The sequence below is a fragment of the Salmo salar genome, chromosome ssa19, assembly GCF_905237065.1.
Source record: "Salmo salar chromosome ssa19, Ssal_v3.1, whole genome shotgun sequence".
NCBI classification, from domain to species: Eukaryota; Metazoa; Chordata; class Actinopteri; order Salmoniformes; family Salmonidae; genus Salmo; species Salmo salar.
This window is the reverse complement of record NC_059460.1, coordinates 79,405,517-79,537,700: the sequence shown is the minus strand read 5'-3', so window position 1 is coordinate 79,537,700 and position 132,184 is coordinate 79,405,517. Positions and strand designations below refer to the sequence as shown.

At 42.3% G+C, this 132,184-nt stretch overlaps 1 protein-coding gene across 1 annotated transcript; it reads left to right on the top strand.

Moving 5' to 3' along the window:
- Window positions 1-12,480: 12,480 nt before the first annotated feature.
- On the top strand, window positions 12,481-72,839 carry LOC106579691 (vesicular, overexpressed in cancer, prosurvival protein 1). The gene is made up of 5 exons (XM_014159824.2): window positions 12,481-12,886; window positions 21,771-21,829; window positions 64,711-64,788; window positions 69,046-69,179; window positions 71,199-72,839. Exons 1-5 carry the CDS (start codon window positions 12,836-12,838, stop codon window positions 71,375-71,377), a joined length of 501 nt encoding a protein of 166 aa, XP_014015299.1. The 5' UTR covers window positions 12,481-12,835; the 3' UTR covers window positions 71,378-72,839.
- The last annotated feature ends 59,345 nt before the right edge of the window (window positions 72,840-132,184 follow it).

The window sequence follows — 132,184 nt, the reverse complement described above, 5'->3', positions numbered from 1 at the left end:
TCCCTGGCAACACAGCCTCCCCCCCAACCACGTATAAAGACTAACTCTTTCATTATGGAATGAGACTTGAGGCCAAAACACTCTCTCCTTTGAACCATCTCTCCATGGCAATGGTTGATAGGCAAATACACTTTTCTCCATCACTGTGATTTCCTCCTGCTGAAGGGAGGAGGCTCAGATCACAGAGATGCAGCAGGAGTGCTGGATTTGAGCACGGTTTACTCTCCCCACCTGCAGGGAGAGAAAGGACTGTCTCCTCCTGTAGATCAGATCAGATGCAGGGAGAGAGAAAGGACTGTTTCCTCCTGTAGATCAGATCAGATGCAGGGAGAGAGAAAGGACTGTTTCCTCCTGTAGATCAGATCAGATGCAGGGAGAGAGAAAGGACTGTCTCCTCCTGTAGATCAGATCAGATGCAGGGAGAGAGAAAGGACTGTCTCCTCCTGTAGATCAGCAAGAGACCGTCACTGATGTATGGCTGCGTCTCAATCTCTACCAGTCAATATTACAGCCTCAAAACAAGTGCTATTTTAACTGCAACTTCAATGGTGCATCTTATTATAGAACCCACTGATTGTTAAATATAATCGCAACGATTTTACTGAGTCACAGTTCATATATACGGAAATCAGCCAATTACAATAAATTCATTAGGCCCTAACCTATGGGTTTCACATGACTGGTCAGGGGAGCAGCCATGGGTGGGCCTGGGAGGGCATAGGCCCACCCACTTGCCAGCCAGGTCCACCCACTGGGAAGCCAGGGCCAGCCAATCAGTATTAGTTTTTCCCCACAATAGGGCTTCATCACAGACAGAAATACTCCTCAGTTTCATCAGCTGTCTGGGAGGCTGATCTCAGATGATCCCGCAGGTGAAGAAGCCGGTTGTGGAGGTTCTGGGCTGGCGTGGTTACACGTGGTCTGCAGTTGCGAGGCCGGTTGAACGTACTGCCAAATTCTCTAAAATGACGTTGGAGGCGGCTTATGGTAGAGAAATTAACATTCAATTATATGGCAAAAGCTCTGGTGGACATTCCTGCAGTCAGCATGCGAGTTGCACACTTGCTTAACTTGAGACATCTGTGGCATTGTGTTGTCACAAAACTGCACATTTTAGTGGCCTTTTGTTGTCCCCAGCACAAGGTGCACCTGTGTAATGATCAAGCTGTTTAATCAGCTTCTTGATATGCCACACCGGTCAGGTGGATGGACTATCTTGGCAAAGGAGAAATGCTCACTAACAGGGATGTAATATATTTGTGCACAACATTGGAGAGAAATAAGCTTTGTGCATATGGAAAATGCCTATCTTTTATTTCAGCTCATGAAACATGGGACTAACACTTTACATGTTGTGTTTATATATTTGTTCAGTATAGTTAGATTCAAGTCATTTCATAATTCAAAGGTTATAGAATTTTCAAGCACTGGATTTAAGTAAATTTTATTCTGACTTTAGTCTGGCTTTGAACTGGTATAGTGAGAATTGGATGGGGTGATACCGACAGTAGATGCAGCATGTATAATTCAGTGAGAATTGGATGCACTGATGGCCACAGGAGAAAGCTTGGAAAACATTGCACGAAAGCAGCATCTGTAAGAACTGACAGTAGGTGTACCATCTATAATTCAGTAAGACCAGACCAACACCAGTGTTCTCAAAATAGCTCAACTGAAAAAAAAGCTCATTATGAGGCTAAATTGCTCTCTTGTATTGGAGGTCACCACCGCTTTCCACTTAAGATCACAACTAAGTTGATGCCGATGGGTTGTTCGGCTAGTTTAGGTAATACGCGTTACCTTGTTTTTTAGGTTAAATTAATGGACGATTCTTTCTGAATTGCTTCTTAAATAGATCCCAGGAGCATGGGAGTCACTCACTACTTAACATAGATGGGTCATTCAATTTGTAGAACAACTTAACCCATTTTTTAAGAAGACCTTAAATGTATTCATTCTAAAATGTGGATATTATTGTCTACATATTATGTGAAAACAAATCTGCTATCCTGTATTTTGCCAAATCTCTCCATAGTCCTGGCAGCAAATATGATACAAGAGCTCATTCATGATATCCACTCAGACTGTTTGGGAAGACATGAACACAATTTCTAATATTGTCTATATGGGGTGGAGAAACACTCCATAATGTGTCTATGCTGAGGAAAGCTCCTTAATCCCCCTCAGGAATATAGCAGCATATACGCTGCAAATGGCTGCAGAGAGATGCCACTTACTCAAATCATTTTATTTATGACATGCTTTGTTAAACAAGTGTAAAATAATAATGGATATGTAATGGATATGTCCTATGGCATGTTACTGTGTTTTCCCTTACAAATGCCCTACAACAAATGTTCCCATTCTGGTCAGTTGGAGTATTTTCCCATGCATATATTATCAGACACTGAAACTCCTGTTGTAGCTGTCCGCTAAATAGAGATTGTTCTCTTTTTAAAAAAAACGAATCTAATAACACTAATCTATTGCTACACTATAGCATAACATTCCAAAATATCTTGAGGGGAAGGTTTTTAGGGAAACGTTTACATACAGTAGTATGATTTGATATGTTTTCTTATTTTTCTTACAATTTTTATCCTGTTTTAGCATATAAAAGATGCTTGGAAAGATCAGAGGTTGGACCTAAGCAAGTGTTTAAATACTTCCCTACACATACCGAATCGCTATGCAGGGTTACAAGGTAATTGAGGTAGATAGGTACATATAACTAGGACTAAAGTGACAGCAAATGAACAGTAGCTTCAGCATATGTGATGAGTCAGTTAGTGCAGAAATGGGAAATGCAGATAGTCCGGATAGCTATTTGGTTAACTACACTATTTTACTAACTACGCTCAACAAATAGAAATGCAACATGTAAAGTGTTGGTTTCATGAGCTCATTCTGTGAACAAATTTGTTTACATCCCTATTAGTGAGCATTTCTCCTTTGCCAAGATAATCTATCCACCTGACAAGTGTGGCATATCAAGAAGCTGATTAAACAGCAAGATCATTACACATGTGCCCCATGTCCTGGGAAATAAAAAGGACACCAAAAAATGAGGGAGTGTGCAATTGGCATGCTGACTGCAGGAATGCAGAGCCACCAGTGCTCTTGACAGAGAATTTAAAGTTAAGTTCTCTACCATAAGCCACCTCCGTCGTTTTAGAGCATTTGGCAGTACGTCTAACTGTCCTCAACCGCAGACCGTGTATGGCATTGTGTAAGCAGGCGGTTTGCTGATGCCCCATGGTGGGGTTAAGGTATGGGCAGGCATAAGCTACGGACAACGAACACAATTGCATTTTATTGATTGCAATTTGAATCCACAGATATACCATGAAGAAATTCTGTGGCTCATTGTTGTGCCATTCATCCGCCGCCATCCCCTTATCTTTCAGCACGTGAATGCCACAAGGATATGTACACAATTCCTGGAAGCTGAAAATGTCCCAGTTCTTCCATGGCCTGCATACTCGGACATGTCACCTATTGAGCACGTTTGGGATGCTCTGGACCGACTTGTATGGCAGCGCGTTCCAGTTCCCGCCTATATCCAGCAACTTCGTACAGCCATTAAATAGGAGTGGGACAACAATCCACAGGCCACAATCAACAGCCTGATCAACTCTATGAGAAGGCGATGTTGTCCTGCATGAGGCAAAAGGTGGTCACACCAGATTTCTGATTCATGTCCCTGTGACCAGCAGATGCTTATCTGTATTCCCAGTCATGTGAAATCAATAGATTAGGGCCTAATGAATTCATTTCAATTGACTGATTTCATTATATGAACTGTAACACAGTAAAATCTTTGAAATTGCATTGTTTTAATAAGATTTTTGTTCAGTGTACAGTACATTGAAGTAGTGGCAGTAAATTAGTCCTAAGTGTCATTGCTGCAGCCTGATGGCAAAATAGTCCAATAAGTAACAATTACCACATGACTGTATAACGAGAGAAGGAAATGGATGTGGGAAGACTGTTGGAGATGTATGCTGTCTAACTACTTTGACAGAGAATCTGTGAAGTCTCTATTTAGATTGATTTTGCAGGTCATCATTCCCCTGTTTTTCCCATTACATTTTCTAAATGAACTGGTTGTCCTGATGGTTGGTTTGTAATGTGTCTGTATTACAAGGCTTTTATGGTTGACTGCATTTCATCAACTCATTCTGATTGGCTGGCAAGTGGGTGGGCCTATGACCTCCCAGGCCCACACAGGGCTGCGCTCCTGCTCAGTCATTTGAAACCCATAGATTAGGGCCTAATGAAATTATTTCAATTGACTGATTTCCTTCTATGAACTGTAACTCAGTAAAATCAAGCTGATCCTCAACACTGGGGCCCCTCAGGGGTGCGTGCTTAGTCCCCTCCTGTACTTTCTCTTCACCCACTACTGCATCGCCAAGCACAACTCCAACACCATCATTAAGATTGCTGACAACACATCAGTGGTAGGCCTGATCGCCGAACAACATCCTCTCCCTCAATGTGAGCTAGACAAAGGAGCTGATCGTGGACTATAAGAAAAGGAGGGCCGAACAGGCCCCCATTAACATCAACAGGGCTGAATTGGAGCGGGTTGAGAGTTTCAAGTTTCCCAGTGTCCACATCACCAGCAAACTATCATTGTCCAAACACACCAAGAAAGTCATGAGGGCACGACAATGCTTTTTCCCCCTCCAAAGACTGATAAGATTTGGCATGGGTCCCCAGATCCTCAAAGTTCTCCTGCTGCACCATCCTGACCAGTTGCATCACGGCCTGGTATGGCAACAGCTCGGCGCTACAGAGGGTAGTTCGTATAGCTATTTTACATCACTGGGGCCAAGCTTCCTGCCATCCAGGACCTATATACTAGGTGGTGTCATTGGAAGGCCAAAAAAAGTGTTGAAGTCTCCAGTCACCCAATTCATAGACTGTTCTTTGCTACCGCACAGCAAGCGGTACTGGAGCGCCAAGTATTGGTCCAAAAGGCTCCTTAACAGCTTCTACCCCCATGCCATGAGACTGCTGATCAATTAATCAAATGGCTACCCGGACTATTTACATCCCCCCCTTTAATTTTACACTGCTGCTACTCACTGTTTATCTGTCACTATACCCCTAGCTACGTGTACAAATTACCTCAACTAATCTGTATCCCCGGAACATTGACTCTGTACCAGTACCCCCGTATATAGCCTCGTTATTGTAAATTTTTTTGTTTATTTCTTACTTTAGTTTATTTAGTAAATATTTTCTTAACTCTATTTCTTGAAATGCACTTTTGGTTAAGCACTTGTCAGTAAGCATTTCATTGTTGGTTAGGGGCCTGTAAGTAAGCATTTCACGGTAAGGTCTACACCTGTTGTATTCGGTGCATGTGACAATTTTTTTTATATGTTTTTCACACTGCTGATGAGCAATAGCCTTGTCCTAAAAAAGTTATCACACCACACTAATTCAAGGTTTCTTCCTTGCTACCTCAAGTCATCCCAATTACAAGGCATTGTCAAGATGACTAAGTGGTTGAAGGTAAGTTGGAATCCATTTATCACAGCCAATCATCCTCCGTCATTACAAAGACAGGCCAATTAAACACAAGAGGTGTGTGTTGAGAAAAGGCATTGTCACCACACCTCTTCTCTTTGTTAAGATAAAAACACTGCTACCATGACAACAGACACTGGTGAATACACCTGTGTGACAGAAACCTCTGCTTTCACCGGTTTGTTTTTGTACTTTTAGGTTGCTAGATTTTTGCCTACCTATGTTAGGGACAATAAAATACTTGTTATGTTCTGTGGTTCTATTGTTGTAGAATATAAGGGTCCCTTGTATAAAGTGGCACTAAAACCAAAAGCAGGTAGTCTACTTACAATGTTTACACTAGGCTAAGTTACAACTGTTCAATTATTTGAAAAATAAACAACGGAAATAACAATGCAAATAGAGCAAGGGGAGTTTTAAACAACTTGTTTTTGTAACTTTACACTTAATGTGTAGAAATGGCAATCAGTCTGTACACAAACAGAGATATAATAGCTGTAAGTACCATGTAAAAATGTTGTTAGTTCCTTTAGGGATGTATTTCAGGGGCAGGGACTGGGACACTTGTCAGGATTCAGGGAAAGATGAACGGAGCAAAGTACAGAGAGATCCTTGATGAAAACTTGCTCCAGGGCGCTTAGGACGTCAGACTGGGTCGATGGTTCACCTTCCAACAGGACAACGACCCTAAGCACACAGCCAAGACAACGCAGGAGAGGATACAGAACAAGTGTCTGAACATCCTTGAGTAGCCCAGCCAGAGCCCGGACTTAAACCCGATCGAACATCTCTGAAGAGACCTGAAAATAGCTGTGCAGCGACGCTCCCCATCCAACCTGAAAGAGCTTCAGAGGATCTGCAGAGAAGAATCTTCCCAAACACAGGTGTGCCAAGCTTGTCGTGTCATACCCAAGAAGACTCGAGGCTGTAATCCCTGCCAAAAGTGCCTGAATACTTATGTAAATGTGATATTTCAATTACAGTTGAAGTCGGAAGTCAAATCAAATCAAATCAAATTTATTTTTATATAGCCCTTCGTACATCAGCTGATATTCTCAAAGTGCTGTACAGAAACCCAGCCTAAAACCCCAAACAGCAAGCAAAGCATGTGAAAGAAGCACGGTGGCTAGGAAAAACTCCCTAGGAAAAACTCCCTAGAAAGGCCAAAAACCTAGGAAGAAACCTAGAGAGGAACCAGGCTATGAGGGGTGGCCAGTCCTCTTCTGGCTGTGCAGGGTGGATATTATAACAGAACATGGTCAAAATGTTAAAATGTTAAAATGTTCATAAATGACCAGCATGGTCAAATAATAATAATCATAGTAGTTGTCGAGGGTGCAACAAGCACGTCCGGTGAACAGGTCAGGGTTCCATAGCCGCAGGCAGAACAGTTGAAACTGGAGCAGCAGCACGGCCAGGTGGACTGGGGACAGCAAGGAGTCATCATACCAGGTAGTCCTGAGGCATGGTCCTAGGGCTCAGGTCCTCCGAGAGAAAGACAGAAAGAGAGAAAGAGAGAATTAGAGAGAGCATATTTAAATACACACAGGACACCGGATAAGACAAGAGAAATACTCCAGATGTAACAGACTGACCCTAGCCCCCCGACACATAAACTACTGCAGCATAAATACTGGAGGCTGAGACAGGAGGGATCAGAAGACACTGTGGCCCCATCCGATGATACCCCCGGACAGGGCCAAACAGGCAGGATATAACCCCACCCACTTTGCCAAAGCACAGCCCCCACACCACTAGAGGGATGTCTCCAACCACCAATTTACCGTCCTAAGACAAGGCCGAGTATAGCCCACAACGATCTCCGCCATGGCACAACCCAAGGGGGGGGCGCCAACCCAGACAGGAAGACCACGTCAGTGACTCAACCCACTCAAGTGACGCACCCCTCCCATGGACGGCATGGAAGAACACCAGTAGGCCAGTGACTCAGCCCCTGTAAAAGGGTTAGAGGCAGAGAATCCCAGTGGAAAGAGGGGAACCGGCAAGGCAGAGACAGCAAGGGCGGTTCGTTGCTGGAAGTCTACATACACTTAGATCGGAGTAATTAAAACTCGTTTTTCAACCACATATCTACTTTGTGCATGACAAAAGTAATTTTTCCAATAATTGTTTACAGAAAGATTATTTTGCTTATAATTCACTGTATCACAAATCCAGTGGGTCAGAAGTTTACATACACTAAGTTGACTGTGCCTTTAAACAGCCTTGAAAATTCCAGAAAATTATGTCATGGCTTTAGAAGCTTCTGATAGACTAATTGACATCATTTGAGTCAATTGGAGGTGTACCTGTGGATGTATTTCAAGGCCTACCTTCAAACTCAGTGCCTCTTTCCCTGACATCATGGGAAAATCAAAAGAAATCAGCCAAGACCTCAGAGAAAAAAAATTGGAGACCTCCACAAGTCTGGTTCATCCTTGGGAGCAATTTCCAAATGCCTGAATGTACCACGGTCATCTGTACAAACAATAGTACGCAAGTATAAACACCATGGGACCACGCAGCTGTCATACCGCTCAGGAAGGAGACGCGTTATGTCTCCTAGAGATGAACGTACTTGGCCATAATGACCATCGTTATGTTTGGAGGAAAAACACTTGCAAGCCGAAAAACACCATCCCAACTGTGAAGCACGGGGGTGGCAGCATCATGTTGTGGGGGTGCTTTGCTGCAGGAGGGACGGGTGCACTTCACAAAATAGATGGCATCATGAGGGTGGAAAATTATTTGGATATATTGAAGCAACATCTCAAGACATCAGTCAGGAAGTTAAAGCTTGATCGCAAATGGGTCTTCCAAATGGACAATGACCCCAAGCATACTTCCAAAGTAGTGGCAAAATGGCTTAAGGACAACAAAGTCAAGGTATTGAAGTAACCATCACAAAGCCCGGACCACAATCCTGTAGAACATTTGTGGGCAGAACTGAAACAGTGTGTGTGAGCAAGGGGGCCTACAAACCTGACTCTGTTACACCAGCTCTGTCAGGAGGAATGGGCCAAAATTCACCCAACTTATTGTGGGAAGCTTGTGGAAGGCTACCCAAAACATTTGACCCAAGTTAAACAATTTAAAGGCAATGCTACCAAATACTAATTGAGTGTATGTATGTAAACTTCTGACCCACTGGGAATGTGATGAAAGAAATAAAAGCTGAAATAAATCACTCTCTCTACTATTATTCTGACATTTCACATTCTTAAAATAAAGTGGTGATCCTAACTGAGGTGTATGTAAACTTCCAACTTCAACTGTAAAAAAAAAAAAATCTAAATGTGCATGCATTTTGAAAAACCTGTTTTCGCTTTGTCATTATGGGGTATTGTGTGTAGATTGATGAGGGAAAAAAACTATTTGATAAATTTTTGACTAAGGCTGTAACGTAACAAAATGTGGAATAAGTCAAGGGTCTAAATACTTTCTGAATGTGATTTAGGTATATAATAAGACCAATGTATATTGTCCTGCTAATAACAGGGTTAATAATAAACTCGGCAAAAAAAGAAATCTCCTCTCACCGTCAACTGCGTTTATTTTTAGCAAACTTAACATGTGTAAATATTTGTATGAACATAAGATTCAACAACTGAGACATAAACTGAACAAGTTCCACAGACATGTGACTAACAGAAATTGAATAATGTGTCCCTGAACAAAGGGGGGTCAAAATCAAAAGTAACAGTCAGTATCTGGTGTGGCCACCAGCTGCATTAAGTACAGCAGTGCATCTCCTCCTCGTCGACAGCACCAGATTTGCCAGTTCTTGCTGTGAGATGTAACCCCACTCTTCCACCAAGGCACCTGCAAGTTCCCGGACATTTCTGGGGGGAATGGCCTTAGCCCTCACCCTCCGATCCAACAGGTCCCAGACGTGCTCAATGGGATTGAGATCCAGGCTCTTCGCAGGCCATGGCACAACACTGACATTCCTGTCTTGCAGGAAATCACGCACAGAACGAGTAGTATGGCTGTATGCTGGATGGTCATGTCAGGATGAGCCTGCAGGAAGGGTACCACACAATCTCTCTTTCGTATTGTCTGAGATCCCCAAGAATTTGAAAGCTGTTGCGGTCATCCCCGTCTTCAAAGGGGGAGACACTCTAGACCCAAACTGTTATAGACCTATATCCATCCTGCCCTGCCTTTCTAAAATCTTCGAAATCGAAGTGAACAAACAGATGACCGACCATTTTGAATCCCACCATACCTTCTCCACTGGTTTCCGAGCTGGTCATGGGTGCACCTCAGCCACGTTCAAGGTCCTAAACGATATCATAACCGCCATCGATAAAAGACAGCACTGGGCAGCCGTCTTCATTGACCTGACCTGTCAATCACCGCATTCTTATCTGCAGACTCAATAGCATTGGCTTCTCAATTGACTGCCTCGCCTGGTTCACCAAATACTTCTCAGAGTTGAGTGTGTCAAATCGTAGGGCCTGTTGTCCGGACCTCTAGCAGTCTCTATGGGGTGCCACGGGGTTCAATTCTCGGGCCGACTCTTTTCTATGCATATATCAATGATGTCGCTCTTGCTGCTGGTGATTCTCTGATCCACCTCTACGCAGACGACACCATTCTGTATACATCTGTCCCTTCTTTGGACACTGTGCTAACAAACCTCCAAACGAGCTTCAACGCCATACAATACTCCTTCCGTGGCCTCCAACTGCTTTTAAATGCATGTAAAACTAAGTGCATGCTCTTTAACCGATTGCTGCCCGCACCCTCCCGCCCGACTACCATCACTACTCTGGACGGTTCTGACCTAGAACATGTGGACAACTACAAATACCTAGGTGTCTGGTTAGACTGTAAACTCTCCTTCCAGACTCACATTAAGCATCTCCAATCCAAAATTAAATCTAGAATCAGCTTCCTATTTCGCAACAAAGCCTCCTTCACTCATGCTGCCAAACATTTACTCGTAAAACTGACTATCCTAACGATCCTTGACTTCGGAAATGTCATTTACAAAATAGCCCCCAACACTCTACTCAGCAAACTGGAAACTATCACAGTGCCATCCGTTTTTTCACCAAATCTCCATATAGTACCCACCACTGCGACCTGTATGCTCTCATTGGCTGGCCCTCACTACATATTCGTCACCAAACCCACTGGCTCCAGGTCATCTATAAGTCTTTGCTAGGTAAAGCCCCACCTTATCTCAGCTCACTGGTCACCATAGCAACACCCACCTGTAGCACGCGCCCCAGCCGGTATATTGCACTGGTCATCCCCAAAGCTAACACTTCCTTTGGCTGCCTTTCCTTCCAGTTCTCTGCTGCCAATGACCGGAACGAATTGCAAAAATCTCTGAAGCTGGAGTCTTATATCGCCCTCTCTAACTTTAAGCATCAGCTGTCAGAGCAGCTTACCGATCACTGTACCTGTACACAGCCAATCTGTAAATAGCACACCCAACTTCCTCATCCCCATATTATTACTTACCATCTTGCTCTTTTGCACCCCAGTATCTCTACATGCACATCATCTGCACATCTATCACTCCAGTATTAATGCTAAATTGTAATTATTTTGCCCCTATGGCCTATTTATTGCCTACCTCCCTACTCTTCCACATTTGCACACTGTACATAGATTTTTCTATTTTTCTTTCTATTGTGTTATTGACTGTACGTTTGTTTGTAACTCTGTTGTTGTTTTTGTCGCACTGCTTTGCTTTATCTTGGCCAGGTTGCAGTTGTAAATGAGAACTTGTTCTCAACTGGCCTACCTGGTTAAACAAAGGTGAAATTTAAAAAAATAAAACATGAGGGAGGATGATGTCTTCCCTGTAACGCACAGCGTTGAGATTGCTTGCAATGACAACAAGCTCAGTCCAATGATGCTGTGACACACCGCCCCAGATCATGACGGACCCTCCACCTTCAAATCGAGTATTCCTTCAATGATAAACGCAAATCCGACCATCACACCTGGTGAGACAAAACCGCGACTCGTCAGTGATGAGCACTTTTTGCCAGTCCTGTCTGGTCCAGCGACGGTGGGTTTGTGCCCATAGGCGACGTTGTTGCAGGTGATGTCTGGTGAGAACCTGCCTTACAACAGGGCTACAAGCCCTCAGTCCAGCCTCAGCCTATTGCTGACAGTCTGAGCACTGATGGAGGGATTGTGCATTCCTGGTGTAACTCGGGCAGTTGTTGTTGCCATCCTGTACCTGTCCCGCAGGTGTGATGTTCGGATGTACCGATCCTGTGCAGGTGTTGTTACACGTGGTCTGCCACTGCGAGGACGATCAGCTGTCCGTCCTGTCTCTCTGTAGCGGTGTCATAGGCGTCTCACAGTACGGACATTGCAATTTATTTATTGCCCTGGCCACATCTGCAGTCCTCATGCCTCCTTGCAGCATGCTTAAGTCAAGTTCACACAGATGAGCAGGAACCCTGGTCATCTTTCTTTTGGTGTTTTTCAGAGGCAGTAGAAAGCCCTCTTTAGTGGCCTAAGTTTTCATAACTGTGACCTTAATTGCCAACCGTCTGTAAGCTGTTAGTGTCTTAACGACCTTTCCACAGGTGCATGTTCATTAATTGTTTATGGTTTATTGAACAAGCATGGGAAACAGTGTTTAATAAACCCTTTACAATGAAGATCTGTGAAGTTATTTGGATTTTTACGAATTATCTTTGAAAGACAGGGTCCTGAAAAAAGGACATTTCTTTTTTTGCTGAGTTTAGAAAAGGCTACTGCACCTAGATGAAATGTCAGAGAATCTCATTGCATATAAGATCATGTGGTGTCTTCACTCCCTCTGTGATTATACACATTCGAGTTATCATATTTCACATTTTCAGAACCAAGAATTCCTCAACTGCATTATGGGGAGGGACAGGAGTAGACAACCTTTTGATTCACCTTATTTGATTGACCTAAACAGGAGTGTCTTCCGGGCTGTTTGTCAGCGAAAGGGGGCGTGGATTACCGTAAATCCTAATGTAATGCAGCTGTTAGGATAGCCTGCATAATGCCATTGACCACCTTATTTTTTATCTTTCCTTTGAGCAGTTTTGCTTCAAAATGATATGATCTAATCGCGGAAACAATGCCAGTAGACCAACAGGAACTCGAGCTAACATTGGCGCTGTCACTGCTCCTATCCCGCATTGACAGCTGGGCTACGGGAAGGCTCGTCGGTGGTATGTGATGCGGGAAGATGCTCAACGTTTTGTAGTGGAATGAAATCGACATTGTGATAAGGACTTTGTTCATCTTTTCATTCAAAACGGAGTTTGAAATTCGGCAAGGAGAGATGAAGAATCTACTCCCTGGGATAGTCCTGACGTTTTTGGTATTTTTAGAGGTGAGCAGCCCTTAGACAACATCGGCTATTGCCAACTATATAACGGGCGTTTTATGGGATTACGATGTACCTTTTTGATAAAATTAGAATTTTAATTATGGTGGTAAAGAGAACATTATGACGTGAATGATGCTTTACTGTTAATTTGTCATGGTGGATATATTTAACAATATTTTCAAAGAACGAAGCATCTGCCCCCATCAGATGATATACAGTGTAGGCTACAGTATGATGCAATTTGGCTAACCCTTTGTCTTTCTGTCCATTCCTCCGTAACAAAACGGAACTCTTCATCTACTTAATACTGACCTGATCGAGTGCGAAAATGGTTGCAAGGAAACGATTTTATTTCTGTATCACTGTAAGTGATTCTGCCTGAGTTCCTAACTTTATCATGACCCTTTCAATATCTCTCTTCTTTAACATTTGGAGACGGTATAGGCTTACAAACTCATTCATGAGCCACACATTTGTATGAGAAACATACATGTGGAATTGCCCTCTTGAACCACTGAAAATCATAATGTAAGATTGTTGGAAGACTTTTTTTAGACAATTCCACAATTTTTTTCCCCCCTTATTTTTCAGAAATGAACAATTTTGAATGGTTTTGTAATCTGCCATGGCCTAGTAAAACATATTGTGTGATATATCCATAACACTGCAACAAGCCTGTTTTGGTTTCTGTCGAGTTCATTTTCATTACACTAGATCTTTTATCTTTTCAATTATGCCAAGTCAGTTTAACCTTACTCTGTGCAGGATATCATGCTGTCTAATGTACTTGGCTCATATTTTTTATTTATTTAACTAGGCAAGTCAGTTAAGAATAAATTCTTATTTACAATGACGGCCTTCCTCGGCCAAAGCCTCCCCTAACCCGGACGATGCTGGGCCAATTGTGCGCCGATCACGACTGGTTGTGATACAGCCCAGGATTGAACCAGGGTCTGTAGTGACGCCTCTAGCACTGAGGTGCAGTGCCTTAGACCGCTGCGCCACTCGGGAGCAGCACCCTAAGGATGCTCATGCCCTATAATATTTAATTTCAGTTATGTTATTAAAGTAACTAATGTACAAGGTTTTGTGCTGGTTTAGTCCATGCTTAGTCAAAAACAGACCGTTTAGCACGCATGCAAACTGACACTAACGTTCACTCTGTAAACATACGCTGAAGTTCACGCAATATCCAAATTCTACCATGTCTGCCAATCTACTTTCACCAACCTACTTCACAAGAAGTGTAAAATCTCAGCATAAGAAAATGTATGATTACCACTGAAATTGAAATGCTGTCTTTATTTAATCAAGTAAATAAGTCAAGTAGGGAAAAAGTCTAGGTGCAGGCTGCAATAACTAAGCTTTGCTTGGTCATGAATCCAGAATTGGTGTGCTCAACTCAATTGTCAAATGTCTTTGGGTGCTTAGTTGGAAAGGCATATCAGATGATGTGCTTGGTCATGGACTCCTTTTCGAGGGGGGCGGGAGAGAGAGACTGGCTATACATTTTTAAAGTGGCAGGTTAGTTTTGAGATGAACCTCGCCTGGCCGGCTCACTATGACAGTATAACATGGCAGTGGAAAGCTCCCCGGCAGGAATGTGACCAGAAGCTTCTGGGGTGCTGAAGGTGTCAGGTTCTGCGGTGCTGGAGGTGTCAGGTTCTGTGGTGCTGGAGGTGTCAGGTTCTGCGGTGCTGGAGGTGTCAGGTTCTGCGGTGCTGGAGGTGTCAGGTTCTGCGGTGCTGGAGGGTTTGCGGTTCAGCGACTATATGAGACGAGTCAGCCTCTCCATGCTGGAAGGTCACTGTCCCCCCCCCAGGGTGTGGCTGCATTAACTTCCCTAACACTCTCTGGCACTAAGATAGCAGTTCTGTGACTGGGAGAGAGCTGGATAAGAGCTTAAGCATGGACTGCCTTCCTCACGGGCTCATCTTTGTAGAAGGCGCTATTATGGTTTTGTAAGCTTTTGACTCAGCAGAAATCGAGTGTACATGTTTTGATGTTTCCAGTATGACGTTTGTATCTTATAGCCAAAAAAGCATACCCTACAGTATTGGGCTCTTTGTTACTTTGGATTCCAATAGATAGGGGCTACTGTATATCTTCACAATTCGACTACCAGAATAGCATTAGAGGGAGGAGACCCCACTAGATCTTATTCAACAATGGGTGTTCCTTGAGGGGATTGTACCTCATCTTGTATTATAGTTCTAAACTGATCAGAGGTATTAGGATAAATTCTGGGTTATCACCACCGCTTCAGCTAGCTTCCACTGTCACATTGGGGCGGTAGGGTAGCCTAGTGGTTAGAGTGTAGAGGTGGCAGGGTAGCCTAGTGGGGTAGCCTAGTGGATTCCCTGTGGCTAAGTTGGTAGAGCATGGTGTTTGCAACGCCAGGGTTGTGGGTTCGATTCCCACGGGGGCCAGTACGAAAAAAAGAAGAAAAAAATGTCTTGGCTTGGTCAATGTCTTGAAACGTGGAGGGCCAGTTTTGTTATATATTTGGTTGCGGAATTGTATTGTTGGCAGTATGACAACAAAGAGGGGTTCGGTCTGGGCTTGGTTGGTATACCGAGGTATTTTGGAATACTGTTGGGTATGACTTTCAGTATGGGGGGAGTAGGAGTAGGGACATGCAAGGTCATGGCTACATTTTAAAAATGTATATGATCACAACTGAGGTTGGTTGTCGTGAGTCAAACAGTATCTCATTGACTTGACAATTTTATAATCTAGTAAATGTAATAGTAGTCTTACCATTATGACTCTACCTCCATTGTCTATGATTTATGACCCAGCTACAGTACAGTGATATGATATGACTAATGAATGACTGGTTGGATTAATGCAGTAGTTTTAAAATAATTTAATAATCCTTTTGGATGGCAAATTAGCTTTGTGATCCTCTTTTGATGGATTTCCCCACTTTACTTTACATAAAACCAGCCATAAAACTGTCCGATCGCGTCAACTGTGAGTGAATAAAATCTCTGGAGTATTTTTATCACTTTAAAAGGCTTCAAATGGCTGAGGCTGAATATAAAGAGGCAGTTATACTCCTAAACAAATAACACTTGTCCTCCCAAAATCCAGGCCCATCTGGGACAAAACCAAGCAGGATGCCGCAGTTTTTCTGTTGTATAACGGTCACTCACTCGGTTGGGCCTTCAGCTACAGAGAAAATAGCCGACCAAGCAACTGACGCTCTGCAGGTCTTCAGATACTACATTAGAGGGACAATTTAACATATTTGCAAACTCCCCTGCTTTAACTAAGCGTGTGCAGTGGGAGTGTTGTGGTCTTTGTGGTTGCCTGGGTATCTGAAGGGGTCTCAGCTCCACAGCTCTGTAGTAGCTGTGGACCCTGCTGTTTGGCAGTGCCACAGTGGGGAGTTTGGTCCCACAAACAGGCAGTTTGTTCCAACCATGGCGGCCCTCTCCCTGCCAGGGCTTCCCTGCCAGGGCTTCCCTGCCAGGGTGTCCCCGTATTGTCCATTCTTCCCAACAGCCGACCCCCTGCCAAATGCTCAATTGTATGGCCCTAGTCCCAACCTTCAATGACTGTCCCCCTTCTCTGGTGGTGAGAGCTAGGAAACATCCTAGGGTCGTTAAGCGGTAGAACCAGTGATCTACTCTGAACGCAACACGTAAAGTGTTTGTCCCATGTTTTATGAGCTGAAATAAAAGATCCCCAAAATGTTCCTTACACACAAAAGGCAGGATTGATTCTACATTTGCATTTTAGGTATCGATATGACATGTGGCGGCGCCTAATCAGTCAGTTCTGTACTCGCCTGGCTAGGGCTGGGCGATATGGCCCAAATATTATATCACAGTATTTACATTTTTTTTTTTTAAATGGACGTTATGACAGTATTATTGAATAGTTAAAGTTGTACATTTGCTTTATGAGTTGTGAGTGATCCTAGGGTGGAAACACATACATTCTTTCTCCATTCTGATTGGTTAATACTGTTCAATTCAACCAAAACAAATTTCAGCACTTTTATCATTTCTGCATTTCCTGCACTCAATTGCGGTGGTGGAAAAAATACCCAGTTGTCATACTTGAATAAAAGTAAAGATGCGTTAAGTGAGTCACCCAGTAAAATACTACTTGAGCAAAAGTCTAAAAGTATTTGGTTTTTAAATATACTTAAGTATCAAAAGTAAATGTAATTGTTAAAATGTACTTAAGTATCAAAAGTAAAAGTATAAATCATTTCAAATTCCTTATTAATCAAATCAGATGGCACTATTTTCTTGTTTATTTATGGATAGCCAGGGGCACACTCCAACAGTCAGACAATTTACAAACAAAGCATTTGTGTTTAGTGAGTATTCCAGATCAGAGGTAGTAGATGACCAGGGATGTTTTCTTGACAAGTGTGTGAATTGGAACATTTTCCTGTCCTGCTAAGCATTCAAAATGTAACGAGTACTTTTAGGTGTCAGGGAAAATGTATGGAGTAAAAAGTACAGTATTTTATTCAGGAATGTAGTGAAGTAAATGTTGTCAAAAATAAAAATAGTAAAGTACAGATAGCAAAAGAATATGACTTAAGTAGTACTTGAAATGATTTTTACTTAAGTACTTTACACCACTACTCAATTGAGGTAATTTCCACACTGCCACGTAGGGCTGCACGATATGGGCAAATAATATAGGACTTATTTTTAACCAAATGTTGCAATTGTGATTTGACTTGCGAATTAGAGCAAAACTGTTGGAATCATGGAAATATTATGACTATTCTAATTCTATAGTTAGAATATAATAGTGGGCACTTTGAATACAGTGTTGTTTGAGATGACAATGAATTAAAATGCATGGGGAGGAGTTATTGTGACAGGGTAGGAACTAAAGTGTTGATAAGTGTTTCCTAGGGGACCCTATAAGCTTTGGCTACATTGCATGTTTTCTCTTATCTACTTCATGTAGCTAACATATTCTTGCTTTGCATAGTCCTCTTTGATTTAGAAGATACTGTTGTACAAACAACATGCTGATTTTAGGTCTAAACCATCACTGGTATTATCAGGCTGTATTAGCTAGCTACGTTTGCTCTTACTCAGTGCATTTATTAGCTAGCTAGCTATTAGCATTAGCGGCTAACAATTAGCATCTCACAAGATTTAGGGCAACATGCTAAGAAAAGACAAACTAGCTGTTTGCTGATATAAGAAACAGAAACTAATAGTGTCATTATAGAACGCTAGTGGATTTATATTAGGATCAAAGTGAAAACAGTGTTGTTGTCATCAACATTGTTGCATGTGCTGCTTTGACCATGCAGACTGAAGGCAAGTGTCTCGTGGTTGAGGAGCATCAAATGCTCTCCTTGAGTGACAGGGGGCATGGCTAGGTCTGTGTGGAAAGTGCCACGGAGAGAAGGAGCGGAGAGAGATCACTCAAGTAGTGAAGTAAACTATAAAAATTGACATTACACATGGTGTATCACATTTAACAAACCAAACATTCAAATACAGGTATAAAACGTAAAGTAAAACCCAAACCGGTCTCTGCATCATAAAATACGGTATACCGCCCAGCCCTACGCCTGGCTGAGTGGGAGTGGGGGTGGAATGAGCGAGCTCGCCTGGCAAGCAGAGCGCAAAACCCGTGGGAAAATGAAACTTGGTAGTCTGCCTGGAAATTAATTTTCTAATATTTTTCATAAACATATTTGAGAGTGCCAACTTCAAGTACTTTAAGCACCTTAAGCTTGGGTAGGGATGTGTTGTGTGGGGTAGTGTAGTATTCGCTCAAGTTTTGAGCACAAATTTGTTTATATCCCTGTTAGTGAGCATTTTTCCTTTGCCAAGATAATCCACCCACCTGACAGGTGTGGCAGATCAAGAAGATGATTAAACAGCATGATCATTACACAGTGGCACCTTGTGCTGGGGAAAATAAAAGGCCACTAAAATGTCTAGTTCTATCACTCAACACAATGCTATAGATGTTTTGAGGGAGCGTGCAATTGGCATGCTGACTGCAGGAATGTCCACTGGAGCTGTTTCCAGATAATTGAATGTTGATTTCTCTACCATAAGCCGTCGTTTTAGAGAATTTGGCAGTATGTCCAACCGGCCTCGCAACCGAAGACCACGTATAACCATGCCAGCCCAGGACCTCCGCGTCAACCACCTTCACCTGCGGGATCATCTGATGAGACCAGCTGCCCATACAACTGATGAAACTGTGGGATTGCACAACCAAATAATTTCTGAACAAATTGTCAAACTGTCTTAAGGAAGCTTTATGTTCATCGTCATCACCAGGGTCTTGACCTAACTGCAATTCAGTGGGCAAATGCTCACCTTCGATGGCCACTGGCACGCTGGAGAAGTGTGCTCTTCACAGATAAATCCTGATTTCAACTGTACCGGGCAGTTGGCAGACAGTGTGTATGGCGTAGTGTGGGCAAGCGGTTTGCTGATGGCAACGTTTTGAACAGAGTGACCCGTGGTGGGGTGATGGTATGGGCAGGCATAAGCTATGGACAACGAACACAATTGCATTTTATTGACGGCAATTTGAATGCACAGAGATACCGTGACGAGATCCTGAGGCCCATTGTCATGCCATTCATCCGCCGCCATCACCTCATGTTTCAGCATGATAATGCACGGCCGCATGTCGCAAGGATCTGTACACAATTCCTGGAAGCTGAAAATGTCCCAGTTCTTCTATGGCCTGCATACTCACCAGACATGTCACCCATTGAGCATGTTTAGGATGCTCTGGATCAATGTGTTCCAGTTACCGCCAATATCCGGGAGCTTCGCACAGCCATTGAAGAGGAGTGGGACAACATTCCACATGTCACAATCAACAGCCTGAACAACTCTATGTGAAGGAGATGCTGCATGAGGCAAATGGGGGTCACACCAGATCCTGACTGGTTTTCTGATCCACATCCCTACCTTTTTTAAGGTATCTGTGACCAACAGATGCATATCTGTATTCCCAGTCATGTGAAATCCATAGTTTAGGGCCTATTTAAATTGACTGATTTTCTTAGGAGCTGTAACTCAGTAAAATTGTTGAAATTGCGTTTGTATTTTCTTTTGTGTGTGTGTGTGTGTGTGTGTGTGTATAAACCCTGTATTGCTGACACTATGTATTGGCCAATGAGAGGCTTTGAAGCCACCGGTTGTCTCTAATGGCATTCCTCTGAAGAAGCAGTCCTCCATAGGAATGAATGGAGTCCAACAGTATTTAAATTAAATGTTTCAAGGACAAAATTGGCTCATAATAAAAAATATATGCATTAAGGTGTCTAATAGAATAAACATGGCAAAAACAAATGTTTGGTGGGGTGTACCAAAAGGGAGGCACGGTGGCTTCAAAACAGCGCCCCTTGTCACTCACCGTGTGTGTGGGTATAACTCATTGGGTAGAACCCACATCCGTTGTGGCCACACATTGTGGGGGAAAACACATGACACAAACCACAAAGGGGATTCCTGGATGCTCCTGGGATAAAATGTCACCTCAGCCTGCCATCCATCCGTCCGTGATTTTGCTCCAGCCAGTCCGTTGGCGGCCATTTTCACTTCTCTATAAAAGCCTCTCCACCCACACCTCCAAAGACGAGCCAGGCTTCATTGTCTTCTTTAGTTAATCTCTCACCTCGTTGAGAGATGTATTTGGGTGCACCTCAATAGTCTGACTTTTTTCCACAACTGGGCAGGTGAGCGCAGTAGGGCATGGTCACCTATTCTGAGCCAGCCACAGACTATTGAGATGCAGCCCATGTCTGACTTTATAGCCTTTATGTTGGAGGCCAGTGGATTTCGGTTACATTGAAGAGCAAAGGGGCATTTTTTTTGTTTTTAGTTAGGCAACACTGTATGATCCACTATGCTGTTTACACTCTACATCTGTCATATCACTGAGTCGACAGTGAGACTTTGGCGGAGGACTGTATTGTGTGTTGCATAAAGCCAGGGCTGCCAGAGAGAAGCTGTATGTATGATTCAAAACAGCAAGAATATTTGCATGGGTTAACAGACCCATAAAGGTTGTTCATTTGCTCATAGACAAACAGATCATCGAGACACTGCAAACCATACCAGTTTCAGTACTGTATTATAACCAATGTGATTTTCATATGTGAACAGAGCGGTTTCATTTATCTTTCAAAGCTTCAATGTGGTGCCTCATTTTTAATGAAAAGCATTACTTGCGCATAACGCCCTGGAGGTTATGCCTGGCCTTGTGGCATTGCACTCCTAGGACAGATCCTCCTTTTCCTCATCTTGCCTCTTTTTTTTTTTATCGCTCCTTGCTTTGTGTAGAACGGATGGAGAGCGCTCTACTAAGCTACAAAGCACATCTTATGAGGGCCATAAAACTGAAATATGCCTTACGCTTTACAGAGACTGCCTCAGTCAGCATTTTGATAGAGGGCGGTTGGAGGCAGCTGCGTAGTGTTGCCGCGAGGCGTATTGATTAAGAAACAACTGCTGCCTGGGATGAACGAAGCCTGGCGTAATGGGATGCAGGCAGATGGCACGCCGCTCTGAAATGGTTTGTTGGTACGCTCTTTATCGCAAGACGGTATCAAATTCTTATCCAATTCTCTGTAGGCGGAGAAAATCATCTCTTCAACAGTGAAGCCCAGAGCATATGCCGATTCGTCTAGCACTAGATTGACAGAGAATGGTTATTAAACAACCTGGTTGAAGCCTGAAATAACGAGACTTAGTAAATGTGGGCCTGAAGCCGATGCCAGGTCATACCGTCTGCATTGTGGGAGAAATGGTCTGTCCAATGGCAGGTCATAGTCTGCACTGTGGGTGGGACGAGGGAGTATTTATTAATTTTTTCATTGTGTAAAGAGCATGGACTTACTTTCTTTCTCTCCCTCTTGCAGTGCATAGAGGCCAAAAAGTACTGCTGGTATTTTGAAGGCGGATACCCCATCTACTTTATGTAAGTACCATCTGCCACAGTATGTATTGTACTGTACATAGCCAATTTTATGATATTGTGATAGGTAACAAGCCACATACCGCCAAATGGTGGCGTCTTATGAATAACCATCATTTTGTTTGATTTAACATTTCTATTCAGAGGAACCATAGTGTCTGAGGCAGTCATCTCATCTGAGTCAACACAAATGTCTTTTGTCAAGGCTTACCATACATATGTGTGAGAATGTGGCCATTTCACCTGTTAATGTCACAGTCCAGCAGGCTAAGCAATCTTGCATTTCCCTTCCCTCTGACCGGGGCCTTTAATTCAGACCCCATCTCCTCTGGTTAAAGCTGTACTATGCAGAAATCGCTCTGCCATTTCCTGGTTGCTAAAACTCTTGATAATTCGCCTAGTTTCAGTTTGTGACAAAACAAGCACAAGTGTTGATTTTGATTTATTAGGATCCCTATTAGCCGACAGCAATGGAGACAGCTAGTCTTACTGGGGTCTGACACACATACTGTAACGACAAAGATGTTACAGACAAAACACTTTACAATTTAGTGTGTGTGTGTGAGTCATTGTACCATCTAAATCTCTGAAATATATATATTCCATAAACAAAAATATTGTATTTTCAGCTGTTAGAAGCTGGTGTACAAAACAAAATAAAAGACCCAAAAACTAAACTTAAAAATGGGAAATATAGAAACACTGCACATAGAACAGATCTAATGTTCTTAGACTTGCTTTCAATTAGAATGACAGATCAAAATGTAATTATGTATCTTTCGTCTCCGTTTCATAATTTTCCTTCATGTCGCAAGAGGCTGAATGTAGCTCACAGGAGAAAGCATCCGAGCGAGCGGAATAACGCCCCTCTTTCTACATGTAGCCCAACGGTCTGCTTTGAACGAGTGACATTTTCCTGCCTGTAGCATTGAAGGCAAGTGTAGCCAGCGAGCATCTGGACTCCCTTGATTTAATTGTTTTTATTTTTTTATAAATGTGCCAATCAGCGTTGAGCTAAACTGAGTGAGCTCAACTCTGAATGGTCCTGGAGCACCAAAAAAAAAAAAAAAAAAAAAAAAAAGTGTCAAGGGAAGCCGGCTTGGATTTGGTGTCACTTGAATTGTTCCATCTCGTTGTGTTGTCCTCTGGTGGGTAGCTAAAATTGGCCTTTTTCTTAAATTAGCCATGATGGAGATAGGGATTTGGACTTGTGGTTTTACTTAATTCTCCGTACTGGCTAATGATTATAACGGCGATTCTGATCCAACCATTAATTCTTACATTGTTGTGCCTCTGGCCTGAGAGGATGTTAGTTCAATATGTAGCTAGATGTAGAAGGCTAATGTTAACTAGCTAACGTTGCCTATGAATACGCACGCACACAGAAATCAGAACCATGGACAGACACATATTTAGCTTATGTTGATTTGAACTACATTTGTTTTTGGTATCTTTTAGTTGTCACTGTATTAGACTAAGCAGAGGTGATTTGATGTTGAAATGATCCTGGAATAGTGGAAGCGGCTCTTGTTTTCTTTACGACTTGCTGTAACTCTCAGTGGTTCTAAGTCAATAGCGGTTTAGTTGTCCGAAAATGTCGGAAACATTAACTTGCTTGACCAAGCTATAGGTCATGTAACTGTCTGTTAATGTACATGCTATATGCTTTGTGGACTTGACTGGACAGAGGTTGCTATCCGGTTTTGTGATAAACAGGTGTGGTTAAATTTATTCTGCCACAGTCGTTTTGTCACGGTCGCAAGGCATATGAATTAACAACGCGGGGGGCTTGGCTTCCCCAATGATTTTACCCACACACCTCTACTGCTATAACTATATATATTTTCTATGTGAATTTGATCGCCCAAAAAGTTACATGTTGCAGCTTTAAGCTTCCCATCCATTCTCCCTCGCTGGTAACTACCGGTGTCGGCCATTGTTCAATAAAATGAGAGTGTGTGCCTCTGAAGATATATATCATGTAGGTAATGGAATGAGGGTGTGCACCTCTGAAGTGATATATCATGTGGGTAATGGAATGAGGGTGTGCACCTCTGAAGAGAGATATCATGTAGGTAATGGAATGAGGGTGTGTGCCTCTGAAGAGATATATCATGTAGGTAATGGAATGAGGGTGTGCGCCTCTGGAGAGATATAACGTAGGTAATGGAATGAGGGTGTGTGCCTCTGAAGAGATATAACATGTAGGTAATGGAATGAGGGTGTGCACCTCTGAAGAGATATCATGTAGGTAATGGAATGAGGATGTGCACCTCTGCCTTTAAGCGCCTGACTGTGGACCACATATGCCCCCTGGTGCCATGCCACTCTCTGTCTATTCCCCTACTGTCTCCCTCTCTGTATCCAGCTTACTGTCAAAAATGATAACAATCCTTTAAAAACACAAAATGAGTATGTAGCTGCTGTGCTATCAGAGTGAAACTACACAACCCATCATACACAGACCAGAGTGAAACTACACAACCCATCATACACAGACCAGAGTGAAACTACACAACCCATCATACACAGACCAGAGTGAAACTACACAGACCAGAGTGAAACTACACAGACCAGAGTGAAACTACACAGACCAGAGTGAAACTACACAACCCATCATACACAGACCATCATACACGGACCAGAGTAAAACTACACAGACCAGAGTACTGTGTGTACTGGCAGCACTGGTGTTCAGTCTTTACATGAGGAAACAGTGGGTGAATCAGATCATGCCTCCCAGCTGTTTACTGTCCAATGGTGTCTATGGGTAAAGGGGGGGGGGGCAAGTCTTAAAGTCCCAGCCCTGGTTAGAGGGCAGATCATCTGGGGCTCCTGATTAATGCACAGGTCTCTGACTGCATGCTCCAGAAGGGATTCCCCTCGCCCACAGCCAAACGCCAGAGCTTTGTGCTTGGGGCTTTAAAAGATGCAGGTTCCCCCTAAGGGGCCAGGCAAGAGTTCACTGAGCAGGAACCAATTATAGATAGCGCATTTCTGAGGCCTGGAATAAGTGTTGGATTTTCATTTGCATCCACCCCGCTGTAGCGCTAATCATTCTACCCATCTGGATTTAATGCCTCCAGCCACGGCGAGTGTGACGTCCGGGGACATATCGTGCCGTAGCAGCGAATGACGACGTGGCGGATGGAATGCGGCTGGGTTATGTACAGTGGTAATGCAATGAAGGGCTTTTGAGGCATTAGGAAAACGTGGCCATCAGTTGGAGAGAAGCAAAGGCAGAAGTGTTGGTTTGACACTGATCCCGTTCCCACACCTTCATATACACACACGTGCCTGGTCATTGCTCAGCCCCACTGCAGCCTAAACTTTGTTGTGAACGTTCAGAGGATGATGTGGCGATCCCTGTTGCTTCCTGATATCAACCCTAATGTCTCTATCACTGTCATTTCTCTCCCACTGTCAGGGAAATTGCTCGTTGGCAATTGAGTGTGTGTGTGTGACTTTTGCAGATACCCAAATCACTGCTTCTTCTCTCAAGCCATCAGTGTTTTTCTAGTAGGTGAGTTGCCATGTCTCTCACATGTTTACTGTAGACATTATTAAAACATACAGTCCCCGCCGGTGGCCACCGTCCACTGATGGCACACACTTGAGTTAACTGTCACATCAGTGTTATTCTGTTCTCTGATTTCAGCATTAGTTCTGCTTTCCCTCTCTCTCCCTTCCTCTTGCTCTTCTGTCTCTTTTCTCCCCCTCTGTCGCTCTCTCTCTTTCTTCTTCCTTCCTTCCCTCCTCTCCTGTCTCCTTCCTGCCTTCCCTCATTCAGATTAAACATTTGTGTTAGGGTAAAATCCAGGGTTTCATGATTTAGAGGACCTTGGCTCGGCCGCACCAGTTCGTAAATCACTTCATCTCCTTCTCTCGTTTCTCTTATCAATGTACTGAAGAGTGGGCCTATTCTGAATAATATCTGTCCAAAGGCAGCAGCGGGAGGCAACAAAGTGAACCTAGTTTTTGTGTACACAGCAGGTGTGCCTCATAGGGGCATGAAGAATACAGGTGAGGCTGAGTTTTTTTTCAGAATGGGAGCCTGCTGGAGCGGCTATATGGGTCCAGAATGGGAGTCTGCTGGAGCGGCTATATGGATCCAGAATGGGAGTCTGCTGGAGCGGCTATATGGGTCCAGAATGGGAGTCTGCTGGAGCGGCTATATGGGTCCAGAATGGGAGTCTGCTGGAGCGGCTATATGGGTCCAGAATGGGAGTCTGCTGGAGCGGCTATATGGGTCCACAATGGGAGTCTGCTGGAGCGGCTATATGGGTCCAGAATGGGAGTCTGCTGGAGCGGCTATATGGGTCCAAAATGGGAGTCTGCTGACGCGGCTATATGGGTCCAAAATGGGAGTCTGCTGGAGCGGCTATATGGGTCCACAATGGGAGTCTGCTGGAGCGGCTATATGGGTCCACAATGGGAGTCTGCTGGAGCGGCTATATGGGTCCAGAATGGGAGTCTGCTGGAGTGGCTATATGGGTCCAGAATGGGAGTCTGCTGGAGCGGCTATATGGGTCCAAAATGGGAGCCTGCTGGAGCGGCTATATGGGTCCAGAATGGGAGCCTGCTGGAGCGGCTATATGGGTCCAGAATGGGAGCCTGCTGGAGCGGCTATATGGGTCCAGAATGGGAGCCTGCTGGAGCGGCTATATGGGTCCAGAATGGGAGCCTGCTGGAGCGGCTATATGGGTCCAGAATGGGAGCCTGCTGGAGCGGCTATATGGGTCCAGAATGGGAGCCTGCTGGAGCGGCTATATGGGTCCAGAATGGGAGTCTGCTGGAGCGGCTATATGGGTCCACAATGGGAGTCTGCTGGAGCGGCTATATGGGTCCAGAATGGGAGTCTGCTGGAGCGGCTATATGGGTCCAAAATGGGAGTCTGCTGACGCGGCTATATGGGTCCAAAATGGGAGTCTGCTGGAGCGGCTATATGGGTCCACAATGGGAGTCTGCTGGAGCGGCTATATGGGTCCACAATGGGAGTCTGCTGGAGCGGCTATATGGGTCCAGAATGGGAGCCTGCTGGAGCGGCTATATGGGTCCAGAATGGGAGTCTGCTGGAGCGGCTATATGGGTCCAGAATGGGAGCCTGCTGGAGCGGCTATATGGGTCCGGAATGGGAGTCTGCTGGAGCGGCTATATGGGTCCAGAATGGGAGTCTGTTAGACAGCTAATTCTTTATCCTCAATATAGCAGGGGGTGTAAAGTCATAACCCAGCTTACACATAGAGCTGGTTGGGGTATTCATTATTTTCCTTTATATAACTATACTTAGGTATTCACATCCACTCCATGTGCATCTATGTTTCTTCAACAGTTCTATCCTCCCAGAGACAGTGGTCCCAGACCACATAGACAATTCAGAAATGCCTATAGACTGCTACTTCCTATACATATCAAACACCCCGTGTTCAATAACACTCATATTATTAGTAGTACTCCGAGACTAAGATGGGTGGTGGTGGACCGAACCCCTGGATAACGTTATAGATGGGTGGTGGACGGAACCCCTGGATAACGTTATAGATGGGTGGTGGACTGAACCCCTGGATAACGTTATAGATGGGGGGGGGGAGTCTGCTTACACAGAACTGGACAACTCAACTCACATTCACTCCACATTCACACTAGAGCTAGTACCCTGATGACTGTAGTATGCTAAACTCTCGACAAACCATTTTTGTGTGGACCTCGCTTTGTGTGCAGGGGCATTGTCATGCTGAAACAGGAAAGGGCTGTCCCCAAACTGTTGCCACAAAGTTGGAAGCACAGAATCGTCTAGAATATCATTGTATGCTGTAGGGTTAAGATTTACCTTCACTGGAACTAAGGGTACTAGTCCAAACCATGGAAAACAGCCCCAGACCATTCTTCCTCCTCCACCAAACTTTACAGTTGGCACTATGCAGGTAGCGTTCTCCTGGCATCCACCAAAACCAGATTAATCCGTCGGAGTGCCAGATGTTGAAGTGTGATTCATCACTCAAGAGAGCGCTTTTCCACTGCTCCAAAGTCCAATGGTGGTGAGCTTTTAACCACTCCAAACAATGCTTGGCATTGCGCATGGTGATCTTAGGCTTGTGTGCGGCTGCTCGGCCATGGAAACCCATTTCATGAACCTCCCAATGAACAATTGTTGTGCTGACATTGCTTCCAGAGGCAGTTTGGAACCCGGTAGTGAGTGTTGCAACCGAGGACCAATTTAAAATGTTTTTTGTTTTTTATATATACGCACGTTGGCAGTCCTGTTCTGTTTGCTTGTGTGGCCTACCACTTCGCGGCTGAGCCGTTGTTGCTTCTAGACGTTTCAACTTCACAATAACAGCACTTACAGATAACAGGTGTCTAGCAGGGAAAAACATTTACGAACTCACTCGTTGGAATGGTGGTGTCCTATGACTCTGCCACATTGAAAGTCACTGAGCTCTTCAGTAAGGCCATTTTACTGCCAAATGTTTGACTGTGGAAATCACATGGATGTGTGGATGCATGGATGTCAATTTTTATACACCTGTCAACAATGGGTGTGGCTGAAATGGCCGACTCCACTAATTTGAAGGGGGTGTCCATTTTTCATGACTTGAAATCAAAGATCCCAGAGATTTGTTCTAAAAGCTTATTTATACATTTTTTTTTAGCAAATTTCTTTATCCCTGTTAGTGAGCATTTCTCCTTTGCCAAGATGATCCATCCACCTGACATGTGGCATATCAAGAAGCTGATTTAAACAGCATGATCATTACACAGGTGTGTCTTGTGCTGGGAACAATAAAAGGCCACTTTCAAATATGCAGTTTTGTCACAACACAATGACACAGTTTTGCAATTGGCATGCTGACTGCAGGAAAGTCCAACAGAGCTGTTGCCATATAATTGAATGTTCATTTCTCTACCATAAGCCACCTCCAATGTTGTTTTCGAGAATTTGGCAGTACATCCAACCGGCCTCACAACCGCATACCATGTGTAACCATGCCAGCCCCGGACCTCCACATCCGGCTTCACCTGTGGGATTGTCTGAGACCAGCCACCCAGACAGCCGATGAAACTGTGGGTTTGCACATCTGAAGAATTTCTGCACAAACTGTCTCAGGGATACTCATCTGCCTGTACTTCGACCTCACCAGGGTTTTGACCTGACTGCAGGTCAGCGTCGTAACAGACTTCAGTGGTCAAATGTTTACCTTCGATGGCCACTGGCACGCTGGAGAAGTGTGCTCTTTACGGATTAATGCCGGTTTCAACAGTACCGGACAGATGGCAGGCAGCGTGTATGGCGTTGTGTGGGCGAGCGGTTTGCTGACATCAACATTGTGAACAGCGTGCCCCATGGTGGCGGTGGGTTTATGGTATAGGCAGGCATACGCTACGGACAACGAACACAATTGCATTTTATCTATGGCAATTTGAATATACAGAGATACCGTGACAAGATCCTGAGGCCCATTGTCATGCCATTCATCCGCCGACATCACATGTTTCAGCATGATAATGCATGGCCCCATGTCGCAAGGCTCTGTACACAATTCCTGGAAGATGAAAATTTCCCAGTTCTTCCATGTCCTGCATACTCACCACACATGTCACACATTGAGCATTTTTGGGATGCTCTGAATCTACGTGTAGGACAGCGTAAGAGCGTCTGCTAAATGACAAATTTAAACAAAAGTAAAATAATGTATATAAGCGATGTGCAATTTTGAGATAATGGTGCAGAGTTAAAGTCCATAGATGAGAGGACCATGTGGACGGTTGGTGAAAGCCACAGCACAGGGAAAGAAACTGTTCAGGTGGTGGGAGGTTTTGGTCACGCTTGACCTGAACAGTTTGCGAGAGGAGAATCTTTGGAAGAGGACGTGGAAGGGGTCGGCGACTATCTTTCCAGCACGCTCCCTTGCCCTGGAGTCGTGCAGGAGCCTCTTAGCAGCCCGGACAATCCGTTGCACTGATGGAGGAGGTGAGGATGGACTCTGATGGTTGTTTTAGAACTTAATCTGTACACACAGAATTCAAAAGGAGGACTGAGGACAAAAACACCATGCAATCACCAAACATTGCACATACATTTCACTGAGGGAAAACCATATATTTTTTTATAGTGATTGTCTGATTGGGAGCTACCATAGTCTACATCGTCTTGTTTATATTTTTACATTGGAAGTTTTATTAAATAGAGTCAGTAATACAGGAGTCAAATCGCATACAGTCTCATCAGATCAGATGGTATCAGCAAGCCAGAGTCATCTGTGGAAAGAGCACAAGAGTAAAGATATAAGTGCAAACAGAATAAATGTTTCATTCAACATCCGATTCCACCTAAAACAATGACATAAGCCCCGTCCCAATTCATCTCTGCTCAACTCCTCACTTCCTCTTGCATCCTTCTTAAAACCCATTTGGAGGTCTTCGGTCTCCTCCCAATGGGGTTTTAGGAGGCCCGATGGTCAGTCCTTGCATCTATAGCTCTGTCTATGAATTTGACTGGTTACATTTCTCCAGCCCCGTCCCTCAGATTTTTACGAAACGGGCTAGGAGAACTCTTTTGTTTCAACTGCTGATTGGCGCTTTAAGAAACACATAAATGAGCATACATGTATGTATTAAGCATACGTGACTGTTGTGAGGGTGGTGCCATACCTTTAGATCCCAGTTGTGACAGATGTCTTGACCATCCTCTGGCTGTTCTCCAGGCAGGTGTATTGACCATCCTCTGGCTGTTCTCCAGGCAGGTGTCTTGACCATCCTCTGGCTGTTCTCCAGGCAGGTGTCTTGACCATCCTCTGGCTGTTCTCCAGGCAGGTGTCTTGACCATCCTCTGGCTGTTCTCCAGGCAGGTGTCTTGACCACACTCTGGCTGTTCTCTAATCAGTTGTAGCACTGGAAGGTGTCCCAGGCACTGTTTGTGACCATGTCACCTTCCTCAGAACCAGTGAAGAGCTCCAGGTTTTTACAGTTGGGTATCAGTATAATCTATAGACAGGGCAGAACAATACAGGAGACATTTGTATAATCCATAGACATTGGTACAAAAGGTAAACAAAAGTATGGCACTGGAGTTTGAGGAAGGTGGAGCGATGCATACAGTGCTTTAAGAAAGTATACAGACCCCTTGACTTTTTCCACATTCCAAATTGATTAAATTGTATTTTTCCCCTCAATCTACACACAATACCCCCATAATAACAAAGCAAAAACATGTTTTTGCAAATGTATTAAAAAACAATTTACGTAAGTATTCGGACCATTTTACTCAGTCCTTTGACACTACAAGCTTGGGACACCTGTAATTGGGGAGTTTCTCCCATTCTTCTCTGCAGATCTTCTCAAGCTCTGTCAGGCTGGATGGGGAGCGTTGCTGCACAGCTATTTTCAGGTCTCTCCAGAGATGTCTGATCAGGTTTAAGTCCAGGCTCTGGCTGGGCCACTCAAGGACACTCAGAGACTTGTTCCGAAGCCACTCCTGCGTTGTCTTCGCTGTGTGCTTAGGGTTCTTATCCTGTTCGAAGGTGAACCTTCGCCCCCAGCCTGAGGTCCTGAGTAGATTTTCATCAAGGATCTCTCTGTATTTTGCTCCGTGCTACACCGCCACACTGGGTAGCACAGAGCAACACTTTAAGAGCATTGAACTAATAATGGCGCTGACTAGGGAAACGTTCCCGCTGTTCTAACAGATAGCTGGACAATAGTCTATTGTCCAGCTATCTGTTAGAACAGTGGGAACGTTTCCCTAGTCAGCGCCATTATTAGTGCAAGTGCAAGCACAGTGCAAGTGTCTCTCTGTGCTACCCAGTGTGGCGGGGTGGGGGTCCACCACCCCTCCCCCTCCTCCCTTCCCCATGGGCTAGGTCTGTCTTCTGTGCACAGCTCTGTGGCCCATCCCATGCCCCCTGCCCTCATGCATTCAACCTTGCACACTTTCAGTGGATACAGCTGGAGAAATGCAAGGCAATCTCATTGTGCGCCACTTGGAGCCATGACCAATATATATTGTCCTGTTAATAACAGGGTTAATAATGAACTCAACAAAAACAGAACGTCCTTTCACTGTCAACTGGGTGTATTTTCAGCAAACTTAACATGTGTAAATATTTGTATGAACATAACAAGATTCAATAACTGAGACGTAAACTGAACAAGTTCCACAGACACGTGACTAACAGAAATTGAATATTGTGTCCCTGAACAAAGGGGGGGGGTCAAAATCCAAAGTAACAGTCAGTATCTGGTGTGGCCGCCAGCTGCATTAAGTACTGCAGTGCATCTCTCCTCATGGACTGCACCAGATTTTCCAGTTCTTGCTGTGAGATGTTACCCCACTCTTCCACCAAGGCACCTGCAAGTTCGTGGACATTTCTGGGGGGAATGGCCCTAACCCTCACCCTCCGATCCAACAGGTCACAGATGTGCTCAATGGGATTGAGATCCAGGTTCTTCGCTGGCCATGGCAGAACACTGCCAATCCTGTCTTGCAGGAAATCACTCACAGAATGAGCAGTATGGCTGGTGCATTGTCATGCTGGAGGGTCATGTCAGGATGAGCCTGCAGGAAGGGTACCACATGAGGGAGGAGGATGTCTTCCCTGTAATGCACAGCGTTGAGATTGCCTGCAATGACAACAAGCTCAGTCCAATGATGCTGTGACACACTGCCCAGACCATGACGGACCCTCCACCTCGCTCCCACTCCAGAGTACAGGCCTTGGTGTAACGCTCATTCCTTAAACGATAAACGTGAATCCGACCATCACCCCTGGTGAGACAAAACCGCAACACGGCAGTGAAGAGCACTTTTTGTCAGTCCTGTCTGGTCCAGTGACGGTAGGTTTGTGCCCATTGGTGACGTTGTTGCAGGTGATGTCTGGTGAGGACCTGCCTTACAACAGGCCTACAAGCCCTCAGTCCAGCCTCTCTCAGCCTATTGTGGACAGTCTGAGCACTGATGGAGGGATTGTGCGTTCCTGGTGTAACTCGGGCAGTTGTTGCCATCCTGTACCTGTCCCGCAGGTGTGATGTTCGGATGTACCGATCCTGTGCAGGTGTTGTTACACGTGGTCTGCCACTGCGAGGACGATCAGCTGTCTGTCCTGTCTCGCTGATCTGTGAAGTTATTTGGATTTTTACGAATTATCTGTTAAAAACAGGTCCTGAAAAAGGAACTTCAATTTTTTTTTGCTGAGTTTCTATCTGTGAGAATATCCAAGGGGCTTTTATATAATTCTAAATGAATATTAATAATAATCGCTTTGTTTAAAAAATAACAATATTTAAGATTATTTCGTTTTCAAATAATGTAAAATGAGCCATTCTTGAACATGGGGTGAGACATTGTTACTAATTTGTAAATAAAGCCAGTTTGTTATTTATTTCTGTTTTTAGAGGGAGAGAAACCAAAAACCTACAGTCATCTCATGGGTCTCCCAGTCGAGGCCGGCACAGGTATTAAACCAGCATCTGTAGCAACACAGCTATGCAGTGTTTTAGACCGTTGCGCCACACAGGCGCTGTACAACATGACTGGTTGGGAGTGGGCTACAGTACTACAGTAAGGGCAAAATAATCCTAATAAAAGAATAAAAACCTTAGTGTAACAACAGTTTTAGTAAGTAATACTGAAGTCGTGCACAATTATCAATTTTTATTTAGGTTTATGTCGCCCGTTCATTGTCAGTTAGAGACACAGTAGGACCCAAAAGCATAATCAGTGCTCTAACTCCCACTTGCGCTGGTCTGGAGCAATGAAGTGGTGACGCAGGGTACCGTACTAAACCACAAATTACCTCTAAGTTCCGCAGCATAATCACACAACTTTTAGTGGCGTAACCACTGTCGGTCCACTTCATCTCTATTGTTTATCAATGACTATCACATTCGGTATAGAACCATCTTTCTAACCAATAGTAGAAGCAGCTTTGGATAAACTACATAGCTAAACGTTAGTTAGCTAGCGTTTAGCTTCCTAGCTCACCTAGCTTGCCTCATCAAAAGCCTGCTTCAATAACGGAAGACCAAATAACTACCTACTTCATGAAATCATAGTTGGTTAGCAAGTTTCTCTACCGAAACTATCGTATTTACCTCTTTTTTTTTTTTTTCAGCCAACGTTCACCGTCCCTTTTCATTTCCATGGTCAAAATTCCGGTTAGAGAGCATTCAAGTCGTGATTCGTTCAAAAACCTGACCAATTGCATTTCAGTAGACTATAGGCTACTGAAGTAGGCTATGTTCATTGGCTAGAATTTCCCCGTTATGCAATTATAGTAAGTAGTTAACCGATATTTCAAATTTGTGCGGCCTTTTAAGCGTTCTAGTACAGTTAACTATTTAACACACACACGCATGGACGCAGCGGTATAAGGCACTGCATCTCGGTACAAGAGGCATCACTACAGTCCCTGGTTCGAATCCAGGCTGTCTCACATCCAGCCGTGATTGGGAGTCCCTTAGGGCAGCGCACAATTGGCCCAGCGTCATCCGGGCCGTCATTGTAACTAAGAATTTGTTCTTAACTTGCCTAGTTAAATAAAGGTTACACACACGCACTGACCCAAAAGTTATTTTGTTGGCATTTACGTATGTCCCCATTACCAGTAAAACATAATCAAAACCTATTTCTTTCACTTACTTGATGTGCTGTTTCGTTCAGTCGTTAAATTCTCAAACACTATTTCATGTGTCAAATAAGCTTGTTGACCAATCAGGACCTGAATGCACATCACATAATAATTGAACGCATTCATACATTTTTTACGTAGTTATTACATATAGTGTAATCAATCACTCATTTCATATGTCACAACGATTCATTGATACGTATGCTATGATGCTGGTAAAGTTGTCTCGCGCATCTACAGTGCTGGTCATTTAAAAAATAAAAAAGCTAGGTAGCTCATGGATGCAAAATATGTCCTTCCCCCAAAACATAGCAAAACAACATCTGTTTCAGTAGCTGTAGTTAGCTAGATAACTATATAGCTAGGTGTCATCATCTAAAATAACCCACATTTATAAGACAGTTCTTATTTGATTAATGGTGGACTTTGCAGTTAGCCTTCAAAATAAAAGTATGGCATAATTCTACTATTTGTATTCATTTGCATCGCTGTCAATGACATACTTTTATTTTGAAGGCAAACCGCAAATTACACTATTGTGCCTAATCCTTATTGTGGCTAGCTTCACAACACATAACCCGGTCCGGTCGATCCTCACCAGCCAGATGAAGCTAGCTGGCTGCTTATAACTTTAGCTTTGGGCAACAGGGTTAAGTAGCTGGCTAGCTATTTATTTTCATGAACTAAAGTTAAATTTCAATAGACGAAGAACAATAAGTGGCAACCTAGCTAATACTTACTCACAAGGATTCCTAAATCATTGCTAAGAATTATGAAAATGACTGCAGTTTCTTCTGGTCATTGTTTTCAGGCTAGTTGTATTGGTGCTAGCTAGGTACCAAGCTAAAGCTAGCTATCTCAGAAGTTGCGGTCGAACAAAGGATGCTTTATTACCAACACGGTATTGTAAACACACCGTTCGTAAATCTTTGGCAAGACTTAGACATTTCTGTCTCACAATGATCAACAACCAACTTGACAGAGCTTGAAGAGTTTCAAAAACGTGCATAATATTGTACAATCCTGGTGTACAAAGCTCTTAGACTTGCCCAGAAAAACTCACAGCTCTAATCGCTGCCAAATGTGAATACTTACAGTTGAAGTCGGAAGTTTACGTACACCTTAGCCAAATACATTAAACTCAGTTTTTCAAAATTCCTAAGATTTAATCCTAGTAAAAATTCCCTGTTTTAGGTCAGTTAGGATCATCACTTTATTTTAAGAATGTGAAATGTCAGAATAATAGTAGAGAGAATGATTTCTTTCAGCTTTTATTTCTTTCATCACATTCCCAGTGGGTCAGAAGTTTACGTACACTCAATTAATATTTGGTAGCATTCTCTTTAAATTGTTTAACTTGGGTCAAACGCATCAAGTAGGCTTCCACAAGCTTCCCACAATAAGTTTGGTGAATCTTGGCCCATTCCTTCTGACAGAGCTGGTGTAACTGAGTCAGGTTTGTAAGCCTCCTTGCTCGCACACGCCTTTTCAATTCTGCCCACAAATGTTCTATTGGATTGAGGTCAGAGCTTTGTGATGGCAACTCCAATGCCTTGACTTTGTTGTCCTTAAGCCATTTTGCCACAACTTTGGAAGTATGCTTGGGGTCCTTGTCTATTTGGAAGACCCATTTGCGACCAAGCTTTAACTTCCTGACTGATGTCTGGAGATGTTGCTTCAATATATCCACATATTATTCCATCCTCATGATGCCATCTATTATGTGAAGTGCACCAGTCCTTCCTGCAGCAAAGCACCCCCACAACATGATGCTGTCACCCCGTGCTTCACGGTTGGGATGGTGTTCTTCGGCTTGCTAGCCTCCCCCTTTTTCTTCCAAACATAACGATGGTCATTATGGCCAAACCGTTCTATTTTTGTTTCATCAGACCAGAGGACATTTCTCCAAAAAGTACAAACTTTGTCCCCATGTTGTAAACCGTAGTCTGGCCTTTTTATGGCGGTTTTGGAGCAGTGGCTTCTTCCTTGCTGAGTGACCTTTCAGGTAATGTCGATATAGGACTCATTTTACTGTGGATATAGATACTTTTGTAGCTGTTTCCTCCAGCATCTTCATAAGGTCCTTTGCTGTTGTTCTGGGATTGATTTGCACTTTTCACACCAAAGTACGTTTATCTCTAGGAGACAGAACGCGTCTCCTTCCTGAGCGGTATGACGGCTGTGTGGTCCCATGGTGTTTATACTTGCGTACTATTGTTTGTACAGATGAACGTGGTACCTTCGTGCATTTGGAAATTGCTCCCAAGGATGAACCAGACTTGTGGAGGTGCCCCTGAACAAGGCATTGTTCCTAGGCCTTCATTGAAAATAAGAATTTGTTCTTAACTGACTTGCCTAGATAAATATAGGTAAAATAAAAAAAAACATTCAGGCATTTGGAAATTGCTCCCAAGGATGAACCAGACTACAATTTTTTTTCTGGGGTCTTGGCTGATTTCTTTTGATTTTTCCCATGATGTCAAGCAAAGAGGCACTGAGTTTGAAGGTAGGCCCTGAAATACATCCACAGGTACACCTCCAATTGACTCAAAAATGTCAATTAGCCTATCAGAAGCTTCTAAAGCCATGACATTTTTTTTTAATTTTCAAGGCTGTTTAAAGGCACAGTCAACTTAGTGTATGTAAACTTCTGACCCACTGGAATTGTGATACAGTGAATTAAAACAGAAATAATCTCTGTAAACAATTGTTGGAAAAATGACCTGTGTCATGCACAAAGTAGATGTCCTAACCGACTTGCCAAAACTATAGTTTGTTAACAAGAAATTTGTGGAGTGGTTGAAAAACTAGTTTTAATGACTCCAACCTAAGTGTATGTAAACTTCCGACTTCAACTGTATGTAAATGAGATTTCAGGCTGTAACACAACAAAATGTGGAATAAGTCCAGGGGTAATGAATACTTTCTGAAGGCACTGTCGGCCTATCTGTGAATATGTCAAGTGAGCATGGGCAGCTAATGGCCATCAATGCAAAGACAATTTAGTGGAAGATGCTGTCCTAGAGCCTACAGTATATTCGGATGAAGTACCAGTATTTTAACAAGCTCTAAAATGTTACCCACAGGAGTTTTACAAAATCAATGTAGGACAAGAAGGATATCATACATTAGGCATGTGTTACCTCCATCTCCGGAAATGAGTTCATTTTTGTTCCTGTGTAACTGAGGCTTAACAAGCGAGGTGACATCTCCGTAAACATGTCATGGGCCTGCGTTGCATCAATTACAAGGCCACTGGTCTATCATGAGCTGTGTCTCACTCAAACCCAAGGACACAATTTAACATGTTAAGTCTATACTGAACTACAGTGGGGGAAAGAAGTATTTGATCCCCTGCTGATTTTGTACGTTTGCCCTCATTAAAATGCAAATGAATTTATAACATTTTTGACTTGTGTTTTTCTGGATATTTTTGTTGTTATTCTGTCTCTCACTGTTCAAATAAACCTACCATTAAAATTATAGACTGATCCTTTATCAGTGGGCAAACGTACAAAATCAGCAGGGGATCAAATACTTTCCCCCCCACTGTATATCATAATATAACCTATTCTAATAGATTTGATTCTTAAACAAATACACTGTAAGCAAACATTTACATTTTTAAATTGTCTGTACTTTGATACTGTATTGACATTGATTTTCTTATAAGTGCACAGTTCACTATCTAGAGCCTATGCTGTAAATGGAACATAGTAGGCAGCATCTTTGGAAAAAGGGTTGATGGGCACAAGGCCAGTCGAGGAATTCTTCCAGAGGTTGCCCAACAAAAGCCTTTGCAATCTCGACGCTTTGCTCAAAGTACCAAGCTGTGTTACAGATCAAGACTTTCCATGCCCTGGCCTTTAAAAAGCCTTCTGGTCAAAGCAGAGATCACTCTTGCTGAGTAAGAACATTGGCCTGTTCTATTCAGACTTTTCAGGCTTTGTTTGAAACCCTCAAAGGGTGTTCATTGCCTTAGGTTGGTCAGAAATGTGTGTATGGTGCTTGTTGAGTATAAAAATATGGTTGACAGTATAGTATGTACCACAGCTCTTTTCAGGGATTGCTCAAAACGTTGTTTGACTGTTCAAATCAAACAGGTCCTCAAACTTATTTAAATTTCAACCACCCAATACACTTTGACATATACTACTAAAATAACCATGGCAGAACTTCATTTTGCCGGAGGAGCTCCTTCGAATATCAATTTTGACAGTTAGGGAGGGTACATTGACGAAGGCGTGACGGGTTCAGTGCTGCTCTGCTAGATGTTATTGACGCTATCTCTGAGTGGACGGCAGAGGAGGATAACTGCTCATGGACTCATCCAGCCTGAGCTTGCCACACTGCAGGTTGATTGAGTCCTATTCAGTGGCTGGTCCTGCCTGTTTAAAGCTGAGATCCATGATGAGACACAACCGCTGCCCCAGGCACATTTTTGTAATTCTTTTTGTTTTGAGGAATTTAGCATACAGCCAACAGCGGAGTATTTACTATCATATGTGCAGTGATGTCCAAGTGAAAAACTGTGTTCGTTGTTTGAAGTAAAATCTTTGTTGTAATATAGCAAACGGAAGTGTCAGTTTCACTATATGAATTGCAGCTTGTAAAGGGACATTACACTCCAAAAATAAGCTGCGTCTCAGGCCATCGGTTGTGTAGATCCAGCTGAATGGCTCAACCCCAAATTAAATAAAAAGATGAGCACTGCAAATTTGGAAATAACATGGTGCTCAGTACTGCAGTATAGGAGCTAACTGGAGCTGTATACAGATGCCATTTTGACATTTAAACTACTCTTGCTGTGGTCTTGTTGAAAGCTTCCATCTCTGTGCAAAATCATTCCATTTGGCTCTGGTAATGTCTTTGTCATTGGCTCTCATTGACTATGTTAATGTCTTCGGACATTTATCCCACTGGTCCTTAATGTCCTTTTTTATGTGTTGAAATTAACTGGAAAGTATTGTTCTTAGACTGGTTAAGGACTGGTTAAGCATGTCAAAGCTCATTTGGCAATGTTAGATAATGTACTGTAGTATACTTGCCATAAAATATCAAAGTATTTTCTTTCAAACCTGTTTTACCGGTAAGATGTTTAGGTTCCCTAGCAACAGGGCTTTATTGTGCTCTCTCTACTCCTGCCTTTACTTTGACCGTCTGAGGCTCAAATGGCAGCCTATTCCCTCTAGTGCTCGGGCTGTGGAGGTCACGATATTTTCAACCGGTGACTGTCAAGCAAATAACTTGTCAGTCTCATGGTAATTGACAGTTCATTAACAAAACACATTTAGCATCTCCTGTCTTTCACACAGCCTACAAGCCACTGATGCAGACCTTTTGGAACATCTACATTTAAAAAAATAAATCCATGTAATATAGCCTACACCTTCACAATAAATCCATGATTTATTTTAGACCGGTCTATAGAAACATGATATGAAGAAAATGTAGTCTGAAGAAAATAATAGTGTACTGAGTTGTCATGATGTGGCTATGCCAATTGGCTGTGGGCTACACTAGTTCAGTTAACAGACACGTTTTGCTTCTAAATTCCATGGCATTTAAAAAAAAAAGTTTTTTTTTAGTATGAAGAATACAATTGAAAAAATATGAATAAAATATAAATATTTTCTCCAAACGATTTGAGGGAGTGCGCACATGGGGCTTCTGTGTTGAGCTGTTATCAAATAAATAGGTCCTCTATATGCTTAGTTATGAATGTAACTTTAGTTGTTCAACAAGCGTTGGGCTATATGTTTTGATTTGTAATACATTCTAAGGCTGAGACTGATGATGATGAAAAAAAGTCGCTTGAAACGCATGAGCTCTGCTTTGTTTTTTTGCGCAGGCTGTACACACCAATAGTATCTCATTCACAATTTTGGCAAACACTTGTAATGCCTAGAATTTCACAGCGCAATCCCATTTGTGACCGTAATGCACCCTAAACAAAATCCATGCCTTTTGCGGCCCGGTGTGCTGCACTCACATGGCTCTCCGTCACGTGATCGGGTCTTTCTCACAGGCTACAAGTGAAGGCAGACACATCGGGGACGCAACTGCGCGCATCCTTATCCAATTCCGAGGTGCATATTGAAGATATTGGAAGAACTGTCCACATTTTACTTTTCGTCAGCCAACAAAATGAGTACACCTAACGAACAGCAAAAGCACTAGCCTATGTCCATAGTACATAAGTTGACCTGTTCTGTGCGGTAAATAAATATTACAAACATTGTCTGGGACAGTTGTGGGGTGCTGTAAATCCCAATTTAATACAACCACTACCATGCCAAAACATTTTTAACGCAAGTTGGCTGACGCAACAGATCAGAAAGTTTAGCTTAAAATGTTGATCGACTATTTGGCTATTTCTTCACATTATAAGCGCAGCAATGTGCACATGGTAGTCGGCTATAAACACAAATGTTCCATTAGCTGGAAAACACCATTATCAAAAGTGACCGCAAATGTGATTATGCATGTAAATGCTTTTATTATGAAGGTTCATTTTATGGTGAAAATGATCTTTCCTTGAAACTGCTTATGTATGTAGTTAGGCTCTGCACCTCTTGTAAAGCAGATTAATGTGCTTCATTTTTAAGATTTTAAGAAGTTATTTGGCCATATAAACCTTATCAAAACATATAGTCCTATGGGCTAGGCTACATGAGGTATGATACTAACCTTATTAAAACATATAGGCCTATGGGCTAGGCTACATGAGGTGTGATACTGTCACGTCCTGACCAGCAGAGGGAGCAATTGTATCAGTTTTGGTCAGGACGTGGCAGAGTTTTTGTGTTACGTGTGAGTTGGTCATTGGACTCCCAATTGAAGGCAGGTGTGTTGAGTTGCCTTTGATTGGGAGTCCTATATAGTAGTGTGTGTTTTTCCTTGTGGTTGTGGGTAATTGTTTCTGTTCAGTGTGTTATGCTGTCAGTACTGTTTGGCTGTCGGTTGTTTCTTGTTTTGTAAATTGTATAGTGTTCGCTCTTTATTAAATGATGATGAACACTAACTTCGCTGCACCTTGGTCCATTCCTGAAGACAGCCCTTACAGAATTACCCACCACAAAAGGACCAAGCAGCGGAGAAGAGGGCAGAGGGAAGTCAAGGAGGACTATTGGAAGCAGCGAGCTCGGGAGGAGATGGCATCCTGGTCGCTGGAAGTATTGGAGGAAAGGATTGACTGGACATGGGAGCAATTGCGGGTCCACTGTGACAACCTGCCTGGGAGGCAGGTAGAGCCCGAGAGGCAGCCCCAATAAAAAAAATTTGGGGGGCACAAGGGCTGTTTGGCGGGGCAATGAGTGGAGCCCCAGGCCAGCTCCCTGTACCCTTGTAGGGCAGAGACAGACTGGACATGTCCCGTGCTTTGGGGTTGGGGCTGTGGTGAGGCCTGGGATTTTCAGGCCGGTAGACACAGTACCAGCGCCCCGCATGTGCCAGGGCGAAGTGAGCATCGAGCCTGAAGGGGTGATGCCAACCCTGCGCTCAAGACCTCCAGTGCACCTCTACGGTCCGGTGTTTCACACTATACGCACTAGCATGGAGGTGCGTGTTTCCAGGCTGGCACGTCCAGTACCAGCTCCACGCATCAGGCGTATAGTACGTCAGCCCAGCCTCGCCAGTCAGGAGTCGCCAGATCCGCCCGCCAGTCAGGAGTCGCCAGATCCGCCCGCCAGTCAGGAGTCGCCAGATCCGCCCGCCAGTCAGGAGTCGCCAGATCCGCCCGCCAGTCAGGAGTCGCCAGAGCCGCCCAACTGCCCGGAGCCGCCAGAGCGGCCCGCCAGTCAGGAGTCGCCAGAGCCTCCTGCCCTCCGGCCCGGGCCCGAGCGGCCCGCCTGCCCTCCGGGCCCGAGCGGCCCGCCTGCCCTCCGGCCCAGGCCAGAGCGGTCCGTCTGTCAGGGTCAGCCCGAGTGGCCCGTCTGTCCGGCGCAGCTATCGGCGCCACCGAAGTGGGCGACGCTGAAGGTGGAGCAAGGTTCACGTCCCGCACCTGAGCCACCTCCGGGATAGGTGGGTTGGGGAGGGAGGGTGTAGCACAGTGCCGTCGTTGACGGCAGCCACCCTCCCTTCCCCCCCTTATTGTTTAAGGGGTATTGTTTATTGGTTTTGTTGGGGTATTGGGGATTTTTGTGTTTTTTTAAGGTGCATTCCGGGGTCTGCACCTTTAGGGGGGGGGGTACTGTCACGTCCTGACCAGCAGAGGGAGCAATTGTATCAGTTTTGGTCAGGATGTGGCAGAGTTTTTGTGTTACGTGTGAGTTGGTCGTTGGACTCCCAATTGAAGGCAGGTGTGTTGAGTTGCCTTTGATTGGGAGTCCTATATAGTAGTGTGTGTTTCCTTGTGGTTGTGGGTAATTGTTTCTGTTCAGTGTGTTATGCTGTCAGTACTGTTTGGCTGTCGGTTGTTTCTTGTTTTGTAAATTGTATAGTGTTCGCTCTTTATTAAATGATGATGAACACTAACTTCGCTGCACCTTGGTCCATTCCTGAAGACAGCCCTTACAGATACTAACCTTATTAAAACATATAGGCCTATGGGCTAGGCTACATGAGGTGTGATGCTAACCTTATTAAAACATATAGGCCTATGGGCTAGGCTACATGAGGTGTGATACTAACCTTATTAAAACATATAGGCCTATGGGCTAGGCTACATGAGGTGTGAGACTATGATTCGAACAAGTCACAAAAAAAGGCAGTTTCTTATGCTGGGCATCATTCACAAATTATAATATATAAGTCACAAGTGATAGGCTAATATTGTCACCCATCAGACTATTCTTGATTTTAATCTTGTCTATACTAAATAATGAAATTGGTTTTGATTTAGAATGGACCTTAATCATGCACCTGTCTTGAAACGGGCAGCGGAGAAGAAAAAAAACGAATCTATGTACTTAAATAGTGAGTGGAGGATGCTTTTCCTGTGGTTCATTTGCATGCCAGCCAGGTAGACTATACACCTGTTGTAAAGATAAACAATGTGCTTAATATTATTTGAGAAATAAATATAGTAGGTCTAGCCTATAGAAAGCTGATGGATTTTTATTAGCGGTTGTCTCCCGCAATTGCATAGCCTATAGAAATGTTGCGCAATATGGGCTCTTATGAAGTGTTTGATTAACATTTTCAATCACATTTGCATTCATGTCAGAGAGATTAGAGGGACAATTGAGTGCCTGGCAGGAAACACGTTTGGTAGGCTACTAATGACCATCAGCAGCATCAGAGCTTGGAGATGCCTAATTACCGTGACTAAACAGTCACGTGGAATTTGACTGCCTTCATGATTCGTGACCAGCGGTGTGGCGGTAATATGGTCACTCCAACAGCCCTATATAGTGCACTACTTTTGGTCAAGGCTGTATTCAAAACTAGTGCACTATATAGGGAATAGGGTGCCATTTCAGACGCAGACAATATCACCAGCATTATATACCTACTGGTGGAGTAAACCTTTTTAAAACCAATTGGCCTTTGATGGATGCGGCTTGTCATTTTGTAAAGTTCATGAACCCACCTGGAGGGAAGCAACTGTTGATCCCTGCTTCATCACAGGGTACTGAGCTCCATTGGCGATTAAATCATCATTCCAAACCAATACAGATTGAGTTGGGATTGTGTGTTGTTGCCATGGGAACCTACAGCTGTGGAGCAACAAGAACACACACATTCTGCCTGGTTTAGACATTACATTGCTTGCTTAGCCGGTACCACTTCCACCTGATACCTGGCTGGAACTCAGGACCTTTGTTAACACACGTGACCGCCCTCCTTGACAACTTTCCAACGGGTTGAGCCACCCAAAAGGCAGTGGTGGAAAATGTATTCAATTGTCAAACTTGACTAAAAGTAAAGATACCTTAATAGAAAATGACTCAAGTAGAAGTCAAACTATTTGGTTTTAAATATACTTAAATATCATACACTTGTTTTTGTTTTTTTACGGATAGCCAGGGGCAGACTCCAACACTCAGACATAATTTACAAACGAAGCATTTGTGTTCAGTGAGTCTGCAAGGTCATATGCAGTAGGGATGACCATGAATATTTTATTTGTTTAACCAGGTAGGCTAGTTGAGAACAAGTTCTCAATTACAACTGCGACTTGGCCAAGTTAAAGCAGTGCGACACAAACAACAACACAGAGTTACACATGGAATAAACAAACATGCAGTCAATAATACAATAAAAAGTGTATATATACAGTGTGTGCAAATGAGGTAGGATAAGGGAGGTGAGGCAATAAATAGGCCATAGTGGCGAAATATTTACAATATAGCAATTAAACACTGGAGTGATAGATGTGCAGAAGATGAGGGTGCAGGTAGAAATACTGGGGAGCAAAATAAATAACAGTATGGGGGATGAGGTAGTTGGATGGACTATTTAAAGATAGGCTATGTGCAGTGATCTGTGAGCTGCTCTGACAGCTGTGCTTAAAGTTAGTGAGGGGGATATGAGTCTCCAGCTTCAGTGATTTTTTTTTTACAATTATTTTTGCAGTTCGTTCCAGTCATTGGCAGCAGAGTACTGGAAGGAAAGACAGCCAAAGCAGGAATTGGCTTTGGGGGTGACCAGTAAGATATACCTGCTGGAGCGTGTGCTACGGGTGGGTGCTGCTATGGTGACCAGTGAGCTGAGATAAGGCGGGGCTTTACCTAGCAAAGACTTATAGATGACCTGGAGCCAGTGGGTTTGGCGATGAATATGAAGCGAGGTCCAGCCAACGAGAGCATACAGGTCGCAGTGGTGGGTAGTATATGGGGCTTTGGTGACAAAACGGATGGCACTGTGCTAGACTGCATCCAATTTGCTGAGTAGAGTGTTGGAGGCTATTTTGTAAATGGCATCGCCGAAGTCAAGGATCGGTAGGATAGTCAGTATTACGAGGGTATGTTTGACAGCATGAGTGAAGGATGCTTTGTTGTGAAATAGGAAGCTGATTCTAGATTTAATTTTGGATTGGAGATGCTTAACACGGGCTCGTCCCGTATGCGGGATGGACATCCAGCGAAAAAATCCTATCGTCATTAGCATAACGAAATTTTATATATATATTTTTTCAAATATAGGACTGTTATATCGTTTTATAGATACACCTCTCCTGAATCGAACCACGTTGTCCGATTTCAAAAAGGCTTTACAGCAAAAGCAAAACATTAGATTATGTTAGAGGAGTATATCGTAAAAGTAGCCACATAGCCATTTTCCGACCAACCACATGCATCACAAATAACCAAAAAACAGCTAAATGCAGCACTAACCTTTGACAAACTTCATCAGATGACACTCCTAGGACATCATGTTACACAATACATGCATTCTTTTGTTCGATAAAGTTCATATTTATATATAAAAACAGCATTTTACATCGGCGCGTAACGTTGACTAACTATTTTCCCTCAAATGCATCCGGTGAAACAGCGCTACAATTGACTAAATTACTATTCGAAAACATTTTTAAAATGTAATATTGTCATTCTAAGATTTATAGATGAATATCTCTTGAAAGCACCTGTAATGCCAGATTTAAAAATAACTTTACTGGGTAATCACACTTTGCGATGAAAGGGGATGCGATACTCTGAAAAATAGGCTACCGTTACAGGTCAGCGCTATCTTGGAACAATCGCATATCAAATCTAGTCTTGTATACTATTGTCAATAATCCCTTACCTTTGATTATCTTCATCAGAAAGCACTTCTAGGAATCCCAGGTCCACAACAAATGTATTTTCGTTCGAAAAAGTTTATCCTTTATGTTCCAATAGCTTGTTCTTGTTAACGCGTTCTGAAGGCTGCACCAAAAGTTCTGTCGTGCGCGGGACACCTCTTTCGAAAAAATTCATTTTTTTATTTATTTAGGTTCGTTCAAACATGTCAAACGTTGTATAACATAAATCTTTAGGGCCTTTTTCAACCAGAGCTCCAATAAGATTCAAGGGGGATGATTGCATTGTGTTTCAAAACGTTTCGAAAGGGGAGGGTAGCCAGGGGCGCCGGCGTCATAATGGTGATGGCCCTCTCCGTGTGACCACGTTCCACTGCGTCTCATTAATTCAGTTTTCACAGTAGAAGGCTCAAATCACTTTGTAAAGACTGGGGACATCTAGTGGAAGCAATAGGAAGTGCTCAATGAACCATTGCTCACTGTGTGATTTACAGGCAAACTGATGAAGTTGAGTCCGCAATTCAGAATTCCACTTCCTGTTACGATCGGTCTCGGGGTTTTGACTGCCATATGAGTTCTGTTATACTCAGACACCATTCAAACAGTTTTAGAAACTTTAGGGTGTTTTCTATCCACAAGTATTAATTATATGCATATCCTAGCTTCTGAGTTTGAGTAGGAGGCCGTTTAAAATGGGCACTAATTTTTTTCAAAAATCGCTGTAGCGCCCCCTATCCTAGGCGACCGTCAAGAGGTTAATGTGAGAGTTTACAGTCTAACCAGACACCTAGGTATTTGTAGTTGTCCACATATTCTAGGTCAGAACCGTCCAGAGTAGTGATGCTGGATGGGCGGGCAGGTGTGGGCAGCGATCGGTTGAAGAGCATGCATTTAGTTTTACTAGCATTTAAGAGCAGTTGGAGGCCACGGAAGGAGAGTTGTATGGCATTGAAACTCGTCTGGAGGTTAGTTAACACAGTGTCCAAAGAAGGGCCAGAAGTATACAGAATGGTGTCGTCTGCGTATAGGTGGATCAGAGAATCACCCGCAGCAAGAGCGAAATCGTTGATGTATACAGAGAAAAGAGTCAGCCCAAGAATTGAACCCTGTGGCACCCCCATAGAGACTGCCAGAGGTCCGGAAAACGGGCCCTCCGATTTGACACACTGAACTCTGTCTGATAAGTAGTTGGTGAACCAGGCGAGGCAGTAATTTGAGAAACCAAGGCTATTGAGTCTGCCGATAAAAATGTGGTGATTGACAGAGTCGAAACCCTTGGCCAGGTCGAAGAATACAGCAGCACAGTAATGTCTCTTATCGATGGCAGTTATGATATCATTTAGGACCTTGAGCGCGACTGAGGTGCACCTATGACCAGCTCGGAAACCAGATATTCCCTTGATTAATGCTGGAATTTGGACCAACTTTTGAGTGTCAGGGAATATGTATGAAATAATAAGTACATTTATTTTCTTTAGTGAAGTAAAACTTGTCAAAAACATAAATAATAAAGTACAGATACCCTCCAAAAGTACTTTTTAAAAGTATTTTTACACCGCTGCCAAAAGGTACCAATTGGATGGCTCCGTCCACGACATTTCAAGTTAGCTGTAGCGTGAGCTTACGTTATGTTCTTAACTCTGTTACATACCAGTGTGTGTGTGCTACAGTGAGCAGTGACAGTATTGGGACAATGACCATTTTTGGGGGCTCTGTACTCCAACACTTTGGAGTTGCAATGATACAATGACTGAGGTTAAAGTTCAGACATTCTGTTCTTATTTACAACCAAAATGACTCCAATGACAATATATTATTTACCATTCATTTGTGTTGGGCACAAAATAATCTGAAAACACAACCAAAACAAACTGCAAATGAACCCAAGTTTGTACAGTTAAAAGCTTGAAGTAATCATTGCGTGCTAGGAATATGGAGCCAAATACAAAACATTTGACTACATTAATACAAGTAAATTTGTCCCAATACTTTCGGTCCCCTAAAATGGGGGGGGGAGACTATGTACAAAAGTACTGTAATTTCTAAACGGTTCACCCGATATGATTGAAAATACCCTCAAATTAAAGCTGACAGGCTGAACTTTAACCTCCTAGTCATTATATAATTTCAAATCCAAAGTGCTGGAGTACAGAGCTGAAACCACAACAAATGGGTCACTGTCCCAATACATTGGAGCTCAATGAATTGTCACATGATTATCTTAATCACTGTCTTATCTGGTTAAGGGCTGGAGATAAGTCTAGAGCCGTGGTTAGTGTTCTGGTGATGAGGATGGCAGGGAAAGGGAGCAGGAACTTCCAATCAGATCCAGGCTGTATCTCCTGACCTTTGCCCTGGGGAGTGTCAGGATATCCTGGCCACTGAAAAGTAAAGGGGATACCTCGTCGGTTGCACAACTGAATGGATTCAACCATCTGAAGACCGATTTTTAGGGCTGTGTGTAATGGGTGTCGTAATGATTGGACCAAGGTGCAGCGGGAACGTGTATACTCATCTTCTTTAATTGGTAAAAAGGAAAAATCAAACAAAACACGTATACAAACACAACGAACGGCACTAACAGTCCTGTCATGTGCTCAGACACTAAACAAGGAGACAACTACCCACAATTCCCATTACAAACACACCCCTATACATAGGACTTTCAGTCAGAGGCAACGAGGAACAGCTGCCTCCAATTGAAGGCCAATCCCAATTAACTAAACATAGAACTAAACAACCTAGATCTAACATGGAAATACACTAACCTAGAACATAACCCCGGAACACTCTAAACAAACACCCCTCTACATAAACACATAGCCCAACAAACCCCGAACCACATAAAACAAACACCCCCTGCCACGTCCTGACCAAACTACAATAACAAATAACCGCTTTACTGGTCAGGACGTGACACTGTGCGTTTTATCATGCGGAGGGCATAGCCACGGGAAGTAGGGGTTCTGAGGGTTCTACAGCACCCCCTGATAAATAAAATAATAATAATAAACATCTTCCCACGGCCATGGCAGAGGGGGTTGATGGATGGGTGTTGAATAAAGATTGTGCGCTCTCTCTCCTGACAAATCTATTGATCCACCCTGCTTCTGACCCTCTCTCCCCCTGTCAGCGAGAACCAAACCAAGCATGACAGCGGTAAGAGACCTGTCGTAAGGAGTAAAACAAACATAAAAAAACACCATTAGCTGACTGTATTGATATAGTTCTGCTTGTTGCCATGACTTATTTGGAAGGCGCGTAGCAGGCTCCTGCCTCGGCGCTGGAACAGAATCACTGCCCAAATCTTTAATTTTGAGGAACACTGAATAATTCAGACATGCAGTATTGGCAGCTCCCATCTCGTGCTTTCTGCCAAGAAGTATCAAAGCATCAGAGGGCAACAGAATGTATAATTGATACTACATAGTAATGAAGAATCCTTTTTTTGGTCCAGCATCAGAGGTTCAAACGCTGTGTTGTAAAAAATGTTACTTTATTTATGGGAAGCATGGCAGACATCCAGGGTCCTCATGCCACTGCATAGAGATTTCAGGGTTCTGCATTATCTAAGACCCTGTCTGTGCCTGGTATTGAAACTACGTTTTTAGCACTAATCACAAATAATTTGGACAAGGCATTTGCAGCCAAGAAGTGTTGAAAAGTGCCTCATGCACCTATGGACTTTACAACATTAGAAAGTGGGCACATTCTCAAAACACCAAACTTCTAAAACACCAAATCTGTAACTTATTCTTTTAGACTTTTCATTACATTAAAACAGAATCTGATTTTAAATACAACCACACTCAAGAAGCCAGTTACAAAAGGTATTTTCAAATAATCTGTCACCACATAAAACCCACAGAGCACCAGACCCACCAGGCTCTTTTGAATCAATGGTGAAATATGTCCCTGTACTGACCCTTCAAACGTGACCTTTTTACCTCCTCTCCTTTGTTGTCAATCAGCTGGGGGACATTGTGGCGTAGTCCCTCGCCGCAGTACTTTTGTTGCCAGCTCTTTCCCCAGACAGCCGTGACATTGTAAAACGCCAACCACGGTCAGCAGGGCTAATTGGGTGGAGTGTTGAAGTATAGCATCAGGAGACTGTGCTGCCGCCTCGCTGTCTGACTCCATTACATGCTGCTGTGTGGAGAAATCGACACCGCGCCTGTGGGGTTAGTTAACACAAACATATCCTATCTCAGAATGATAATGCAAAAAAATACAAGATGTTTATGTGGCCCCTGTCTAATGCATTACGTGAACTGTATGCAGAACCTTGTCTGTAATTCTGAGATGCGACAATGAACCCGCCTGATCAAAATAGAGATTGAATGGAAATAAGAAATGCCAATAATGATTTGGGTACACCATACATTGAAGGGCAGTTTTGCGGACACAGATTACGCCTAATCCTAGACTAAATTGCACTTTTTTTAACTGAAATGGCATTTCCCAGACATGGTTTAAAATAGTCTCAGACTTGCCCTAGTCTGGATTATAAATCTGAATTCCAAAATGCCAATTAGTTAGTCTAGAGCTAAGTGAAGGTTTTCAATTAAATCTGGCCAAAGGCGGGCTTAATTTCAGATTAATGGATGTTTGCACCCAGGTTGACCTTGGCAATGAGAGAAACTGGATTACCTGGACTATTTCAATGATGATCACAGAGCACCACCAAGACTAGACAGAAGGACGGTTATAGACCGGCGCAACCCACTGAATGATTTTTGATTAAATCAATTTCCGTGACCGTTTTTCCGTACAAAGAAAATGGCGCTGACATAATTTGTTTGCTTGAGCCAAGGCTTTCGTCTGACTCTCTCTTCGGGGGAAGCCCCGTCCCTCCTTCCCGACATGTACTGATCACCTGGAACCTTCCATCCTGAAACAGGAGATTTGTGTGGTATAAATTAACCAACCTGTATGGAGAGTAGTCCACAAAGAGTTAGTTCATTTAAGGAAATCACTCAGTTGAAATGTGTTTATTAGGCCCTAATCTGTGGATTCCACATTACTAGGAATACAGATAGATATGCATCTGTTTAGTCACAGATACCTTAAAAAACAAAGGTAGGGGCGTGGATCAGAAAACCAGTCACTATCTGGTGTGAACACCTTTTGCCTCATGCAGCGCGACACATCTCCTTCGCATAGAGTTGATCAGACTGTAGATTGTTTAATGTTGTCCCACTCCTCTTTAATATCTGTGCAAAGTTGCTCGATATTGGCGAGAACTGTAACACGCTGTTGTACACATCGATCCAAAGCATCCCAAACATGCTCAATGGGTAACATGTCTGGTGACTATGCAGGCCATGGAAGAACTGAGAGAGGTTCAGCTTCCAGGAATTGTGTACAGATCCTTGCGACATGGAGCCATTCATTATCATTCTGAAACATGAGGTGATGGCGGCGGATGAATGGAATGATAATTGGCCTCAGGATCTCGTCACGGTACCTCTGTGCATTCAAATTGCCATCGATAGAATTCTGAAACCTGGGATTCATCCGTAAAGAGCACACAGCGTGCCAGTGTCCATCGAAGGTGAGCATTTGTCCACTAAAGTTTGTTGCGATGAAAAACTACAGTCAGGTCAAGACCCTGGTGAAGACGACAAGACTATTTCTGACAGTTTGTGCAGAAATTCTTTGTTTGTGCAAACCCAGTTTCATTATTTTTCTCGCAGGTGAAGCCGGATGTGGAGGTTCTGGGCTGGCGTGGTTACGTGTGGTCTGCAGTTGTGAGGCCGGTTGGATGTACTGACAAATACTCAAAAGAGAGACATGAACTGTCAATTCTCTGGCAACAGCTCTTGTGGACATTCCTGCAGTCAGCATTCCAATTGCACGCTCCCACAACTTGAGATATGTGGCATTGTGGTGTTTGACAAAACTGCACATTTTTAGTAGCCTTTTATTGTCCCCAGCACAAGGCACACCTGTGTAATGATCAGGCTGTATAATCAGCTACTTGATATGCCACACCTGTCAGGTGGATGGATTGTTTTGGCAAAGGTGAAATGCTTACTAAGAGGGATGTAAACAAATGATGTGCACAAAATTTGAGTGAATGGAAAATGTCAGATCTTTTTTTTATTTCGGCTCCTGAAACATGGGACCAAGACTTTACATGTTGCGTTTTTTATATTTATGTTCAGTGTACATCAAGTTCCTGATGCTGCCCAAGCCAACTACAAGGTAGAGTTCGATGACTATGTGAACTTCCCTGGAGTCACTGGCTGTACGTATGGATGTCATAGTCCCATCAAGTGTCCCTCTACAGCAGATGCTGTAAACATCTGGTTCTCAAATGTACAAAGTGTATGCCCTACCAGTGTTCAGTTCTCCAATGTTGTTAAGGTGCAAATCATGACTCAAGGATTTTCTAAAACTCTTTGTATGCTCAGCTCGAAGGAGGACAACGTAGTGGAATCATACTTGGTGATGGTGGGTATAGGGCTTTCAACCAAGGACATGCTGCATTGACATAATTGCAACAGCATGGCTTCACATTGACCTCAAATAGCATGGCTGCCCAGTCCTTCACAATGACCTCAAACAGCATGGCTGCCCAGTGCTTCACATTGAAGATGATGACCCAGATGTTCCCATGGTTAAGCCAGACAATGACAGAAATGGACTAGCCTGCAGAGATGCAGTACTTCTCACAACAGATGGTTCAAGTGATTGAAGCAAACAATAGCCATGGATTGGTAACAAGGTTTTTAATTCACAAATGGAAATATGGGGACCCCCGGACTGGTGCTGGTTTGAGAAGCACATTGGCACTACTGCTGCTGCTTCATGTTTCTCTCCTGCTTCATAGCCAACTTAACATGAAGAACATTGGTACTGCTTTTTCATTTGAGTTGAATGCATTACAAAATTGTGGTCCAGGCATTCATTTTCTTTTCTGTTGAGGAATCATGCTGTTTGTTCTTTTTATTTAACCTCTATTTAACCTTTATTTAACTAGGCAAGTCAGTTAAGAACAGATTCTTATTTACAATGATGGCCTACCAAAAGGCCTCCTGCGGGGACAGGGGCTGGGATTAAATTAAAAACAATATATATGACAAAATGCACATCACGACAAGAGAGCCAACAACACTACATAAAGAGAGACCTAAGACAACACAGCATGGTAGCAACACAACATGACAACATGGTAGCAACACAACATGATAGCAGCACAAAACATGTTACAAACATTATTGGGCACAGACAACAGCACAAAGGGCAAGAAGGTAGAGACAACAATGCATCACGCAAAGCAGCCACAACTGTCAGTAAGAGTGTCCATGATTGAGTCTTTGAATGAAGAGATTGAGATAAAATTGTCCAGTTTGAGTGTTTTGTTGTAGATCGTTCCAGTCGCCAGCTGCAGCGAACTGAAAAGCGACCCAGGGATGTGTGTGCTTTGGGGACCTTTAACAGAATTTGACTGGCAGAACGGGTGTTGTATGTGGAGGATAAGGGCTGCAGTAGATATCTCAGATAGGGGGGAGTGAGGCTTAACCTTTCTGGCGCAGGCGTTCCGCTAGCGACCCACCTCGACAACATCCGGTGAAATTGCAGAGCGCCAAATTCAAAATACAGAAATAGTCATAATAAACATTCATAACAAATACAAGTGTTATACATCGGCTTAAAGATTAACTTCTTGTTAATCCAACCGCTTTGTCCGATTTCAAAAGGCTTTACAACGAAAGCATACCATGCGATTACAAAAGCATGAAAAACATTTTCCAACCAAACAGATGCATCACGAAAGTCAGAAATAGCGATAAAATAAATTGCTTACCTTTGAAGATCTTCATCTTTTTGCAATCCCAAAGGTCTCAGTTACACAATGAATGGTCGTTTTGTTCGATAAAGTCCTTCTTTATATCCCAGAAATGTCTGTTTATTTGGCGCGTTTGATTCAGAAATACACCGGTTCCAACTCGCCCAACATGCCTACAACGGATCTAATAAGTTACCTGTAAACTTGGTCCAAAGATTTCAAACAACGTTTCTAATCCAGCCTCAGGTACCCTAAAATGTAAATAATCGATAAAATTTAAGACGGAATAAATTGTTTCCAATACCGGAGAAAAACAAGGAGCGCGCTCTCATTCACACGCACCAAAAGACTAGAGTCCACCTGAGTGACACTTAAAGAATACGACTACTACTTCATTTTTCAACAAAAAAAACATTGAACAATTTCTCAACTGTTGACATCTAGTGGAAGGCATAGGAACTGCAATCTGGGTCCTAATAATTTGCCTTCCCCATAGAAAAGCATTGGAAAATCCAATGACCTCAAAAAAGAATTTCCTGGATGGATTTTCCTCGGGGATTCGCCTGCCAAATCAGTTCTGTTATACTTACAGACATTATTTTAACAGTTTAAGAAACTTTAGAGTTTTCTAACCAGTACTACCATACATATACATATCCTAGATTCTGGGCCTGAGTAACAGGCAGTTTACTTTGGGCACCTCAGTCATCCAAACTTCACGAATACTGCCCCCTAGCCTTAAGAAGTTTTAAGAGTGTTTTATAAATAAACATCAACCAGTGTGTCTTGCGCCGGGTATACATAGATGACCAGTTTACAGAGGAGTAAAAAGTGCAGTGATGTGTCCTATAAGGAGTATTGGTAGCAAATCTGATGGCCGAATGGAAAAAGAACATCTAGCCACTCGAGAGCACCCTTACCTGCCAATCTATAAATTATTTCTCCGTAATCTAGCATGGGTAGGATGGTCATCTGAATCAGGGTTATTTTGGCAGCTGGGGTGAAAGAGGAGCGATTTCGATAGAGGAAACCAAGTCTAGATTTAATTTAACCTGCAGCTTTGATATGTGCTGAGAGAAGGACAGTGTACCGTCTAGCCATACTCCCAAGTAATTGTATGAGGTGACTCAAGCTCTAAATCCACAGGGGTAGTAATCATGACTGTGCTTAGTGGGGCATTCTTCTTACCAAACCACATTACCTTTTGTTTTGGAAGTGTTCAGAACAAGGTTAAGGGCAGAGAACGCTTTTTGGACACAAAGAAAGCTTTGTTGTACATTTACATTACATTTAAGACATTTAGCAGACGCTCTTATCCAGAGCGACTTACAAATTGGTGGATTCACCTTATGATATCCAGTGGAACAACCACTTTACAATAGTGCATCTAAATCTTTTAAGGGGGGGGTTAGAAGGATTACTTTATCCTATCCTAGGTATTCCTTAAAGAGGTGGGGTTTCAGGTGTCTCCGGAAGGTGGTGATTGACTCCGCTGTCCTGGCGTCGTGAGGGAGCTTGTTCCACCATTGGGGTGCCAGAGCAGCGAACAGTTTTGACTGGGCTGAGCGGGAACTGTGCTTCCTCAGAGGTAGGGAGGCGAGCAGGCCAGACGTGGATGAACGCAGTGCCCTTGTTTGGGTGTAGGGCCTGATCAGAGCCTGAAGGTACGGAGGTGCCGTTCCTCTCACAGCTCCGTAGGCAAGCACCATGGTCTTGTAGCGGATGCGAGCTTCAACAGGAAGCCAGTGGAGAGAGCGGAGGAGCGGGGTGACGTGAGAGAACTTGGGAAGGTTGAACACCAGACGGGCTGCGGCGTTCTGGATGAGTTGTAGGGGTTTAATGGCACAGGCAGGGAGCCCAGCCAACAGCGAGTTGCATTAATCCAGACGGGAGATGACAAGTGCCTGGATTAGGACCTGCGCCGCTTCCTGTGTGAGGCAGGGTCGTACTCTGCGAATGTTGTAGAGCATGAACCTACAGGATCGGGTCACCGCCTTGATGTTAGTAGAGAACGGCAGGGTGTTGTCCAGGGTCACGCCAAGGTTCTTAGCACTTTGGGAGGAGGACACAATGGAGTTGTCAACCGTGATGGCGAGATCATGGAACGGGCAGTCCTTCCCCGGGAGGAAGAGCAGCTCCGTCTTGCCGAGGTTCAGCTTGAGGTGGTGATCCGTCATCCACACTGATATGTCTGCCAGACATGCAGAGATGCGATTCGCCACCTGGTTATCAGAAGGGGGAAAGGAGAAGATTAATTGTGTGTCGTCTGCATAGAAATGATAGGAGAGACCATGTGAGGATATGACAGAGCCAAGTGACTTGGTGTATAGCGAGAATAGGAGAGGGCCTAGAACAGAGCCCTGGGGGACACCAGTGGTGAGAGCACGTGGTGCGGAGACAGATTCTCGCCACGCCACCTGGTAGGAGCGACCTGTCAGGTAGGACGCAATCCAAGCGTGGGCCGCGCCGGAGATGCCCAACTCGGAGAGGGTGGAGAGGAGGATCTGATGGTTCACCGAATTAAAGGCAGCAGATAGGTCTAGGAGGATGAGAGCAGAGGAGAGAGAGTTAGCTTTAGCAGTGCGGAGAGCCTCCGTGACACAGAGAAGAGCAGTCTCAGTTGAATGACCAGTCTTGAAACCTGACTGATTTGGATCAAGAAGGTCATTCTGAGAGAGATAGCAGGAGAGCTGGCCAAGGACGGCACGTTCAAGAGTTTTGGAGAGAAAAGAAAGAAGGGATACTGGTCTGTAGTTGTTGACGTCGGAGGGATCGAGTGTAGGTTTTTTCAGAAGGGGTGCAACTCTCGCTTTCTTGAGGACGGAAGGGACGTAGCCAGCGGTCAAGGATGAGTTGATGAGCAAGGTGAGGTAAGGGAGAAGGTCTCCGGAAATGGTCTGGAGAAGAGAGGAGGGGATAGGGTCAAGCGGGCAGGTTGTTGGGCGGCCGGCCGTCACAAGACGCGAGATTTCATCTGGAGAGAGAGGGGAGAAAGAGGTCAAAGCACAGGGTAGGGCAGTGTGAGCAGGTCCAGCGGTGTCATTTGACTTAGCAAATGAGGATCGGATGTCGTCGACCTTCTTTTCAAAATGGTTGACGAAGTCATCCGCAGAGAGGGAGGAGGGGGGGGGGGGGAGGATTCAGGAGGGAGGAGAATGTGGCAAAGAGCTTCCTAGGGTTAGAGGCAGATGCTTGGAATTTAGAGTGGTAGAAAGTGGCTTTAGCAGCAGAGACAGAAGAGGAAAATGTAGAGAGGAGGGAGTGAAAGGATGCCAGGTCCGCAGGGAGGCGAGTTTTCCTCCATTTCCGCTCGGCTGCCCGGAGCCCTGTTCTGTGAGCTCGCAATGAGTCGTCGAGCCACGGAGCAGAAGGGGAGGACCGAGCCGGCCTGGAGGATAGGGGACATAGAGAATCAAAGGATGCAGAAAGGGAGGAGAGGAGGGTTGAGGAGGCAGAATCAGGGGATAGGTTGGAGAAGGTTTGAGCAGAGGGAAGAGATGATAGGATGGAAGAGGAGAGAGTAGCGGGAGAGAGAGAGCGAAGGTTGGGACGGCGCAATACCATCCGAGTAGGGGCAGAGTGAGAAGTGTTGGATGAGAGGGAGAGGGAAAAGGATACAAGGTAGTGGTCGGAGACTTGGAGGGGAGTTGCAATGAGATTAGTGGACGAACAGCATCTAGTAAAGATGAGGTCAAGCGTATTGCCTGCCTTGTGAGTAGGGGGGGAAGGTGAGAGGGTGAGGTCAAAAGAGGAGAGGAGTGGAAAGAAGGAGGCAGGGAGGAATGAGTCAAAGGTAGACGTGGGGAGGTTAAAGTCACCCAGTATTGTGATAGGTGATCCATCCTCAGGAAAGGATCTTATCAAGACGTCAAGCTCATTGATGAACTCTCCAAGGGAACCTGGAGGGCGATAAATGATAAGGATGTTAAGCTTGAAAGGGCTGGTAACTGTGACAGTATGGAATTCAAATGAGGAGATACACAGATGGGTCAGGGGAGAAAGAGAGAATGTCCACTTGGGAGAGATGAGGATTCCAGTGCCACCACCCCGCTGGCCAGATGCTCTCGGGGTATGCGAGAACACGTGGGCAGATGAGGAGAGAGCAGTAGGAGTAGCAGTGTTATCTGTGGTAATCCATGTTTCCGTCAGTGCCAAGAAGTCGAGGTGCTGGAGGGTAGCATAGGCTGAGATTAACTCTGCCTTGTTGGCCGCAGACCGGCAGTTCCAGAGGCTGCCGGAGACCTGGAACTCCACGTGAGTCGTGCGCGCTGGGACCACCAGGTTAGAGTGGCAGCGGCCACGCGGTGTGAAGCGTTTGTGTGGCCTGTGCAGAGGGGAGAGAACAGGGATAGACAGACACATAGTTGACAGGCTACAGAAGAGGCTACGCTAATGCAAAGGAGATTGGAATGACAAGTGGACTACACGTCTCGAATGTTCAGAAAGTTAAGCTTACGTTGCAAAAATCTTATTGACTAAAATGACGAAGATGATACAGTACAGCTGGCTGGTGAAGTAGGCTAGCTAGCAGTGGCTGCGTTGTTGACTTTGTTTGAACGTGTAGCTGGCTAGGTAACCTCGATAGTTTCAGTTGTAGAGCATTTAACACAAAATCCAGGGAGGGGCCAGCAGAGTATGACCGTATCATCTGCATATACTGAACAGTTGAAGTCAGAAGTTTACATACACCTTAGCCAAATACATTTAAACTCAGTTTTTCACAATTCCTGACATTTAATCCTAGTAAAAAGTCCTTGTCTTAGGTCAGTTAGGATCACCACTTTATTTTAAGAATGTGAAATGTCAGAATAATAGTAGAGAGAATGACTTCTTTCTTTCATCACATTCCCAGTCAGATGTTTACATACACTCAATTAGGATTTGGTAGCATTGTCTTTAAATTGTTTTCACTTGGGTCAATCGTTTTGGGTAGCCTTCCACAAGTTGGGTGAATTTTGGCCCATTCCTCCTGACAGAGCTGGTGTAACAGTCAGGTTTTTAGGCCTCCTTGCTCGCACCTGCTTTTTCAGTTCTGCCCACATATTTTCTACAGGATTGAGGTCTAGGCTTTGTGATGGCCACTCCAATACCTTGACTTTGTTGTCCTTAAGCCATTTTGCCACAACTTTGGAAGTATGCTTGGGGTCATTGTCCATTTGGAAGAGCCATTTGCAACCAAGCTTTAACTTCCTGACTTGATGTCTTGAGTTGTTGTTTCAATATATCCACATAATTGTCCTTCCTCATGATGCCATCTATTTTGTGAAGTGCACCAGGCAAGGAACCCCCACAACATGATGCTGCCACCCCCGTACTTCACGGTTGGGAGGGTGTCCTTCAGCTTGCAAGTCTCCCTCTTTTTCCTCCAAACATAACGATGGTTATTATGGCCAAACAGTTATATTTTTGTTTCATCAGACCAGAGGACATTTCTCCAAAAAGTACGATCTTTGTCCCCATGTGCAGTTGCAAACTATAGTCGGGCTTTATTTATGTCGGTTTTGGAGCAGTGGCCCCTTCCTTGCTCAGCGGCCTTTCAAGTAATGTCGATATAGGACTCGTTTTACTGTGGATATGGATACTTTTGTACCTTTTTCCTCCAGCATCTTCACAAGGTCCTTTGCTGTTGTTCTGGGATTGATTTGCACTTTTCGCCCCAAAGTACGTTTATCTCTAGGAGACAGAACGTGTCTCCTTCCTGAGCGGTATGACGGCTGTGTGGTCCCATGGTGTTTATACTTGCATACTATTGTTTGTACAGATGAACGTGGTACCTTCGTGCATTTGGAAATTGCTCCCAAGGATGAACCAGACTTGTGGAGGTCTACAATTTTTTTTCTGAAGTCTTGGCTGATTTCTTTTTGATTTTCCAATGATGTCAAGCCAAAGAGGCACTACGTTTGAAGGTAGGCCTTGAAATACATCCACAGGTACACCTCCAATTGACAGAAATTATGTCAATTAGCCTATTACAAGTTTCTAAAGCCATGACATAATTTTCTTGAATTTTCAAGGCTGTTTAAAGGCACAGTCAACTTAGTGTATGTAAACTTCTGACCCACTGGAATTGTCATACAGTGAATTAAGTGAAATAATCTGTCTGTAAACATTTGTTGGAAAAATGACTTGTGTCATGCACAAAGTAACCAACTCGCCAAAACTATAGTTTGTTATCAAGACATTTGTGGAGTGGTTGAAAAACAAGTTTTAATGACTCCAACCTAAGTGTATGTAAACTTCTGACTTCAACTGTATATAGAGAAAGGGAGAGAGAGAGGGAGTGACAGCAGTGAGAAATATTTACAGGTGAAGTCGGAGGTTTACATGTAAACTTCCGACTTCAACTGTAAATGGATGAAAGAGCTTCCTACTGCCTGAGCTATGTTCTTGATGTAAATTTAGAAGAGCATGGGGCCTAGGATCGAGCCTTGGGGGTATTCCCTTGGTGACAGGCAGTGGCTGAGACAACAGATTTTCTGACTTTATACACTGCACTCTTTGAGAGAGGTAGTTAGCAAAGCAGGCCAAAGACGCCTCAGAGACACCAATACTCCTTAGCTGGCCCACAACAATGGAATGGTCTACCGTATCAAAAGCTTTGGCCAAGTCAAAAATAGCAGCACAACATTGCTTAGAATCAAGAGCAGTGGTGACATCATTGAGGACCGTTAAGGTTTCAGTGACGCATCCATAACCTGAGCGGAAACCAGATTGCATACCAGAGAGAATACTATATACATCAAGAAAGCCAGTCAGTTGATTATTGACAAGTTTTTCCAACACATTTGATAAACAGGGCAACATAGAAATAGGCCTATAACAGTTAGGATCAGCTTGATCTCCCCCTTTAGATACTGGACAAACCGTGGTTGCCTTCCAAGCAATGGGAACCTCCTCAGAAAGAAGAGAGAGGTTGGAGATAGGGTTGGCGATGATAGGGGCAGCAACCTTAACTTCCCTGGGCTAGGTGGGACGCTTGCGTCCCACCTAGTCAACAGCCAGTGGAAACGCGTGGCGCGAAATACAAATACCTCAAAAATGCTATAACTTAAATTTCTCAAACATATGACTTTTACACCATTTTAAAGACAATACTCTCATTAATCTAACCACATTGTCCGATTTCAAAAAGGCTTTACAGCGAAAGCAAAACATTAGATTATGTCAGGAGAGTACCCTGCCAAAAATAATCACACAGCCATTTTCAAAGCAAGCATATATGTCACAAAAACCAAAACCACAGCTAAATGCAGCACTAACCTTTGAAGATCTTCATCAGATGACACTCCTAGGACATTATGTTATACAATACATGCATGTTTTGTTCAATCAAGTTCATATTTATATCAAAAACCAGCTTTTTACATTAGCATGTGATGTTCAGAACTAGCATACCCACCGCAAACTTCTGGTGAATTTACTAAATTACTCAAGATTAACGTTCACAAAATACATAACAATTATTTTAAGAATTATAGATACAGAACTCCTTTATGCAATCGCGGTGTCAGATTTTAAAATAGCTTTTCGGCGAAAGCACATTTTGCAATATTCTGAGTAGATAGCTCGGCCATCACAGGCTAGCTAATTTGACACCCACCAAGTTTGGCGCTAAACTAAACTCAGAATTACTATTAGAAAAATTGGATTACCTTTGCTGTTCTTCGTTAGAATGCACTCCCAGGACTTCTACTTCAACAACAAATGTTGTTTTGGTTCCAAATAATCCATAGTTATATTCAAATAGCTCCGTTTTGTTCGTGCGTTCAGGTCTCTATCCGAAGGGTGACGCGCGAGCCCATTTCGTGACAAAAAAAATCTAAATATTCCATTACCGTACTTCGAAGCATGTCAAACGCTGTTTAAAATCAATTTTTATGCTATTTTTCTCGTAAAATAGCGATAATATTCCAACCGGGCGACGTTGTATTCATTCAAAGGCTGAAAGAAAAAAATTGAGAATTCTCATGAACGCGCATCACCAGTGTCACTGTTCCCAGCCTGACCACTCTCAAAATCTCCTGCTGCTCTTCGCCCAGAGACAGGAGACACGTCATTCCACTTTCTGGCGCCTTCTGGGAGCCAATGGAAGCCTTAGAAAATGTCACGTTACAGCAGAGATGCTGTATTTTCGATAGAGATGCATCAGAAGGACAAGAAATTGTCAGACAGGGCACATCCTGTATGGAATCCTCTCAGGTTTTGGCCTGCCATATGAGTTCTGTTATACTCACAGACACCATTCGAACAGTTTTAGAAACTTTAGAGTGTTTTCTATCCAAATCTACTAATTACATGCCTATTCTCGTTTCTAGGCAAGAGTAGTAACCAGTTTAAATCGGGTACGTTTTTTATCCGGCCGTGCAAATACTGCCCCCTAGCCCCAACAGGTTAAAGAAGAAAGGTTCTAAACCATCTGACCCAGGTGTTTTTTTTGTGTGTCAAGTTTCAGGAGCTCCTTTAGCACCTCGGACTCATTGCCTCCCTGCAGGGAGAAGTGTCAGGGCTAGTCGCATTACAAGGGGTGGGAGGTGAGGAAATGTTGGACGGGCAAGGAGACATGGCTGAGTCAAATAGGAATCCTGACTTAATGAAGTGGTAATGAAAGAGCTTAGCCATGAGCTTCTTATCAGTAACAACCACATCATCAACATTAAGGGATTCTTTATGGGGGTATGTTTGTTAACAATACCACTGAAAATATAAAAAAAGAAGGTCCAAGTGTCTTCGACAGAGGGGATCAAGCTGATTCTATACCATTTCACAGAGGCCAGTTCATGATGCTTGCTCATTAAAGTTTTTTAGCAAGCGTCTATGACAAATCAGGACAGGTCGTTTCACAGAGCAGCCATTACGAACACAGGCTGTAAAACACTGATCACGAAGGTCATTACAGAAAACGCCAGACTGATACCTATCAGGATTATTTGTGAGGATAACATTGAGGAGTAGTATTTTCTGGGTGTTTGGAGTCATACCTTGTGGGATTGGTAATAATCTGAGAAAGATTTAAGGAGTCCCATTGCCTTAGGACTTGGTCAGGTGATTTAAGCATGTCCCAGTTTAGGTCACATAGCAGGACAAATTCAGACTTAGTGTAAGAGGCCAGGAGAGAGCTTAGGGCAGGTAGGGTACAGGACAGTGCTGATGGAGGATGATCGCACCCAGCAACAGTCAACAAAGAGCTATTTGAAAGATTAATGCTTAGAACCAGCAAATCAAATTGTTTGGGGACAGTCTTGGTGGAGACAACCGAGCACTGAAGGTGATACTTGGTAAAGATTGCCACTCCACCACATTTGGAAGATCTGTCTTGTCGAAAAAGGTTAACATCAGTATTCAAACACTCTTCCTTAACCATGTCTCGGTAATGACCAACACATCTGGATTGGAGCTGTGAACTCACACTTTCAATTGATCCATTTTAGGTAATAAGCTTCTAGTGTCAACGTGCAGAAAACCCAGGCTTTTACGAGAGCAGAAATCAGTGAACCAGATTTCCGAGTACAAGTCAGAATTGGGGCTAGCAACGGTGTACATGCACATTTCCAGATATCATCAGCAGTAGTATAATCAAGGCACTGCAGAGGACAGGGAGAGGGGAGTGTGGTGGGGGTACTTGTACCAGACTGGGAGACGGGCTAGGGAAGACTGTGAACAGATCGCCAGGTGGAATCTGAGCAGCAGGAGTAGGTGTCACACCCACTTGGGAGAAGCTTTTATTTCTGGAGGCAGATTTCTTGTAGGAAATGCCAATGGATGGTCTTTGAACAGCAGGAGGGGACTTCAAAGACTCTTGCCACTTGTCGGGCCCAAAGGCCTCGACACCTCACACCTCCGTGCTAAATGAAATTGTATCTGGTCTGTCCTAGCAAGCCTGGTAGACTTAAGTCAGCATTCAGTCCCCATAAAGTACTTTATTTTTTCTAAAATGTTCGATAATTGGATGCGTCGGTAAATTTTCGATAATTGGATGCAGTTCTCTATTAGGTTTTTTTTCAAAGCCACTGACATTTTTGAACATTTTTTTATTTTTGGTTTAGGTGATTTCCTACAATTCCACACAATGCTATGTATTAGTTTCCCATCCCTGGTTTCTGAAGCATCTTCAGGTCTGCACTAAGTGCACATTGTTATCTGATTAGGCTTCACAAAGATTAACTGGTTAGTCCTTACATGCCTTAGTCTGGGACTCCCTAGTATAGAACTAATTAATCTAAATAATTAAGTTTAGCAATTTTTATTCGGGATTCATTTAAGTAGAATTTAGCCTAGTCCTGATTTTAAACTCTGTCCGGGAAACCAATGTTGACTCCAGTGCTTTTCACAGTTTTGTCAAGTTGGCTGGATGTGCTTTGGGTGGTGGACCATTCTTGATACACATGGGAAACTGTTGAGCGTGAAAAACCCAGCAGCATTGCAATTCTTGACACACTCAAACCGGTGTGCCTGGCACCTACTACCATACCCCCATACAAAAGCACTTAAATATTTTGTCTTGCCCATTCACCCTCTGAATGGCACACATACACGATCCATGTCTCAAAGCTTAAAAATCCTTCTTTAACCTGTCTCATCCCCTTCATCTACACTGATTTGAATTGGATTTAACAGGTGACATCAATAAGGGATCATAGCTTTCACCTGGTCAGTCTGTCATGGAAAGAGCAGGTGTTCTTAATGTTTGGTGCATTCAGTGTATATAACTCACTCCACTCTGTTTCTAGATGTGACTAGACAAAATGTTTTTACCAAGATTGCGCTCTCATTTCAGATGCCGCTCGTACGAGGACTGCTGCGGGACCCGCTGCTGTGTCCGAGCCCTCTCCATCCAGCGGCTATGGTACTTCTGGTGAGTCCATCGTAACTCTGACTATAAATGGACTGGACAAGAGTTTTTGGAGAGATTTTCAGTGTTATTTGTTTGGTCCAATCAAAAGCATGCATGACATTAGCTGAATTGTAAGGCTTTCTCATTGCAATGTTTAAACACTGTTTCCCATGCTTGTTCAATAAACCATAAACAATTAATGAACATGCACCTGTGGAACGGTCGTTAAGACACTAACAGCTTTCAGACGGTTGGCAATTAAGGTCACAGTTATGAAAACTTAGGCCACTAAAGAGGGCTTTCTACTGCCTCTGAAAAACACCAAAAGAAAGATGACCAGGGTTCCTGCTCATCTGCGTGAACTTGACTTAAGCATGCTGCAAGGAGGCATGAGGACTGCAGATGTGGCCAGGGCAATACATTGCAATTTCCGTATGGCTGTGTGGTATCACTCTCCTCGGGTAACAACATGATTAGGACTGGCTGTGTGGTTTCACTCTCCTCGGGTAACAACATGATTAGGACTGGCTGTGTGGTATCACTCTCCTCGGGTAACAACATGATTAGGACTGGCTGTGTGGTATCACTCTCCTCGGTCAACAACACGATTAGGACTGGCTGTGTGGTATCACTCTCCTCGGTCAACAACACGATTAGGACTGGCTGTGTGGTATCACTCTCCTCGGTCAACAACACGATTAGGACTGGCTGTGTGGTATCACTCTCCTCGGTCAACAACACGATTAGGACTGGCTGTGTGGTATCACTCTCCTCGGTCAACAACACGATTAGGACTGGCTGTGTGGTATCACTCTCCTCAGTCAACAACACGATTAGGACTGGCTGTGTGGTATCACAGCCAGTGGAGTCACTTAGAATTTTTTTTTTGTTGTCCATTAAAATAACATCAAATTGATCAGAAATACAGGGTAGACATTGTTAATGTTGTAAATGACTATTGTAGCTGGAAACTGATTTCTTTTTATGGAATATCTACATAGGCGTACAGAGGTCCATTATCAGCAACCATCACACCTGTGTTCCAATGGCACGTTGTGTTAGCTAATCCAAGTTGATCATTTTAAAAGGCTAATTGATCATTAGAAAACCCTTTTGCAATTATGTTAGCACAGCTGAAAACTGTTGTTCTGATTTAAAGAAGCAATAAAACTTGACTTCTTTAGACTAGTTGAGTATCTGGAGCATCAGCATTTGTGGGTTCAATTACAGGCTCAAAATGGCCAGAAACAAAGAACTTTCTTCTGAAACACGTCAGTCTATTCTTCTGAGAAATGAAGGCTATTCCATGCGAGAAATTGCCAAGAAACTGAAGATCTCGTATAACGCTGTGTACGACTCCCTTCACAGAACAGAGCAAACTGTCTCTAACCAGAATAGAAAGAGGAGTGGGAGGCCCCGGTGCAAGAGGACAAGTACATTAGAGTGTCTAGTTTGAGAAACAGATGCCTCACAAGTCCTCAACTGGCAGCTTCATTAAATAGTACCCGCAAAACACCAGTCTCATTGTCAACAGTAAAGAGGCGACTCCGGGAAGCTGGCTTTCTAGGCAGAGTTGCAAAGAAAAAGCCATATCTCAGACTGTCCAATAAAAATAAAAGATTAAGATGGGCAAAAGAACACACACACTGGACAGAGGAAGATTGGAAAAGTGTTATGGACAGACAAATCTAAGTTTGAGGTGTTCGCATCACAAAGAACATTCGTGAGAATCAGAAAAAATGAAAAGATGCTGGAGGAGTGCTTGACGCCATCTGTCAAGCATGGTGGAGGCAATGTGATGGTCTGGGGGTGCTTTGGTGGTGGTAAAGTGGGATATTTGTACAGGGTAAAAGGGATCTTGAAGAAGGAAGGCTATCACTCGATTTTGCAACGCCATGCCATACCCTGTGGACGGCGCTTAATTGATGCCAATTTCTTCCTACAACAGCACAATGACCCAAAGCACAGCTCCAAACTATGCAAGAACTATTTAGGGAAGAAGCAGTCAGCTGGTATTCTGTCTATAATGGAGTGGCCAGCACAGTCACCGGATCTCAACCCTATTGAGCTGTTGTGGGAGCAGCTTGACCGTATGGCACGTAAGAAGTGCCCATCAAGCCAGTCCAACTTGTGGGAGCTGCTTCAGGAAGCATGGGGTTACATCTCTTCATATTACCTCAACAAATTGACAACTAGAACGCCAAAGGTCTGCAAGGCTGTAATTGCTGCAAATGGAGGATTATTTGACGAATGCAAAGTTTGAAGGACACTATTTCAATTAAATCATTATTTATAACCTTTTCAATGTCTTGACTATTTTTCCTATTCATTTTGCAACTCATTTCATGTATGTTTTTCATGGAAAACAAGGACATTTCTAAGTGACCCCAAACTTTTGAAGTGTGTGTACACACATCAGTGCAGTATACAGCTTTTGTTACGTTACAACCTTATTCTAAAATCTAACATTTTTTAAATAATACAGTATGCCATAATGACAAAGCGAAAACAGGTTTTTAGAATTTTTTGCAAATGTATGCAAATGAAAAATACCTTTTTCAAGTGCATCCTTTTTCCATTGATGATCCTTGAGATGTTTCTTCAACTGGAGTGGAGTCCACCTGTGGTAAATTCTACTGATTGGACATGATTGATCCCACAGTTGACAGTGCATGTCAGGGCAAAAACCAAGCCATGATGTTGAATGAATTGTCCGTAGAGTTCCGAGACAGGATTCTGTCGAGGCACAGAGCTGAGGAACGGTACCAAAACAGTTCTGCAGCATTGAAGGTCCCCAGGAACACAGTGGCCTCCATCATTCTTAAATGGAAGAAGTTTGGAACCATCGAGACTTTTCCTAGAGCTGGGTGCCCGGCCAAACTGAGCAATCAGGGGAGAAGGGCCTTGGTCAGGGAGGTGACCAAGAACATGATGGTCACTCTGACAGAGCTCCAGAGACAACCATCACTGCAGCACTCCACCAAATCGGGCATTTATTTGGTAGAGTGTCCAGACAGAAACCTCTCCTCAGTAAAAGGCACATCCCAGCCCGCTTGGAGTTTGCCATAAAAGCACCTGAAGGACTCTCAGATCATGCAAAAAAAGATTCTCTGGTTTGATGAAACCAAGATTGAACTCTTTGGCCTGAATGCCAAGCGTCACGTCTGGAGGAAAGACATGGCACCATCCCTACGGCGAAACATGGTGGTGGCAGCGTCATGCTGTGGGGATGTTTTTCAGCAGCATGGACTGAGAGTCTAGTCATGATTGAGGGAAAGATTAACAGAACAAAGTACAGATATCCTTGATGAAAACCTGCTCAGGACCTCAGACTGGGGCGAAGGTTCATCTTCCAACAGGACAACGACCCTAAGCACACAGCCAAGACAACGCAGGAGTGGCTTCGTGGTAAGTCTCTGAATGTCTTTGAGTGGCCCAGCCAGAGCCCAGACTTGAACCTAATCGAACAGCTCCAGAGAGACCTGAAAATAGCTGTGCAGTAACACTCCCCATCCAACCTGGCAGCGCTTGAGAGGATCTGCAGAGAAGAATGGGAGAAACTCCCCAAATACAGGTGTGCCAAGCTTGTAGTGTTATACCCAATAAGACTCAAGGCTGTAATCAACCAAGGACTGTGTAAAGGGTCTGAATATTTATAATAAATATCTAAATGCTGTTTTTGCTCTGTCATTATGGGGTTTTGTGTGTAGATTGATGTTGGGGGCGGGGGACTATTTGAATACATTTTAGAATAAGGCTGTAACAAAATGTGGAAAAAGTCAAGGGGTCTGAATGCTTTCCGAATACACTGTAAAGTATGAAAAAGCAAAAATATATATTTTTTTATTTAACTTTTATTGTGTACTAGATCATATGGGTTGAAAAGTATATATGTATGTGTATATGTATATATATATGTATATGTATGTTTGTTTGTTTATTTATTTTTATCAGACATAAATAAACAATTCCATATGAAAGCCTAAGGTCATAGCTTTCTTGAGGTTGGAAACACTACTACATTAATAAAATATTCCCCTCTTACTAGATTGACGAAAGCCATAGCAAAGTTTAACTTTATACTTCAATGCATGTCCCACTCTGACTGCTCTCTTTCTCTCTCCTCTCTCTCCCTCTCCCCTTCTCTTTCTCTCTTCTCTCTCCCTCTCCCCTTCTCTTTCTCTCTCCTCTCTCTCACTCTCCCCTTCTCTTTCTCTCTCCTCTCTCTCTCCCTCTCCCCTTCTCTTTCTCTCTCCCTCTCCCCTTCTCTTTCTCCAGGTTGATGCTGATGATGGGGGTGCTATTCTGCTGCGGAGCGGGCATCTTTTTCCGCAGGTGCATTCACCCCTCGCCCCTCAGCGACGAGCACGCCTTCAACGTCTCCTTTACCAGGCAGCCTGTATCCACGCCAGGTCAGTGGGAGTATACGGCATAGACGAGTGGTTCCAGGAAGTGGATTCTCAATTCTTTTAACCCATTGTGATAAATGTTAGCGATATTACTGTGCAACCTAGATGTTCTATTTTCTCTCCGAGATTGCAAGACAAATTCATATGTTGATGTATTTGGTTTCAACCTCTGTGTTGAAGTTGTTTTTAAGCCCGTTTTTGGTGCAAAGAGACCCAAAAACTTCACTAACCTTGCAGTCTGTATCATCCAATCACAGAGCAGATACAAGTCACGTGATACGCCAGCAAACACATGGCGGCACCCGACAGCAAAACACGTGACTTACATCTGCCCCATGATTGGACGATACAGCAGCATGTCATTTGGCCATGATGACTACAAGATATAGATGGGTAAATTAGGCTAACCAGCTATCTGGCTGACATGGGCTAGTTGATCAACAGGGCATTTCTGACAGGTTATAAATATCTCTCCAAAGTCTGTCAGTGAACGACATAAGATGAAAACTGACCATATTGCACCTTTGTGCCTTCTACTATTATAACTGTCAACAACAGTAATTTGAAAACCTAAACTGATTTCCTAAAAAATATGATTTAACGTCGGGACCCGCAGTCCACATTGATCCCGTTCTGGGTCTGAATCCGGAACCGCGGTCTGCCAGTTGAGGATGGCTAGTATAACTGTTTTGGGGGTTAGCAATGGTTATCTATACTGTACAGTTATGTTTTAAGTATTCAGAAATACATTTCTAGAGCAGGGGGATATCTGTCAAACAGGTTTCATTCTGATTAAGACATCGCTGAAGGAGACCGAATCACAGGTTATTTTGATTCAAAGTGCCAATTTACACCCCGTGTTATCAACAGTGATAGCTTTACTGGCCTTCACTGTGTTGCAGGAGATAAGATACCCAGCGGGGGGGGGGGGGGTGTGTGTGTGTGTGTGTGTGTGTGTGTGTGTTTAATCAGATCTAATTATGTTCATTCCAGGTGCAGTGAGATAATTAAAATGGCTGCTGATGATATACACACGCAGAGCCAGGCAGCCGCTCTTAGTCAAAACCATATATTTAGGCAGTGGTGTAAAGTACCCTAAGTAAAAATACTTAAAATAAAGTACTACTGAAGTAGTGTTTTAGGGAGTATCTGTACTTTACTATTTAGATTTTTGATAACTTTTACTTCACTGACACCCAAAAAGTACTCGTTGCATTTTGAATGCTTAGCAGGACAGGAAAATGGTTTCATTCACACCCTTATCAAGAGCTCATCCCTACTGCCTCTGATTTGGCAGACTGACTAAACACAAATGCGTAATTTGTAAATTATGTTGGAGTGTGCCCCTGAATATCCGTGAATAAAAAAACAAGAAAATGGTGCCGTCTGGTTTGCTTAATATAAGGAATTTGAAACGATTAATACGTTTGATACTTAAGTATATTTTCAACTAAATACTTTTACTCAAGTATAATTTTACTGGGTGACTTTTACTTGAGTCATTTTCTATGAAGATACCTTTTTTACTTTTACTCAAATATAACAATTGGGTACTTTTTCCCACCACTGCATTTAGGCTAAACGAGTGTATGGTTTCGGTTTCCAAGGCGACTGAGAACTGGCGCAGTTCAAAGTCTAGTTTTGATTTACATTTTGTTCAGTTGTCAATAATTCAAGGTGAAATCAACAAAATGTGACTTTTTAGTAAATCCAATCCGTTTTCCACGTTGATTCAACGTCGTCACATTGATTTTTGTTGTTGTTGTTGAAATAACATTGGAAACACAGCGTTGACAGCTAAGCATGTTGGTAGTTGTGGGAACAGTATGTGGGATGTTTGTCATGAATATTTGATGTTGCATCCTGTGTCAGAACACTTAACCGGGGGCTTTGAGCTGTTTAGAAGAGGGCAGAAAGAGGAACATTTTTAAATACTTTATTTGAATCCACAAATCACATTACTCACACAGATCTGAATTTGCACTCTGATTTAACAATGGTTTCTCTGTCCTCCCCATGCAGTATCCCAGCAGCCTGGCATGGTAGGCTATGGCGACCCCGGCGGCGTCATGACTTCCCCCCTCACCCCCATCCATCCCGGCCCCGCCCATACGATGAACGACTACCCTCCACCGCCCTCGTACTGCAACCACCCACCCCCACCCTACGAACAGATTTTCCGGACACCAGAGAAGAAGTAAGTCTCAGCGGCGTTCCCTCCGTTCCTTCTCCTTCGTTGTGACATCACCAGCAGAATGGACAAGGACAGGAGGGGACAGCCACAGTGTGTCAGCCCAAGTGCTCACCTAGGTCACAGGGACAAGAAACTGACAACCACCTAGAGGAACAAACTGTCCTTCCTGAGGACCTGGATACAGACCGGCTCAATATGTCTCCATGGTTTGGATTTTCACAATCAATCATACTTTCTAATTTACACAAAAGCATAATTATTTATTGATTGAGATATATATATATATCAGTCTTTTTCTGCTGGCAGTGTCATCTTGATGAGCATGGTCTGTGACTGATCTGTCATGAGGCCCTCGGACTCCTGTAAATGACACTAAACTGAGGAATTTCAATGGAGAATGCTGACCCAAGATCAGCAAATAGCTTTTAGATGAACAGATTCACATTAGTATTATGGTAGAGTAAGCTGACCTAGGACCAGGGCATAAGAACAGACACTGTCTAAAACTGTACACGAGTGACAGCAAATTGAAGTTGAAGGCACCTTGGAGAAGTTACTACACAAGTTGTTTTGAATAGCTTAAAGGGTTAAAGACTCTGTTAGGATGCGTCCACACTAATTGGGCTGCTTGTCTCCTCCTGAATCCTGTGACTATAAACACTCGGGGCAGGAAGTCTGATCGCTGTGAAGGAGGGGAAACGGACCTGGATTAATCAGACCTGGATTTATCAGACCTATTATGTGCGTTGGAGAGAGCGATAATATGGAGAGGCAGATTTTTTTTGGTTTGTTTATTCACATTATGGACGCGTGTATTCCTACTGTGCGGACTGTGGCGATTCATCCCTCTGGATCGGGACGCCACAAACTGGCAAGAAATCCAATCAACCAGCCGGACTCCAAATTGAGACCAAGTCATGTGGTTTCCATTGTGATAATTTCAGTCAGTAACAGCATGTCTAGGGTGAAAGCTATCGCAACCCTGCCAACGCCATATTCTCTAAGAATCCAGTTCCACTCATCGCCACAGAGGTTCAGCCATGGTTTTTCAGAGATCTGGACTTCAGTTTGTAATGTAAGGAGCTCGACCAGAATGAGGATTAACTCAAATCAATGCGTTTGTTCTGCACGCGCATGCATGCAGGTTGCAACTGGATCACGTTTCGCTGAGGAACTCCAGGACTTTGTATACTGGACCTTCGAAGTATTCACATCCCCTGTCTTTTTCCACATGTAGTTGCTACAAAGTGAGATTAAAATGATGTTTTTTTGTCAACGATCTACACAATACTTGAATGTCAAAGTGGAAGAAATATTCTACAGCCACCACTAGGCTTGACAATATGGAGAGTGGTACTCAGTAATGTGCTGTATTGGATTTCCCCAAACATAACAATTTGTATTCAGGACAAAAAGTTAATTGCTTTGCCACATTTTTTGCAGTATTACTTTAGTGTGTTGTTGCAAACAGGATGCATGTTTTGGAATATATTTATTCTGTACAGGCTTCCTTTTTACTCTGTCCTTTAGGTTAGTATTATGGAGTTACACCAATGTTGTTGATCTATCCTCAGCTTTCTCCTTTCACAGCCATTAATATCTGTAACTGTTTTAAAGTCACCATTGGCCTCATGGTGAACTCCCTGAGAGGTTTCCTTCCTCTCCGGCAACTGAGTTATGAAGGACGCCTGTATCTTTGTAGTGACTGGGTGTATTGATACACCATCCAAAGTTTAATAACTTGACCATGCTTAAAGGGATATTCAATGTCTTTGTGGTTGAATCTGTTTGAGTTTGTTATGCACATTTTTACTCCTGAACTTACTTATGCTTGCCATAACAAAAGGGTCGAATACCAATTGACTGAAGACATGACATCTTTTCAGTTTGAATGAATTTGTAAGAATTCTTAACCTAAATTCCACTTTGACATTATGGGATTATTGTGTGTAGACCAGGGACCAATGTCAATTTAAGCAATTTCTAAATGTAGGCTGTAACACACAATTTTAGAAAAAAGTCCAGGGGTGTGAATACTTTTCTGAAGACAGTGTGTATGGGAAGCTTTGACTAATAACACACTGGTAGAACTGATGGATTCTCAATTTCTGTGCTGCAATAAATTTCTAGAAAATGTAGTGGTAGTCACAAACGCTAACGGCACTCTTCAAATCAAATTTTATTGGTCACATACACATATTTAGCAGATGTTATTGCGGGTGTAGCGAAATGCTTGTCAAAGTTGCTTAGGAGCTAGAAGCAGAGCTGCCATATCTTACTACTTTCAGTAGCCTAGTTGTTCAAACAAGCAGAATGTTATTGGTCAACTGGTCCTGCATAGGTAAAACTCTGTAAATTGGTAAAAATGATTTCATGTATAAATCTGGAAGCATTTAATTTCAGATAACACATTTCACAAGACAACCATTCTACATGATGTGTACAGTAAAGACTCCTTGTGACTGGCTATTGGTTGAGTAGTTCCTAGACCCTGGTATGGACCCACGAAAGTACCAGGATGTGTTCTGTTGACATCTAGGGTGAAACAGGCACCCAAACCCTCAAGGAACACGATCATGTGAAAATGTCCTAAGAGAGGTGACTATTGTCTTTGCAGGATATGAGACCATAAGATATGTTGACCAGCTCCAACTAACCAACCGTTACTGTCATAGAGCAACATCCTCGTGGACATTTCAAGTCTGTTTGTGTAGATAGCTGGCAAACTGTGTACATGGACACTATTAGAGCAGAACCAAGAAGGGGGATCTACAGTAGGGTAAGTGTTTAGTATTGGATGTTGTACAGACAATTGGCTAATCTGACTTTTTATTTATTTAATCATTTTAACTATGCAACAGAGGTTGAAATCGTGGAGCTAGAGGATTTTATTTTACTGTTGTAGCGGTCGGTTGGTTTTTGCCATTTTATGTTACGACAAAAAAAGTAATTATCCATCCATGAGATGTGGTTAATAAAGTTTCCTTCTGATCAAAGTTGGTGTTGATTTATTCACTTTAAAGTTGTCCGTGACTGCCGTCTCACTTCAGTCCTGCTTTGAGAAAAAAATATATATATATACAGTGAGGGAAAAAAGTATTTGATCCCCTGCTGATTTTGTACGTTTGCCCACTGACAAAAAAATCCAGAAAAACGCATGTAAAAAATGTTATAAATTGATTTGCATTTTAATGAAGGAAATAAGCCACATTTTTCCTCATTAACTGTTTTAGATGTGGGGACCTGTGTGGGTCTGGTACCGGTTCCAACTGACAATTTCGCTTATAAATTGATCTGTGGACACGGTAGACCGAAGTGGCTTGCACTGAGCGATAGCCCTGGTTCCCACGTTTTTTTTTTCTCAGCTTGTCTGACATAGGATGTAAACTTGAAGCTAGGATGCCCCTCCTACCATTTTCATTTGCTCTTCAGACTCTCCAACTCCTGGCTGAACAAACTGGTCACAGAGCATTTCGTATTATTCTGTACGTATGGTTACATATGGTTACATAAGACAGATGGTTACTTAAAGCAAAAACGAAAGTAGGGTGATTGGTCAGATGTACAACGCTAACATCTAGCAACCCAACGGTTGCGAGTTTGTATCATCATAGACAACTAATTAACAACTTTTCAACTATTCTGAACAAAAATAAATGGAACATGCAACAATTTCACTGAGTTACAGTTCATAGAAGGAAACCAGTCAATTGAAATAAATTCATTAGTCCCTAATCTATGGATTTCACATGACTGGGCAGGAGCGCAGCTTGGGAGCCAGGCCCAGCCAATCACAATGAGTTTTTTTTCTCACAAAGGGGCTTTATTACAGACGGAAATACTCATCAGCACCCCCCCCTCAGACGATCCCGCAGTTGAAGATGCCGGATGTGGAGGTCCTGTGTTGGCGTGGTTACACGTGGTCTGCGGTTGTGAGGCAGGTTGGATTTGCTGCCAAATTCTCTAAAACGACATTGGAGGCAGCTTATGGTACAAAAATGAACATTCAGTGCTCTGGCAACAGTTCTGGTGGACATTCCTGCAGTCAGCATGCCAATTACACGCTCCCTCAAAACATCTGTGGCATTGTGTTGTGACAAAACTTCACATTTTAGTGGCCTTTTATTGTCCCCAGTACAAGGTGCACCTGTGTAATGATCATGCTGTTTAATCAGCTTCTTGATATGCCACACCTGTCAGGTGGATGGATTATCTTGGCAAAGGAGAAATGCTCACTAACAGATGTAAACAAAATTGTGCACAGAATTTGAGGAAAAATCTTTTTTGGTGCGTATGGAACATTTCTGGGATCTTTTATTTCAGTTCATGAAACACGGGACCAACACGTTACATGTTGTTTTTATGTTTGTTCAGTATACTTAACTTTTTAGCTACTTTACAACTATAGTACTTAAGCTTCCCCTAACCGCAACCCTTTAACCTAACGCCTAAACTTATAGCTAACATTAGCCACCTAGCTAGAGTTCGTAACATATTGTACATTTCAGCAAATTTGTATCAATGCTAATTGTAACATATCATACGAAATGGGTGATGGACAACAAATGAATTACATACCATACGAAACATTACATATCATACTAAATGGAGTGTCTCAGATTTACGTACAGAATAATACGAAATGCTCTGACCAGGGTGGGCTGAACCCTATATTACAGTCCAATAGCGCGGCGCATAGTTGACCCAGCTTCGTCCGGGTTTGGCCGTCATTGTAAATAAGAATTTGTACTTAACTGACTTGCCTAGTTAAAGGTTACATTTAAAATAGACCGACAAGATTAATGAGATGAAAGGCGAGTTCCTAATGAGTTCAGGAAGTCAAACGAGAGCTCTGAGACGTTCACAGTGATGGGACAGACGTTTTAATCAAGACCTTTTTAGAAAATATGCACATTTTCTCTAACACTAAACATACAAATGTGTATTTTACAGTTATAAAGAAAGTGAAATATTATAGTTATCATTTTATAATTAGATTTTACTACATTTAGAAAGAATGTCATTTCATGCCTTATACAGTTGTGTTGAATAGGAAATACATCAAAATATTTCATAGTTGTGCTTGCCGTCAAAAGTGACTAAACATAAGCAATTTATAACTATTGTTTTCCAGAAAGGTGAGATTTTTAACCTTTCTTGGAGAATGCAAGAAATTGTTAATTGCATTGTTAATTGTTTATGGCCCTCTCATGATAAATCATTACATAGATGACATTTGATTATTTAAATGTATCACACCGAGTCCTAGAGTGCAATACCACTATGGATTGGTATAACACCAAGTCATATAACAGAACGTTAGTTCATTGTACAACATTCTTAATGTAACTGTTCGCCTGAGGGAAACGATATCCACTGGAAAAGGTCAACGTGGTATTTAACACACAAAGTATTCTCTTCAGCACATTAACCAAATGGGAGAAAAGCACAGTGGCATACAAAGGGAACAACCACGCCACTTCACCATTAGACACTGACCTGACAGACGCACGCGGGCACATTCCAAGGCTGACGTCCCCATGCAAGGACAACAACGACTGACTCTCTAGGGAAGAGGGGGGAGCTGGGTGGGAAACCCCAGCGTCACACTGAAACATTATGTGGGGGACAAGGATTAGGAATCACATTGAAAGGAAGGAGGGGTGGATAATCTAGATAGGAATGCAGCGGCAAAGACCCCACAAATGGACAAAAAAATTAATTGTCTTTCACAACGAAACCCAACATTGTATCAGAGACTCCAGGCAAGAACCCATACTGTACACAGCATTTACAGAGTTAAAGGGCTGTTTCCTCTCTGTCCATGTGTCTGCAGAACAGCAAGGTCAACATGGTATTTATCAGTCTTCAGCACATTTTTCTGTGACAGTCTTCATGTGACACATCTCTCCTCAGGCTGCAGTTTGGAGCTTCTGGTCTGAAGGTTCCATGTCTGACCAAATCTCCTGACCGCATGGTCCAGACTACCCACCCTTACCCCCTCATCTAAGAACCCTGCTCATCTCTCACAATGTTCAGAATGGGAGGGGGATGAGGTCACAGTCTACGCCTCCAGAGGCCCAGGTCAAAGTTCAAATGCTGGGAAGCAGGAAGACTCGGGCTGGGTCAGTTCTGACAAGTAGTGGATAGCCCCGGGCCATACCTGGATGGAGTAAAAAAAAAACAGGTTGACAATACAAGCAAAAACAACAACAGTATAACCACATATCAGGGGAGAACGACTGTCCCCTCTCATTGAAGCCACGGCAGTTCAAGGCTGACCATGGTACTGCAGGCATTGTTTGCAGAAAACAGGATCCCTCATTATAGATTGCAATATTCGTGTACATTTTTTAAATCTAAGACAATCATGGAACTGATAGTTGCTTCTAATACACCAGATGTATGCCCTTGAACTGATTCTTTACAAATCGTACACAGAAGGTGTTAAGGGTAATTTAGTTGCTAATGGCAGCCTGCAGTACCCTGGTCAGCCTTCTAATTAAGTTACTCAATGAGAGGGGGGCAGCACTGAGCTACCCTACGTCATTTCCTGGACTAGCTTTAACTGCGCATGTTACGTCTCCATGAGATGCCAATTTATCAGACTTCATTTGGCTTCAATGCGCTATTCACATAGGAATGAATGGTGTCACGTGATCGATGGATTTGTCCATCCATATACAGTCATTGCCCACATGTACAGGTAACTGCCAAAATAAAGGAAACACCAACATATAGTGTCTTAATAGGACGTTGGGCCTCCACTAGTCAGAACAGCTTCAATGGACCTTGTCATAGATTCTAAGTGTCTGGATCTCTACTGGAGGGATGTGACACCATTTCTTCCAGGACAAATTCCATCATTTGGTGTTTTTGTTGATGGTGGTGGAAAACGCTGTCTCAGCTGCTCCAGAATCTCCCATAAGTGTTCAATTGGGTTGAGATCTGGTGACTGAGACAGCCATGGCATATGGTTTACATGCTCATCAAACCATACAGTGACCACTCATGCCCTGTGGATGGGGGCATTGTCATGCTATAGGGGCATAGCCATGGTAGCCAAAATAATGGCCTGTCCAGAACTTTCATACATGACCCTAAGCATGATAATTAAGATATCAACACAGGAACCACACCTGTGTGGAAGCACCTGCTTTCAATATACTTTGTATCTCTCATTTAGTCAAGTGTTTCCATTATTTTGGCAGTTACCTGTACATGAAAGCTTGTCTTACAAATCACTCAACCACTCTACCATACAATGGCTGAAGACATGGTTTTTATCATGCACTTTTTACACAGATACATAAGTCTCAAATCTCTGAAATAGTTCACAGAGCTAAAAAATCCCTCACACTGTGGGAAGACCTGTAATGTGAAATATTCCAGCATGTATTAGGTAACTTCAAAATGTGAACATTAAATATTCTAGGTTGTACAGTTAACATTATTTATAATACATGGACATAAGTTTAACTGCCGCAATATTCTTTACCAGACTGTTTATCAGTGATAGATTAATTGAGGCAGGGATGTGAAAAGGGAGCTTTTTTGTGTGTGTGTGTGTGTGTGTGTGTGTGTGTGTGTGTGTGTGTGTGTGTGTGTGTGTGTGTGTGTGTGTGTGTGTGTGTGTGTGTGTGTGTGTGTGTGTGTGTGTGTGTGTGTGTGTGTGTGTGTGTGTGTGTGTGTGTGTGTGTGTGTGTGTGTGTGTGAGAGAGATTGAGGAAGGGGGTTAAGGCCAACCAGTCACAGCCCACAAATCTACTCGGACGTGGGCAACAGCTGGTTACCATGGAGATGTGAAGGTAAAGCTGTGTTGTTTCATGTGGCTGCACACAGCAAGTGATGGGGATGGGGGGACAAAGCTGGCATAGGGAACCCTCACCACTACCAAACAGAAGGTAACACCACTACCAAACAGAAGGTAACATCCTTGCCAAACAGAAGGTATCACCACTACCAAACAGAAGGTAACATCCTTGCCAAACAGAAGGTAACACCACTACCAAACAGAAGGTAACATCCTTGCCAAACAGAAGATATCACCACTACCAAACAGAAGGTATCACCACTACCAAACAGAAGGTATCACCACTACCAAACAGAAGGTGACATCCTTGCCAAACAGAAGGTATCACCACTACCAAACAGAAGGTAACATCCTTGCCAAACAGAAGGTATCACCACTACCAAACAGAAGGTATCACCACTACCAAACAGAAGGTAACATCCTTGCCAAACAGAAGGTAACATCCTTGCAAAACAGAAGGTATCACCACTACCAAACAGAAGGTATCACCACTACCAAACAGAAGGTAACATCCTTGCCAAACAGAAGGTTACATCCTTGCCAAACAGAAGGTATCACCACTACCAAACAGAAGGTATCACCACTACCAAACAGAAGGTATCATCCTTGCCAAACAGAAGGTAACAATCTTGCAAAACAGAAGGTATCACCACTACCAAACAGAAGGTTACATCCTTGCCAAACAGTAGGTTACATCCTTGCCAAACAGTAGGTTACATCCTTGCCAAACAGAAGGTAACATCCTTGCCAAACAGAAGGTAACATCCTTGCCAAACAGAAGGTATCACCACTACCAAACAGAAGGTATCATCCTTGCCAAACAGAAGATATCACCACTACCAAACAGAAGGTATCATCCTTGCCAAACAGAAGGTAACATCCTTGCCAAACAGAAGGTATCACCACTACCAAACAGAAGGTATCACCACTACCAAACAGAAGGTAACATCACTACCAAACAGAAGGTATCACCACTACCAAACAGAAGGTATCACCACTACCAAACAGTAGGTATCACCACTACCAAACAGAAGGTAACATCCTTGCCAAACAGAAGGTAACATCCTTGCCAAACAGAAGGTAACATCCTTGCCAAACAGAAGGTATCACCACTACCAAACAGAAGGTATCACCACTACCAAACAGAAGGTAACATCCTTGCCAAACAGAAGATATCACCACTACCAAACAGAAGGTAACATCCTTGCCAAACAGAAGATAACATCCTTGCAAAACAGAAGGTATCACCACTACCAAACAGAAGGTTACATCCTTGCCAAACAGAAGATATCACCACTACCAAACAGAAGGTTACATCCTTGCCAAACAGAAGGTTACATCCTTGCCAAACAGAAGGTAACATCCTTGCCAAACAGAAGGTTACATCCTTGCCAAACAGGAGGTAACATCATTGCCAAACAGAAGGTAACATCCTTGCCAAACAGAAGGTAACATCCTTGCCAAACAGAAGGTAACAACCTTGCCAAACAGAAGGTAACACCACTACCAAACAGAAGGTAACACCACTACCAAACAGAAGGTAACATCCTTGCCAAACAGAAGGTATCACCAGTACCAAACAGAAGGTTACATCCTTGCCAAACAGAAGGTAACAACCTTGGCAAACAGAAGGTATCACCACTACCAAACAGAAGGTAACATCCTTGCCAAACAGAAGGTAACATCCTTGCCAAACAGAAGGTAACATCCTTGCCAAACAGAAGGTATCACCACTACCAAACAGAAGGTAACATCCTTGCCAAACAGAAGGTAACATCCTTGCCAAACAGAAGGTTACATCCTTGCCAAACAGAAGGTATCACCACTACCAAACAGAAGGTAACATCCTTGCCAAACAGAAGGTATCACCACTACCAAACAGAAGGTAACATCCTTGCCAAACAGAAGGTAACATCCTTGCCAAACAGAAGGTAACATCCTTGCCAAACAGAAGGTAAAATCCTTGCCAAACAGAAGGTAACATCCTTGCCAAACAGAAGGTTACATCCTTGCCAAACAGAAGGTAACATCCTTGCCAAACAGAAGGTATCACCACTACCAAACAGAAGGTAACATCCTTGCCAAACAGAAGGTATCACCACTACCAAACAGAAGGTAACATCCTTGCCAAACAGAAGGTATCACCACTACCAAACAGAAGGTAACATCCTTGCCAAACAGAAGGTATCACCACTACCAAACAGAAGGTAACATCCTTGCCAAACAGAAGGTATCACCAGTACCAAACAGAAGGTTACATCCTTGCCAAACAGAAGGTAACAACCTTGGCAAACAGAAGGTATCACCACTACCAAACAGAAGGTAACATCCTTGCCAAACAGAAGGTAACACCACTACCAAACAGAAGGTATCACCACTACCAAACAGAAGGTATCACCACTACCAAACAGAAGGTATCACCACTACCAAACAGAAGGTAACATCCTTGCCAAACAGAAGGTAACATCCTTGCCAAACAGAAGGTAACATCCTTGCCAAACAGAAGGTAACATCCTTGCCAAACAGAAGGTATCACCACTACCAAACAGAAGGTAACATCCTTGCCAAACAGAAGGTATCACCACTACCAAACAGAAGGTAACATCCTTGCCAAACAGAAGGTAACATCCTTGCCAAACAGAAGGTTACATCCTTGCCAAACAGAAGGTATCATCACTACCCAACAGAAGGTATCACCACTACCAAACAGAAGGTATCACCACTACCAAACAGAAGGTATCACCACTACCAAACAGAAGGTATCACCACTACCAAACAGAAGGTAACATCACTACCAAACAGAAGGTATCACCACTACCAAACAGTAGGTATCACCACTACCAAACAGAAGGTAACACCACTACCAAACAGGAGGTATCACCACTACCAAACAGAAGGTATCACCACTACCAAACAGAAGGTATCACCACTACCAAACAGAAGGTAACACCACTACCAAACAGAAGGTATCACCACTACCAAACAGAAGGTATCACCACTACCAAAAAGAAGGTAACATCCTTGCCAAACAGAAGGTATCACCACTACCAAACAGAAGGTAACACCACTACCAAACAGAAGGTAACATCCTTGCCAAACAGAAGGTATCACCACTACCAAACAGAAGGTATCACCACTACCAAACAGAAGGTATCACCACTACCAAACAGAAGGTATCACCACTACCAAACAGAAGGTATCACCACTACCAAACAGAAGGTAACATCCTTGCCAAACAGAAGGTATCACCACTACCAAACAGAAGGTTACATCCTTGCCAAACAGAAGGTATCATCACTACCAAACAGAAGGTATCACCACTACCAAACAGAAGGTAACATCCTTGCCAAACAGAAGGTATCACCACTACCAAACAGAAGGTAACACCACTACCAAACAGAAGGTAATATCCTTGCCAAACAGAAGGTATCATCACTACCAAACAGAAGGTAACATCCTTGCCAAACAGAAGGTAACATCCTTGCCAAACAGAAGGTAACATCCTTGCCAAACAGAAGGTAACATCCTTGCCAAACAGAAGGTATCACCACTACCAAACAGAAGGTAACACCACTACCAAACAGAAGGTATCATCACTACCAAACAGAAGGTAACATCCTTGCCAAACAGAAGGTATCACCACTACCAAACAGAAGGTAACATCCTTGCCAAACAGAAGGTATCACCACTACCAAACAGAAGGTAATATCCTTGCCAAACAGAAGGTATCATCACTACCAAACAGAAGGTAATATCCTTGCCAAACAGAAGGTATCATCACTACCAAACAGAAGGTAACATCCTTGCCAAACAGAAGGTAACATCCTTACCAAACAGAAGGTAACATCCTTGCCAAACAGAAGGTAACATCCTTGCCAAACAGAAGGTAACATCCTTGCCAAACAGAAGGTAACATCCTTGCCAAACAGTAGGTATCACCACTACCAAACAGAAGGTATCATCCTTGCCAAACAGAAGGTAACATCCTCCCTCTACCAGATGATTTGGACTGTGCCTATTGACAGGTCTTATGCTCTACCTGACTGCTGTTCTGTGATGTAAACTCAGCCTTGCCTGGCGATAACAAACTAATTAAAGTTTTCTTTACACTCACTTCACGCAACACTTATCAGATTCTAATTACAGAAAAATTATGATTAAAATATGAACACATATCAACCAGTGAGTCAGAGAGTTGACGTGAACAAGTAACAGCCTCTCAACATTAAAACAGAACTTAGAGATGTCCGACGACAGTGGTTACCATCAGGCTTTTGTTCCAGCCCAGCACTTACACACCGGAATCAAGCTAATTAACTAATCATAAAGACAGTGTGCACAGCTCTCCAGCACCAGGGTTATTGACCACTGTGTTGTGAGACTTCCACAACAAGTTAGACTATACTTCTCTGCTTCTATCAACGACAGAGGTTGTAGTTGTTACACATTGGTAGAGAATGAGGTGAGTTTCTCACCAGACAATGAAAAGAGCTTTGAACATCTAGAAAAAAGAAAATAGCCAATATATGCACTAGTTTTAGATAATTCCAATTCTTGATTTGAACACATTAAAGTATGTTAGGAGATCTCCCCAATAAGAAAATCAGGTGTCTCAGCAGATATTCTCTTTAACCAGAGAAACAGTCTCCTCTCCTCTACCTCCCTCTTTTACCAGAGAGACAGGCTCCTCTCCTCTACCTCCCTCTTTTACCAGAGAGACAGGCTCCTCTCCTCCCTCTTTTACCAGAGAGACAGGCTACTCTCCTCCCTCTTTTACCAGAGAAACAGGCTCCTCTCCTCTACCTCCCTCTTTAACCAGAGAGACATTCTCCTCTCCTCTCCTCCCTCTTTTACCAGAGAGACAGGCTCCTCTCCTCTACCTCCCTCTTTAACCAGAGAAACAGTCTCCTCTCCTCTACCTCCCTCTTTAACCAGAGAGACATTCTCCTCTCCTCTCCCTCCCTCTTTTACCAGAGAGACAGGCTCCTCTCCTCCCTCTTTTACCAGAGAGACAGGCTCCTCTACCTCCCTCTTTTACCAGAGAAACAGGCTCCTCTCCTCTACCTCCCTCTTTTACCAGAGAGACAGGCTCCTCTCCTCCCTCTTTTACCAGAGAGACAGGCTCCTCTACCTCCCTCTTTAACCAGAGAAACAGTCTCCTCTCCTCTACCTCCCTCTTTAACCAGAGAAACAGTCTCCTCTCCTCTACCTCCCTCTTTTACCATAGAGACAGGCTCCTCTCCCTCCCTCTTTAACCAGAGAAACAGTCTCCTCTCCTCTACCTCCCTCTTTAACCAGAGAAACAGTCTCTTCTCCTCTCCCTCCCTCTTTTACCAGAGAAACAGGCTCCTCTCCTCTACCTCCCTCTTTAACCAGAGAAACAGTCTCTTCTCCTCTCCCTCCCTCTTTTACCAGAGAAACAGTCTCCTCTCCTCTACCTCCCTCTTTAACCAGAGAGACAGGCTCCTCTCCCTCCCTCTTTAACCAGAGAAACAGGCTCCTCTCCTCTCCTCCCTCTTTTACCAGAGAGACAGGCTCCTCTCCTCCCTCTTTAACCAGAGAAACAGTCTCCTCTCCTCTACCTCCCTCTTTAACCAGAGAAACAGTCTCTTCTCCTCTCCTCCCTCTTTTACCAGAGAAACAGTCTCCTCTCCTCTACCTCCCTCTTTTACCAGAGAAACAGTCTCCTCTCCTCTACCTCCCTCTTTAACCAGAGAGACAGGCTCCTCTCCTCTACCTCCCTCTTTAACCAGAGAAACAGTCTCTTCTCCTCTCCCTCCCTCTTTTACCAGAGAAACAGTCTCTTCGCCTCTCCCTCCCTCTTTTACCAGAGAAACAGTCTCCTCTCCTCTACCTCCCTCTTTTACCAGAGAAACAGTCTCCTCTCCTCTACCTCCCTCTTTAACCAGAGAAACAGTCTCTTCTCCTCTCCCTCCCTCTTTTACCAGAGAAACAGTCTCCTCTCCTCTCCCTCCCTCTTTTACCAGAGAGACATTCTCCTCTCCTCTACCTCCCTCTTTTACCAGAGAGACAGGCTCCTCTACCTCCCTCTTTTACCAGAGAAACAGGCTCCTCTCCTCTACCTCCCTCTTTTACCAGAGAAACAGGCTCCTCTCCTCTACCTCCCTCTTTTACCAGAGAAACAGGCTCCTCTCCTCTACCTCCCTCTTTTACCAGAGAGACAGACTCCTCTCCTCTCCCTTTTACCAGAGACAGTCTCTTCTCCTCTCTTCTCTCTTTTACCAGAGAGACATTATCCTCTTCTCTACCTCCCTCTTTTACCAGACATTCTCCTCTCCTCCCTCGTTTACCAGAGAGACATTCTCCTCTCCTCTCCTCCCTCTTTTACCAGAGAGACAGGCTCCTCTCCTCTCCCTCCCTCTTTTACCAGAGAGACATTCTCCTCTCCTCTCCTCCCTCTTTTACCAGAGAGACGTTCTCCTCTCCTCTCCTCCCTCTTTTACCAGAGAGACAGGCTCCTGTCCTCTACCTCTCTCTTTTACCAGAGAGACAGTCTCCTCTCCTCTCCCTCCCTCTTTTACCAGAGAGACATTCTCCTCTCCTCTACCTCCCTCTTTTACCAGAGAGACAGGCTCCTCTACCTCCCTCTTTTACCAGAGAAACAGGCTCCTCTCCTCTACCTCCCTCTTTTACCAGAGAGACAGACTCCTCTCCTCTCCCTTTTACCAGAGACAGTCTCTTCTCCTCTCTTCTCTCTTTTACCAGACATTCTCCTCTCCTCCCTCGTTTACCAGAGAGACATTCTCCTCTCCTCTCCTCCCTCTTTTACCAGAGAGACAGGCTCCTCTCCTCTACCTCCCTCTTTTACCAGAGAGACACAGTCTCATCTCCTCTCCCTCCCTCTTTTACCAGAGAGACATTCTCCTCTCCTCTCCTCCCTCTTTTACCAGAGACAGGCTCCTGTCCTCTACCTCTCTCTTTTACCAGAGAGACAGTCTCCTCTCCTCTCCCTCCCTCTTTTACCAGAGAGACATTCTCCTCTCCTCTACCTCCCTCTTTTACCAGAGAGACAGGCTCCTCTACCTCCCTCTTTAACCAGAGAAACAGGCTCCTCTCCTCTACCTCCCTCTTTTACCAGAGAAACAGGCTCCTCTCCTCTACCTCCCTCTTTTACCAGAGAGACAGACTCCTCTCCTCTCCCTTTTACCAGAGACAGTCTCTTCTCCTCTCTTCTCTCTTTTACCAGACATTCTCCTCTCCTCCCTCGTTTACCAGAGAGACATTCTCCTCTCCTCTCCTCCCTCTTTTACCAGAGAGACAGGCTCCTCTCCTCTACCTCCCTCTTTTACCAGAGAGACACAGTCTCATCTCCTCTCCCTCCCTCTTTTACCAGAGAGACATTCTCCTCTCCTCTCCTCCCTCTTTTACCAGAGAGACAGGCTCCTGTCCTCTACCTCTCTCTTTTACCAGAGAGACAGTCTCCTCTCCTCTCCCTCCCTCTTTTACCAGAGAAACAGGCTCCTCTCCTCTCCCTCCCTCTTTTACCAGAGAAACAGGCTCCTCTCCTCTCCCTCCCTCTTTTACCAGAGAGACAGTCTCCTCTCCTTCCCTCTTTTACCAGAGAGACAGTCTCCTCTCCTTCCCTCTTTTACCAGAGAGACAATCTCCTCTCTTCTCCTCCCTCTTTTACCAGAGATACAAAGAGTCTCCTCTCTTCTGCCTCACTCTTTTATCAGAGACAGGCTCCTCTTTTAGCAGAGACAGTCTCCTCTCCACTGCCTCCCTTTTTTACCAGAGAGACAGTTTCCCCCCATTCTCTTTTACCAGAGACAGTCTCCTCTCCTCTCTGTTATACCAGAGAGACAGTCTCCTCATCTACCTCCCTCTTTTACTACACTGAAAGAGGGATGAGTAGGTCATTAATTCTATTTATTAATGCGCTTCTACTGCCCTCTGATACGTTCTCTCCCTCCCACATTGCACCTCCATCCTCTCTCCCACACAAAGAGAACCTATCGTTAGCATAGCTAAACAAGCTTACCACTTAAAGATCCACAGAGTCCCTCTTATTTTGTTGTTAACGCTGCTTTGATTTTGCCATTATGGCCATTGAACGAGACTGTCATTTCTGAGGGACGGAATTGTGTGGAGCGTCGGCAGGGCCCTTTCATAATTGGACCTTGTCCAAGAGCGGCCAGACATATTTAAAGCAAATTCGGCATGCGTTTTTTTTTCTCTCAGAAATGACAGAGATTATTGGGGAGAAGAAAATATGAAAAATGTCACGTAATTCAAGGATGTTTTTCTGTGTTGGAATAAAGTTTTACCTTCATAACAGAGAGTTTGGTCTGTCTGGAATGTTGCAGCCGTGGGTTCTGTAGTCTAGACACCACTCAGCAAACTGGGAAAAATGAGGCCCAAAACACAGAGTAACTGTAGTGCAGTTTACCGTACTTTAGTTTACTCTAGTGCAGTTTACTGTAGTGTAGTTTACTGTAGTGTAGTTTACTGTAGTGCACTGTTGCGTAGTTTACTGTAGTGTAGTTTACTGTAGTGCAGTTTACTGTAGTGCACTGTTGCGTAGTTTACTGTAGTGTAGTTTACTGTACTGTAGTGTAGTCTACTGTAGCATACTGTAGTTTACTGTAATGTAGTTTACTGTAGTGTAGTGTACTGTAGTGTAGTGTACTGTAGTGTACTGTACTGTAGTGTACTGTAGCGTAGTCTACTGTGGTGAAGTTTACTGTACTGTAGTTTACCCTACTGTAGTGTACTGTAGTTTACTGTACTGTAGTGTAGCGTACTGTAGTGTAGTGTAGTCTACTGTAGTTTACTGTAGTTTACTGTACTGTAGTTTACTGTAGCCCAGTTTACTGTAGTTTACTGTAGTGTAGTGTACTGTACTGTAGTCTACTGTAGTTTAGTGTAGTGTAGTGTAGTGTACTGTAGTGTAGTGTAGTCTACTGCAGTTTAGTGTAGTCTACTGTAGCGTACTGTAGTTTACTGTACTGTAGTTTACTGTAGCATAGTTTACTGTACTGTAGTTTACTGTAGTGTAGTGTAGTTTACTGTAGCATAGTTTACTGTAGTGTACTGAAGTGTACTGTACTGTAGTTTACTGTAGCATAGTTTACTGTACTGTAGTGTAGTGTAATGTAGCATAGTTTACTGTAGTTTACTGTACTGTAGTGTACTGTAGCATAGTTTACTGTACTGTAGTGTAGTGTACTGTAGTGTAGTCTACTGTAGTTTACTGTATTGTAGTGTAGTCTACTGTAGCATACTGTAGTTTACTGTACTGTGGTTTATGTAGCATAGTTTACTGTACTGTAGTGTAGTGTAATGTAGCATAGTTTACTGTAGTTTACTGTACTGTAGTGTACTGTAGCATAGTTTACTGTACTGTAGTGTAGTGTAGTGTAGTCTACTGTAGTTTACTGTATTGTAGTGTAGTCTACTGTAGCATACTGTAGTTTACTGTACTGTGGTTTACTGTAGCATCGTTTACTGTAGTTTACTGTACTGTAGTGTACTGTAGCATAGTTTACTGTACTGTAGTGTAGTGTACTGTAGTGTAGTCTACTGTAGTTTACTGTATTGTAGTGTAGTCTACTGTAGCATACTGTAGTTTACTGTACTGTGGTTTATGTAGCATAGTTTACTGTACTGTAGTGTAGTGTAATGTAGCATAGTTTACTGTAGTTTACTGTACTGTAGTGTACTGTAGCATAGTTTACTGTACTGTAGTGTAGTGTAGTGTAGTCTACTGTAGTTTACTGTATTGTAGTGTAGTCTACTGTAGCATACTGTAGTTTACTGTACTGTGGTTTACTGTAGCATCGTTTACTGTAGTTTACTGTACTGTAGTTTACTGTAGTGTAGTGTACTGTAGTTTACTGTACTGTAGTGTAGTCTACTGTAGTGTAGTCTAATGCAGTGTACTGTAGTTTACTGTACTGTAGTTTACTGTACTGTAGTTTACTGTAGTGTAGTGTACTGTAGTCTACTGTAGTTTACTGTACTGTAGTGTAGTCTACTGTAGTGTAGTCTACTGTAGTGTAGTCTAATGCAGTGTACTGTAGTTTACTGTACTGTAGTTTACTGTACTGTAGTTTACTGTAGTGTAGTGTACTGTAGTCTACTGTAGTTTACTGTACTGTAGTTTACTGTGGTGTAGTCTACTGTAGTGTAGTCTACTGTAGTGTAGTCTACTGTAGTTTAGTGTAGTGCAATGAACTGTAGTTTACTGTAGTGTAGTTTACTGTAGTGTATTCTACTGTACTGTAGTCTACTGTAGTGTAGTGTACTGTAGTGTAGTCTACTGTAGTGTAGTATACTGTAGTGTACTGTACTATAGTGTAGTGTAGTGCACGGTACTGTAGTGTAGTGTAGTGTACTGTAGTCTACTGTAGTGTAGTGTAGTGTACTGTACTGTACTGTAGTGTAGTGTACTGTAGTCTACTGTAGTGTAGTGTAGTGTAGTGTACTGTAGTGTAGTGTAGTGTACTTTAGTCTACTGTAGTGTAGTGTACTGTACTGTAGTGTAGTGTAGTGTAATCTACTGTAGTGTAGTGTAGTCTACTGTAGTGTAGTGTAGGGTAGTGTAGTTTACTGTAGTGTAGTGTAGTCTACTGTAGTGTAGTGTAGTGTAGTGTAATCTACTGTAGTGTAGTGTAGTGTAGTGTAGTGTAGTGTACTGTAGCGTAGTGTAGTGTTGTCTACTATACTGTAGTGTAGTGTGGTGTAGTCTACTATACTGTAGTGTAGTGTAGTCTACTATACTGTAGTGTAGTGTAGTGTAGTCTACTGTAGTGTAGTGTAGTGTAGTCTACTATACTGTAGTGTAGTGTAGTGTAGTCTACTGTAGTGTAGTGTAGTGTAGTCTACTGTAGTGTAGTGTAGTGTACTGTAGTGTAGTGTAGTCTACTGTAGTGTAGTGTAGTGTACTGTAGTGTAGTGTTGTCTACTATACTGTAGTGTAGTGTAGTCTACTGTAGTGTAGTGTACTGTAGTGTAGTGTAGTGTACTGTAGTGTACTGTAGTGTAGTGTAGTGTAGTCTACTGTACTGTAGTGTAGTGTAGTGTACTGTAGTGTAGTGTAGTGTAGTCTACTGTAGTGTAGTGTACTGTAGTGTAGTGTACTGTAGTGTAGTGTTGTCTACTATACTGTAGTGTAGTGTGGTGTAGTCTACTATACTTTAGTGTAGTGTAGTCTACTGTAGTTCAGTGGAGTCTACTGTAGTGTAGTGTAGTCTACAATACTGTAGTGTAGCGTAGTGTAGTCTACTATACTGTAGTGTAGTGTAGTGTAATCTACTGTAGTGTAGTGTAGTGTAGTCTACTGTAGTGTAGTGTAGTCTACTGTAGTGTAGTGTAGTCTAATCTACTGTAGTGTAGTGTAGTGTAGTCTACTATACTGCAGTGTAGTGTAATCTACTGTAGTGTAGTGTAGTGTAGTGTAGTCTACTATACTGTAGTGTAGTGTAATCTACTGTAGTGTAGTGTAGTGTAGTGTATTGTAGTCTACTATACTGTAGTGTAGTGTAGTGTAGTCTACTGTAGTGTAGTCTACATGTAGTGTAGTCTACTTTACTGTAGTGTAGTGCACGGTAGTCTACTGTAGTGTAGTGTAGTCTACTGTAGTGTAGTGTAGTGTAGTGTAATTTACTGTAGTGTAGTGTAGTCTACTGTAGTGTAGTGTACGTGTAGTGTAGTGCAGTCTACTGTAGTGTAGTGTAGTCTACGTGTAGTGTAGTCTACTATACTATAGTGTAGTGTAATCTACTGTAGTGTAGTGTAGTCTACTGTAGTGTAGTCTACGTGTAGTGTAGTCTACTGTAGTGTAGTGTAGTCTACGTGTAGTGTAGTCTACTATACTATAGTGTAGTGTAGTGTAGTCTACTATACTATAGTGTAGTGTAGTCTACTATACTGTAGTGTAGTGTAGTTTGTGTGGGTGCATCCTTCCTTCCCCATCATTCAGAGGAATCAGATCTGAAGGAGGACACTACTGCTGCAGCAACTAGGAGCTCAGGAGCCCTGCATCTCACACACACACACACACACACACACACACACACACACACACACACACACACACACACACACACACACACACACAGGCACTCACAAACACACACACACTGTCACTCACACACACTGTCACTCACTGTCACTCACACACACACACACACACACACAGTCACTCACACACACACAGTCACTCACACACACACAGTCACTCACACACACCTTTATTTCCATGACAATAGCAAGGAAAGTGAGATTTATGCATCTATTGAAGAGGGGGTAGAGGCACAAAGGAAAATATTAAATTATACACGCACAGTCGCACCACACACACACACACTCAGTCGCACCACACACACACACACACACACACACACACACACACACACACACACACACACACACACACACACACACACAGTCGCACCACACACACACACACACACACACACACACACACACAATCGCACCACACACACACGCGCACTCAGTCGCACCACACACACACACACAGACGCTCATTGTGCTACCTTGCATGCACGGTAGAGGTACTTCTTCTCCTGGGTGACCTGGTAGAGGCTGAGGAAGGAATAGGCGTTGCCTGCCGTGCCGTGACAGATACCATAACCTTTCTTCAGCAGGCCTCTCTGTCAGATCACCTCCCCGAACTCCACAGCTGCCTTCAGGTACTTTTCCTCCTGAAAAACCTGGAGGGAGGGAGGGAAGGAAGGAAGGAAGGAAGGAAGGAAGGAAGGAAGGAAGGAGGGAGGGAGGGAGGGAGGGAGGGAGGGAGGGAGGGAGGGAGGGAGGGAGGGAGGGAGGGAGGGAGGGAGGGAGGGAGGGAGGGAGGGATATGACATGAGGGAGAGACGTTAAGAGAGAGGAAGGAGGGATAAAAGGGAGATAACATGAGGCTCATGCCCAATGTCAACTCCTAACTTCCCATGCACTTGTGGGGATCTGAGATGATTTGATGTAAGAAACATGGTAGAGTACTATAATTTATATGGCAGTTTATAAACATACACCTATTCAAAATGTCCTTACATTACACAGTGAGACTGAAATAGCCAAAGATAAAGTATCGCTCAATCAAATGTATTTTATAAAGCCCTTTTTACATCAGTTGTCGCAGAAGCCCATTGGCTAGGACAAACTTGACAGAAGGCAGGAACCTGCATAGTAGCAGTAGACTTTTTCAAAGAGACAAAATGACGCTGCACTGTGTGTACGTGGTCTGTCTCTCCCTCCATCAGTCATCGCAAATGAAGACAGTGGGTTCAGGGCTTCTGTGAGTCAGCTTGTACGAGGCCATGCTGATAACAGCAGAAAAACCCACCTATTCCTCAACAAGACCTCTTGAAATTGACTGTGATATACACTGCTCAAAAAAAATAAAGGGAACACTTAAATAACACATCCTAGATCTGAATGAATGAAATAATCTTATTAAGTACTTTTTTCTTTACATAGTTGAATGTGCTGACAACAAAATCACACAAAAATAATCAATGGAAATCCAATTTATCAACCCATGGAGGTCTGGATTTGGAGTCACACTCTAAATTAAAGTGGAAAACCACACTACAGGCTGATCCAACTTTGATGTAATGTCCTTAAAACCAGTCAAAATGAGGCTCAGTAGTGTGTGTGGCCTCCACGTGCCTGTATGACCTCCCTACAACGCCTGGGCATGCTCCTGATGAGGTGGCGGATGGTCTCCTGAGGGATCTCCTTCCAGACCTGGACTAAAACATCCGCCAACTCCTGGACAGTCTGTGGTGCAATGTGGCGTTGGTGGATGGAGCGAGACATGATGTCCCAGATGTGCTCAATTGGATTCAGGTCTGGGGAATGAGCGAGCCAGTCCATAGCATCAATGCCTTCCTCTTGCAGGAACTGCTGACACACTCCAGCCACATGAGGTCTAGCATTGTCTTGCATTAGGAGGGACCCAGGGCCAACCACACCAGCATATGGTCTCACAAGGGGCCTGAGGATCTCATCTCGGTACCTAATGGCAGTCAGGCTACCTCTGGCGAGCAAATGGAGGGCTGTGCGGCCCCCCAAAGAAATGCCACCCCACACCATGACTGACCCACCGCCAAACCGGTCATGCTGGAGGATGTTGCAGGCAGCAGAATGTTCTTCACGGCGTCTCCAGACTCTGTCACGTCTGTCACGTGCTCAGTGTGAACCTGCTTTCATCTGTGAAGAGCACAGGGCGCCAGTGACCAAAACATCAGCCAGGAAGCATAGGAACTGAGAAGTGGTCTGTGGTCACCCCCTGCAGAACCACTCCTTTATTGGGGGTGTTTTGCTTATTGCCTATAATTTCCACCTGCTGTCTATTCCATTTGCACAACAGCATGTGAAATTTATTGTCAATCAGTGTTGCTTCCTAAGTGGACAGTTTGATTTCACAGAAATGTGATTGACTTGGAGTTACATTGTGTTGTTTAAGTGTTCCCTTTATTTTTTTGAGCAGTATATATATATATATATATATATACACACTGTAGCATTTCAAAGCTAGGATGTACTGTAGTGCTTCATTAAATTCAGTCCGTTATCAAAATGTGACACCAGGGCCCGTATTCATAAAGCCTCTCTGAGTACGAGTGCTGGTCTAGGATCAGATCCCACCCCATGTCCATGTAATCTTATTCATTATGATCTAAAAGGATAAACTGGTCCTAGACCAGCACTCCTACTCTGACTCTGTGAATTGGGGCCATGGTCCTGCAGTACGCTTAATATCCACTAGGTGGCACTGTGGATTGTGGCTTTATCCTGTGAGGTGCCACAGAGCCATTGAAATGCAGCAGGAGCTGTTAGGTTCATCACCTCTGGCTATAGATTTAATTCTCTTTCCTCTGGGTGATTCCATGCAACTATGTAACAGTGGTAGAGTTGGAGAGAGCCTGGTTCACTACCGCTCTCCTCCATATGGAAGAGTACCTCAGTAATGTCAACTGGTGGGGTTAGAGGGACATTGATATAAGGAAAACGAATAAGCCCTAATATTGAATGAGTGTACTCGTGGGGGTAATAGTGTACTCGTGAGAGTAATAGTGTACTCGTGGGGGTAATAGTGTACTCGTGAGGGTAAGAGTGTACTCGTGGGGGTAAGAGTGTACTCGTGGGGGTAAGAGTGTACTCGTGAGGGTTAGAGTGTACTCGTGAGGGTAATAGTGTACTCGTGGGGGTTAGAGTGTACTCGTGGGGGTAATAGTGTACTCATGGGGGTAAGAGTGTACTCGTGGGGGTTAGAGTGTACTCGTGAGGGTAATAGTGTACTCGTGGGGGTTAGAGTGTACTCGTGGGGGTAATAGTGTACTCGTGGGGGTAATAGTGTACTCGTGGGGGTAAGAGTGTACCCGTGGGGGTAAGAGTGTACTTGTGGGGGTTAGAGTGTACTCGTGAGGGTAATAGTGTACTCGTGGGGGTAATAGTGTACTCGTGGGGGTAATAGTGTACTCGTGGGGGTAATAGTGTACTCGTGGGTGTAATAGTGTACTCGTGGGGGTAAGAGTGTACTCGTGGGGTAATAGTGTACTCGTGGGGGTAATAGTGTACTCGTGAGGGTTAGAGAGCTATGCTAAAGAGAGGAGTGTGGTTTTGAGTCTCTTTTGACTATTTGAACAACCAACACAACAGTACATGTTGGGTCTTCACCACGTGAGATGTGGTGTGGGTTTCTGTCCCTCACCTTGTGTGCCACGATGAGCATGTGTACCAGCCCCGGAGCACCAGCCGGTCTGTCTCGTTGATTAGCGACGAGGGGTAGTTTCCCCAGCAGTCCACACCAAATCAGATAGGACCTTCTGGTTCACGAGAGAGAGAGAGAGAGAGAGAGAGAGAAAGAACACACCTCTCTATCATTAAATGTGAAGGCTGTATATTATTAATTATATACGTTTAATTATTACGTGATTAAACTAATCAAGTAAACATGAATTAACTAGGAAGTCGGGGCACCATGGGAAAATGTTTAGAGTTATAATTTCCCGAATATAACTCTTCAGATATTTTAATATCTTATCAATTAGTCTTCCATTAATGATTATTAAAAACAGAAGGAGAGTGAAAGAGAGGTTTACGCAGTAAAAATCCATATCCACACCTCCTTTGAATAAATATCAAGGTAACAACAGAAGCCCAAGTTCAGGGGCAGAGCATCAATTTGTGGCCTACAGAAACTAATGACAAGGCAGCAGTGGTGTGAGAACAGAATGTATTTGGTATGAAGACTATTGTAGAATGACATTTGATAACACAGTATACTGAAATCTGATTATATAAATACAGTCATCCTTATTGCAATAAACAATTAATTAACAACATACTGCCCAGCTCTGAAACATCCCAGAATGTTAGACTTGCCTTTCACTTTACATGCAGCAGGTTGGTCAGAGATTCCATTTATGAGAGAATGTCAATAGTAAAGGAATATGTCAGCCATTTTCCTCTGGATTTCCTTAAGAGACTATAAAAATCCCAGGCTCAATGTTTATTATCCCAAGAAACACTTAGCTGTGGTGAACAATCTGCACTAGATGGTTTTTACTGAACACAGAGAGAGCTGAATTAGAGGCAAGTGTCAGAGAGAATATATGATGAGGCCAATCTTTTGATTTGGCTCTGTGGCAAAAGAGGCCATGGCCTACTGAGGAGAAGTCTGCCGTTAGAGAATATTACGAGACAGACAGAAAGAGAGAGCTACATAGCTACAGAGAGAGAGAGAGAGAGAGAGAGCCACACACACAGGGAGAGAGAGAGAGAGCCACACACAGAGAGAGAGAGAGAGAGAGAGAGAGAGAGAGAGAGCGAGAGCCACAGACAGAGCTACAGACAGAGTGAGAGAGAGGGCTACAGAGAGAGAGAGACACAGAGAGTGAGAGAGAGGGCTTCAGAGAGAGAGAGAAAGAGAGAGAGCTACAGAGAGAGCGAGAGAGAGAGAGAGAGCTACAAACAGAAAGAAAGAGCGAGAGCTAAAGACAGAGCTACAGAGACAGAGCTACAGAGACAGAGCTACAGAGACAAAGCTACAGACAGAGCTACAGACAGAGCTACTGTTAGAGAACATTACACCTAGACAGAGAGAGAGAGAGAGCTACTGTTAGAGAACATTACACCTAGACAGAGAGAGAGAGAGCTACTGTTAGAGAACATTACACCCAGACAGAGAGAGAGAGAGAGAGAGAGAGAGAGAGAGAGAGCTACTGTTAGAGAACATTACACCCAGAGAAAGAGAGCCACTGTTAGAAAACATTACACCCAGACAGAGAGAGAGAGAGAGAGCTACTGTTAGAGAACATTACACCTAGACAGAGAGAGAGAGAGAGAGAGAGAGAGAGCTACTGTTAGAGAACATTACACCCAGACAGAGAGAGAGAGAGCTACTGTTAGAGAACATTACACCCAGACAGAGAGAGAGAGAGAGAGAGAGCTACTGTTAGAAAACATTACACCCAGACACAGAGAGAGAGAGAGAGCTACTGTTAGAGAACATTACACCTAGACAGAGAGAGAGAGAGAGAGCTACTGTTAGAGAACATTACACCAAGACAGAGAGAGAGAGAGAGAGCTACTGTTAGAGAACATTACACCCAGACAGAGAGAGAGAGCTACTGTTAGAGAACATTACACCTAGACAGAGAGAGAGAGAGAGAGAGCTACTGTTAGAGAACATTACACCTAGACAGAGAGAGAGAGAGAGAGCTACTGTTAGAGAACATTACACCTAGACAGAGAGAGAGAGCTACTGTTAGAGAACATTACACCAAGACAGAGAGAGAGAGAGAGAGCTACTGTTAGAGAACATTACACCCAGACCGAGAGAGAGAGAGAGAGAGAGAGCTACTGTTAGAGAACATTACACCCAGACAGAGAGAGAGAGAGAGAGAGAGAGAGCTACTGTTAGAGAACATTACACCCAGACAGAGAGAGAGAGAGAGCTACTGTTAGAGAACATTACACCCAGACAGAGAGAGAGAGAGCGAGAGAGAGAGCTACTGTTAGAGAACATTACACCCAGACAGAGAGAGAGAGAGAGCTACTGTTAGAGAACATTACACCTAGACAGAGAGAGAGAGAGAGAGCTACTGTTAGAGAACATTACACCAAGACAGAGAGAGAGAGAGAGAGCTACTGTTAGAGAACATTACACCCAGACAGAGAGAGAGAGCTACTGTTAGAGAACATTACACCTAGACAGAGAGAGAGAGAGAGAGAGCTACTGTTAGAGAACATTACACCTAGACAGAGAGAGAGAGAGAGAGCTACTGTTAGAGAACATTACACCTAGACAGAGAGAGAGAGCTACTGTTAGAGAACATTACACCAAGACAGAGAGAGAGAGAGAGAGCTACTGTTAGAGAACATTACACCCAGACCGAGAGAGAGAGAGAGAGAGAGAGCTACTGTTAGAGAACATTACACCCAGACAGAGAGAGAGAGAGAGAGAGAGAGAGAGCTACTGTTAGAGAACATTACACCCAGACAGAGAGAGAGAGAGAGCTACTGTTAGAGAACATTACACCCAGACAGAGAGAGAGAGCGAGAGAGAGAGCTACTGTTAGAGAACATTACACCCAGACAGAGAGAGAGAGAGAGCTACTGTTAGAGAACATTACACTCAGACAGAGAGAGAGAGAGCTACTGTTAGAGAACATTACACCCAGACAGAGAGAGAGAGAGAGAGAGCTACTGTTAGAGAACATTACACCCAGACAGAGAGAGAGAGAGAGAGAGAGAGCTACTGTTAGAGAACATTACACTCAGACAGAGAGAGAGAGCTACTGTTAGAGAACATTACACCAAGACAGAGAGAGAGAGAGAGAGCTACTGTTAGAGAACATTACACCCAGACAGAGAGAGAGAGAGAGAGCTACTGTTAGAGAACATTACACCCAGACAGAGAGAGAGAGAGAGCTACTGTTAGAGAACATTACACCCAGACAGAGAGAGAGAGAGAGAGAGAGAGAGAGAGAGAGAGAGGAGGAAAGGAAAGGAAGGATGGATGAAGGGAAGACGGGTGTGTATATGTTTGTCCTTGTATAGGTGTTGCAGAGAATGTCCACCTGCATCACACTGACACCACCACACTCATACAGGCCTACACACACACACACACACACACACACACACACACACACACACACACACACACACACACACACACACACACACACACACACACACACACACACACACACACACACACACACACACACACACACACACACACACACACACACACACACACACACACACACAGGTAGTTTAGCTGGTGGCAGTCCTCCCTGGGCGGTCATATGGGTATGTAATATTAGCTGTAAATGTCTACGGTGTGTGTTGGAGGTGTAAATGTTTAAACAAAGTTGGGATCCTTAATGTTAATACAAAATCCTTAACTGTTTTTTCCGTCCCACATAATTTAAATCCCAGTGCAGTTATCACAGAACATGATTTTCCGTTTTATAGCGTAACTAGACAACAGGCTATAAAGGCCTGGGGAAAGCTGTGTCATTTAAATAAAACCAGAGAGGAAGAAGCAAACTTTAGGCTACTGTGGTGAATTTGAGAGGCAAGCAAGACAAGACATTGCGAGATGCAGATAACCAAGACATAGCCCCATGTGAAATCATTTTATAACATTTTTGACATGCGTTTTTCTGGATTTTTTTTTTTGTTATTCTGTCTCTCACTGTTCAAATAAACCTACCATTAAAATTATAGACTGATCATTTCTTTGTCAGTGGGCAAACGTCCAAAATCAGCAGGGGATCAAATACTTTTTTCCCCTCACTGTATATACACGATACGAGGCACGATGTTACTGTCACAAGAGGAACATTTACAAAGAGAATAAAACTCAGAGCTCTAACTGCTCTCCACTGGGGATAAAGAATAAGCTACTTCCTATATACTCAGAGAACAACTGAATCGTTTACATATCCAACACATGGTCCTATGGTCTCTGGAAGCCTCCAACACTCATGGGTGAAGAGAGAGATTAGGACAAGATGGCTTCCATAGGTGGCTGGAGTCGTAATGGAATCTATGGCTTGCCTTACTTTTTGTCATTGATACCGTGTGATTAGATGGACGTTGTATTTATTGGTTGTGGGTGATTACATTGTAAATACTCAGTAACTAGGCTACGTTGGATCATATTTTATTGTACAGCCGAATAATGAAATTCTAGTCACAAAATAACTGCAGAGAAACTACGTTAAAAACTTAGGCTAAGATAAAGTGTTGCCTTAGGCCTCCGTTTTTTTAAAGCGTATCCCATGATCCATCTGGACTCACATCCATCACAAAACCTTCTCCGCCCTGACTGATAGAACTAATGAGAGAAGTCAGTATAACAAGCACCACGGGGAAAACAAAATGACTCAATGGCTTTTTTTCTTTTCTCCTCCTTTTATATATTAAAATATTAGGGCACACACCTGCGATAAAATCCAAGAACAGTGATCATTAAAAAGCTAATGAATGCATATTTAATTCACCATGGTGATGGAGGTGTAGGAGGATAATGCCTCTAGGATCTCATTACGGAATGTTGTTTAGATGAGATAAAAAATATAATTGTATTTTATTTCCTGTGATAAATGATTCATCCACTCAGATGAGTGATAATCCATCTCCTGGGTGAATTAAGATTACACACCATGGTATCTCACTGAAGCAAAACATGGATATAAACCAACCAGGAGCCAGCACTTTGACATGGATTATTTTATTCTGAATCTGGCCAAGATTCTTACTACACTGCAATCTGTCTATAACCTCATGCTGGTACTGTGACGCAATACCTTTAATATGCATCAATGAGATATCAGTCACATTTCCACACTGATCGATAACTCACACTAAAGATAATGTGTTGTCTGGGAGAGAGCTAAGCTCACCTGGACGGACGGACGGGCGCACATGCACACACACACCTAGAAGAGAGCTAAGCTCACCTGGACGGACGGACGGACGGGCGCACACACACACACACACGCACACACACACACACATTTAGAAGAGAGCTAAGCTCACCTGGACACACACACACACCTGGAAGAGAGCTAAGCTCACCTGGACACACACACACCTGGAAGAGAGCTAAGCTCACCTGGACACACACACACCTGGAAGAGAGCTAAGCTCACCTGGACACACACACAACTGGAAGAGAGCTAAGCTCACCTGGACACACACACACCTGGAAGAGAGCTAAGCTCACCTGGACACACACACACCTGGAAGAGAGCTAAGCTCACCTGGACACACACACACCTGGAAGAGAGCTAAGCTCACCTGGACACACACACACCTGGAAGAGAGCTAAGCTCCCATGCAGTAGATGCCTGCTAGGGAGTGGTAAGATATATATAGTAAGATATATATTGTACATAGTAAAGATAAGATATATAAAAAAGGTAACTGTCAAAATAAAGGAAACACCAACATATAGTGTCTTAATAGGACGTTGGGCCTCCACTAGTCAGAACAGCTTCAATGGACCTTGTCATAGATTCTAAGTGTCTGGATCTCTACTGGAGGGATGAAAATAACTACAAAATACACTACATGGCCAAAACAGTCATCAGCCTATTATGAATCAGATCACATTCTGTCATCCCACCAGAACAGGCTGAAATTCCAGGCATTCTTTTTCAAACAGCTCTTACACAAAAATGGCATTATCATAATTTTCAACATTTCTGAGTGTTATTTAAACCTCAGTGGGAGGCAAGCAGACAGGCAGCAAGCAGACAGGCAAGCAGCAGGCAGGCAGCAAGCAGCGGGCAGACAGCAAGCAGACAGGCAGCAAGCAGACAGGCAAGCAGCAGGCAGGCAGCAAGCAGCGGGCAGACAGCAAGCAGACAGGCAGCAAGCAGACAGGCAAGCAGCAGGCAGGCAGCAAGCAGCGGGCAGACAGCAAGCAGACAGGCAGCAAGCAGACAGGCAAGCAGCGGGCAGGCAGCAAGCAGCGGGCAGCAAGCAGACAGGCAGCAAGCAGACAGGCTCCTAATGGACTCCATACTGAACAGGCAGGACAGAAGTTCATCATTTCTGACTTATGATTGTAGAGCAGATTAAAAACCTGGCTTTGCATAATAACTGTGATTGATATTATTAGGCAACAGGTTTTATGAACCTCCAGCTGCAGTATTTTACGCCATTTGCAAAGTGTCTTGGAGTAATTAGACACTTTACTGACAGGAAAGAGCTCACTGAATTCAATGCACCGTAACATTTCTCCGAGGGGTTCTGTTAAAAGTAGAAGGTAGCTTGATGTTTACATAAGCATGTTAAGTTCAGTTTTCTTTTGAAAAGACAAAACGGGGTGATGTGGATTTCCTTTAAAGTCAGTGGTTCCCAAACTTTTATAGTCCCGTACCCCTTCAAACATTCAACCTCCAGCTGCGTACCCCCTCTAGCACCAGGGTCAGCGCACTCTCAAATGTTGTTTTTTTGCCATTGTTGTAAGCCTGCCACACACACTATACAATACAAAATTATCCGCCGCCATTGTTGCAACCCCTACTACTAGTCTGTTCAACCTCTCTTTCGTATCGTCTGAGATTCCTAAAGATTGGAAAGTGGCCACAGTCATCCCCCTCTTCAAAGGGGGAGACACAACCCAAACTGTTACAAACCTATATCCATCCTGCCCTGCCTTTCTAAAGTCTTTGAATGCCAAGTGAACAAACAGATCACTGACCATTTCGAATCCCACCGTACCTTCTCCACTTTGCAATCTGGTTTCCGAGCTGGTCACGGGTGCACCTCAGCCACGCTCAAGGTCCTAAACGATATCATAACCGCCATCGATAAAAGACAGTACTGTGCAGTCGTCTTCATCGACCTGGCCAAGGCTTTTGACTCTGTCAATCACCACATTCTTATTGGCAGACTCAACAGCCTTGGTTTCTCAAATGACTACCTCGCCTGGTTCACCAACTACTTCTCAGACAGAGTTCAATGTGTCAAATCGGAGGGCCTGTTGACCGGACCTCTGGCAGTCTCTATGGGGGTGCCACAGGGTTCAATTCTCGGGCCGACTCTTTTATCTGTATATATCAAGATGTCGCTCTTGCTGTGGGTGATTCTTTGATCCACCTATATGCAGACGACACCATTTTGTATACATCTGGCCCTTCTTTGGACACTGTGTTAACTAACCTCCAGACGAGCTTCAACGCCATACAACACTCCTTCCGTGGCCTCCAACTGCTCTTAAATACTAGTAAAACATTCAGGCGAGAAAAATCATCACCCAGATAGGCCAATTGTGTGAGAAACTCATCATCATACAAGTGAAAGACAAGTGAAAATTATGGTCAGTAAAATAAACTTCAAGCTCGTCTCGCAATTCAAAAAAACATGTCAATACTTTGCCCCTATGGTCGCTGCCCATATCATTGCATAATGCAGAAAATACACAAGAGTTCAGGGGCCTTGCTTTAACAAAGTTAACCATTTTCACTGTAGTGTCCAAAACGTCTTTCAAGCTGTCAGGCATTCCCTTGGCAGCAAGAGCCTCTCGGTGGATGCTGCAGTGTACCCAAGTGGTGTCGGGAGCAACTGCTTGCATGGGCATTACCACTCCACTATGTCTCCCTGTCATGGCTTTTGCGCCATCAGTACAGATACCAACATACCTTGACCACCAAAGTCCATTTGATGTCACAATGCTGTTCAGTACTTTAAAAATAATTCCCTGGCTTGTATGCGAAGGAGTAATTGCTTCAAAACATCTCCTGCCATGTCACTGATGCGTCGTGAAAAACTGTTGTTTGATGAAGGCATTGTCTGTATAGTTTTTTTGGCCTTTTCCCCCAGCATTTTCCCAGCCAAATCCACAGCAGCAGGAAGAGTTAAGTCCTCCACAATAGTATGGGGCTTGCCTGTCCTAGCCACTCGGTAGCTCATCATATAAGACTCTTCTAGCCCCTTCTTATTAATGGTATCTGTTGCTTTTATACATGTCTTACTACTCGAAAGTCGTCTTTATTCTTGTACAAAAAACTCCCGTGGCTTATTTTTCTACGCAAGAGTGAAGGTTTCCCTCGAGAGAGTAACGGTTAATGTGATTGTATGTTAATGTTTTGACTAGGTGTACCGACTGTCGTGAGAGAGAGTGGACCAAAATGCAGCGGAGTTAGTGTTCATCATATTTCATTATTAAACGGAACACTATACAACTACAAAATAAGAAACTGACAGCCAAACAGTCCTGTCAGGTGAAACACAATGACAGAAACAATTACCCACAAAACCCCAACGGAAAAACTTGCACTTATGTGTGACTCCCAATCAACAACAACGAACTTCAGCTGTGCCTGATTGGGAGCCACACACACGGCCCAAAACAAAGAAATACAAAAACACAGAAACAGAACACAGAACGCCCACTCAATGTAACACCCTGGCCTAACCAAAATAAAGAACAAAAAACCACTCTCTATGGCCAGGGCGTTACACTAGGCTACCTGTATTTGACATTGTGTTGTTATTTCGCTGAACACGAGATGGTTTAATTTACATTTTATTTTTGGCAGTGAAACAAGGCTACTCAGGCAAGAAAAAAACCTCACCCAAATGTATAGCCCCGTTGGAAAATATAAATGTACCCTTATGAAAACGTGAAGAATAAAAAATGTGAATCCCGTAGCCCAGTTTAGGAACACCTGCTTTAAGTGAACTGGAGCTATTGGCCAGGGATGCTGTATAGATCTGTCTCTATGGAGGGAGGGAGGGAGGGAGGGAGGGAGGGAGGGAGGGAGGGAGGGAGGGAGAATTGATCTGTGAGAGCGAGTGAGTGTGCATGTGTATGTGTGTACACGTGTGCATGTTGGTTGTAAATCCTCATTGTTATAAAGGGAGGGGATGCTGCAGCACTCTCTCTTTCCTCCCTCCCTCCCTAGTAGTCGTGTCCCTGGAGAAGGTGAACTGGGGGCTGCACAGGGTCAAACTGTAAACTCAGGGCCGTTCCTGCTCACAGTGGCCACCACACTCAGCACTATGCTCCCCCTAAGTCTCCTGGGATGGCTGTGTCAGTGAGGCAAGATGGAAGCAGGCAGGGCCACACTGGAGTGGATGAACCCGAAGTTCAATTGTCCTCACTGACCAAGCTAAAAATACACATTAGGACTTGTAATGCGGTAGTACACTGGCCAATAGTTACAGTATTACACTGGCAAAGAGTTACACTAATACACTGGCCAATAGTTACACTATTACACTGGCCAATAGTTACAGTATGGTCATAGAACAGTATTATACTGGCCAATAGTTACACTATTACACTGGCCAATAGTTACAGTATTACACTGGCCAATAGTTACAGTATGGTCACAGAACGGTATTACACTGGCCAATAGCTACAGTATTACACTGGCCAATAGTTACAGTATTACACTGGCCAATAGTTACAGTATGGTCATAGAACAGTATTACACTGGCCAATAGTTACAGTATTACACTGGCCAATAGTTACAGTATTACACTGGCCAATAGTTACACTATTACACTGGCCAATAGTTACAGTATGGTCACAGAATGGTATTACACTGGCCAAATAGCTACAGTATGGTCATAGAACAGTATTATACTGGCCAATAGTTACAGTATTACACTGGCCAATGGTTACAGTATGGTCATAGAACAGTATTATACTGGCCAATAGTTACAGTATTACACTGGCCAATAGTTACAGTATTACACTGGCCAATAGTTACAGTATTACACTGGCCAATAGTTACAGTATTACACTGGCCAATAGTTACAGTATGGTCATAGAACAGTATTATACTGGCCAATAGTTACAGTATTACACTGGCCAATAGTTACAGTATTACACTGGCCAATAGCTACAGTATGGTCATAGAACAGTATTACACTGGCCAATAGTTACAGTATGGTCATAGAACAGTATTACACTGGCCAATAGTTACAGTATTACACTGGCCAATAGTTACAGTATTACACTGGCCAATAGTTACAGTATTACACTGGCCAATAGTTACAGTATGGTCATAGAACAGTATTACACTGGCCAATAGTTACAGTATTACACTGGCCAATAGTTACAGTATTACACTGGCCAATAGTTACAGTATGGTCATAGAACAGTATTACAGTGGCCAATAGTTACAGTATTACACTGGCCAATAGTTACAGTATGGTCATAGAACAGTATTACACTGGCCAATAATACAGTATTACACTGGCCAACATTTACAGTATTACACTGGCCAATAGTTACAGTATTACACTGGCCAATAGTTACAGTATTACACTGGCCAATAGTTACACTATTACACTGGCCAATAGTTACAGTATGGTCATAGAACAGTATTACACTGGCCAATAGTTACAGTATGGTCATAGAACAGTATTACACTGGCCAATAGTTACAGTATGGTCATAGAACAGTATTAGACTGGCCAATAGTTACAGTATGGTCATAGAACAGTATTACACTGGCCAATAGTTACAGTATTACACTGGCCAATAGTTACACTATTACACTGGCCAATAGTTACAGTATGGTCATAGAACAGTATTACACTGGCCAATAGTTACAGTATGGTCATAGAACAGTATTACACTGGCCAATAGTTACAGTATTACACTGGCCAATAGTTACAGTATGGTCATAGAACAGTATTACACTGGCCAATAGTTACAGTATGGTCATAGAACAGTATTACACTGGCCAATAGTTACAGTATTACACTGGCCAATAGTTACAGTATGGTCACAGAACGGTATTACACTGGCCAATAGTTACAGTATTACACTGGACAATAGTTACAGTATTACACTGGCCAATAGTTACAGTATGGTCATAGAACAGTATTACACTGGCCAATAGTTACAGTATGGTCATAGAACAGTATTATACTGGCCAATAGTTACAGTATGGTCATAGAACAGTATTATACTGGCCAATAGTTACAGTATTACACTGGCCAATAGTTACAGTATTACACTGGCCAATAGTTACAGTATTACACTGGATAATAGTTACAGTATTACACTGGCCAAAAGTTACAGTATGGTCATAGAACAGTATTACACTGGCCAAAAGTTACAGTATTACACTGGCCAATAGTTACAGTATTACACTGGCCAATAGTTACAGTATGGTCATAGAACAGTATTACACTGGCCAATAGTTACAGTATGGTCATAGAATGGTATTACACTGGCCAATAGTTACAGTATTACACTGGCCAATAGTTACAGTATTACACTGGCCAATAGTTACAGTATTACACTGGCCAATAGTTACAGTATGGTCATAGAACAGTATTACACTGGCCAATAGTTACAGTATTACACTGGCCAATAGTTACACTATTACACTGGCCAATAGTTACAGTATGGTCATAGAACAGTATTATACTGGCCAATAGTTACACTATTACACTGGCCAATAGTTACAGTATTACACTGGCCAATAGTTACAGTATGGTCACAGAACGGTATTACACTGGCCAATAGTTACAGTATTACACTGGCCAATAGTTACAGTATTACACTGGCCAATAGTTACAGTATGGTCATAGAACAGTATTACACTGGCCAATAGTTACAGTATTACACTGGCCAATAGTTACACTATTACACTGGCCAATAGTTACAGTATGGTCATAGAACAGTATTACACTGGCCAATAGTTACAGTATTACACTGGCCAATAGTTACAGTATTACACTGGCCAATAGTTACAGTATGGTCACAGAACGGTATTACACTGGCCAATAGTTACAGTATTACACTGGCCAATAGTTACAGTATTACACTGGCCAATAGTTACAGTATGGTCATAGAACAGTATTACACTGGCCAATAGTTACAGTATTACACTGGCCAATAGTTACACTATTACACTGGCCAATAGTTACAGTATGGTCATAGAACAGTATTACACTGGCCAATAGTTACAGTATGGTCATAGAACATTATTACACTGGCCAATAGTTACAGTATTACACTGGCCAATAGTTACAGTATTACACTGGCCAATAGTTACAGTATGGTCATAGAACAGTATTACACTGGCCAATAGTTACAGTATGGTCATAGAACAGTATTACACTGGCCAATAGTTACAGTATTACACTGGCCAATAGTTACAGTATGGTCATAGAACAGTATTATACTGGCCAATAGTTACAGTATTACACTGGCCAATAGTTACAGTATTACACTGGCCAATAGTTACAGTATGGTCATAGAACAGTATTACACTGGCCAATAGTTACAGTATTACACTGGCCAATAGTTACAGTATTACACTGGCCAATAGTTACAGTATGGTCATAGAACGGTATTACACTGGCCAATAGTTACACTATTACACTGGCCAATAGTTACAGTATGGTCATAGAACAGTATTATACTGGCCAATAGTTACAGTATTACACTGGCCAATAGTTACAGTATTACACTGGCCAATAGCTACAGTATGGTCATAGAACAGTATTACACTGGCCAATAGTTACAGTATGGTCATAGAACAGTATTACACTGGCCAATAGTTACAGTATGGTCATAGAACAGTATTACACTGGCCAATAGTTACAGTATTACACTGGCCAATAGTTACAGTATGGTCATAGAACAGTATTACACTGGCCAATAGTTACAGTATTACACTGGCCAATAGTTACAGTATGGTCATAGAACAGTATTACACTGGCCAATAGTTACAGTATTACACTGGCCAACAGTTACAGTATTACACTGGCCAATAGTTACAGTATTACACTGGCCAATAGTTACAGTATTACACTGGCCAATAGTTACACTATTACACTGGCCAATAGTTACAGTATGGTCATAGAACAGTATTACACTGGCCAATAGTTACAGTATGGTCATAGAACAGTATTACACTGGCCAATAGTTACAGTATGGTCATAGAACAGTATTACACTGGCCAATAGTTACAGTATTACACTGGCCAATAGTTACAGTATTACACTGGCCAATAGTTACAGTATGGTCATAGAACAGTATTACACTGGCCAATAGTTACAGTATTACACTGGCCAATAGTTACAGTATGGTCATAGAACAGTATTACACTGGCCAATAGTTACAGTATGGTCATAGAACAGTATTACACTGGCCAATAGTTACAGTATTACACTGGCCAATAGTTACAGTATGGTCATAGAACAGTATTACACTGGCCAATAGTTACAGTATGGTCATAGAACAGTATTACACTGGCCAATAGTTACAGTATTACACTGGCCAATAGTTACAGTATGGTCATAGAACAGTATTACACTGGCCAATAGTTACAGTATTACACTGGCCAATAGTTACAGTATTACACTGGCCAATAGTTACAGTATGGTCATAGAACAGTATTACACTGGCCAATAGTTACAGTATTACACTGGCCAATAGTTACAGTATTACACTGGCCAATAGTTACAGTATGGTCATAGAACGGTATTACACTGGCCAATAGTTACAGTATTACACTGGCCAATAGTTACAGTATGGTCATAGAACAGTATTACACTGGCCAATAGTTACAGTATTACACTGGCCAATAGTTACAGTATTACACTGGCCAATAGTTACAGTATGGTCATAGAACAGTATTACACTGGCCAATAGTTACAGTATGGTCATAGAACAGTATTACACTGGCCAATAGTTACAGTATGGTCATAGAACAGTATTACACTGGCCAATAGTTACACTATTACACTGGCCAATAGTTACAGTATGGTCATAGAACAGTATTACAGTGGCCAATAGTTACAGTATTACACTGGCCAATAGTTACAGTATGGTCATAGAACAGTATTACACTGGCCAATAGTTACAGTATTACACTGGCCAACAGTTACAGTATTACACTGGCCAATAGTTACAGTATTACACTGGCCAATAGTTACAGTATTACACTGGCCAATAGTTACACTATTACACTGGCCAATAGTTACAGTATGGTCATAGAACTGTATTACACTGGCCAATAGTTACAGTATGGTCATAGAACAGTATTACACTGGCCAATAGTTACAGTATGGTCATAGAACAGTATTACACTGGCCAATAGTTACAGTATTACACTGGCCAATAGTTACAGTATTACACTGGCCAATAGTTACAGTATGGTCATAGAACAGTATTACACTGGCCAATAGTTACAGTATTACACTGGCCAATAGTTACAGTATGGTCATAGAACAGTATTACACTGGCCAATAGTTACAGTATGGTCATAGAACAGTATTACACTGGCCAATAGTTACACTATTACACTGGCCAATAGTTACAGTATGGTCATAGAACAGTATTACACTGGCCAATAGTTACAGTATGGTCATAGAACAGTATTACACTGGCCAATAGTTACAGTATTACACTGGCCAATAGTTACAGTATGGTCACAGAACGGTATTACACTGGCCAATAGTTACAGTATTACACTGGCCAATAGTTACAGTATTGCACTGGCCAATAGTTACAGTATGGTCATAGAACAGTATTATACTGGCCAATAGTTACAGTATGGTCATAGAACAGTATTATACTGGCCAATAGTTACAGTATTACACTGGCCAATAGTTACAGTATGGTCATAGAACAGTATTATACTGGCCAATAGTTACAGTATTACACTGGCCAATAGTTACAGTATTACACTGGCCAAATAGTTACAGTATGGTCATAGAACAGTATTACACTGGCCAATAGTTACAGTATTACACTGGCCAATAGTTACAGTATTACACTGGCCAATAGTTACAGTATTACACTGGCCAATAGTTACAGTATGGTCATAGAACAGTATTACACTGGCCAATAGTTACAGTATGGTCATAGAATGGTATTACACTGGCCAATAGTTACAGTATTACACTGGCCAATAGTTACAGTATTACACTGGCCAATAGTTACAGTATTACACTGGCCAATAGTTACAGTATGGTCATAGAACAGTATTACACTGGCCAATAGTTACAGTATTACACTGGCCAATAGTTACAGGATAACACTGGCCAATAGTTACAGTATGGTCATAGAACAGTATTACACTGGCCAATAGTTACAGTATTACACTGGCCAATAGTTACAGTATTACACTGGCCAATAGTTACAGTATGGTCATAGAACAGTATTACACTGGCCAATAGTTACAGTATTACACTGGCCAATAGTTACAGTATGGTCATAGAACAGTATTACACTGGCCAATAGTTACAGTATTACACTGGCCAACAGTTACAGTATTACACTGGCCAATAGTTACAGTATTACACTGGCCAATAGTTACAGTATTACACTGGCCAATAGTTACAGTATTACACTGGCCAATAGTTACAGTATGGTCATAGAACAGTATTACACTGGCCAATAGTTACAGTATGGTCATAGAACAGTATTACACTGGCCAATAGTTACAGTATGGTCATAGAACAGTATTACACTGGCCAATAGTTACAGTATGGTCATAGAACAGTATTACACTGGCCAATAGTTACAGTATTACACTGGCCAATAGTTACAGTATGGTCATAGAACAGTATTACACTGGCCAATAGTTACAGTATTACACTGGCCAACAGTTACAGTATTACACTGGCCAATAGTTACAGTATTACACTGGCCAATAGTTACAGTATTACACTGGCCAATAGTTACACTATTACACTGGCCAATAGTTACAGTATGGTCATAGAACTGTATTACACTGGCCAATAGTTACAGTATGGTCATAGAACAGTATTACACTGGCCAATAGTTACAGTATGGTCATAGAACAGTATTACACTGGCCAATAGTTACAGTATGGTCATAGAACAGTATTACACTGGCCAATAGTTACAGTATTACACTGGCCAATAGTTACAGTATTACACTGGCCAATAGTTACAGTATGGTCATAGAACAGTATTACACTGGCCAATAGTTACAGTATTACACTGGCCAATAGTTACAGTATGGTCATAGAACAGTATTACACTGGCCAATAGTTACAGTATGGTCATAGAACAGTATTACACTGGCCAATAGTTACACTATTACACTGGCCAATAGTTACAGTATGGTCATAGAACAGTATTACACTGGCCAATAGTTACAGTATTACACTGGCCAATAGTTACAGTATGGTCACAGAACGGTATTACACTGGCCAATAGTTACAGTATTACACTGGCCAATAGTTACAGTATTACACTGGCCAATAGTTACAGTATGGTCATAGAACAGTATTACACTGGCATATAGTTACAGTATGGTCATAGAACAGTATTATACTGGCCAATAGTTACAGTATTACACTGGCCAATAGTTACAGCATGGTCATAGAACAGTATTATACTGGCCAATAGTTACAGTATTACACTGGCCAATAGTTACAGTATTACACTGGCCAATAGTTACAGTATTACACTGGCCAAAAGTTACAGTATGGTCATAGAACAGTATTACACTGGCCAATAGTTACAGTATTACACTGGCCAATAGTTACAGTATTACACTGGCCAATAGTTACAGTATGGTCATAGAACAGTATTACACTGGCCAATAGTTACAGTATGGTCATAGAATGGTATTAAACTGGCCAATAGATACAGTATTACACTGGCCAATAGTTACAGTATTACACTGGCCAATAGTTACAGTATGGTCATAGAACAGTATTACACTGGCCAATAGTTACAGTATTACACTGGCCAATAGTTACAGTATTACACTGGCCAATAGTTACAGGATAACACTGGCCAATAGTTACAGTATGGTCATAGAACAGTATTACACTGGCCAATAGTTACAGTATTACACTGGCCAATAGTTACAGTATTACACTGGCCAATAGTTACAGTATGGTCATAGAACAGTATTACAGTGGCCAATAGTTACAGTATTACACTGGCCAATAGTTACAGTATGGTCATAGAACAGTATTACACTGGCCAATAGTTACAGTATTACACTGGCCAACAGTTACAGTATTACACTGGCCAATAGTTACAGTATTACACTGGCCAATAGTTACAGTATTACACTGGCCAATAGTTACACTATTACACTGGCCAATAGTTACAGTATGGTCATAGAACAGTATTACACTGGCCAATAGTTACAGTATGGTCATAGAACAGTATTACACTGGCCAATAGTTACAGTATGGTCATAGAACAGTATTACACTGGCCAATAGTTACAGTATGGTCATAGAACAGTATTACACTGGCCAATAGTTACAGTATTACACTGGCCAATAGTTACAGTATTACACTGGCCAATAGTTACAGTATTACACTGGCCAATAGTTACAGTATTACACTGGCCAATAGTTACAGTATGGTCATAGAACAGTATTACACTGGCCAATAGTTACAGTATGGTCATAGAACAGTATTACACTGGCCAATAGTTACAGTATGGTCATAGAACAGTATTACACTGGCCAATAGTTACAGTATGGTCATAGAACAGTATTACACTGGCCAATAGTTACAGTATTACACTGGCCAATAGTTACAGTATTACACTGGCCAATAGTTACAGTATGGTCATAGAACAGTATTACACTGGCCAATAGTTACACTATTACACTGGCCAATAGTTACAGTATGGTCATAGAACAGTATTACACTGGCCAATAGTTACAGTATGGTCATAGAACAGTATTACACTGGCCAATAGTTACAGTATTACACTGGCCAATAGCTACAGTATGGTCACAGAACGGTATTACACTGGCCAATAGTTACAGTATTACACTGGCCAATAGTTACAGTATTACACTGGCCAATAGTTACAGTATGGTCATAGAACAGTATTACACTGGCCAATAGTTACAGTATGGTCATAGAACAGTATTATACTGGCCAATAGTTACAGTATTACACTGGCCAATAGTTACAGTATGGTCATAGAACAGTATTATACTGGCCAATAGTTACAGTATTACACTGGCCAATAGTTACAGTATTACACTGGCCAATAGTTACAGTATTACACTGGCCAAAAGTTACAGTATGGTCATAGAACAGTATTACACTGGCCAATAGTTACAGTATTACACTGGCCAATAGTTACAGTATTACACTGGCCAATAGTTACAGTATTACACTGGCCAATAGTTACAGTATGGTCATAGAACAGTATTACACTGGCCAATAGTTACAGTATGGTCATAGAATGGTATTACACTGGCCAATAGTTACAGTATTACACTGGCCAATAGTTACAGTATTACACTGGCCAATAGTTACAGTATTACACTGGCCAATAGTTACAGTATGGTCATAGAACAGTATTACACTGGCCAATAGTTACAGTATTACACTGGCCAATAGTTACAGTATTACACTGGCCAATAGTTACAGTATAACACTGGCCAATAGTTACAGTATGGTCATAGAACAGTATTACACTGGCCAATAGTTACAGTATTACACTGGCCAATAGTTACAGTATTACACTGGCCAATAGTTACAGTATGGTCATAGAACAGTATTACACTGGCCAATAGTTACAGTATTACACTGGCCAATAGTTACAGTATGGTCATAGAACAGTATTACACTGGCCAATAGTTACAGTATTACACTGGCCAACAGTTACAGTATTACACTGGCCAATAGTTACAGTATTACACTGGCCAATAGTTACAGTATTACACTGGCCAATAGTTACACTATTACACTGGCCAATAGTTACAGTATGGTCATAGAACAGTATTACACTGGCCAATAGTTACAGTATGGTCATAGAACAGTATTACAGTGGCCAATAGTTACAGTATTACACTGGCCAATAGTTACAGTATGGTCATAGAACAGTATTACACTGGCCAATAGTTACAGTATTACACTGGCCAATAGTTACAGTATTACACTGGCCAATAGTTACAGTATTACACTGGCCAATAGTTACAGTATTACACTGGCCAATAGTTACACTATTACACTGGCCAATAGTTACAGTATGGTCATAGAACAGTATTACACTGGCCAATAGTTACAGTATTACACTGGCCAATAGTTACAGTATGGTCATAGAACAGTATTACACTGGCCAATAGTTACAGTATTACACTGGCCAATAGTTACAGTATTACACTGGCCAATAGTTACAGTATGGTCATAGAACAGTATTACACTGGCCAATAGTTACATTATTACACTGGCCAATAGTTACAGTATGGTCATAGAACAGTATTACACTGGCCAATAGTTACAGTATGGTCATAGAACAGTATTACACTGGCCAATAGTTACACTATTACACTGGCCAATAGTTACAGTATGGTCATAGAACAGTATTACACTGGCCAATAGTTACAGTATGGTCATAGAACAGTATTACACTGGCCAATAGTTACAGTATTACACTGGCCAATAGTTACAGTATGGTCACAGAACGGTATTACACTGGCCAATAGTTACAGTATTACACTGGCCAATAGTTACAGTATTGCACTGGCCAATAGTTACAGTATGGTCATAGAACAGTATTACACTGGCCAATAGTTACAGTATGGTCATAGAACAGTATTATACTGGCCAATAGTTACAGTATTACACTGGCCAATAGTTACAGTATGGTCATAGAACAGTATTATACTGGCCAATAGTTACAGTATTACACTGGCCAATAGTTACAGTATTACACTGGCCAATAGTTACAGTATTACACTGGCCAAAAGTTACAGTATGGTCATAGAACAGTATTACACTGGCCAATAGTTACAGTATTACACTGGCCAATAGTTACAGTATTACACTGGCCAATAGTTACAGTATTACACTGGCCAATAGTTACAGTATGGTCATAGAACAGTATTACACTGGCCAATAGTTACAGTATGGTCATAGAATGGTATTACACTGGCCAATAGTTACAGTATTACACTGGCCAATAGTTACAGTATTACACTGGCCAATAGTTACAGTATGGTCATAGAACAGTATTACACTGGCCAATAGTTACAGTATTACACTGGCCAATAGTTACAGTATTACACTGGCCAATAGTTACAGGATAACACTGGCCAATAGTTACAGTATGGTCATAGAACAGTATTACACTGGCCAATAGTTACAGTATTACACTGGCCAATAGTTACAGTATTACACTGGCCAATAGTTACAGTATGGTCATAGAACAGTATTACACTGGCCAATAGTTACAGTATTACACTGGCCAATAGTTACAGTATGGTCATAGAACAGTATTACACTGGCCAATAGTTACAGTATTACACTGGCCAACAGTTACAGTATTACACTGGCCAATAGTTACAGTATTACACTGGCCAATAGTTACAGTATTACACTGGCCAATAGTTACAGTATTACACTGGCCAATAGTTACAGTATGGTCATAGAACAGTATTACACTGGCCAATAGTTACAGTATGGTCATAGAACAGTATTACACTGGCCAATAGTTACAGTATGGTCATAGAACAGTATTACACTGGCCAATAGTTACAGTATGGTCATAGAATGGTATTACACTGGCCAATAGTTACAGTATTACACTGGCCAACAGTTACAGTATGTACACTGGCCAATAGTTACAGTATTACACTGGCCAATAGTTACAGTATTACACTGGCCAATAGTTACAGTATTACACTGGCCAATAGTTACAGTATGGTCATAGAACAGTATTACACTGGCCAATAGTTACAGTATGGTCATAGAACAGTATTACACTGGCCAATAGTTACAGTATCCAGTATTACACTGGCCAATAGTTACAGTATGGTCATAGAACAGTATTACACTGGCCAATAGTTACAGTATTACACTGGCCAATAGTTACAGTATTACACTGGCCAATAGTTACAGTATGGTCATAGAACAGTATTACACTGGCCAATAGTTACAGTATTACACTGGCCAATAGTTACAGTATGGTCATAGAACAGTATTACACTGGCCAATAGTTACAGTATGGTCATAGAACAGTATTACACTGGCCAATAGTTACAGTATTACACTGGCCAATAGTTACAGTATGGTCATAGAACAGTATTACACTGGCCAATAGTTACAGTATTACACTGGCCAATAGTTACAGTATGGTCATAGAACGGTATTACACTGGCCAATAGTTACAGTATTACACTGGCCAATAGTTACAGTATTACACTGGCCAATAGTTACAGTATGGTCATAGAACAGTATTACACTGGCCAATAGTTACAGTATGGTCATAGAACAGTATTATACTGGCCAATAGTTACAGTATTACACTGGCCAATAGTTACAGTATGGTCATAGAACAGTATTATACTGGCCAATAGTTACAGTATTACACTGGCCAATAGTTACAGTATTACACTGGCCAATAGTTACAGTATTACACTGGCCAAAAGTTACAGTATGGTCATAGAACAGTATTACACTGGCCAATAGTTACAGTATTACACTGGCCAATAGTTACAGTATTACACTGGCCAATAGTTACAGTATGGTCATAGAACAGTATTACACTGGCCAATAGTTACAGTATGGTCATAGAATGGTATTAAACTGGCCAATAGTTACAGTATTACACTGGCCAATAGTTACAGTATTACACTGGCCAATAGTTACAGTATTACACTGGCCAATAGTTACAGTATGATCATAGAACAGTATTACACTGGCCAATAGTTACAGTATTACACTGGCCAATAGTTACAGTATTACACTGGCCAATAGTTACAGGATAACACTGGCCAATAGTTACAGTATGGTCATAGAACAGTATTACACTGGCCAATAGTTACAGTATTACACTGGCCAATAGTTACAGTATTACACTGGCCAATAGTTACAGTATGGTCATAGAACAGTATTACAGTGGCCAATAGTTACAGTATTACACTGGCCAATAGTTACAGTATGGTCATAGAACAGTATTACACTGGCCAATAGTTACAGTATTACACTGGCCAATAGTTACAGTATTACACTGGCCAATAGTTACAGTATTACACTGGCCAATAGTTACAGTATTACACTGGCCAATAGTTACAGTATTACACTGGCCAATAGTTACAGTATGGTCATAGAACAGTATTACACTGGCCAATAGTTACAGTATGGTCATAGAACAGTATTACACTGGCCAATAGTTACAGTATGGTCATAGAACAGTATTACACTGGCCAATAGTTACAGTATGGTCATAGAACAGTATTACACTGGCCAATAGTTACAGTATTACACTGGCCAATAGTTACAGTATTACACTGGCCAATAGTTACAGTATTACACTGGCCAATAGTTACAGTATGGTCATAGAACAGTATTACACTGGCCAATAGTTACAGTATTACACTGGCCAATAGTTACAGTATTACACTGGCCAATAGTTACAGTATGGTCATAGAACAGTATTACACTGGCCAATAGTTACAGTATGGTCATAGAACAGTATTACACTGGCCAATAGTTACAGTATTACACTGGCCAATAGTTACAGTATGGTCATAGAACAGTATTACACTGGCCAATAGTTACAGTATGGTCATAGAACAGTATTACACTGGCCAATAGTTACAGTATTACACTGGCCAATAGTTACAGTATGGTCATAGAACAGTATTACACTGGCCAATAGTTACAGTATTACACTGGCCAACAGTTACAGTATTACACTGGCCAATAGTTACATTATTACACTGGCCAATAGTTACAGTATTACACTGGCCAATAGTTACAGTATTACACTGGCCAATAGTTACAGTATGGTCATAGAACAGTATTACACTGGCCAATAGTTACAGTATGGTCATAGAACAGTATTACACTGGCCAATAGTTACAGTATGGTCATAGAACAGTATTACACTGGCCAATAGTTACAGTATGGTCATAGAACAGTATTACACTGGCCAATAGTTACAGTATTACACTGGCCAATAGTTACAGTATTACACTGGCCAATAGTTACAGTATTACACTGGCCAATAGTTACAGTATTACACTGGCCAATAGTTACAGTATGGTCATAGAACAGTATTACACTGGCCAATAGTTACAGTATGGTCATAGAACAGTATTACACTGGCCAATAGTTACAGTATGGTCATAGAACAGTATTACACTGGCCAATAGTTACAGTATGGTCATAGAACAGTATTACACTGGCCAATAGTTACAGTATTACACTGGCCAATAGTTACAGTATTACACTGGCCAATAGTTACAGTATGGTCATAGAACAGTATTACACTGGCCAATAGTTACAGTATTACACTGGCCAATAGTTACAGTATGGTCATAGAACAGTATTACACTGGCCAATAGTTACAGTATGGTCATAGAACAGTATTACACTGGCCAATAGTTACAGTATTACACTGGCCAATAGTTACAGTATGGTCACAGAACGGTATTACGCTGGCCAATAGTTACAGTATTACACTGGCCAATAGTTACAGTATTACACTGGCCAATAGTTACAGTATGGTCATAGAACAGTATTACACTGGCCAATAGTTACAGTATGGTCATAGAACAGTATTATACTGGCCAATAGTTACAGTATTACACTGGCCAATAGTTACAGTATGGTCATAGAACAGTATTACACTGGCCAATAGTTACAGTATTACACTGGCCAATAGTTACAGTATTACACTGGCCAATAGTTACAGTATTACACTGGCCAAAAGTTACAGTATGGTCATAGAACAGTATTACACTGGCCAATAGTTACAGTATTACACTGGCCAATAGTTACAGCATGGTCATAGAACAGTATTATACTGGCCAATAGTTACAGTATTACACTGGCCAATAGTTACAGTATTACACTGGCCAATAGTTACAGTATTACACTGGCCAAAAGTTACAGTATGGTCATAGAACAGTATTACACTGGCCAATAGTTACAGTATTACACTGGCCAATAGTTACAGTATTACACTGGCCAATAGTTACAGTATGGTCATAGAACAGTATTACACTGGCCAATAGTTACAGTATGGTCATAGAATGGTATTAAACTGGCCAATAGTTACAGTATTACACTGGCCAATAGTTACAGTATTACACTGGCCAATAGTTACAGTATTACACTGGCCAATAGTTACAGTATGGTCATAGAACAGTATTACACTGGCCAATAGTTACAGTATTACACTGGCCAATAGTTACAGTATTACACTGGCCAATAGTTACAGGATAACACTGGCCAATAGTTACAGTATGGTCATAGAACAGTATTACACTGGCCAATAGTTACAGTATTACACTGGCCAATAGTTACAGTATTACACTGGCCAATAGTTACAGTATGGTCATAGAACAGTATTACACTGGCCAATAGTTACAGTATTACACTGGCCAATAGTTACAGTATGGTCATAGAACAGTATTACACTGGCCAATAGTTACAGTATTACACTGGCCAACAGTTACAGTATTACACTGGCCAATAGTTACAGTATTACACTGGCCAATAGTTACAGTATTACACTGGCCAATAGTTACACTATTACACTGGCCAATAGTTACAGTATGGTCATAGAACAGTATTACACTGGCCAATAGTTACAGTATGGTCATAGAACAGTATTACACTGGCCAATAGTTACAGTATGGTCATAGAACAGTATTACACTGGCCAATAGTTACAGTATGGTCATAGAACAGTATTACACTGGCCAATAGTTACAGTATTACACTGGCCAATAGTTACAGTATTACACTGGCCAATAGTTACAGTATTACACTGGCCAATAGTTACAGTATGGTCATAGAACAGTATTACACTGGCCAATAGTTACAGTATTACACTGGCCAATAGTTACACTATTACACTGGCCAATAGTTACAGTATGGTCATAGAACAGTATTACACTGGCCAATAGTTGTATGGTTAGAACAGTATTACACTGGCCAATAGTTACAGTATTACACTGGCCAATAGTTACAGTATGGTCATAGAACAGTATTACACTGGCCAATAGTTACAGTATGGTCATAGAACAGTATTACACTGGCCAATAGTTACAGTATTACACTGGCCAATAGTTACAGTATGGTCATAGAACAGTATTACACTGGCCAATAGTTACAGTATTACACTGGCCAATAGTTACAGTATTACACTGGCCAATAGTTACAGTATTACACTGGCCAATAGTTACAGTATTACACTGGCCAATAGTTACAGTATGGTCATAGAACAGTATTACACTGGCCAATAGTTACAGTATGGTCATAGAACAGTATTACACTGGCCAATAGTTCGTCATAGAACAGTATTACACTGGCCAATAGTTACAGTATGGTCATAGAACAGTATTACACTGGCCAATAGTTACAGTATTACACTGGCCAATAGTTACAGTATTACACTGGCCAATAGTTACAGTATTACACTGGCCAATAGTTACAGTATTACACTGGCCAATAGTTACAGTATGGTCATAGAACAGTATTACACTGGCCAATAGTTACAGTATGGTCATAGAACAGTATTACACTGGCCAATAGTTACAGTATGGTCATAGAACAGTATTACACTGGCCAATAGTTACAGTATGGTCATAGAACAGTATTACACTGGCCAATAGTTACAGTATTACACTGGCCAATAGTTACAGTATTACACTGGCCAATAGTTACAGTATGGTCATAGAACAGTATTACACTGGCCAATAGTTACAGTATTACACTGGCCAATAGTTACAGTATGGTCATAGAACAGTATTACACTGGCCAATAGTTACAGTATGGTCATAGAACAGTATTACACTGGCCAATAGTTACAGTATTACACTGGCCAATAGCTACAGTATGGTCACAGAACGGTATTACGCTGGCCAATAGTTACAGTATTACACTGGCCAATAGTTACAGTATTGCACTGGCCAATAGTTACAGTATGGTCATAGAACAGTATTACACTGGCCAATAGTTACAGTATGGTCATAGAACAGTATTATACTGGCCAATAGTTACAGTATTACACTGGCCAATAGTTACAGCATGGTCATAGAACAGTATTATACTGGCCAATAGTTACAGTATTACACTGGCCAATAGTTACAGTATTACACTGGCCAATAGTTACAGTATTACACTGGCCAAAAGTTACAGTATGGTCATAGAACAGTATTACACTGGCCAATAGTTACAGTATTACACTGGCCAATAGTTACAGTATTACACTGGCCAATAGTTACAGTATTACACTGGCCAATAGTTACAGTATGGTCATAGAACAGTATTACACTGGCCAATAGTTACAGTATGGTCATAGAATGGTATTACACTGGCCAATAGTTACAGTATTACACTGGCCAATAGTTACAGTATTACACTGGCCAATAGTTACAGTATTACACTGGCCAATAGTTACAGTATGGTCATAGAACAGTATTACACTGGCCAATAGTTACAGTATTACACTGGCCAATAGTTACAGTATTACACTGGCCAATAGTTACAGTAATGGTCATAGAACAGTATTACACTGGCCAATAGTTACAGTATTACACTGGCCAATAGTTACAGTATTACACTGGCCAATAGTTACAGTATGGTCATAGAACAGTATTACACTGGCCAATAGTTACAGTATTACACTGGCCAATAGTTACAGTATGGTCATAGAACAGTATTACACTGGCCAATAGTTACAGTATTACACTGGCCAACAGTTACAGTATTACACTGGCCAATAGTTACAGTATTACACTGGCCAATAGTTACAGTATTACACTGGCCAATAGTTACAGTATTACACTGGCCAATAGTTACAGTATGGTCATAGAACAGTATTACACTGGCCAATAGTTACAGTATGGTCATAGAACAGTATTACACTGGCCAATAGTTACAGTATTACACTGGCCAATAGTTACAGTATGGTCATAGAACAGTATTACACTGGCCAATAGTTACAGTATTACACTGGCCAATAGTTACAGTATTACACTGGCCAATAGTTACAGTATTACACTGGCCAATAGTTACAGTATGGTCATAGAACAGTATTACACTGGCCAATAGTTACAGTATTACACTGGCCAATAGTTACAGTATTACATGGCCAATAGTTACAGTATTACACTGGCCAATAGTTACAGTATTACACTGGCCAATAGTTACAGTATTACACTGGCCAATAGTTACAGTATTACACTGGCCAATAGTTACAGTATGGTCATAGAACAGTATTACACTGGCCAATAGTTACAGTATGGTCATAGAACAGTATTACACTGGCCAATAGTTACAGTATTACACTGGCCAATAGTTACAGTATTACACTGGCCAATAGTTACAGTATTACACTGGCCAATAGTTACAGTATTACACTGGCCAATAGTTACAGTATGGTCATAGAACAGTATTACACTGGCCAATAGTTACAGTATTACACTGGCCAATAGTTGACAGTATTACACTGGCCAATAGTTACAGTATGGTCATAGAACAGTATTACACTGGCCAATAGTTACAGTATTACACTGGCCAATAGTTACAGTATTACACTGGCCAATAGTTACAGTATGGTCATAGAACAGTATTACACTGGCCAATAGTTACAGTATTACACTGGCCAATAGTTACAGTATGGTCATAGAACAGTATTACACTGGCCAATAGTTACAGTATGGTCATAGAACAGTATTACACTGGCCAATAGTTACAGTATTACACTGGCCAATAGTTACAGTATGGTCACAGAACGGTATTACACTGGCCAATAGTTACAGTATTACACTGGCCAATAGTTACAGTATTACACTGGCCAATAGTTACAGTATGGTCATAGAACAGTATTACACTGGCCAATAGTTACAGTATGGTCATAGAACAGTATTACACTGGCCAATAGTTACAGTATTACACTGGCCAATAGTTACAGTATGGTCATAGAACAGTATTATACTGGCCAATAGTTACAGTATTACACTGGCCAATAGTTACAGTATTACACTGGCCAATAGTTACAGTATTACACTGGCCAAATAGTTACAGTATGGTCATAGAACAGTATTACACTGGCCAATAGTTACAGTATTACACTGGCCAATAGTTACAGTATTACACTGGCCAATAGTTACAGTATTACACTGGCCAATAGTTACAGTATGGTCATAGAACAGTATTACACTGGCCAATAGTTACAGTATGGTCATAGAATGGTATTACACTGGCCAATAGTTACAGTATTACACTGGCCAATAGTTACAGTATTACACTGGCCAATAGTTACAGTATTACACTGGCCAATAGTTACAGTATGGTCATTGAACAGTATTACACTGGCCAATAGTTACAGTATTACACTGGCCAATAGTTACAGTATTACACTGGCCAATAGTTACAGTATAACACTGGCCAATAGTTACAGTATGGTCATAGAACAGTATTACACTGGCCAATAGTTACAGTATTACACTGGCCAATAGTTACAGTATTACACTGGCCAATAGTTACAGTATGGTCATAGAACAGTATTACACTGGCCAATAGTTACACTATTACACTGGCCAATAGTTACAGTATGGTCATAGAACAGTATTACACTGGCCAATAGTTACAGTATTACACTGGCCAATAGTTACAGTATTACACTGGCCAATAGTTACAGTATTACACTGGCCAATAGTTACAGTATTACACTGGCCAATAGTTACAGTATTACACTGGCCAATAGTTACAGTATGGTCATAGAACAGTATTACACTGGCCAATAGTTACAGTATGGTCATAGAACAGTATTACACTGGCCAATAGTTACAGTATTACACTGGCCAATAGTTACAGTATGGTCATAGAACAGTATTACACTGGCCAATAGTTACAGTATTACACTGGCCAATAGTTACAGTATTACACTGGCCAATAGTTACAGTATTACACTGGCCAATAGTTACAGTATTACACTGGCCAATAGTTACAGTATTACACTGGCCAATAGTTACAGTATGGTCATAGAACAGTATTACACTGGCCAATAGTTACAGTATTACACTGGCCAATAGTTACAGTATGGTCATAGAACAGTATTACACTGGCCAATAGTTACAGTATTACACTGGCCAATAGTTACAGTATTACACTGGCCAATAGTTACAGTATGGTCATAGAACAGTATTACACTGGCCAATAGTTACAGTATTACACTGGCCAATAGTTACAGTATGGTCATAGAACAGTATTACACTGGCCAATAGTTACAGTATGGTCATAGAACAGTATTACACTGGCCAATAGTTACACTATTACACTGGCCAATAGTTACAGTATGGTCATAGAACAGTATTACACTGGCCAATAGTTACAGTATGGTCATAGAACAGTATTACACTGGCCAATAGTTACAGTATTACACTGGCCAATAGTTACAGTATGGTCACAGAACGGTATTACACTGGCCAATAGTTACAGTATTACACTGGCCAATAGTTACAGTATTACACTGGCCAATAGTTACAGTATGGTCATAGAACAGTATTACACTGGCCAATAGTTACAGTATGGTCATAGAACAGTATTATACTGGCCAATAGTTACAGTATTACACTGGCCAATAGTTACAGTATGGTCATAGAACAGTATTACACTGGCCAATAGTTACAGTATTACACTGGCCAATAGTTACAGTATTACACTGGCCAATAGTTACAGTATTACACTGGCCAAAAGTTACAGTATGGTCATAGAAAAGTATTACACTGGCCAATAGTTACAGTATTACACTGGCCAATAGTTACAGTATTACACTGGCCAATAGTTACAGTATTACACTGGCCAATAGTTACAGTATGGTCATAGAACAGTATTACACTGGCCAATAGTTACAGTATTACACTGGCCAATAGTTACAGTATTACACTGGCCAATAGTTACAGTATTACACTGGCCAATAGTTACAGTATTACACTGGCCAATAGTTACAGTATGGTCATAGAACAGTATTACACTGGCCAATAGTTACAGTATTACACTGGCCAATAGTTACAGTATTACACTGGCCAATAGTTACAGTATTACACTGGCCAATAGTTACAGTATGGTCATAGAACAGTATTACACTGGCCAATAGTTACAGTATTACACTGGCCAATAGTTACAGTATTACACTGGCCAATAGTTACAGTATGGTCATAGAACAGTATTACACTGGCCAATAGTTACAGTATTACACTGGCCAATAGTTACAGTATGGTCATAGAACAGTATTACACTGGCCAATAGTTACAGTATTACACTGGCCAACAGTTACAGTATTACACTGGCCAATAGTTACAGTATTACACTGGCCAATAGTTACAGTATTACACTGGCCAATAGTTACAGTATTACACTGGCCAATAGTTACAGTATGGTCATAGAACAGTATTACACTGGCCAATAGTTACAGTATGGTCATAGAACAGTATTACACTGGCCAATAGTTACAGTATTACACTGGCCAATAGTTACAGTATGGTCATAGAACAGTATTACACTGGCCAATAGTTACAGTATTACACTGGCCAATAGTTACAGTATGGTCATAGAACAGTATTACACTGGCCAATAGTTACAGTATTACACTGGCCAATAGTTACAGTATGGTCATAGAACAGTATTACACTGGCCAATAGTTACAGTATTACACTGGCCAATAGTTACAGTATTACACTGGCCAATAGTTACAGTATGGTCATAGAACAGTATTACACTGGCCAATAGTTACAGTATGGTCATAGAACAGTATTACACTGGCCAATAGTTTAGGACAGTATTACACTGGCCAATAGTTACAGTATGGTCATAGAACAGTATTACACTGGCCAATAGTTACAGTATTACACTGGCCAATAGTTACAGTATTACACTGGCCAATAGTTACAGTATGGTCATAGAACAGTATTACACTGGCCAATAGTTACAGTATTACACTGGCCAATAGTTACAGTATGGTCATAGAACAGTATTACACTGGCCAATAGTTACAGTATGGTCATAGAACAGTATTACACTGGCCAATAGTTACAGTATTACACTGGCCAATAGTTACAGTATGGTCATAGAACAGTATTACACTGGCCAATAGTTACAGTATTACACTGGCCAATAGTTACAGTATGGTCATAGAACGGTATTACACTGGCCAATAGTTACAGTATTACACTGGCCAATAGTTACAGTATTACACTGGCCAATAGTTACAGTATGGTCATAGAACAGTATTACACTGGCCAATAGTTACAGTATGGTCATAGAACAGTATTACACTGGCCAATAGTTACAGTATTACACTGGCCAATAGTTACAGTATGGTCATAGAACAGTATTACACTGGCCAATAGTTACAGTATTACACTGGCCAATAGTTACAGTATTACACTGGCCAATAGTTACAGTATTACACTGGCCAAAAGTTACAGTATGGTCATAGAACAGTATTACACTGGCCAATAGTTACAGTATTACACTGGCCAATAGTTACAGTATTACACTGGCCAATAGTTACAGTATGGTCATAGAACAGTATTACACTGGCCAATAGTTACAGTATGGTCATAGAACAGTATTACACTGGCCAATAGTTACAGTATTACACTGGCCAATAGTTACAGTATTACACTGGCCAATAGTTACAGTATTACACTGGCCAATAGTTACAGTATGGTCATAGAACAGTATTACACTGGCCAATAGTTACAGTATTACACTGGCCAATAGTTACAGTATTACACTGGCCAATAGTTACAGTATAACACTGGCCAATAGTTACAGTATGGTCATAGAACAGTATTACACTGGCCAATAGTTACAGTATTACACTGGCCAATAGTTACAGTATTACACTGGCCAATAGTTACAGTATGGTCATAGAACAGTATTACAGTGGCCAATAGTTACAGTATTACACTGGCCAATAGTTACAGTATGGTCATAGAACAGTATTACACTGGCCAATAGTTACAGTATTACACTGGCCAACAGTTACAGTATTACACTGGCCAATAGTTACAGTATTACACTGGCCAATAGTTACAGTATTACACTGGCCAATAGTTACAGTATTACACTGGCCAATAGTTACAGTATGGTCATAGAACAGTATTACACTGGCCAATAGTTACAGTATGGTCATAGAACAGTATTACACTGGCCAATAGTTACTTAGAACAGTATTACACTGGCCAATAGTTACAGTATGGTCATAGAACAGTATTACACTGGCCAATAGTTACAGTATTACACTGGCCAATAGTTACAGTATTACACTGGCCAATAGTTACAGTATTACACTGGCCAATAGTTACAGTATGGTCATAGAACAGTATTACACTGGCCAATAGTTACAGTATTACACTGGCCAATAGTTACAGTATTACACTGGCCAATAGTTACAGTATGGTCATAGAACAGTATTACACTGGCCAATAGTTACAGTATGGTCATAGAACAGTATTACACTGGCCAATAGTTACAGTATTACACTGGCCAATAGTTACAGTATGGTCATAGAACAGTATTACACTGGCCAATAGTTACAGTATGGTCATAGAACAGTATTACACTGGCCAATAGTTACAGTATTACACTGGCCAATAGTTACAGTATGGTCACAGAACGGTATTACACTGGCCAATAGTTACAGTATTACACTGGCCAATAGTTACAGTATTACACTGGCCAATAGTTACAGTATGGTCATAGAACAGTATTACACTGGCCAATAGTTACAGTATGGTCATAGAACAGTATTACACTGGCCAATAGTTACAGTATTACACTGGCCAATAGTTACAGTATGGTCATAGAACAGTATTACACTGGCCAATAGTTACAGTATTACACTGGCCAATAGTTACAGTATTACACTGGCCAATAGTTACAGTATTACACTGGCCAATAGTTACAGTATTACACTGGCCAATAGTTACAGTATTACACTGGCCAATAGTTACAGTATTACACTGGCCAATAGTTACAGTATTACACTGGCCAATAGTTACAGTATTACACTGGCCAATAGTTACAGTATTACACTGGCCAATAGTTACAGTATTACACTGGCCAATAGTTACAGTATGGTCATAGAACAGTATTACACTGGCCAATAGTTACAGTATTACACTGGCCAATAGTTACAGTATTACACTGGCCAATAGTTACAGTATGGTCATAGAACAGTATTACACTGGCCAATAGTTACAGTATGGTCATAGAACAGTATTACACTGGCCAATAGTTACAGTATTACACTGGCCAATAGTTACAGTATTACACTGGCCAATAGTTACAGTATTACACTGGCCAATAGTTACAGTATGGTCACAGAACGGTATTACACTGGCCAGTAGTTACAGTATTACACTGGCCAATAGTTACAGTATTACACTGGCCAATAGTTACAGTATGGTCATAGAACAGTATTACACTGGCCAATAGTTACAGTATAGTCATAGAACAGTATTACACTGGCCAATAGTTACAGTATTACACTGGCCAATAGTTACAGTATGGTCATAGAACAGTATTATACTGGCCAATAGTTACAGTATTACACTGGCCAATAGTTACAGTATTACACTGGCCAATAGTTACAGTATTACACTGGCCAATAGTTACAGTATGGTCATAGAACAGTATTACACTGGCCAATAGTTACAGTATTACACTGGCCAATAGTTACAGTATTACACTGGCCAATAGTTACAGTATTACACTGGCCAATAGTTACAGTATTACACTGGCCAATAGTTACAGTATGGTCATAGAACAGTATTACACTGGCCAATAGTTACAGTATTACACTGGCCAATAGTTACAGTATTACACTGGCCAATAGTTACAGTATGGTCATAGAACAGTATTACACTGGCCAATAGTTACAGTATGGTCATAGAACAGTATTACACTGGCCAATAGTTACAGTATTACACTGGCCAATAGTTACAGTATTACACTGGCCAATAGTTACAGTATTACACTGGCCAATAGTTACAGTATGGTCATAGAACAGTATTACACTGGCCAATAGTTACAGTATTACACTGGCCAATAGTTACAGTATGGTCATAGAACAGTATTACACTGGCCAATAGTTACAGTATTACACTGGCCAACAGTTACAGTATTACACTGGCCAAAAGTTACAGTATTACACTGGCCAATAGTTACAGTATGGTCATAGAACGGTATTACACTGGCCAATAGTTACACTATTACACTGGCCAATAGTTACAGTATGGTCATAGAACAGTATTATACTGGCCAATAGTTACAGTATTACACTGGCCAATAGTTACAGTATTACACTGGCCAATAGTTACAGTATGGTCATAGAACAGTATTACACTGGCCAATAGTTACAGTATGGTCATAGAACAGTATTACACTGGCCAATAGTTACAGTATGGTATAGAACAGTATTACACTGGCCAATAGTTACAGTATTACACTGGCCAATAGTTACAGTATTACACTGGCCAATAGTTACAGTATTACACTGGCCAATAGTTACAGTATTACACTGGCCAATAGTTACAGGATAACACTGGCCAATAGTTACAGTATGGTCATAGAACAGTATTACACTGGCCAATAGTTACAGTATTACACTGGCCAATAGTTACAGTATTACACTGGCCAATAGTTACAGTATTACACTGGCCAATAGTTACAGTATGGTCATAGAACAGTATTACACTGGCCAATAGTTACAGTATTACACTGGCCAATAGTTACAGTATGGTCATAGAACAGTATTACACTGGCCAATAGTTACAGTATTACACTGGCCAATAGTTACAGTATTACACTGGCCAATAGTTACAGTATGGTCATAGAACAGTATTACACTGGCCAATAGTTACAGTATTACACTGGCCAATAGTTACAGTATGGTCATAGAACAGTATTACACTGGCCAATAGTTACAGTATTACACTGGCCAATAGTTACAGTATTACACTGGCTACAGTATGGTCATAGAACAGTATTACACTGGCCAATAGTTACAGTATGGTCATAGAACAGTATTACACTGGCCAATAGTTACAGTATGGTCATAGAACAGTATTACACTGGCCAATAGTTACAGTATTACACTGGCCAATAGTTACAGTATTACACTGGCCAATAGTTACAGTATTACACTGGCCAATAGTTACAGGATAACACTGGCCAATAGTTACAGTATGGTCATAGAACAGTATTACACTGGCCAATAGTTACAGTATTACACTGGCCAATAGTTACAGTATTACACTGGCCAATAGTTACAGTATTACACTGGCCAATAGTTACAGTATGGTCATAGAACAGTATTACACTGGCCAATAGTTACAGTATTACACTGGCCAATAGTTACAGTATGGTCATAGAACAGTATTACACTGGCCAATAGTTACAGTATTACACTGGCCAATAGTTACAGTATTACACTGGCCAATAGTTACAGTATGGTCATAGAACGGTATTACACTGGCCAATAGTTACAGTATTACACTGGCCAATAGTTACAGTATGGTCATAGAACAGTATTACACTGGCCAATAGTTACAGTATTACACTGGCCAATAGTTACAGTATTACACTGGCCAATAGTTACAGTATGGTCATAGAACAGTATTACACTGGCCAATAGTTACAGTATGGTCATAGAACAGTATTACACTGGCCAATAGTTACAGTATGGTCATAGAACAGTATTACACTGGCCAATAGTTACAGTATTACACTGGCCAATAGTTACAGTATTACACTGGCCAATAGTTACAGTATTACACTGGCCAATAGTTACAGGATAACACTGGCCAATAGTTACAGTATGGTCATAGAACAGTATTACACTGGCCAATAGTTACAGTATTACACTGGCCAATAGTTACAGTATTACACTGGCCAATAGTTACAGTATTACACTGGCCAATAGTTACAGTATGGTCATAGAAGTACAGTATTACACTGGCCAATAGTTACAGTATGGTCATAGAACAGTATTACACTGGCCAATAGTTACAGTATTACACTGGCCAATAGTTACAGTATTACACTGGCCAATAGTTACAGTATTACACTGGCCAATAGTTACAGTATTACACTGGCCAATAGTTACAGTATTACACTGGCCAATAGTTACAGTATGGTCATAGAACAGTATTACACTGGCCAATAGTTACAGTATGGTCATAGAACAGTATTACACTGGCCAATAGTTACAGTATGGTCATAGAACAGTATTACACTGGCCAATAGTTACAGTATGGTCATAGAACAGTATTACACTGGCCAATAGTTACAGTATTACACTGGCCAATAGTTACAGTATGGTCATAGAACAGTATTACACTGGCCAATAGTTACAGTATTACACTGGCCAATAGTTACAGTATGGTCATAGAACAGTATTACACTGGCCAATAGTTACAGTATGGTCATAGAACAGTATTACACTGGCCAATAGTTACAGTATTACACTGGCCAATAGTTACAGTATGGTCATAGAACAGTATTACACTGGCCAATAGTTACAGTATTACACTGGCCAATAGTTACAGTATGGTCACAGAACGGTATTACACTGGCCAATAGTTACAGTATTACACTGGCCAATAGTTAAAGTATTACACTGGCCAATAGTTACAGTATGGTCATAGAACAGTATTACACTGGCCAATAGTTACAGTATGGTCATAGAACAGTATTATACTGGCCAATAGTTACAGTATTACACTGGCCAATAGTTACAGCATGGTCATAGAACAGTATTATACTGGCCAATAGTTACAGTATTACACTGGCCAATAGTTACAGTATTACACTGGCCAATAGTTACAGTATTACACTGGCCAAAAGTTACAGTATGGTCATAGAACAGTATTACACTGGCCAATAGTTACAGTATTACACTGGCCAATAGTTACACTATTACACTGGCCAATAGTTACAGTATTACACTGGCCAATAGTTACAGTATTACACTGGCCAATAGCTACAGTATGGTCATAGAACAGTATTACACTGGCC

Coding starts and splice junctions, on each gene's coding strand:
- LOC106579691 (XM_014159824.2), top strand. CDS start 12,836: ATGAAGAATCTACTCCCTGGGATAGTCCTGACGTTTTTGGTATTTTTA. Junction 12,887..21,770: donor CGTTTTTGGTATTTTTAGAG/GTGAGCAGCCCT, acceptor TCCCTCTTGCAG/TGCATAGAGGCCAAAAAGTA. Junction 69,180..71,198: donor GCAGCCTGTATCCACGCCAG/GTCAGTGGGAGT, acceptor CTCCCCATGCAG/TATCCCAGCAGCCTGGCATG.